Here is a 144,179-nt window from a genome sequence, read left to right on the forward strand (position 1 = left end):
ATGAGGCCAGAACTCCTCAACTGCAAACTCTGAACAACAAAAATGTTTTTGTTCTAACAAACATTAAGAAACTCATAATCAGAATTAAGCTTACAGGTCAAACTAATGTAGCTTAAGCACTGACAATGAACCCTCGTACGAACCAGGAAATATTGGGTGTGTATACATGCACTCAATAATCCGATCATAATCGGATTTCTGCAGTTATCCGATTATTCAAATGGTCATGTAAACACCATACTCCAATAAAGAGGCTGGATTTTAGCTCAGTAATCAGATTTCTCAGTGCATGTAAACTCTTACTCTGATTTCTATCTGATTTTTCAGTCTGCGCATGGTGAGATCAGACGGTGGATGTTGCAAAACACCATTGGAGCGGCGCTGAAACCAAACACAAAATAAAGGATTTAAATATTCTATATTATATTATATATATATATATATATATATATATATATATATATATATATATATATATATATTATATATATATATATAAAATATTCTATATTTTATATATGTAAAAAAAAACAGCATAAAGTTTGAGTTTTATATTATGTTTACGTCACGTCTTCTTCTGTGAGTCTATTGGCTGGTTGCAAAGCAGAAATCTGATTACTGCCTGACTCATATAGACCCAGAGTTTTTCCATTATCTGATTACTCAATTGCATGTAAATTTTTTGATCGGATTACTGACAAAATCTGATTTTCTGCAGTTATCGGATTATTGAGTGCATGTTTTCTAGGTTCACTGACTTACACAGAAGAGTGATGTGAATACAGACATGCTACTGCTGTCACAAGACAACGCGCTAGCATAGAGCTAACTAGGCCCGAGCTAACACGCTAGGATAGAGCTAACTAGGCCCGAGCTAACACGCTAGGATAGAGCTAACTAGGCCCGAGCTAACACGCTAGCATCGAGCTAACTAGGCCTGAGCTAACACGCTAGCTCCGAGCTAACGTGCTAACCGCGAACTGTACCATTATGGCTAAACACTTGAAAAGCATAGCCTATTCCACTGAAATGCTCAGAGTAGTCAGCTAACGTTAGCTCGCGGTTAGCGCTTTAGCTCGGAGCTTTTTAGCGCATTAGCTCAGGTTGGCAAGGTTAACGTTAGCTCCGAGCTAACGCGCTAACCACAAGCTAACGTTAGCTAACTAGCTACTCTATATATTTAAAAGGAATAAGTTAACATTAACCACAATGAATCAGCCATGAAGGGTAACTAAACTAAACCGTGAACTGATTTCCAGCCTGTGCTTTTCAAGTGCCACAATGCTATAATAGCTATAACGCTTTATTTTCCATACTGGAACTTTATAATTTGAAATAGTTAATCTCACTAAACTTACACATCACAAATCATGTTAATGTAAGTGTGCTTTTTAAAGCACTTTACTTTCCTTCTAAATGCCCTCTTCCATTCGTCATCTTTTCAGTCCTGGCTGTTGGCTTGTCCATTTGAAAATGATGACCTTGGGTGGGAAAATTTGTTAAATTAGGGGTTTTAACCCTTAAATAGCGAGTGTCGGCTCTTTTCCGTAACTTCAGTAATTCACTTATGTCAGGCCAGACTTGGGCCAAAAGTACTGAGGTGTAAATCAACCAAGCATTGATCTGCCGCAGCATTAGCCCTCTCCCTTCATCTACACTGTCAGGCCACAACATTCACGCCAGAATTGGCCCTTAAACGTAAATATGAGTCAAAACCTTACACAGCTGTCCAGCATCTGGCCCAATTCTGACTCACATGCCTAAAATCTATCCTGAAGTCAACCAACACTCGCAGATGTGAGCCTGAATTGGCCCAGAACTGTCTGCTATCTGTTTGGGACACTTTTTAACATGCCCAATGCCAGACTTCGGCCAAAAGTACTGAGGTGTAAATCAACCAAGCACAAATCTGCCACAACTTAATTGTGCTGTGGTCCTTTTCCTTCATCCACAATGTTGAGCCACAACATTCACGCCAGAATTGGCCCTTAAAATAAATATGAGTCAAAAACCTTACACAGCTGTCCAGCATCTGGCCTAATTCTGGCCAACATGCCTAATATCTGTAAGTCAAACAGTACTCGCAGATGTAAACCAGAATCGGCCCAAGCCTGTCTGCTATCTGAGTATGGCAAAAGACAGATGACACTTGAAATGTCAACTTTGTTAATTAATTAAATAATAGGTTTTATGATGGATACTGTGTAAACTAATTTGATTAACAACAAATACTAGTGGTAGTAGTTGTTGTTAATGTAGCGTTATTGTGACAGTAATAATAATAATCTAAACAAAGTGAAAGTATTCAACGTCTAAATGATAAATCCAGTTATTAGACATTACAGAACAGATCTGGTGTGGCTGGAGCTGCAGAATTCAAACTCACACAAACTCGTCTCCAGCAAGACGCTAAAAATGCCTATGATTGCTTGTAATGCTAATGCTAGCTGGTAAGTGAACAACATTATGATTTTATGGTGAAAATCTAATTGAATAATATTTTTGGGGCAGTATGCTAAAGGAGTGCCCTTTACACCCCCAATAGGCAGATCAACTGACCACAAAAAGTGTCTAGGAGAATAAATTGCAGGAATGCAGTGAGCAGATTTAATCAGAGCAGAGCCGTTCAGTAACTGTGCTGTGATTAGATTAGACCTCAGCATTAGATCAGGAGAGGAGTGGACGTCTTATACCAGGTTACCTTGCATTAGAAAATATCACAACACTGTTAACTACATTAGTGAAAGCTAATGGTCTAAACAATCACAATACTGTAAACTAAAGCTGGTTCTACATAGAACTTTTTGAAGAGGGTTCTATACAGCACCCCAAAAGGGTTTTTCTATTGTTACAATGTCAAGCTTGCATATAATAGAAGAACCCTTTAGGGTGTAGTATAGAACAAGTCCTACATAGAATACAGCCAGTGGTGGACAGTAACGAAGTAAATGTAATTCATTACTATACTTAAGTAGTTTTTTGTGTATCTGTACTTTACTGAAGTTTTTCCATTTTGGGCGACTTTTTCCTTTCACTCCACTACATTTCAAAGTCAAATATCTCACTTTTTACTCTGCTACATTATGAGAAATCTGTCCTTCCCTTTGGTTTATGTGTGCATAAAAACATAACATGTCAAAACTAAAGAAGCGCAAAGCAACACCAATCAGGGCACAGCGGTCACTTTGTTTTGAGCTTGTTTTGACCTGTTGGTCATACCGACCCAGTGCAGCACACGGTTCAACATCAGTGCAGCAGCGTAAAATTTTGGGAGAGTCTATTCAACATAAATGATGAACTAACCTAACTTTGTGTAAACAGACCACAATATAGAAATATGTACTCATATGCAGTTGTGACTGACGTGTCTTTTTTCTGAATTTATACAAACACTATTTCATTTTATAGTAAATTAGTTTTGGCTAGTTTATGTTTATGAACAGAGACCTACAGATGCAGTTTAGCAAAGGAAACTCATTTGTGAATCTGAGTTTAAAGTTTTTATTAAACTTAAACTTGTAACTAAGTTCAAATAAATCTTAAACTGAAACTTTACTTGTTCGTAAAAAGTGATTTCAGAGCCACTCAGTTCTACCTGATGGAAACTGTTTGCCTTCAGTGTTTTGTGCTTTTGATCATTTTAATAGACATCAGCGTCACTAATTAATGACCTTCTATTAAAAGACTGATCTACCAAGAGAGACACTGGAGTATTTTCACCTAAAATGAGTTAATGAAGCGAGTCTTGTTACAAAAATGATAATAGGACATCAGAGTCATAATTAATCTTTTAGTACTTTTATTTTTGATACTTAAGTACATTTGAAGGCAAATACTCTCAAGTGGAGGTCTAAAGGGAGGAACTTCTGTTTTTACTGGAATAATATTTTACCTTGGGTATCTCTATTTTAACTCAAGTACATGATGTGTGTACTTCGTCCACCACTGAATACAGCACATTCTCAATCAGTCTAAAGAACCATGTCACCATGCAAAGAACCCTTTAATCACGCAAAGGGTTCTTTGAGTGTTCATGGTTCTACATGGAACCATTTTCTTCCCTAAAGGACCCTTGAAGAACCATCTTTTTTAACACTGTAGGCTACGTTCACAGGAGTGTAGACTACATTACCCAGAAGCACCCTCGTGTTGTTTCCGTGTAGAGCTTGAATCGCGGGCGGGAAAGCGACTTGCGGTGAATCAGTAAATCAGTTCGGTCGGTCTGCGCGGCGCTCCGCGGATTCTTTACTATTTACAGACTTTAACAAGCACTTTAGTTCGTTTAGTGGATCCCTGAGGACGCATACAACCCGGACAGGTGAGTGACAGAAGCCGGTGTGTGTTTTTTACCGTTCTAGATAGCTGGAACGTCAGCTCTGTGTAAGAGGTTAGAGCGGTAAAGATGGTGCTAACGCTAACTTAGCTAACTAAACAACACCAAGATCAGACCCGACTTGTAAAGTCTAACTTTCTGCAGTGCTGCGACGCTGTAATAATATTTTTAAAGTGGTCCGGGGTTCATATATGCAGTTTAGTGTGGCAACAATGCCTCCAACAACTTTACAATGAAGTAGGTAAAAGTTTACTGATGTGTTTAAGGTAAGTTAAGCTTTAAGATACATTTATTACCTCAAAATACACAAACTGTTATAGCCAGCCAGCTAACTTAACGCCTTTTCACCGTGTTTAACCTCTTTAACGCCTTCCCTTTTCCCTCCTTTGCCCCCTCTAGTTCCCTCCAATAAAAGGGGGACTCCACCGATTTTTCAAAAATTCTAGCTAATTAATTGGTTAAGATGTAAACAGAGCGGTTCAGAGTGGTTTGGTGTGAAACGCTCCGTTCTAGATAAACTTACCGAGTCAGATTTGTTCACAGTGGTGGTGATAGGAACCAGACGTCCACCTCTAAAAGCTCCTCACAGAAAGTTCCTACATGAAATGGTTATGAATTCACTGCCTGATGACTGAGACACTGTTTTATGATAGTTTAGAGATAAACTCAGAAGACTCGTGTAGGTTCACTGGTGGTTCTGGATAGTAAATAAAATGTCTATATCTGTGTTGTAGTCATGGCGACCCCTGGTTCCCATCACCACCACTGTAAAGACATCTGAACCATTTCACACCAAACCACTCTGAATCACTCTGATTACATTACACTGATTGAACTATGCAGATTTATTTCAATTCCCCTTTAACTATGAGAGACAGTGTTCAGTGTAAATCATCTTTGTGCTAAGATGCTTTTGGGAAACTCATAAGCAGTCAGCACAAAAAATCCTGAACTAACATAAACACCAACACTGGCCTAAAGAGTCAAACTGTGTTAAAATGTATACTGGCATTAAAAGTTATGCTGGGCTAGAAAGTTATACTGGATTAAAGAATCATACTGGGAGAGTCGTATATCACAGTATAGATTTTTTTTAGCCTAATATGACTCTTTATGCTTGCAAGTGTCTTTATGATAGTGGTTTATGTGCTATATCCTGTTAGAAACAATACTAGCTTTAAGAAACGTGCTTACATTGTCATATTCCCTGCTAGAAAAACCATCATAGACCAGCCTATGTTGTGTTTTGAATGCTGGTATGCTGGTCAACCAGTAGTCATGGTGACCTCTGGTTCCTATCGCCACCACTGTAAGGAAATCTGAATCATTACACACCAAACCACTCTGAATCACTCTGTTTACATCTCGCACACTGAATTATGGAGGACTTTTTGTTTTTCACTGTGTTTTTTTTGGAACATGGACGAGGAAAGCATTGGAGGTTAAACTGACCACTATATACGCACCAAAAACTACTTCATCAATTTGCTTTCTAAGCAGCCAGCAAATTCAACTCTTTTTAACCTTTTGAGGCTCTTCAAGTCCTGCTATGCTTTTCGTTTCTTCCTACCATGCTGTGCCTTGTGATATTAACAGATGTATTGTTTCCTCACAGAGTGACGGACTGATGGGGGCGCGGGGGCTGAAGCGTAAGCTCCATGAGAATGACGAGAGTGGAAGCCCCGTCTGGGAGAGTCAGCTGCAGTCCGTTTTGGACATCTCCTGGGACAAGTTCCAGCGTGACCAGGCCCTGGTGGAGCCCAGCTTACTACGTTCCGTTCTCATCAATAACACGCTACGCCAGGTCCAGTCGGAGGTCAGAACCTCTTTGTCTGGAATCGGCGGCCCTCGGAAACTACATACTCCTCCAAGGGTGCTGCCTGAGCTCCGTTCCCAGCAAGAGTGCACTCCTGCTGGGCTCAGTGCCTCCGTTTGCTCCCAGGGGGTGGAAGACGTGGAGGACGACTTCATGGCCTGGTCCACCGATGAGGACTTCTCCTTGTCTTCAGCCATTTCTGCCATCCTGAAAAATCTTGATGCCGCTCTAGATGGCGGGCCATCTGTTCCTCAGTGCTCTCCGTTAGCGTCTATTGAGAACATCCCGGGAGATGGAAGATACAAGCAGAGTCTGACCTTCAACCACAAGATTGAGAGCTGCAGAACGTCTGAACTTGGAGCACCAGCCAGCATGTCTGGTTTCCTCCAGGATGCCACCATCGATGACCTTCTGTTGGACATTGACACATCGGTGTTCGACGGAGAAGTGAACGGTTTCGGTTCACGTACCTTCTCCTTTCCTGCTGACGAGCTCGTGAGATATCTACCATCTCTGTCCAGCTCTCCATCTGCACCGTCCTCTTCAGGTTCAAGAGAAATGCACGAGCTGGAGCACATTATGGACATACTCGTACGAACCTAATAGCTTCATAGTAAAAGCAAAATGGTTCTGCGGTTGGTGAAGTTGCGCAAACATTCGTTACGGAGTGATAAAAGCCATAAAGTTCTAGAGATGGCAGTTGGCAGACTGAAAACTGGTGAATCTGTTAGAATATTTTACTTATTTTGTTTTCTTGGAGAATATAAAATACGTAATTTAAAGTAGTCTGAAACAGGCAGCGTTTATAATGTTTGCTCCACTACCTCGCTCAGGCGCTTTACAGTCCTTAGTGGTTAAACTTGATCATTGTTTCCCATCGGTGCTTTCATTAATGCCTGATTAACAGATTAAACGGATACAAAAAGATCCTGACAAATGAAATCATCTTAGTTCTAGTCAATATAGCTAAAATCTTTTATTATGAGATTATACGAATATTAAAGTAGTTCAGTCTATTTGACAACACTTTCCTTGTTTTAAAGGGTCTATATAATCGAAAACTGGATTTTCATCCATTTTCCAGGTTCTAAAATGTACGTTTCCCTCCCCCGTCCAGACTGGCTATATATGCACTTTCGGGTTCTGAAAAGTTCTCTGAATTCATCACAAAAAACAAATTATTTGCATATATCTGTTGCGATTCAGCCTGAAGCAGCTTAGCCCTGCCCACTAACGGTGAAGTTATAAGGCATGTTTCAGCCTGTAGTGGTTTTAGTTTAATTCTAAGGGTACAGAAAGGTTGGAAAAATGAATTATGACTGTTTTTGGTGGACACAAATACCAATTTGTGGCACAAATGTCGTAAAAGAACCCCAGAGAACACAATAAAACACATAATAATGTAGGATACGGGTCTTAAAAATTTAAAACCTTAAATTTTATACATTATTTCACAAAGCAAGTAAAATTAACTATGGGTGAGTAAGTTAGCCGCTAGCCACAAATACTTAAAGCAATAAAAATGTGTAGAAATTAGTGCTGCGATATGGATATTGTTACAGATTTTTTTATGTATTTGCCAATACGGATCCATAAACGTTTAAAAATGTGAAAATTGGGAGTAAATCTGCAGGTATTAGCATTATAGAAATTAATTAGAGGATTATTTTTAGAGGATTTGCAGTAATATCAATAAAACCCAGTGTCACATTATCATCAGATATTGGTCCAATCTAAACCTCTGATAATTTCAAAGCAAATATCTGCCAATACCAATAAGTTCCCGAAATCATCGTGCATCCCTTGAGTAAACTGAAATATTCTTACAGCAGCCACATTCTCATAATGAGAAATATATTATGTTGATGATATATTAGAGATTATAATGAATCTCATATTACGTAGACTATATCTTAGAGGTGGGCGATATTGTAAAAACATTATATCACGATACTTAAAGACGTTTTCACGCTACACGATATGCATCACAGTATTTTGTTTTTCTGAGATTTAATAAGTTGGAACACAAAATAGGACCTGTAGTGCTTTATACTACACATATTACTAAAAATACAGTAATAAACCTACAATCTTTTGTTCAATTATGCTCACTTTGTAGTGAAACATTCAGTTGTTGTCCTTTAAGTACAGACTATATTCACGATATGCTCCGAAAAGCACACTGACACTGTTTATCATGATAACGAAAAAAATATCATTTTTCCCACCCCTGTGATTAAATATTGACCAGATTTGAGATGATTTCACTTGACGTACTTGAGTATATCGTTTTGCAGTGTTCCTGCTAATATTTCTGTGGCTGATTAGGTTCAATACAAACGTGTCCAGATCTAGAAGGTTCTGAGAGTTTAGAGAAGTATTTTATACACATTATTGTGTTTTTCCTTCTATTATTTGTATTTACAAGGTGTTTAATTTACTATAAATCATTTTGGGTTTTATGTTCTGTTCGAGTGCGTAAGGTGTTCTAGCAGGTTCTTCCCTAAACGTTACGGAAATGCACTTTCTTTTGAGTTCAGGCCTCTAAATCGGTGCTAAAATGCCTCGAACTAATTGATGGTTCCACTGAAAGGTGGTCTGGCAGACTGTTTACCTGTCTGTTGGGTCCCCTGTTGTAGTTGTTATGCAACCTGAGCACGATTAAGAGAACCGAGCTGTTAAAACCTCGTCTGTTGTCGTGAATCAGACGGATCGTAACAGGTCTAGTTTAAGTAAACACATTGAAGTGTGGGACTGTAAGTGTTAAGTACTGTCTGTGTGCTGTGAAGTGTTCGTTCTGGTCATCACCTCCACACTGTGCCGTCTGTCTGAGGCATTATGGGTCAGTTGTGCTGTTCTAGAAGGGAAATGTTGACGCCTATGCAAATGTTCAAATATTACTGTTACTTTACACTTTTTGTAATAAACAAAACACTAACTGATTAAAGTCTGTTTCGCAGTTATTTTAAACACAGGCCATAAATATTGATGTTTTCCAAGAATCTCATCCATTTAACTCCTTAATTTCCATATTCGTCACCATATTCATAACAATACATTGGAAGAAAAAACACTTATCTTGTAATGGAAGTTAATGTAACGAGAGCATTTCTGTTGAACAAAAAGTAAATGCATAAGTTTTAAAGCAGTTTTAATAAATCTAATTTTTTATTATGAGATCATAATATTAAGACCTATTTAACCTATTTGACAACAATTTGCTTGTTTTAAAGGGTCTATATAATCGAAAACTGAATTTTCATCAATTTTTCAGGTTCTAAAATGTAGTTCATTTCGCAGTCCATACAGTCTAAATATGCTAATTCAGGTTCTAAAAAGTTGTCTGATATCACTGTTTTTGTAACACGACAAATCCAACTTATTTACACCGATCAGGCATAACGTTATGAGCACCTCCTTGTTTCTACGCTCATTGTCCATTTTATCAGCTCCACTTACTATATAGGTGCACTTTGTAGTTCTACAGTTACAGACTGTAGTCCATCTGTTTCTCTGATACTTTGTTAGCCCCCTTTTACCCTGTTCTTCAGTGGTCAGGACCCCCATGGACCCTCACAGAGCAGGTACTATTTGGGTGGTGGATAATTCTCAGCACTGCAGTAACACTGACGTGGTGGTGGTGTGTGTGTGTGTGTTGTGCTGGTCCGAGTGGATCAGACACAGCAGTGCTGCTGGAGTTCTTAAACACGTCAGTGTCACTGCTGGACTGAGAATAGTCCACCAACCAAAAATATCCAGCCAACAGCATCCTGTGGGCAGCGTCCTGTGACCACTGATGAAGGACTAGAGGATGACCAACACAAACTGTGCAGCAGCAGATGAGCTATCGTCTCTGACTTTACATCTACAAGGTGGACTGACGAGGTAGGAGTGTCTAATAGAGTGGACAGTGAGTGGACACAGTGTTTAAAAACTCCAGCAGCACTGCTGTGTCTGATCCACTCGTACCAGCACAACACATACTAACACACCACCACCACATCAGTGTTACTGCAGTGCGGAGAATGACCCAACAACATTAACACGGAGTGTTAATGGTTCTATATAGAAGCAGTCTTTATGAAAGAACCCTTGAAGAACAATCTTTTTTAAGAGAGTGTACCACACTTAAGTTCAGTAGTACAGTTGAGTACATATATTTGTGATTTCTATTGATATCTAGACCATCTTAGGCTCTGTGAATAAAATGGATTCTGACACTGATATACTGAAGTAACACCATTTTGAAAGTGGTTCTCTATACCACTTTCAAAATCATATACCACTTTATATATATCTATATAGGGTTCTTCTATTGTCACAAGCTTGACACCGTAACAAAAGAACCATTTCAAAAAGGTTCTATATAGAACTGTCTATAGCACATTCATGCAGGTTTTCCATCAATCCAAAGAACCCTTTCATGATGCAAGCAACCCTTTAAACATGCAAAAGGTTATTTGACTGTTCATGGTTCTCTGTAGAACCATTTTCTTTACTGAAGAACCATCTTTTAAAGAGTGTAGTGCAGCTTTAAGATTATTAAGCCTATTTCTGTGCAGCTTGTCTGGGTTACACACAGCAAAGTCACACGTAAACAACACGCTAGTTATTAAGTGTCTCTTATCAGGAGTACAGTAATACTCATTTTCAGGGTTGTATAAATTTAAGATTTAAAGGTTCTACAACCTTCTAAACATTAACGTAACAGCAAACAGCTGTTTTCTACGACGGCGTTTTAGGGCCACTGTTAATAAAAATAAGAATAGTAGACTTTGAGAATAAAGTCGTAATATTTCGAAAAAAAGTCGTAATATTTCGAGAGTAAAGTCAAAAAGTCGTTATATTTGGAGGATAAAGTGGGCTAACTGTAGGGGGGCTGCCATAACGCGTTGGGGTCTCGGTTGCTGTACTGTAGGGGGGGCTGCCATAACGCGTTGGGGTCTCGGTTGCTGTACTGTAGGGGGGCTGCCATAACGCGTTGGGGTCTCGGTTGCTGTATTGTGGGGGGGCTGCCATAACGCGTTGGGGTCTCGGTCGCTGTACTGTAGGGGGGCTGCCATAACGCGTTGGGGTCTCGGTTGCTGTACTGTAGGGGGGCTGCCATAACGCGTTGGGGTCTCGGTTGCTGTACTGTAGGGGGGCTGCCATAACGCGTTGGGGTCTCGGTTGCTGTCCTGGCGCCGGAGCTCCACTCACTCCTGTCTCTCTGTGGATCGTTCATTGATCATCATTCTCACTGTCTGTGGAACTTCATGCCCTCTTTGAATGGTGTGGAGATGCAGCCCCGATGATAAATTGATAAAATGATTTTGCTCAAATGCTCCATCTTTACCCATTCATTTTGGATTCGCTCAGGAGCGCCCTCTAGTGTTTGAGAAACCTGGAAGATGTTATGGAGTGACAATTCTCATCTCCACAAGTTCTCTCTTGTAATCTTAGCTCCTCTGTTTTTCGTTTTCATAGCCGGTCCGGCTGCATGTATGTTAGTCCTGCCCTGTGAAAACGTTGCCCTCCCCATGTTTTGTTTTGCCCTCCCCAGACAGTGACCACCCACACAGCGCTGGGTATACAGGATGGCGCAGTGCAGCAGGAAACGTTCAGGTGAAAGAAACCTTCCGAATATTCCTCTACTGGATATCCTTGAAGGTGACGAGGCTGAAGTTGGCTTCCTATTCGCATTTTCCTGTTCCACCTTAAATCAATTCTGCACCTGAATGTAACTCCTGCACCATTTAAGCTGGAACGGGAAAATTCAAACGAAGCTGAGGCACCTAAATACATCCTTACTGCTGCGCCATTTAAGGTGGAACAGGAAAATTCAAACGAAGTTGAGGCCCCTAAATACATCCTTACTGCTGCACCATTTAAGGTGGAATGGGAAAGTTCAAATGAGAAGCTAAGGCACCTAATTATAGCCTAATTGCCGCACCATTTAAGGTGGAACGGGAAAATTCGAACAAAGCTGAGGCACTGGAATGTAGCTTAACTGCTGATCCATTTAAGGTGGAACTGGAAAACAAATTAAAATATTATGGTATTTGTCTGTACAGTGTTTGCAAAGTGTTTTATGGCAGTGAAGATCTAAAAAAAACACGTTTGCTAGCCCAGTGTCATTCGCCCTGGCAATGCACGTCCAAAAACTTGGGGGGGGTGGAGCTTCTGAAGGAGCACTGCAGGGAGGGGTACTTGTTCTGCTGTTGAGTTCAAACATCAATCTTTCTCCAGAATCGTACACTACACCCTGATATTTACTGTCTGGAAAGCAGCAGCCACACCCTTAGACAAGACATTTAAACACAGCTGTACAAGACGAGTAACGTTTTTATTCTTTTCTGTGCTCAAACATTTCCTTTGTTTTTCCATCTTTGTTCATTCAAAGGCCCTTTTTGTTCCCTACCAGTCTGATCTTAATACAGATATAAGAATGAAGCATCACACTGACAACAACCCCCCCCCTCCCCCTCCAGGTCCAATCAGTCATTACAGAGTCAGTCAGGTTACACAGGTACAACAGAGACCATCACTGTGTTACTGTATTCTACTCATTCCTTTACTCAGACATGAGACATGATCTGTCCATCATAACTGACTGATAGATATGAGAAAGTCCACTTTTACTCAGACTGCACTGTTACAGTCGGTCCACTTTGACGTGGGACACCATAAAAAGACAAAAATCAGTGGGAAATTGTTTTGTTCATTCTTGCTGAAGTTCAAAAACAAAACAAATGGTGCAAATTAAGGTCAGGGGGCCGATTTCAATCACTAAGAACCAGTAAGGCACAGTGGGTGGATTCAACCTTCAAGTAGTGATAAACTGATAAAATGCTAATTACTAAGTTTCCTTTGATTTCTTGATTTCTTACATTTCTGCATAGTTCATAAGGCACCAAAAACAGTTCTGTAGGTCTCAGAGATCAAAGTTTGTCCCCCCCCCCAATCCAACAGATGGCGCCAAAGAGTAAGAAAAAAAACCCCCCAAAAAAACCGAAAAACTAACAGATAAAAATAAAACCTACACATATTAGTCACAGTTTGCTTCTGTTTTGTTTGGGGGTACATGTGCTAGACCACCATTCAAACCCAAACCAATGATGTTTAAATGTCTTTTAAACACCTTAACGTGTTGCATAGTTCATAAAGCACCACTAAACTGCTCTAGAGCACAACCAGCAGATGGCGCCAAAGTACAAAAAACAAAAGCAAGATACAGCAAAAAACAAAAAACCCAAAGTAAACCTCAAGAATTTGTTAATCTGCTGCACAGATCAAAATCCAAAAGAAGCTTCTGAGCCTCAATAAACCACAAACAGCAGATGGAGAAAAGCTGAAGGATTTAAAAAAAAAATCGTACGTATATCGTACATATATATATATATATATATTAAATAATAAATGTATATATTGAATAAATCAGTAAAGAGATGCAGAGTAAACGTCTAAGAACTTCAATTTTTGCATAGTTGATGAGACTCTTAAAAAAAAGTCTCAAATATCAAATTTCATCAACACAAAAGAAAACAAAAAACAGACTCTCTTAAATGGTTGGGTGGGCAACTTCACTCAACAAGAACCTTGAATAAGGCACAAATACGTACCTGTGGTAGATCAGTGCTCACCAGCTCTGCTTCTGGAGATCCACCCTCCTGCAGACTTCAGCTCCAACTCTAAACCACCCCACCTGATCAGTCTAATTACTGCCTTCAGGACTCCTGTAAGCTGAATGAGGTGCATTAGATTTGGGTTGGAGGTGGAACCTGCAGGAGTGCTGATCACCAGGAGAAGTGCCGGTGATCTCTGTGGTAGAGTGACCATTCAAACCTCATTTAAGAAACGCTTCTGAATTTTATGTTCTGAAAGTTTTATAATCCACAAGGCACCAAAAAAGTCCGCTAGACCTCAGAGACCAAAACCCCCCCACAAAAAGACAAAATCTCCCAAAAATGTCCTTTTTTTGCACAACCCACAAGACACTCGGACAGAGAAGAGTGGTTAAAAAAAAGCAAAAAAACAAAAACACAACATGTAATAAATTGTTGGGGGGCCAACTTCGGTTGCCAGAAAGGCACAAATGGATGCACGTTATAGAATCACCCTTCAAACCCTGTGTAAAAATGCTAAAATGCTTTTTAATTTTAATTTAAGTGTTGTGTAGTTTACTAAGCACCAACAGTCCAGCTGCAAAAAACAACCAATAGATGGCACCAAAAGAGAAAAAAACACAAACAAGAAAACAAAAACAAAAAAACCTCCAAATAACTTTGGCATATGAAACAGTCCTTACAGTCCCCCACATTTATTCATCAGGACCAGTACTGCTCTGGGTGCTGCTCACCTGAGACAGGTAACCCCCCCTTCCCCACCTCACGCTGTTATAAAGTCCACATACTGAACAGACGCTCACTGTTCACAGTCAGTGACGAGCTCTCGCGCTCATACTGCGCGAGCCCTAAAGTGACGACTACAGGAGAGAGTGGTGAAGGTGGAGGTGGAGGTGAGATGTTTATTTGATGATAGAGTTGTAGGAGACGTGTGATCCGGGGTCCAGGGGCTTGATGGCGGCCGTTTCCTCTGCCCGCGGGTTTTCGTTCACGGCTTCCACTATCGGCTCCTTGTCCTCCTCGCCTTCGTCGTCACAGTTGGGCAGGTGGAAGAAGGCCGTCCAGCCCTGCACGTCCGCCAGCTTGTGGAACGTACGAAGAACCAGGTACATCACCATCAGCCCCACGAACAGGTACACTGAGAGAGAATACACAGAGGAGGAGGGGTTAGCAGGAGGAGGAGGGGTTAGCAGGAGGAAATACGTCAGGTAGAATTAATACATTAATTCACTACTCGGGGCTGAATGTGTGCCGGAACAAGCAGATCCGGATCTGGAAGCTGGCAGACTGAATCAAACACCTATTTTAACGGATCCGGCACCTTGTTCACATACTAAATACATTTATTCAGACGTTATTAGGAAAACCACAGTATTTTCTGCAAACAACTAACATCAAATATGAAAAACTAAGGTTAAAAGTCGTCTCACTATCAGCTCCTGTTTGGTAATAAACCAACACTGATGCTGTTTATCACTCGCGAATGCGCCACGACTGCTGTGACTGTTCATTCCTCAGAAAAGCTGAGTTACACTGAACTAAAACGCTGGATTCGGTTTATTAATAAAGCATTCGGAGCTGGATCACTACTCATGTGTCAAACACAAGGCCCGTGGGCCAGATCAGGGCTGTGACACGGTCTTATCTGGCCCGCAAAGGTATTTATTTTCTATTAATGTTAGCTCATTTTACAATACACTGCACTACAGTCCCCAGCATGCACTGCAACGTAATGTGCGCTCCCCAACAACAATCTATGGGACAGTGGTTACACCTCAATTTTACACAATTCCACACCAGTCACATCACCAAACTGCAGTCCAGCCAATATAAACACTGGACGTCAGCTCAGCAGCTCAGAAACGGAGCCCAAGCATTAATGAACCTGCAGCAGAGAAAGGACGCCGGGGGTCTAGAGCAATCAAATAGGCAGATTTAATAGACCCAGCACCTGGGGACATTTACATTTTTAATATATCAAGTATTTATATAATATTTCAAGATCCACTATAAGTGCTTATAGTTTACTGCTGAGGTTTTTGGGTATTTTGAATAGACAATGGTCATTCAGTCTATAGCAAAACGTTAATTAAAACTGAAATAAAACAGATTGGTTGAGATTCTTTAATACGGCCCTTTTAGGACCTCAACAATTACAAATGAAGCCCAGCGTAACACCAATCTATTTAATATTTCATAATAATATTTGTAATACTTCGTTATACTTCAAATCTATCATATCAGACTGAATCTAGTTAAACGCAACAAAAAGGTAGAGCGGGTGGGGCCAAACTGCTGTGGGCAGAGTAGGCGGGGCCAACCTGCTGTAGGCTGAATGGGCGGGGCCAAAGTGCTGTAGGCTGAATGCCAATTTATGTGTGTGACCTCACAAGCATGAACACCACAAAATGCACTGTTTTTGTAGGTTCTCTTGTATGGACTGTGTACACACAATACATTAACAGTGTTTACACACTCCATTAGACTCAAAAAGTAAGAAAACAGAATCATGATATGGGCCCTTTAAATCAGAGGTGGCACGGAGAGTAAAGTTTTAGTTTTAAATCCATTTGTGTCGGCCAATAACGCAGGAACACAGAGGAGTGGACAGCAACTATTAAAAAGGAAGGAGAGTCTAAATCTACTGGAGCTGCTTCAACAAACCTTCTTTAAACCGTTTTATAGAATCTGAATCGTTTATGGCTGCATGATTTTCCTTAGCAGGATCTTATCAGAGCACTGACATATAATTAAACCAACAGAGGAGCTGAATTTATCTGTATCTGGATCTATAGTCGCCTCCACAGACGTGTGTATAAATACACTGTAGAGAAACATTCTCTCACTTCAGTTAACAGAGAGGAAGTGGTTTATCTCTGTATCGTCACAGTGCAGAATCTGAAGATAACATCCTGCGTCCTCACTGTTCACGCTACACTCCTCTGTGCACTCTTTGTCTCTAAGTACTGTATTGTTTTGTATTTGTTTACTATTCATGCATCACTTTTACCAGGACAGTTTCCTTGTACATGCACAGCTTAGCTAATAGTGCTTTTTAAAAAGGGGAACTCCACCGGTTTTTCAAAATTTCTGCATACTTAACTGTATGTCAGAACTGTTCACAGTGGTGGTGGTAGGAACCAGACGTCCACCTCTAAAAGCTCCCTCACAGAAAGTTCCTACATGAAATGGTTATGAATTCACTGCCTGATGACTGAGACACTGTTTTATGATAGTTTAGAGAACTTAAACTCCATTCATGGTGGAGGGATACATGCAGGGCGCTGTGAGGCAAAACAGTCCCCAAAGAAAACTTATTATTTCAGATTTTCCACTATTTTCCATCAACATTCCATATAAACTCAGAAGACTCGTGTAGGTTCACTGGTGGTTCTGGATAGTAAATAAAATGTCTATTTGTGTTGTAGTCATGGCGACCCCTGGTTCCTATCACCACCACTGTAAAGACATCTAAACCGTTTCACACCAAACCGCTCTGAACCACTGATTATATCTTAAACGCTGAATTATGGGGGAATTTTGAAAAATTAGCAGAACTCCCCTTTAAGCTGTGTTTTTACCTCACCTGCACTGAGCTAAGTGAACTTAGGGCCCAATTCCTTCTATTTCTTCCCCACGGAGGTCCACTTGTGATTTCTGTGGGTTTATATACCAAAAACAGACGAAATTCATTTCTACAGCGAACTTAGTGTGATGTATGTAAATGAGCTCTGTTCTGATTGGCTGCCCTGTATTGTGCCTCACTCAAAAAACAGTCTAGACTAAACTTAATGAGTGGGTGGGACTAAACTGCTATAAGCTGAACTGGTGGATGTATGTAAATGTGCTGGTTTTTATGATATCACAAAAACAGCGAATGTAAAACAGTGTGCTGGCAGTTAGGTTCCCATATATGGAATGTATGGACTTAAAGTATCTTCATTAAACACTTATTTAAAATAAAGTGAGGTAAATTAATTTTTCCATGATATAGACTCTTTAAATTCACCTTCACTTCGAGAGAGACGGTGAGAATTAGTTTTAAACCTAAACTGCTGTAGATTCACATAAAGAAGCACGTTATTACTGTACTACTGTACTAATTTAAGCCATTTGTTCATTTGAATCATACAGTCATGATCTGCCAGCTACACAAACTCTCTATTCAGCCAGCACAGCAGCGTCACATGACAGACTCGACCAACACGTTTGACCAACACGTTTGTTTCTAATCCTCTTTACCTCTCCGCTCAGGCTGAGGTGATCACACCAATGACCAAGCAGTTCCTCAGGAGAAGAAAAGCAGCAGAGGAACTGTAGAGCAGCTGAAACACACTCTCTCTCTCTCTCTCAGAGGAACACTGACCACACGGAGGTCACATGACGCAGTTTCCTGCCCTCACATCCCAGAAATTCACCCCTAAACCAACAAGTGGACTGCAGTTCTGGAGCAGGAGGCGTACAGAGGGGAAAAAGCAAGACTATTTTAGATATAAACACAAATGTTCCCACTCACTTTCATCACCAACACAAAACACCACTCATTTACACCAACACCCTTATCGTTTTCTTCTGCTTTTAGGATAAAACGTTTTGGTTAAAGGGCCCATACTGTGAATTTTCCCTGCTTTTCTGAAATAAGACTTTGATATGATATATATGATCTACACCGATCAGGCATAACATTAATATAGGTGCACTTTGTAGTTCTACAGTTACAGACTGTAGTCCATCTGTTTCTCTGATACTTTGTTAGCCCCCTTTTACCCTGTTCTTCAGTGGTCAGGACCCCCATGGACCCTCACAGAGCAGGTACTGTTTGGGTGGTGGATCATTCTCAGCACTGCAGTAACACTGACGTGGTGGTGGTGTGTTAGTGTGTGTTGTGCTGGTACGAGTGGATCAGACACAGCAGTGCTGCTGGAGTTTTTAAACACATCAGTGTCACTGCTGGACTGAGAATAGTCCACCAACCAAAAATATCCAGCCAACAGCATCCTGTGGGCAGCGTCCTGTGACCACTGATGAAGGACACTGAAGAGGATGACCAACACAGACTGTGCAGCAGCAGATGAGCTATGACTTTACATCTACAAGGTGGACTGACAAGGTAGGAGTGTCTAATAGAGTGGACAGTGAGTGGACACAGTTTAAAAACTCCAGCAGCACTGCTGTGTCTGATCCACTCGTACCAGCACAACACACACTAACACACCACCACCACGTCAGTGTTACTGCAGTGCTGAGAATGATCCACCACCCAAATAGTACCTGCTCTGTGAGGGTCCATGGGGGTCCTGACCACTGAAGAACAGGGTAAAAGGGGGCTAACAAAGTATCAGAGAAACAGATGGACTACAGTCTGTAACTGTAGAACTACAAAGTGCACCTATATAGTAAGTGGAGCTGATAAAATGGACAATGAGCGTAGAAACAAGGAGGTGGTCAGAATGTTACGCCTGATCGGTCTGTGTTCAATTTAACTGTTCACTCTACACTGCATACAGTCCATATATGGAAACTAAGCCCACCTGTTTTGTGAAAAAACAACACATTTACATATCTGCCTATTTAGCCTACAGCAGTTTAGCCCCTCCCACTCATGCTGAAGTTATAAGGAGTGTTTCAACTTTCTGAACAAGGCACAACCAATAAGAACAGAGCTCATTTACATAGTTGTATGCAAAAGTTTGGGCACTCTTGGTCAAATTCCATATTGTTGTGGATTAAATAAGTTACACATCTACAGGACACCTCTGCACATTTTAATACACACTGACTATTTACTGAATTTAAACACACTTGAGGGGGCATAATAATCAAAAAAAATAAATAAATAAAAAAAATCAGTTATGAAACTTATCTATGTTTTTTTCCACTATTAAATTCAGCAAATAAATAGAAACTGTGTATTAAAATGTGCAGAAGTGTGTTCTCTGTAGAAGATGTGTTAATTTATTTTTAATTTTATTAACTTTTTAATTTATACAGATTCCTCTCATCCAGCAAACCATCTTTTCCAACCACCAGCCGTTTCAGGTACAGCTAATTTCCTATTGTGATAAGGTTACCGAACTCTTCTGAGTAGCATTCATCATTACCGTCTAAGGTTTCCATACCTTGATGAAATAAATTAGTTCCCCTATACTAAATGTTTTATACTGTAATTGTTCACTGTTTGTGTTACCATGTGTTTGTGTGTTTGCGCTGCTACAGAGCTATATTACATCATGACACACCAAAAATAATCACCACAGACGTGTGCGGCAACGAAAGAATCAATCAGTCTTAGCATGTTTTCACACTAGAGTTTCCTGGACCCAGAACCACCTGCTCTGCGAGTTCAGTACGCTCGGTTGAGCGTGAAGCTGTTTTCGAGCCCGAGAGCGGAACAGAGAACCGACCTCCAAAATCAGCTCAGACTGAGTTATGGAGATCAGAGCTGTGAGTGAAAGACGTAATGAAGTTTCAGCTCCTGAATGAGGTGCAGAAACTCTCCGTTCACCTTTCGCTTCTCCAAAGTGGACGGCGTCCTGCACACAGTCACGGTTTACCTGTTTCATAAGAAGCAACTTATACCCTGTTGGTGGATCTACTGCACATCTGTTCTGCTGCGGTGTGAACGACAAATATCATTCAGTGTGCAGTGTGAATAGTTTTACTGCCAAAAAATCTGAATATTTCATATTTTATATCATTTACTTAATTTTTGGGATACTACAAGAGTTATCTAGAACTCTGGTGGGGTCTAAAGAGTTCACAAAAGGAAAAAAAATAATAATAAATAAATTATTTTTTTTAATTTCTGAATACAAATAAGGAACAAATAACAACATAAACATATACTCAAGTTTTCAAATTATTATGGACTAATTTATTTACTAGTTTTTAAATCTTTTAATAGAACAGCAGCTTCTTAGATCTCTGAATCGCGTTTGTTTTATTCTTTTTCTGTTTTTAGTTCACAGAAAAGCACTTTAAGCTGTATTTTAAATGTCTGAATGAGCTACATAAATGTATTATTATTATTATTATTATTATTATTATTACTACTACTGAGCCAGCACGTGCAGGTATGAAGAGTGCTGCATGAGTAAATCTGTCTGTATGATGGACTCTGGGTGTCATTTCTCTCACTGAAGGTGTAAATGTAGCTTCACTCTGTAAAGAGCAGCTCCAATCACAGCTCACACAAACACACTGAGCTGATAATGAGCCGGGCTGAGGGGCAGTGCGCTGCAGACTGTCCACGTACACGTAACCTGAAACCACAAAGGGACACAAACAAGGATACAAAACTGTGCAAATCACATTGAATCCTAGTTTTAGGCCTTTGACGTTAACAAAATTGCATGTTTTCAAAACTGTGATTGACAAAATACTTTAAACTACAGCTCTAACAACAAGAAACAAAGCCTGATTTTTGTCACTGTTAATATATAAATCTCATTTCTCCAAAATTATAATCATTACGCAGGAGAAGCCCAAAACAAACTTCACTTTTAATGCAAGTCAATGTAACCAGACTTTTCTCCGAGTAATTTTAGACCATTTGTTTTGGTTCATTCATCATAAAATGTACAGATGATGTAAAGGGCAACTGGTGTGTTAGAAAAAAGTAATAAATAAATGAGAAAACTGGAAATGAGGTGTTGGTCTGATAGTGATCATGAAAAGGCTCTGAATGGCTACTGTTCAGTCAGGTTTTATTACCTGACGTTTTAAAAAGTGATTTCTCGATTGTCTGGACAATACGCGATTACTAAAACAGTCAATCGCTACAGCTCTTCAGCATGTTGTTTATTGTGTACTAACACAGGCCTGGCTTAAACAAACCCTGTTACACATACCAGAGAGTTTTCCATCCATCTCTCAGGTGAATTTTAAAAACATGCATAAAAATATGGATAGAAAAGCCTAAATCACAAAAAGGGTTTTTATATTTTGAGGTAGAAAGGTTAAATCTGGGTGCCCCCCTGCCTGAAAACTTTGGGTAGTCGAGGGCTGGAGGTTAGGGAACCAGCCCTGTGACTGGAAGGTCGCTGGTTCGATCCCCTGAGCTGACAGTATGTGACTGAGGTGCCCTTGAGCAAGACACCTAACCCCCAACTGCTCCCCGGGCGCTGTGGATAGGGCTGCCCACTGCTCCGGGCAAGTGCGCTCACTGCCCCCTAGTGTGTGTCCTCACTGCACTGATGGGTTAAATGCGGAGGTGAAATTTCCCAGTTGCGGGACTAATAAGGGTCACTTCATCAAAAAAAACTTAAGTTTCATGATAAGAAGAATTAATTTACTACAACAACAACAACAACAACAACAACAACAACAACAACAAATTCTGTCTCTAACTAGATACATCAGTGTGTTCAGTGTGAGACAACACATTTTGTACTACTCTTAACACAGAATGTGTTTAATCCAAAAACAATATGACACAAAAGGCGTTAAACAGGTAACACAAGTAGGTGTGTTTCTGTTTAACTCATCAATTTTAGGTGTAGAGATGTTACTTCAGGCATTAAATTAAAAGAAAATCTAATTTACCCTTACGCACTTACACGATCACCCAAGACGTCTGGTGTCTAAAGTTTGTTTCTCTAGTTTCTAGCTTATCGCTTATATGGAAGCTTTTGCTAACCACATGCCTAAATCATCAAACTGTGTGGAGGTGTTTAGTCTCTCTAATAGACTTGATTCTGTGGTTTCTGACTCTGTATGACTCACTGTTACCTATAAACATGGGCTAAAATACATTAGCAGTCGTTCCAAACAGTGTGTATAAAAGTATTTCCACAGGTTTATTCATTTAACATGGAGATCCACCAGTGCGGCCCACTAGCAGCAGCACTGTTAGCCTCATTAGCTTTGCCGGGCTGAGTGCCAGTTTTACCCAAAGCACCAACAAAAGCATTCCTCACGCAGAATAAGCTTCTCGCTTCAGAGAATAAATAATTAGATCTGCACCGCTAAGCCGTCTCATATGAGAATCAGTAACTCGATAACTAACCGGCAGCAACCGGTAACACATTACACAGCAAATCAGCAGAAAACAGTTACACTCAAACTGAATTAAGACCACAGAGGCCCTCACTGCTTTCCACAGGGGGACAGTGGAGAACTACACCGTCTTGGACTGCAGGACCTACAGCAGATTGTAAGAACAGCTCAGAAGGTCATCGGGAGGTCGCTAGGCCGCCAGCATTGTGGACGACCACGCTCATGGACTCCTCACCTTCTTGCCACCTGGCAGAAAGTACCGGAGCATCCATGGAGAATAAATGTCATTCTTCAGAGAAACAGATCTGCACCACTAAGCCGTCCCATATCAGAATTAGTAAAAATCCTAACTGATGTTGCAAACATGACATCACACACACACACACACACACACACACACACACACACACACACACACACACAGCCATTTTTCGTGGATTAATTTGACCTTGATCATTATTTGTCATCAAAGTCCCCAAACCACACAACCTGCCCTGAATAAAACGTCACACGGTTTCAGATTATGCAAGCGAACAAGAGTCGTCAGGGCCCGAATTTCAGTGTGGGATTGCGGGTATTGCACATATTGCGCATAGTTTCATCGATTCCCACAAATCTAACACTTACAATGTGGGAAATTCCTGCAGACGTTTACAGCAATGTTTATAACGTTCAGCCAACGTTTGCACAAGCGTGGAATGCAAGACAACTGGCTGAACGGACCAATTTCCACTCTGGACAACACACTTGGCGCTTTCTCTCCTTCCATCTTTGAGCCTACAAGCTCCCTCTGCTGCTGCAGCACCTCTCACTAACATTTACAGACAGGTTTCAATGATGTGGACTTGAAGGCCTGCAAACATGGACCGCTGGCTAAAACAGATCTACATCATCTGAAGTGGAACCCGAAAGGGCGCAAACAGCAGTGCTAGTGATGTCAGTGTTAACAATGTAAACCCTCAGTCAGGTAACAGCAACATTATTGAGGCGAAGCCACAGTCCGAAGACAAGTTTCAAACTAACTGGCTCAGAATATCTCTGTGGCTCAAATCTAACACCGGTGAAATGAGCTGCTCGATTTGTAAAATGTACGGTGCTGCGCCTTTTACCAGCCAGTGTTACAAAATGTCAACTTTAAGGCGCCACTCAGACGTTGTTTCTCATACCGCAGCCTTAAAAAGAAGGAGTGAGGCAGATTCAGCAAAGAATGTGATGGCTAACGCTATTGAAGTTGCACAGCTACGAAACGAAAGTGCTTCCCAAAACCACCTACTTTATAGCAGAAAATTAACTGGCTAATTCAGAATTTGGATCTGGTTAAATTTTAAACTGGTTAAATTCATGAAAGAGATGGAGCGTCCTCCTTTCAAAAAGCTTTCAAAAAGAACGGGACAAAGTAAGACCTGCAGTTAAGCTCACAGGTACATTTACGGTATTTAGCAGACGCTCTTCTCCAGAGAGACTTACAATTTCAACATTTTACACAGGTGGGTGATGGTGGTGTTAGGAGTCTTGACCAAGGACTCTTACTGGTATAGTGTAGGGTGCTTACCCAGGTGGGGATTGAACCCCAGTCTACAGCGGAAGAGGCAGAGGTGTTACCCACTACACTATACCAACCACAGTATAGTCAACCAAGTAGTACCCCCCGCCAAGTGTATAAATCCCCCCCATGTGAAACATTTAAGGGGGAGAACCCCACCCCCTTTATGCTTCTTGAGTATCAGGATTATATCTGGAGGCCAAACCACATAAGAACGTGACTGTAAACGCAGCCGAGATGCATTTAAAACAGATACAAATCTGATCACTGAAACCACTTCAGGAGGTTGACTGAGACACATTGAGTCTCCCTTGAGTTTCCTTCACATCCGTCTCTCCAAGACACATTCAACAACCAAAATCCTCCCAGTACAACCAAAACTTCTCAGAGTACAACACACCCCTCTCAGTACAAGCGAAACCCCTCCCAGTGCAAGCGAAACCCCTCCCCATGCAGTATGTCAATACTGTGCAAAACAAACTGCACATGAAGAGGCTGAATAGATAAACAGTTGTAATTGGTTGCTGCGTAACGAGCGGATTTGCATATTCCATCCCGCATAGCAATCAGATTAACTGACTAACCAGAGACGTATTTGACTACTAAGAGTAAATGCATGAGGCTAAAATCTTACCGCTAATTAATTAATTGAGCCCTAATTGGTTGGTGAGCTCATCAGTGAAGCGGTTCACACTCATTTTCATCACAAATGTACGATGCATAACAATTATTAAGCATTTACAAACTATGATTTTGCACAAAAGCTCCATAGGAGTCCATTCATTTTGGACTCGCTTTGGAGCGCCCTCTAGTGTCTGACACACCCAGAAGACATTAGTGAGTGGTACCTCTTGAGCAAAACCGCTGCGTCTTGCTGACCAGCTGACCAACACTAATGTTCCGCATGTTGGTATTGACTGGAAATCCCAACAATAATGACAATAAAACTGTTTTGTCTCTTTAAATATTATATAACAATAAATAAATAAATAAATAAATAAATCAATCAATCAATCAATCACGCTGATGCTTTGGGGCAAAGGCTGTCAGAGAAAGAGCTATACAAATAAAACTGAAGTGAATTAGTGTCTCAGTCTCACCCATAACAGAGAGTTTGTAGAGCGGCCTCAGTCTCTGGTTGGGCTGCTCCCCCGGAACAAAGTCCCCCAGCCCGATAGTGCAGAGAGAGATGAAGCAGAAGTAGAACGCCTCCAGGAACGACCACGAGTCCTCTATAGAACTGAAGATGACCGCCGGCAGCACGAAGAAGGCCACGACCACCACAGTGAGCAGGACGACAAAGTGTCCGGCGGCAACCGTTTGGGGCTGCCAGCCTGACCACTGCTGCCACAGTGCGATCGGCCTGTAGGTCAGCGGCCGCATCAACCGCTGCACGCACGCGGTCAGCACCAGCATGGTAAAGGGGACGCCGAACAGAGCGTAGACAATGGAGAAGGCTTTACCCGCGTCCGACAGAGGGGTCGTGTGGCCATAACCTGGGGAGAGAAGAGGATTAAAGGGATACACTCTTAAAAAAGATGTTTTTTCAAGGGTTCTTTAGTGAAGGGTTATGGTTCTATATAGAACCATGAGTTCTACATAGAACCATTTGCATGATTAAAGGGTTCTTTACATACTGAAAGCGTTTTTCAGATTGATGGAGAATGTGTTGTATATGGTTCTGTATAAAATCTTTTTTAAAAAAGGGTTCTTCTCTTGTTACGATGTCAAGCTTGTATACAATAGCAGAACACTTTTTGGTGCTACATAGAACCCTTTTCAAAAAGATTCTATACAGATCCATCTACAGCACATTCTCCGTCAATCTGAACAACACTTTCAGTATGTAAAGAACCCTTTAATCATGCAAATGGTTCTTTGAGTGTTCATGGTTCTATGTAGAATCATCTATTGCTATGATGTCACAATACAAGAACGCTGTTTGGTGCGATACAGAACCATATGCAACACATTCTGCATTAATCTGAAGAACCATTTCAGCATGCAAAGAACCTTTTAAGCATGCAAATGGTTCTACATAGAGTCGGTCACTGGTGTGACCAACTTTATTCTGAGGTAACTGTGAAAAAATACAATACAAATGGATTAAATTCCATATTTTAGTGGATATTCCATGATTGACAACATGTGGTTTGATGTTCTGTAGCAGCCATTCTGTAAAATGCATTATTCATTAAAAATGTCTCTGGTGTTTCCTTTATTATGTGGAACACCAGTGAGGATCAGTAACACCAGTGACTCCTATGGAGAGACAGAAAAGTGGACGTTTCTGTAGAATGACCCAACTGCTTAACTAAAATAGAAAAATAAATAAAAAGCCAGGAGTGCTCTTAAAAATTATAGCTGCAGTAATTATGCTCCCCAGCTGAAGGTACTGAAGAGGACACGAGTTGAGTTTTGAGTGACAGCAATTGTACGCTGAAATAAGGCTGGGCAATATGACAATATGTTATCGTTACCGTGATCATTTATGCCACAATACTCTTTCCTGAGCATCTCGTGGATATTGTTGGTTCTCTAACTGCAGGTTTCATTACAGAGTGAGCATAATTAGGCCTGTTTAATTGGATTTAGTGCAGCACAGTTTGTAAAACAATAAAAAAAAATTGCTATTTGTAAGTTTATGATTATTATTATACTTTTTATATGTGGCACAATTTTGTCTGTTACAACTTATTAAATCTCAGAAAACCAAATATTGTATGTGTATCATGATAAAAAAAACAAAAAAAATCAAGCATGTATGGGCTGATCGACTATATTTAGGGCATTATTTTAGCTGAACTACCACTTTAAGCTCTATTTTGACTCGGATGACTGGGTGCAGTGCTCCACACCCACAGGCGTTTCCTGAGCAGCACTGAGCTGACAGTCTAAAAGTTATGCTTGACCAAATATCCAACTACAAACTGCAGGATTTCAGTGATAAAGTGACCATTCAGGACTGTTTTCCCCTCCTAGCCCACATGTAATCAATCAGCCGGGTCATGTTCTTTAGCTTTAGCACTGGAGCTACAAGGCTAATGTAGCTAACAAGTAATGGAAGATTATACCCCACCAGCTAGCATGGGTGCCTAAATCATCACGAGCTGTCCAGTAATATTTACACTTGATTGTGGTTTACGATGCTGTATCTCACACTTATCTACAAACACGGGCTGAAGTCCAGGCATCAAGATTATGCTACTGTTTTTAGCCATGCTGACACACTTGTGTGCAGTTTGACCTGCTAACAGTGTCATAAAGTGCCAAACTGTGAGAACCTGGATTTTTCTGGTTAACTGTTCTTTTAAAATCAAACAGGTTCAGGTGAGTCAAACACAGAAACAGAGGAAGCCTGGATTGTTTCTGGAGTCCAGCAGGTCATGTCCAGCGTAAACTCCCACTGAGGCCTTTGTAGGAAAACAAAGCTGACACTGTGTCCTATTTTAGAGCACATGCTGAACTCTGACTGCCAAAAAACCAGAACTCTGTTTCCCAGAAAGCCCTTCAGACATGTGAATGCTCTGTGAACAGACGGACACTGAAAAATGTGCGTGTGAACTGCTGAAGCGTTTAGAGCACTGAAGATCAGAGAGCTCAGTAAGCACGAAAGCCCTGCACTACCATCTGAACACCAAGCATATAAACATGTTTAAAGAGCCCATAGCCTACATTTGTCTAATATTTTACTTGTCACTAATGATGTTTGTGTGGATTTATGTACCAAAAAGAGTCATAATTCATTTATTTATGACTATTTTACAACTTATCTTTACCTCTTAGAATCAAACAGGCTGTTTTTGTTACTGCGCCTTTAAGACTGATGTATGTAAATGAGCTCTGTTCTGATTGGCTGGCCTGTTTTGCACCTCATTCAAAAAGCACTCTTGTCTGAAGCACTCCTTATACCTTCAGTGTGAGCAGGTGGAGCTAAACAGCTGTAGGCTGAATATGAGGATGTGTGTAAATGTGTAGGTTTTTGTGACATCACAAAAACAGTGATTTCAAAACAGGTTGTTTTCGCAACATATGTGGGAAGAGAGTAGCATGTTGTGTTTACATAATCTAATTTTTAAAAAAAGAAAATTAGCCTTTTTTATGACAATGGCCCTTTAAAGCCTACGCAAGGTCATTTAGAGATGTAATTATTAGTGACAGTGCTACTTAGGGAATAAAGCCAGAGGCCACGCCCACTTTATCTCCTTCTTGTCATCAGCTCTCAAACCTTTCAGGTGTTTAAAGCACCTTTGGACCAGGAGAGTTCCAGTATGAGCTTTTAGCAGTAGTCTGTAGAAGAGAACTGTTCCTGCTCGTGTTAAAGGGACGGTGTGGAGGGCGAATCTGACAGAACTTTACTCTGTTTATCCATAACGTCTATAAAGAGTGATTATCTGTACTGTGTCCTGGTTCAAAAAGCAGTCTGGGCTGAAACACTCCTTATATCTTCAGTGTGAGTGGGTGGGGCTAAATTGAGCTAAGCTAGATAGACTGTGTAAATGCATTTTTTGTGACATCACAGAAACAATTCAAAACAGGCTAAAGTTGAACAGAAATTCACATTTTTTGCAGCTTAGTTTCCATATGTGGACTGTATGGACTAACAATGTACAATTTACACGACACTCATTTTCTAATAAACAAAATATTTTTTTTTTCCCCATGATACTGGCGCTTTAATTATCAATGATTTCAATACAGCATTGAACAGGTATGTTTAAAAAACCAATAGCAAGGACAAATATAAATATGTATGTGGAATAACTGTGATAAGGAATTAAAAATGTGTTTAAAAAAAGGCGGTAAAAACTGAAGAACGATCATTATGATGTATGAAATGTTCTGAAATGTTGATTTTCTCTCTGTTTGGATATTACTCTATTGTTTAAAAGCAGGATTGTATATGATTTATAAAGGGGAGTCAAAATAAACTACAGCTTCAGACGACACCTTTTCGGTCAGTACTTGTTTTTGTATTGATTATTATGTGCATGAATTTTATACCTATAGTTTTCCCTTTTATTTTAGTGCTACCTATTTTTTTTTCTCTTATTTTTATGGGTGTAAACAAACACCTTGATAACAAAATAAACTTCAGTTAAAAAAAAGTTTATAAGCCTGCCATTTAGCACAAGGAAATAAAACGTGTATTCCGAGTCAACCAGCCTGAGCTCTATAGAATAAATACATTTTAAAACAGAAAATATAAAATAACAAAAATAAATAACTCAATCAAAAACCGTTCAAGCTTTAAAATAAACACATCAAGCGATTGAGCTGGTCCTCAACTACACTCCTAAAAATAAAGGTGCCCCAGAATGACACCACAGAAGAACATCTACTTCTGGTTCCCTAAAGAAGTCTTTCAACAGACGGTTCTCCACAGAAACATTCTTGTGAATGAGACGTGGACGTGAAGAACCTTCTTTAAAGAACATCCACATAATATAAAGGTTCTGTCTGAGTTAAAGGTTTTCCGGTCTAAGCCAGGAACCGTTTAGGAGCCTTTATTTTCACACAGCACAGCTGAAGGCTGAGGAACCCGAATGCTGAGCTCCAGCAAACAGAAGGAAGCGCTGCGGCTCTGAACTTCACCTCCATCTGATAAGAACGAGTGCAGCGCAAACATGCAGGTCACGGTAGTGAAAACAAAAGAAAACCTTCGAACATGTAAACACAAGCCAAGTTCCACATCCAGCACCTCGACCTGAGAGAGAAAACGCAGAGGTGGACACTATCACAGTGGATACGATGGGCAAGACTTAAAGGGCACATTTCACTGAGAACACATCATTCTCCCTTTTTAAACAGGAGAGTTTGATAAAACCAAGACGTGCTCTGTACTGTACCTCAGAAAACTCACACTCCTTAATGCCTGGAGTGGGCGGGGCCAAACCGCTGTAGGCTGAATAGGCAAATATCTCACTGCTGTCAGAACAAAACCTCGTATCTCCAAAATGGTAACTTTACAGGAGACGGAAAAACATGCTTAACTTTTAATGCAAGTCAATGGAACCAGAATTTTTTTCCTAGAAATTTTGAATCGTTTCTTTTGGTCCATTCATTATGAAATTTACACACCATGTAAGAAATAACAGGCATTTTCAAAATATGCCAAAAACTGAAAAATGGAGATACAAGGTTTTGTTCTGCACTGGTTTTTGTGAATCCAAAAGGTTTTTATGGAACCAAAAGTGCTTCTCCTATGGTGTCGCTTTAGAGAACCCTTTATGGAACCTTTATTTTTAAGAGTGTAATTGAGAAGAAGCTTCATTGCTCAGCATAATTAATAGGGGTGTAAAGATCCACACATCAGAACTGAACTGCAAAAACAGCCAAAGGAAGTTTTTGCTTCAAAAAGTTTGCCTTTGTATTTTATGGAAACACAAATTCTCTGTAACATTTGACCAAATTTCTGTTCAACTTTAGTGGAATAATTGTTCATCGATACCTCACTCTTAAAATGACGGTGCTTCAAGGGTTCTTTGGTAAAGAAAATGGTTCTATATAGAACCATGAACACTCAAAGAACCCTTGCATAATTAAAGGGTTCTTTGCATCATGAAAGGGTTCTTCAGATTGATGGAGAATGTGTTGTAGACGGTTCTACAGCACATTCGGTATATAAGTCCCAAATGAGTTTCAGCTCTGGCTTTGAACCAGTACAGTAGAGTTTGTTTACTTGAGACGGGTTTAAGAGACTTTACTCTCCTCTGTTTAGGCTTTGGGGGATTATTTCCCAATCAAATTATGCTTCATGACCAAAGATGCCTGCAGAAAATCTTAATGAAGTCAAAGTTTAATCACTATATCCATTAACATTCAGTATTCATTCTGAATCTGGCTCTATGATTGGTCACAATACATGACTCAACTCACATTTACATTCACACATTTACAACTCCATACACACACACACACACACACACACACACACATACACATACACATACACATACATATATATATATATATATATATATATATATATATATATATATATATATATATATATATATATATATATATATCGCTGCTGTCGGAGGAAAACCTCATATCTCTATCTACAGTTTGCCTGACTTACATTAAAGGTGGAGAAGTTTTTTCCTTCTCCTGTAAAGTTACCAATTTGGAGTTTTTTTTCCCGAAAACAGCGATATATATATAATAACTTTAACCTTCTTCAGTTCTTGAAAATGGTTCTAATTAAAAAAAGGATAAATATAGAACCGCCTACAGCGCACTAATGCACATTTTCCATTAATCCGAAGAACACTTTCTTAATGCAAGGATCCGTTTAATCACTTTGAGTGTTCATGGTTCTATATAGAACCATTTTCTTTAATAAAGAACCCTTGAAGCACACCCTTTTTTTAAGACTGTACTTTTTTCGAGGGGAAATAACACATTAATGCATACAGTTTGTATCATGTGATACATTTCGCTCATATGTCTTTTGTGATGTCCATAACGTAAAGGGCTCAGATCTTTGGAGTGGGCGGGGCTGAACTGCTGTAGGCTGAATTTGTGCAGGTATTGTGACATCACAAAAACATTCAAAAGGGGCTGTTTTTGCAGCAGGGTTTCCATATATGGACTGTATGGACGGTACGGAGAACTTGTTTACATGTTACATAAAAGTCTTACTTAAAAACCCCTCAGTTTTCCATGATATGGGCCCTTTAACAGCATTACAACACTCAGTAAATAAGACAGGCTAATGAGTGTTGACTCAGCTCAGCAGAGGGAGGTTTGTTTAAGGGAGCCTGAGGCTTCTGTATGAAAAATAAATTAAAAATGATGTAGTTGGGCAGGTTTGGGGGAAAGTATATACTGATGTGCACGTCTGACTTGCAGGTTCACTCAGCAGACCATGAGAAAGTCCATAAAGTCTGACCACGCCAGCCAACTTTACTGCACGGCTGCATTTGTCATCAAACAATAAAAGAACTTCAAACAAGGAAACCAGCCCACACAATAAACACGCATGCAGAAGATTAAACTGCGTGTGCTGTATTTAACCTACTGTACGCTGCTTTTAGGTACAGTATACGAATGAAAACTGAGTTGAATCATGTACTGTGACTAATTATAGAGTCAGATGGATGTTGATGGATATAGTGATTAAATTCTGACTTCGTTAAGCTTCTGTGGGAATTTGTGGTCATATCTAGGGGCAATATTGACCACCTATCTGACTTTATTGCTTTATTTATGAAGCCATAGCTAGTTCGGTATAAATGTTTAATATCCTTTGGTAATTTAATTCCCACGTATTTAAATAAGTAGTATCCCATTAAATGTACATTTTTCCTTAATGTCTTCTGCAGGTTGACAATTATACGTGAGGATCTGTGTTTTCTTTATGTTCAACTTGTATCCTGAGAAGGATTCAAACTGTCCTAGAAGTAAAAAAAAGTTCTGTAATACTGGAGGAATTTTATAATCTTCCCTTCCAGTTACTTTCCTCTTAGTTTTAGTGTTTTCCCTCACAGCCTGAGGCAAAGGTTCTGTAAAAAGAGAAAAACAAAGCTGGAGACAGCTGGCACCCTTGGCACGTTCCCCTCTTCAACTTAACTGTTTTCATTAGATGGCCATTAACCCTCATTCTGGCAGTAGTTGACGTATATAAAGATCTAAATCACTGTATGCCTTTGTCATTAAATCTCATTCCAGCAAGGGTTAAATATAAGTCCTCCTATCTAACTGAATCAAATGCTTTTTCTGCATCCAAACAAATTCAAGCGGAGCTGATTTGTTCTTTTTGTATGTAACTTATTTACACCGATCAGGCGTAACATTATCCTCCTTGTTTCTACGCTCATTGTCCATTTTATCAGCTCCACTTACTCTATAGGTGCACTTTGTAGTTCTACAGTTACAGACTGTAGTCCATCTGTTTCTCTGATACTTTGTTAGCCCCCTTTTACCCTGTTCTTCAGTGGTCAGGACCCCCATGGACCCTCACAGAGCAGGTACTATTTGGGTGGTGGGTCATTCTCAGCACTGCAGTAACACTGACGTGGTGGTGGTGTGTTAGTGTGTGCTGCGCAGGTCTGAGTGGATCAGACACAGCAGTGCTGCTGGAGTTTTTAAACACCTCAGTGTCACTGCTGGACTGAGAATAGTCCACCAACCAAAAATATCCGGCCAACAGCGTCCTGTGGGCAGCGTCCTGTGACCACTGATGAAGGACTAGAGGATGACCAACACAAACTGTGCAGCAGCAGATGAGCTGTCGTCTCTGACTTTACATCTACAAGTGTGGACCAACAACGCAGGTGCATCCAGTAGCGTGGACAGTGAGTGGACACAGTGTTTAAAAACTCCAGCAGCACTGCTGTGTCTGATCCACTCGTACCAGCACAACACACACTAACACAACACCACCACGTCACTGAGAATGACCAGAATGTGTTACTGAGAATGACCCACCACCCAAATAGTACCTGCTCTGTGAGGGTCCATGGGGGTCCTGACCACTGAAGAACAGGGTAAAAGGGGGCTAACAAAGTATCAGAGAAACAGATGGACTACAGTCTGTAACTGTAGAACTACAAAGTGCACCTATATAGTAAGTGGAGCCGATAAAATGGACAATGAGGTGGTCATAATGTTATGCCTGATCGTTTTAAGTATCCTTCAGACTAAAATCCTTTTGCTCTGAGTGACCCTACACCTTAATGATGTTACAAGCCAAATAACACAAAGGTGAGAACAGTTCTGCGCTTTAAGAACACGTCATGGATCTGATGCAGACTTTTTCTTAGGACCTTTCTCGAGAAAACACCTAAGAACAAACTCAGGAAGATACTGGAGAATGAGGCCCAAAGTCTTTACTAAAGAACCCTTGAAGAACCACCTTTTAAGAGTGTAGCTTTTAACTCATTGGTGACTAAAGAGGAGACATCCTCGACATCGATTGGTCAGTTGTAGACAGGGATGCAGGAAGTGGGGGCGATCTTAGGACTCCAACTTTCGATAATAATAAAAGTCCTAAATGTTATAATAATTTAAGTTTAGTAAAAATTCTTGTGTGGAGTTTGTATTGTATGCTGGCTGCTTTGCGGCCGTGTCGCTTAAACACAGGCAGTTTCAGGTGCAAAGAGAGAAAGTCTATACAGCTCTGATTCCCAAAGCAGCTTAATATTGTTTTTCAAAGTAAAAAAAATCTTCTAAATGACAACATTTTATCGGCCGTTACATCTACCACTCTGTGAGCGCTCCAGTGCTAAACCTCACTGCGAGACTGTGGCCATCACACAATCAATTATCTGATTGCTCTGACTGGTCACCACACAGTTAATCTGCATACATTTTGTCCAGAGAGCAAAGGGATGATGTGCGTCAGAGGTTTGTTATGCCAGTTACTTCGCTGCGTTATAGCACCGGCACATTCTGATGAAATTAGCAAAACAATCTCATTTAAAATGGCAAAATCATTTTGCATGACGCCATCGTTCACATCACATATACGCTGCTTAAAATTCCAGCACCCCCAACTTAAAACCCGCCTCCCTGGCCTGGTTGTAGAAGACGTACGCTATTTTTTTGGGATTCTCAGCAAAAAGACTGACATTTTTTCAAATTAAAATGTGTAAAAATCACACATCTTTTTTAAAAAGTATTTTAACATAATAATCTATTTTAAAAAGTAATAATCTTTTAAAATAATAATAAGTTTTAAACTCTGCCAAAAGAATCAGTCATAAAAATGAATGGTTGGTATGTTTACGGTTGTCTCTGCAACGTAGCTAAAAAGTGCACACTTAAAGATGGTTCTTCAAGGGTTCTTTAGTAAAGAAAATAGTTCTATATAGAACCATGAACGCTCAAAGAACCCTTTGCGTGATGAAAGTGTTCTTCAGGCTGATGGAGAATGTGGTGTATATGGTTCTATATAGCCCAAAAAAGTGTTCTTCTATTGTATACAAGCTTGACATAGTAACAACAGAAGAACGCTTTTTGGACCCATACAGAAACCTTTTCAAAAACGTTCTATACAGAACCATCTACAGAACGTTCTCAATCATTCTAAAAACAATTTCACCATGCAAAGAACAGTTTAAGCATGCAAAGGCTGAGTGCGTATGGTTCTATGTAGAATCATTTTCTTCACTAAAGCACCCTTGAAGAACCATCATTTTTATGATGTGTACTCTCTAAAAACACAACTTAAGTGGAAGGATAATAAAGCAGCTCTACTTAAGTGAGCGCAATGTCTAGAACTGCAGTGGAACTTCTTAGAACATCCAGGATCTATCAGCACCAGAACTACGGGTCTGAAATGAGCTTCTTATTGCAGTTTTAGCTCAAGTGCAGTTTAGGGCAGAGTGCAACATTTAAGGTGGACTGGAAACTTCTGGCGAATAAGAATCTGTATTCAAATTTTAGGAAGTTTGGGAGTTTTTGCACTTGTTCTTCTCTTTCTGGATGCTTTTGGTCTAAAATAAAACGCTGAAGCTCCACAATGAGAGATGCAAAGCAGAACAGGAGCTGAACCAACAAGGTGGAATGAACTTAACCCCCCAAAAAAGAGAATTAGGAACCGAATGCTAATCACGAATCCTGATCCTCAGTTCTCCTTCACTTTGCTCACTCACATATGGGAGCAGGCTATTAGTGAATAGCATCAGAATTTAGAACAGAGGCCTAAACCCAAGCTCAAACAAGAGCACTGTTCCTGTAAGTCAATAACGGCTCAAATAAAAGTAAAATAACCTGATTTAAACAACTTTAATTATTTCTACACAATTCAGTGGTTGAGATGTAAACAGAGCGGTTTGGTGGAGGTGGACGTCTGGTTCCCATCACCACCACTGTGAACACCTCTGACTTTCTCTAGAACGGAGCGTTTCACACCAAACCACTCGGAATGACTCTGTTTACATCTTAACCAGTTCATTATGCAGTCATTTTGAAAAGTGGGTGGACTTCCCCTTTAAGCAGAGTGAAACTTCTTCTCAGTGGTCTAAAATGAAACGATGAAGCTCCAGAATCAGAGCAGATCAATGATTTTCCTCACAAATACATCTTTTTACACGACACCGAGTGAAAGGAACTCGTTTCTGCTGAGTTCTAAGAGGTTCCTCACCTACTGTGGTGACCAGCGTGTTGGCGAAGAACAGAGAAGAGGCCAGGTCCCAGTTGGAGCTGACCGAGGAGTTCCTGAGCGCTGAAACTCCGTACTTGTTGGCTCTCAGCACCTTCTCCAGAAAGTCCTCCAGCGTGGAGGCGTTGATGCAGCTGAGCTGCAGGATCTGCGCTTTGAGGGCGCTCAGCTCGGAGTGCAGGTCCTCCTCCACAGGCCGCTCGATGGCCGAGAACACCAGCGCTCCCAGCAGCAGGTAAACCACGTAGGCCAGGACTAAACCCCCCAGCAGCAGGCAGGACCTGAGGAAAGTGGACATGGTGGCCTGCAGAAGCTGTACGAAGCGGTTGAGACTCGGTTCATCCAGGCCACGTCTGCAGGAAACCCGCCTGACCTCAGCCGCCTCTGCTTTAAGGCTGCGAGGCTGAGCTGAGCTGAGGAACTCCTCCCTCTTCTGCTCGGGGCCCGTCCTGAAACCGGAGCTCCTCCGCAGCGCGTTCAGCCCTTTTCCTGCTCGTTTACTCTCATTTAACCTCAGAGAGAAGCGGCAGCGCTCCCCTGCACACACACTCTCAGAGAACACGGTTCCTCAGGGGTTCTTTAGTAAAGTTCTCAGAGGACAAGATTTAGTTATATTGTCTCAAAGTTTCTCCTGAACCTCCTCAGAGACCAACATCAGCACTTCACTGTGAGAAGTTCTGGTGATGAATGAGGAAAGCATGAGTTCTCCTTCTGCACTGCACTCTTAAAAAGACGGTTCTTTAAGGGTTCTTTAGTGATGAAAATGGCTCTATATAGAACCATGAACACTCAAAGAACCATTTGCATGCCTAAAGGTTTCTCTGCATGGTGAAATGGTTCTTCAGACTGATGGTGAATGTGGTGTCTATGGTTCTATGTAGCACCAAAAAGCGTTCTTCTATTGTTATGATGTCAAGCTTGCAAAGAAACTGGTTCTACATAGAACCATGGACACTTTGCATGACTAAAGTGTTCTTTACATCATGAAAGGGTTCTTTAGATTGATGGAGAATGTGCTGTAGATGATTCTAAATAGAACTTTTTTGAAAATGGTTCTATATAGCACCAAACTGGGTTCTGCTATTGTATACAAGCTTGACATAGTAACAATAGAAGAACACTTTTTGGTACTATATAGAACCCTTTTCAAAACAGCTTTTATACAGAACCACGTACAGCACATTCTCCATCAATCTGAAGAAACATTTTACAATGCAAAGAACCCTTTATTCATGCAAGTGGTTATTTAAGTGTTCGTGGTTCTATATAGAACCATTTTGTTTACTAAAGAACCCTTTGCATGCTTAAATGGTTCTCTGCATGGTGAAATGGTTCGCTGTATATGGTTCTATGTAGCACCAAAAAAGGTTCTTATATTGTTATGATGCTGAGCTTATATAAACACTTTAAAAAGATGGTTCTTCAAGGGTTCTTTAGAAAAGTGTTCTATATAGAACCATGAACACCCAAATAACCCTTTGCATGACTGAAGGGTTCTTTGCATCATGAAAGGGTTCTTTAGATTGATGGAGAATGTGCTGTAGATAGTTCTATGTAGCACTAATCTGAAGAACCATTTCACCATTCAAAGGGTTATTTGAGTGTTCGTTGTTCTATATAGAATCATTTTCTCTTTATTAAAGAACCCCTAAAGAACCACCTTTTTTAAGAGTGTGACAGACTGCTGAAAGGGTTGAACAGTCTCTGATTCCAAACAGGACTTGACCATGTCTGAGAGAAGAACCTGAGATCAAGAGAAGGTCTCATTTAGAACATTTCTTTCCTCTGGGTTTATACTCAAAGAACCATTTGCGTAGTAACCAAAAGGATTCTTCTATTGTTATGATGTCGAGCTTGTATGAACTCTTAAAAAAGAAACTGGTTCTATATAGAACCATGAACACTTAAAGAACCATTCGCATGAATAAAGGGTTATTTACATTGTAAAATTGTTCTTCAGATTGACAGAGAATGTGCTATAGATGGTTTTATATAGAATCTTTTTGAAAAGGGTTCTATATATCTTCTATAGTCTACAAGCTTGACATGGTAACAATAGAAGAACACTTTTCGGTGCTATATAGAACTTTTTTCAAAAAGCTTCTGCACAGAACCATGTACAGCACATTCTCCTTCAATCTGAAGAACCATTTTACAATGCAAATAACCCTTTATTCATGCAAAGGGTTCTGTAAGTGTTCATGGTTCTATATAGAACCATTGTCTTTACTAAAGAACCCTTGAAGAACCATCTTTTTTGAGAGTGTAGGGTCATTTAAACTATAACTTACAAAAATATACATAGGGCTACTGCATTGTTTTATATGTTTTTATATTTTAGATATATTTTTTTAATTATGATCCCTTTGAAATCCAGTTATAATACAGTATAATACATACTTATGGTGGGGGTGGGAGATAATTTGATGATATTGATTAGAAATATCTTACAGAACAAAGGTTTGATAATTATAATTATAATATTATAATATTATAATAGTATTAGACCAGCATGCTTCAGTTTTAGTGCTTTCCTCTTCTAGAATTTACATTTTAAGCTCATGAAAGCCTTAATAACTTTAATTATTCATACTTCAATTTTTTTGAAGTTAAAATGAGGATTTAAAGCAGGAAAACCCTTAAATGTGCAGTGCAGGGTCTGAATTAGAAAACACTGCTAGGCAGTAACTTTACCACAGGAATCTCTCACTGCACTGCAACTAATGAGTTCTAGGCGCCTCCTTCTCCTGCTGCACCTTAACGTGATTTAATTTACACAGCAGTGAACTTATTACTGGCACAGTAACTGTGAGCAGTGCGGACGGGTCACCTGCCGTAGCAATAGGGATTAATTGAAGCTTTTTCTATGGGCGGTGGGGACATTTCATTTGTTTTGCACTGGAGCCTTTTCTGCTTATTACACTGCACAGATGATGCACTATATAGACTATATAAAGCAGCACTTGCACACTTTCCTTATCAGCTCTTGCGGTTTAGCCTGCTCATATTTGGTCTGGATGTGTTTAAAATAGCATTAGAGAGCACTCAGCTTCTCCTCCGCAACAACATACAGACTTCAAGTGTTTCGCATCCCTTTTTTGAGAGATTTTCCACAAAGAATAGAAGCCCTAATGCAACAGCTCCGCGAGTCACATGCTGTTCTGACTGCAGGCTCTCTTCATTGACCTCCTTTTATCAGCTGCACAGAGAAACACTGACTTTGGCCTCAGTTAGAAGGCCGAGTGAGGACCGTCCGGCAGCAGCGGGGAATAATGTGCTGTTGTCTGCTTCAAAAAAGCAAAAGATTTGACTGGGCAGCTTTTATAATTAAATAATTCTGGCTGCTGTTTACATAAGTGTTCAGTTGAGGAGCTATTTTTGTTCCAGATGGAGCTTTGGAGCTTCTTGTTTTGCGAAAAAGACACACCAGATGACAGACATGAGACTGTTCAGCATGCAAACAGGCCTCGGAGTCTAGAGGTCAGCCACAGTGAATTCTGTCACAGCTGCTTGTGAAGAAGTAACCAGTGTCAGAAGCCAAAGTTCAAATCCATTGGTTCCTTTTTTTATTATATCAATCAACGTGAGTGTTTTACAGGAGTGTCTAAAACTGTGAACACCGATGTTAAAACTGAGAAAATACGGTCTTTATTTATTGTTCGGGATTTCACAATTTGGTAAAAATGTCACTACGTTTTTAAATGTTCAGGGTTTAAAGCACATTAACGGAATAAAATAAAAAAAAAGAAAATGATTCTTTTTCCTCTTGAATCGACTGCTATTGGCCAAAATATCAGAAACAGCTTCCATGTAAGAAAAGGGCAGGCTGTTTCCGATATTATGGCCAAGTCTTCAGCCGCCATATACTGGACAACACTAATTGCTTAAGGTGAAAGAAAAGCAACCATAATGGGATAAACATGAGCCGCAACAACAAGTCGTACACAATATTGCATTTTCGACACTCTTTCCTCTCGAGAGAATATAAATAAAAAAGCCTAAATCAGCTTCCTGGCATTTTGAAGAGCAACATTTCCTCCTGCACAGTATTTAAAAGTCCGATCATGTTGTTTTGGCACAGGGACTGAGAGTTTGACACACAGTCGTACAATTAAATCAGTAAAAAAAAAGTCCTTATTTCACCCAATCAGCTTCACTGATGTTAAAGGAATACTCCGGCACTTCTTCAGCCTAGTCTCCATCTGCTGTGTCTGTAGCGCACGGTCGAACAGCACAGACAGCAGCTTCAACACATTTTCCTGAACTTAGAAAAGAGCAAAACTCCAAATACAAAGCTCTAAAATAATAGAAGTCAATGGGCAGATGCTTCACATGTGTTAGAGCAGGAAAAAAAAACACTAAAACAAAAAACTGACTTGTAAGAGCGATTTACATAAACGGACAACACATAACATAAATACTAAACAAATAAATACACAGTAATTAAAAAATAACACAAAATACACATATCCACAGTATATAAACAAAATGTGCAGCGTATTCATAACAATGTAGATCAACAACATATGATTTATGATACAGTCGTATGCAAATGTTTGTACGCACATCAAATATGGGATCTTTTAGCAGATTTTAGTGCACAGTTTCTATTTATTTTAACATATTGCAAGAAAAAAAGCACATAAAACATAAAAAGGGCTATAAATTTTGCACTGGCCACATTTTATGTTTTATTTTTCCTCCCCAGTGTGTTAAATTCAGCAAATAAACAGTCATTGTGTATTAAAATGTGCATAAGTGTGTCTCTGTATAGGATGTGTAACTTATTTACACACGTTATTTGACAGGGCGCACAAACTTTTGCACACAATTGTATAGAACATCATTTACAAGATTCCAGTGTCTGTGTTTAAACTAGAACGGCCAAAAAATGTTCATGTGAATCGCTGTTAGCTTAGCGCTAATGTACTACTAGAATCCCACAGGGATGCTAACACAAGTTAGCATTAATTATCATAGAGATGATTTTTTACTTGTTTTTTAAAGTGAGTTTTGACACTTCTGGCCCGAACTGAAGGCCTAACTCTGATAAACATGCTTTGCCACTGATTTCTGCACAGTTTTGCTGTTTTTTTTGTCTTTTATTAACAGTAAATAAGGGGGCAGGTGGGGGGCTGAGGGCCTTTATTTCATTTATTAAGTCAGTACATATTCAATGGCTCTGATTTTTCTATCTACAGTGGACTGGCCCCAGGTTTTGAGCCCCCTCAAGACCCCACCAGGCCCCTGGCGATCAGAGGCTCCTGGCTACTGGGCCGGTCAGTCATCCATCCCTGAATACTGAGTGCAGTCAGCATCTGCCCACTGGCTTCCACTATAAAGCCAGTGTATTTTGAGCGAGCTGGTTTTCTGATATGTTTAAGTTGAGGGAAACACTTATGAGATGTTATTATCCTCAGTGATCAACTGTGATTCCGGCTGCATCAATGAATCCAGTTCATGTCTGTTATGTTCTGAGTTAAAAACCTTTTCTGTATTTTTATGTGGATAAACTGTAGTGTATCTTTTTGAAAGTGTCGGCCTCATAAACACGGATTTGTGGGCTTGTTATTGAACCATCTTGCTGAGTTGCAAAAGAGCTGTTAGATATCAATTATTATACAGCTGTCAATTACAGTTTAAAACTATAATTAAATCCAAAATTTGTTTTGTTTAGTTAATGTCAGCAACAATGCAAAGAAAAATCACTGATCTACACTGGAGTCGTTTACTTCTTCATTGAACTATGATCGTTTGTTGACTTATGCCATAACAGTTATTAATTGTCCTTCTTTTTTCTTCTTAATAATCACCATATTTATCATTATTGGCGTATTTTGCTAAAATATTTATAATGCAGATCAGAATTTCAGTGACATAATGGAAAAAATTGTGATAAATAATTGAGAAAAACAAAAAAGTAAATAACTTTTAAGTAAGAAACTTTTAACTTGAAATGTTGAGTTCATTAAACTTAAATTAATAAGTTAACAAATGTAAAACACATTATTCTTTTGTTAACTTAATATTACAAAATTTAAAGTTTTCAAATTTCAAAGTTAACCTGGTTACACAACCCCATTTGCAAAAAAGTTGGGATGCTGTGCAAACTGTAAATAAAAAACAAAGTTAAATAATGAGCAAATCATTTAAATCCTATATTTCATTGAAAATACTACAAAGAAAACATATCAAATGTTGAAACTGAGAAATTTGATTGTTTTTTGAAAAATATATGCATATTTTGAATTTGATGCCAACAACACATTCCAAAAAAGTTGGGACGGGGGCCTGTTTACCACTGTGCTTCATCACCTCTTCTTTAACAACACTCTGTAAGTGTTTGGGAACTGAGGAGACACTGCTGTAGTTCTGAAAGAGAAATGTTTTCCTGTTCTTGATACAGGATTTCAGCTGATCATCAGTTCAGGGTCTCCTTTGTCGTATTTTTCATTTCATAATGCGCCAAATGTTTTCAGTGGTGACAGATCTGGACTGCAGGCAGGTCAGTTTAGCACCTGGACTCTTAATACGGAGCAATGCTGCTGTAATACATGCAGAATGTGGTTTAACATCGTCTTGCTGAAATAATCAAGGCCTTACCTGAAAAAGACGTCGTCTGGATGGCAGCATATGTTGCCAAAACATGTATATATCATTCAGCATTAATGGTGCCTTCACAGATGTGCATGTCACCCATGCCATGTGCACTAATGCTCCCCTACACCATCATGAACACTGGCTTTTGAACTGTGCTCTGATAACAAGCTGAGTGGTCTTTAGTCTGGAGGACACAGTGTCCATGATTTCCAAAAAGAATCTCAAATGTTGATTTGTCAGACCACAGGACACTTTTCCACTTCCCCTCAGTCCATTTTAAATGAGCTCAGGCCCAGAGAAGGTGGCAGCATTTCTGTGTCCTGTTTATATATGGTTTCTTCTTTGCGTTTTACAGTTTTAATTAGCATTTGTGGATGCAGTGATAAACTGTTTTCACAGACAGTGGTTTTCAGAAGTGTGTCTGAGCCCATGCAGTGATTTCCACTACAGAATCTTTTAATGATATTATGTACCGTAGATGATGAAAAGCAGAAGTTCTTTGCTATTTTATGTTGAGAAACGTTCTTCTTGAATTGTTGCACTATTTGATTGTGCAGTCTTTCACAGAGTGGTGAACCCTCCTCATCTTTATTTCTGAAAGACTCCGCCTCTCTGAGACCCTCTCTTTATACCCAATCATGTTACTGACCTGCTGCCAATTAACCACCAGGTGCTTTTTAAGCATTACACAACTTTACCAGCCTTTTGTTGCCCCATCCCAACTTTTTTAGAACGTGTTGTTGGCATCAAATTAAAAATGGGCAAATATTTTTCAAAAAACAATAAAATTTCTCAGTTTCAACACCTGATTTGTTGTCTTTCTACTATTTTCAATGAAATATAGGGTTTAAATGATTTGCACTTCATTGCATTTTGTTTTTATTTACATTTTTCACAGCGTCCCAACTTTTTTGGAAATGGGGCTGTAATTTGAAATTTAAATGCTGCATGTTTGTACTGAATGTTGTACTACATTGTGTACTGAATATGGATGAAACATCCACTATTTGCTTTTGTGTTTTAATATTGACATATAAAGTTTGACATATTGACATGGTGAGGGAACTGTAGGTGTCAACTGTTTGTTTACATAGTTTTACGTTATCATTGTTGTATGAATACTTTAGTCTCCTGGTGCTGTTTCAGTTATGTTGCCAATCATAAAAAATAATCAGTTAAGCTTTTATATCATTAGAAGGAAAAACGGTGAGTTCTTTATGGTTTCTGTACCTCTCTCACCTTTCATGGTCCTGATAAAAGTCCTTTTACTTTTCTGTAAATGTGATTGGAAGATTTATGTTAAAAACACTGCAAAGGCAGCAATAATGCTTGTATTTTCACTTGCTGAATAAATCACTGTGTATAATGTTAATTATTTCATGCTGGTTACTGATTACTGCACTTTTTCTGTTCCTGATGAATCGATTATGGAGTGACCGTTAGCCGCAGCTCTGGACCGTGCGCTGCAGATGTGGCAGATGGAGATCAGCTGGAAAATCGCTCTAAGTACCTGCCCTGTATCTACTGCGAGAGTGTTTATGTAAGATAAGCTGTTGGGAAAAATACATAACAAATAAACCAAGTGAGAGAACAGAATGAGAGCGCACAGACTTCTGGGACAAAAAGAAAACAAACTACAGCTGTCGTCATCTTCTCGCTTCGTCTCCAGTTTTGAAGGGTAGCACAGATGCGAGCGGTTTCGCTAATTAGCGTAGACGCTAGGTCATGATGTTCCTGTTGATGTCATAAGACAGCCGTCGTTTAGCGTTAGCCGCTAGCTGCTGGTTGGACGAGGGCAGGTTGGGTGAGAACCTGGCGGTGGCCTGCTTACGGCCACTTGCACGCTCCTAAAGGCACAGAACGACAATGACAACAACAATAATGATAATAATAATAATAATAATAATAATAGTAATAATAATATTAATTTCACATACAGCACTGTGCACAAGTCAGAGAGCACCTTCATTCAATTTCCAGTGAAAATAGCCATAAGTAGAACCACAAGTTCTACAAAAAAGCATTTCATGCTTAAAGGGCTCTTTGCATGGTGAAATGGTTCTTCAGACTGATGGAGAATGTGCTGTATATGGGTTTATATAGATCAGGCATAACATTATGACCACCCCCTTGTTTCTACACTCCACTTACTATATAGGTGCACTTTGTAGTTCTACAGTTACAGACTGTAGTCCATCTGTTTCTCTGATACTTTGTTAGCCCCCTTTTACCCTGTTCTTCAGTGGTCAGGACCCCCATGGACCCTCACAGAGCAGGTACTATTTGGGTGGTGGGTCATTCTCAGCACTGCAGTAACACTGACGTGGTGGTGGTGTGTTAGTGTCTGTTGCGCTGGTACGAGTGGATCAGACACAGCAGTGCTGCTGGAGTTTTTAAACACCTCACTGTCGCTGCTGGACTGAGAATAGTCCACCAACCAAAAATATCCAGCCAACAGCGTCCTGTGGGCAGCGTCCTGTGGGCAGCGTCCTGTGGGCACTGATGAAGAACTATAGGATGATTAGCTCATACTGTGCAGCAGCAGATGAGCTATCGTCTCTGACTTTACATCTACAAGGTGGACTGACAAGGTAGGAGTGTCTAATACAGTGGACAGTGAGTGGACACAGTGTTTAAAAACTCCAACAGCACTGCTGTGACTGCTGCTAACAAAGTATCAGAGAAACAGATGGACTACAGTAACTGTAGAACTACAAAGTGCACCTATATAGTAAGTGGAGCTGATAAAATGGACAATGAGCGTAGAAACAAGGTCATAATGTTATGCCTGATCGGTGTATACAACACATTCTCCATCAATCTGAAGAACAATTGCACCATGCACCACCTACATAGAACCACTGACTTTACAAAATAACCTTTGAAGAACCCTTATTTTAAATGATTGTAGAATTACAGTATAATTTTTTTTGACAGTTTAAAGTGTTAAAATATTAAAAACAGTAGATAATCGTACTAAATTCTAGTTATTTTGTTTGAAAAATATGTCTCAGTATCTCAGAGCACATTAATAAACATCAGGCCCGTATCAAAGCCAGTATCTGTATGATGTAATGGATGTAATGTAACTCTGAGCTATTAATGCAGTTTAGTTTCATTAATCATATTTGCTCTTTCAAAAGTAAACAACTTACAGAGCTGACTGCGCCCAAGTGCAGTGACTGGAGGAGGAGCTTACGGCTCAGAGACTCCGCCCGCTTATATTTCACATCAATCATCCGGTCCAGATCCTGAAGGCCGTCCAATAAGTTCTGGCTCCTTTAAGCGAAACGCAATGATTGACACTGAGAGCGTGTAACTGCTGGACAAAGACTCACTTCACCACTGAATCAACACTGACCGATGGGTGAAACAGTGAATTTAATGGAGCTCCTCTGAGCTTCAAGACAGCCAAATCATTGTTCTCACGCACAGTCACCTGATACAAAGCTGCAATCTCATACATTACCACAAGAGGGCAGTATAAGATCAGCAGGGTGAAACCTGTCTAAAATGTGCTTTTAAAGGGAAATTTCACCCATTTTTTAAAATTATTCCTCCATAACTCACTGTGTGAGATGTAATCAGAGTGATTCAGAGTGGTTTGGTGTGAAATGGTTCAGATGTCTCTACAGTGGTGGTGATAGGAACCAGGGGTCGCCATGACTACAACACAAATATAGACATTTTATTTACTATCCAGAACCACCAGTGGAGTATGGAGCCCTGAAGGGACAAAAATTATGTTTTTTTTCGTAATGGGTAAAAAAATAACCTACTGCTTGTGAAACGACCTGAGATTTATTTTGAGATAACTTTCTTCGGATAATTGTCTGGACATTTCCTTTTTGGCACGTAGGTTATTCTCTAAACACTTTGCATTGCATGCATCCACCTGTAGCAATAAACTGCAGCTTTATTCTTGAATAAAAACCAATACCTTGGATATGTTTGTGTATCTCTGCATTTTAAAACACGTTTCAAACGGCCCTCTGATAGAATATAATGAGATATATAATGATGTCTGTTGGCGAGCACTGAAACCATGTCTTTGTATTTGAAACAAAGTTTAAAATAAAGTGATATATAGTGGTTCATTTACATTAGAATAGCTCCAATCATGGATACACAACTTCCAGCACCCCTGAAAAATGGACAGTGGACTTAGGGAGATAATGATATGTTGCCTGAATGGCATATTGGTGCCATCTACAGGGCAGAGTGAGTATTGCGCTTGAGTTTTCCTTACATATCTCAAGAAAATTATTCCAAAAAAAAATATTTTGAGGTAAATATCTTGTGGTAATTATACAGAGAAAACTATACTGAGAAAATCTTGAAATATTAACTAAGTTGAGAAAAAAAGAAAATCTCAGGTCTTTTAACAGGCAAAAAATCTTTTACCTATTATAGCAAAACGTCATTTTGTTTCCATGTCCTTTCAGGGGCTCTGTAGCGACGTCACATGTGTCTTCTGAGTTTTTATATGGAATATTGATTCTAAAATAGTGGCAAAAAAATATAAATAAATCAGTTTTCTTATTTTAAAATAAGACTATTTTGCCCCTGCATGTATCCCTCCACCATGAATGGAGTTTAAGTTCTCTAAACTATCATAAAACAGTGTCTCAGTCATCAGGCAGTGAATTCATAACCATTTCATGTAGTAACTTTCTGTGAGGGAGCTTTTAGAGGTGGACGTCTGGTTCCTATCACCACCACTGTGAACAGTTCTGACTCTGTAAGTTTATCTAGAACAGAGCGTTTCGCACCAAACCACTCTGAACCGCTCTGAACCGCTCTGATTACATCTTAACCACTTAATTATGCAGAAAGTTTGGTGGAAGCTTCCATTTACTGTTTAGCTCTGTTCGCCTCGTAGCTCCAGTGCTAAAACCAAAGAGGCAAACTTCAGACACCAAACACATCTTGGCATTTTGGCAGATCAACTACATTTGAGGGAGGTTGTGGGTGAATTCGATTTTTTTTGCCAAACCTTTGCTGTAAGCGCTAAACCAAGGTAATATACAGAATGTGGGGGGACGTACTGAGGTTTTGCGGCTCTGTTGTTTTCAGCAGGTCTCTGCAGAAGCTCCTTCAGTGTTGGAACACAGTCAGTTTCTCCACAGGTGGAGTCCACGGAGGGGAACGCCTCTAAAAACACTCGGGACTGCACACAAACACAGATATAACACGTCATCCATCTCCAAAGTGGTCAACAATAAACAAGAAATAATTAGCTAGCATGTAAACTCTTAAAAATAAAGGTGCCACAAAGGGTTCTTTGTGCCGGAGGGGAACCCTCAGGTTTATGTAGAACTCCAGAAATTCCCTAATGAATTCTGTGAAATAAAAAAAAACATCTGTAATTTTTAGACTTTAACTTTAACTCATATTTAAACTCTGTAAGCACTGTAGTAATACTCTTATTTCATTGTTATATTTTGGTTGGAAACAAAAGGGTTACAATGTTGAAATGCCCAATGGAAAATTATCCAATCAGGATTGTTTTTTCTGTATCTAGGTAGATACAGCTGAGCAAGCTCTCCTATTGGTTAGGACCTCTGGAGCTGGACTGAAGGCCTTACATGTTAGATTAACTACCGACATAATTAGTGACAAAGGAACCAACTAATTGTGTTTTGATTGACAATTTTGAGCGTAAAAATGTCATTCTAGGCTTTCTGAAAGTTCTAGATACGTCACTGAATATAGAATGTAGTCTAAGCAGGTTCCGGTTAGTTGTTAGGAATGGAAAACAGTGGCGGCAGCTCTGTGCCAGAACTCTTTACTGAAAGAGTGACTGTAAAACTGATACATACAAGCTCAGATATATGATAATGTCTTTTACAATCTACGAATATCTGTGCTTAATCAAACCAAATGTATATGTGCACCAGCATTAGCTTAGTGCTAACATACTAGGGTCATTCTACATTCTACGTCCATTTTTGTGTCCATAGCATTTGCAGATATATTACACTTGAAAAACATGTTAGGGTTACAATTTATTTATATTTTAAAATAAAACAATAAGTTATTTTAACAATTACACCTTCTTGAGCCTCAATTTTGCAATATTGGTTTTTAAATCAATCATCTAGAATTCCAGGCAGTACAGAGGAGCTCGTCCCCACAGTCATGTGTAAAGGCTGAGGCCATATTCTGAAGAAAAAAACATGTCTTTCTGAAATTTTAACTACAATAATCTATACATGACTATGGAATATATGATTTAAATTAAATAAAGAAAATAAATGACAAATAAATATTATAAAATATATAATGAAAGTTGTCCCCAGGAGTCGTGTCACTGGTGTTACTGCGTAACAAAAAATCTCTTATTTTGAAATAAAAGTCACACTGATGACATCACTCGACTTCCTTTTACCTGTTTTCTGAGGATCTATGAAGAAAAGCTCATGGTGAGTCCACTGTGTCTTTCAGTTATCAGAGATTTTCTCATTTAGCTCATGATTTCATATAAAGCTTTTAGCTGAAGTCACTGGTGTGACCGACTTTATTCTGAGGTAACTGTGAAAAAATAGAATACAAATGGATTAAATTCCATATTTTAGTGGATATTCCATGATTGACAACATGTGGTTTGATGCTCTGTAGCAGCCGTTTTGTAAAATGCATTGTTCATTAAAATGTCTCTGGTGTTCCTTTATTATGTGGAACACCAATGAGAATCAGTAACACCAGTGACTCCTATGGAGAGACAGGAAAGTGGACGTTTCTGTAGAATGAACCATTATTAAAATCCCTTAGGGGCGCTAGCGAGAATCAGCATTATTGTAGAGTTTTGTTTTTTTTTTGCTAGTTTCCCAAGACAATACTGTCACTAATACTATCATACTGCCGTATGATACTGTTTTACTTCTAAATAAACCTAATTAGCTTTAATATGACAAATAATAATAATTAATAATCATAATAATAATCTGACATAGAAAACATGTTGAAAAGCTGGGTGTTTTCATGTTTTCAGTCATACCACATTATTCAGAGACGACAGTGTGAGGTCTGAGTTCTCCACTGCGGTCGAGCTCCACCATTGGCCGGCTGGCGCTATCTCTGACTCCGCCCCTCTGCTGTCATCCTCCTGCTTAAAGGTGGCCCACGAGTCATCTGATTGGTGGAACGACTGGACTCCAGTCCAATCAGACGTCCAGGACATGGGCTCATTTGCATCAGTAGAGGTTCTATGTCCTGTTGGTATCAACACAGTTTTTTTTTTTCTAAAAATTTAATACACTAAAGGAACAGTTCCACATAAAACCCCTAAATATAGATCAGCCAAGGCATGTTTGATGCTTCTTTAGTTTTAGGCAAGGCAAGTTTATTTATAGAGCACCTTTCAAACACCGCTGTCATTCAAAGTGCTTTATAGATGAGAAAATACAGAGTCAGAGTTGTTTTAAAAAAGTAAACGCGAAAAGAAAAACATTATTAAAAACAACATTAAAAACAATTAAAACATGATTAAAGCAATGAATTTAAAAGAGAAAATCATTAAATTAAAAATCAAATTAGACATTCAATTAGGATAGTTAAATAATCAAATTAAAAACTAAAAGTTAGATTAGGATTACAAAAAAGTGCCGTTACAGAGGAAAAGGGTCTAGAAACACTAACAGTGTTTAAACTGAGCTGAAAGCTGCTCAAACAGGATCGTTTTCAGGCTGGTTTAAAGTGTCCAGTGTCGGCTCTTCTAATGCTCTCTGTCCACTGGGTCCACTTAAGAGCAGCATAGTATCTAAACGCTGCTTCTCCATGTTTAGTTTTCACCTTCAGCAGAACTGACTGACCAGTTCCTAATGATCTGAGAGTTCTGCTCGGCTCATATCGCTGCAGCAGGTCAGATAAATACACTGCTCCTGACCATTAAGACGTTTATAGAGCAGTAACAGCTCCATAAAGCCTATTCTGAACAGACTGGTAACCAGTGTAAGGGTTTAAGAATGGGGGGTGTTCCTTCTCTTAGGACTGTCTTTTTTGGGAGTCCAGTTTAGCACTGGAGCTATGAGGCTTATGCAGCTAACAAGCGATGGAGGTCTACAGCCCTCCAATTAGCATAGTGCTAACTGCATGTCTAAATCATCAGACCATGTGGAGGTGTTCATTAATATCTAATAAACTTGATTATGTGGTTTCTGATGACTCACTCTTATACAACTCCATCTCCAAAAAAGTTGGGACGCTGGGCAAAATGTAAATAAAAATAGAATACAATAATATGCAAATCATGTAAATCATATTTTTAAAGGAAAATAGTACAAAGACAACAAATCAAATGTTGAAACTGAGAAATTGTTTTTTGAAAAAATGTATGCCCATGTTGAATTTGATGCTAACAACATGATCCAAAAAAGTTGGGACGGGGGCCTGTTTACCACTGAGTTTCATCACCTCTTCTTTTAACAACACTCTGTAAGTGTTTGGGAACTGAGGAGACACTGCTGTAGATTAGAAAGTGAAATGTTTCCTGTTCTTGTTTGATACAGGATTTCAGCTGCTCAACAGTGCATTTGTTGTATTTTTCATTTGATAATGTGCAAAATGTAATCAGTGGTGACAGGTCTGGACTGCAGGCATGTCAGTTTAGCGTACAGGACACTTTTCCACTTCGCCTCAGTCCATTTTGAATAAGCTTGGGCCCAGAGAAGGCGGCAGCGTTTATGGTTTCCTCTTTGCATTTTACAGTTTTAACTTGCATTTGTGGACGCAGTGATGAACTGTTTTCACAGCCAGTGGTTTTCAGAAGTGCTTCTGAGCCCATGCAGTGATTTCCACTACAGAATCATGTCTGTTTTTAATGCAGTGCTGCCTGAGGGCCCAAAGATCACAGCCAGCAAATACTGGTTTTTGGCCTTGTCCCTTACATACAGAGATTTCTCCAGATTCTCTGAATCCTTTAATGATATTCTGTACCGTAGATGATGAAAAGCAGAAGTTCTTTGCTATTTTATGTTGAGAAACGTTATTCTTGAATTGTTGCACTATTTGATGGTGCAGTCTTTCAGAGTGGAGGTTTTGATCTGAAACGTATTTTTAAAATTCATCCATTCATGGTGGAGGGATATATGCAGGGTGTATTGGGGCAAAATAGTCCCAGAAGAAAACTTATTTCAGATTTTCCACTATTTTCCATCATCAACATTCCATATAGACTCAGAAGACTCGTGTAGGTTCACTGGTGATTTTGGATAGTAAATAAAATGTTTATATTTGTGTTGTAGTCATGGCGACCCCTGGTTCCTGTCACCACCACTGTAAAGAAATTTTTGTTTGAAAAATCATCAATCAATTCCCCTGTAAAGCTTTCATCTTTGAGATTGTCTGGGATTACCAGAATTGTAAAGAAGCAGAAAATGTTAAACCAGCTTCTGAGACTGAACTTTGGAGGTGTGTCTGCAGATTCTTTGAGGAACTGAAAGTGAGTCTCCTGAAAAGAATGGAGGCTGGAATAAAGGTAAAGAGTGACTCACTGACTCAGACAGCTGAGATTAGAGTTAGCTGTTGAGGCTTCTGTGTCATTTTCTGTTAAATATAAATTCTGATTATTTATGAAATTAAATAAAATGGCATCTAACTTGTGCACAGTACTGCAAGTGCAATTATTATTATTATTGGTATTATTATTGTTGCTGTTATTATTACTATCGTTGTTGTTGCTCTGTCCCTCAGGAGTGTGTGAGCGGCTGTAACTAGGCCACTGCCAGGTACTTCATGGCTTTTTTTGACTGAAAATTAAATAAATGAAGGGACTTTTGCTCAGGAATGTATGTACACATTCAACATTCGACCTCTTCAGATCAAACATACTGCACTGTCTTTAATGATCTGTATTTTCATAATTTTATAAACAGCTGTTTGCATGTTATAATGGTTCTGCTTTGATGTCCATCATCATAAATAAAGTATGAAATGGTTTCTGCCAGCGTCCCATTTTCATTAATGATCTACTTTGATGACCTGATTTCAAAAGTGAGCAAAAACAGGCTGTTTTTGTTTACTACCTGCTCGCGCTACCTGCATTACTGCTAATCCCGGATTAACACAAAGTGGAATTCAGCGGATTACGAAATCTGCGGCTAAACGAGCAATAAAAACAACCGCAGAAATAAAGAACGAGCTGAGAAGCAGCTCTGAGCCTGATGTGTTTAGGACTGTGGAGGAAACGGTTAGTCACTCTGCCCACCTGTTACCTTTCAGATGAGTCAGCTCTGCTTGTGGACCGTTTATAATGACCTGTTAATATTGTAGGACCAAGAAAAAAGAAAAAAAGTGCCTCCACCAACTACAGATGAAGTGCAACCAATAACGTAATAGTAGTAAAGACATTTTGTCACTAGGGTTGCCAGAGTTGTGGCAAAACAGACATTATTCTTATATTTAATGTTTTCCCTGGGGTCCAGTTATAACACTTGTGTGATTTCATGTACCAACACAGTCATAATTCATATTTCATGACCGTTTTCCAAGCTCTGTATATCCCTTACAATTACACAGGCTGTTTCTGTTACTGTGCCTTTAAGACTGATAAATGTAAATGAGCTCTGATAGGCTGTGCCTTGTTCTAAGAGCTGCCCAGGCTGAAACGCTCCTTATAACTTCAGCATAAATGGGTGGGGCTAACTGGTGTAGGCTGAATGGGTGGATATACTTAAATGTGTTGGTTTTTGTGACATCACAAAAATACTGGATTAAAACCTGCTTTCTTTTTGCAGCTTAGTTTATATACAGTATCACTGCTGTCACGAAAAAAAAAACTTGTATCTCCATTTTTGTCATTTTTCAGTTTTTCACATAATTTGAAAGCACCTGTGGTCCTTTACATTGTGGATAAATTTCATGATGAACGGACCAAAAGAAATGACCCAAAATTACTTGGAAAAAGATCTGGTTCCATTGACTTACATTAAAAGTAGAGTATGTTTTTTGTGCCTCCTGTAAAGTTACCGTTTTGGAGGTTTTGATCCGACATGTACTAGGTGTCACGCATCCCTCTGACCCAGTTTTCGCTAAGAACTCGATTTCCCAGAATCCTCTGGAAGAGCACATAACTGGCAGACCTCACTCCTCCATGGACTCAATCTCCCAGGACTCCCTGGACCTGACAGTCACACCACCAGCGCCAACCAATCACTGCTCTTCCTCGCCTGAGTATTGATGTGTAGCACCTGTGTCTGAGTATAGTTACCTGTTTAGTTAGTATATAATCCTGGGCTTTTATCTTAGTTCATTGTGGAGTGTTCTTTTAATAGAGCTACTGAGCGGTACTTCTTGTTTTGTTCTATCGTGTACCGAAACTGCTTCCAGTATTTTTGAACTGTGCCTTTTGTCTTTGCCCTTTCGGATTGTTTGCTTGGATTATCTCTGTTTTATTTATTCTGGTTTTGACCTTGGCCTGTTTTTCGACTATGCCTCTCTTGGACCCCAGTAAAGTTTATTTTAATTACACTGAATACTTGAATGATTCAAAAATAATTTTACATAAAAACAAACTGTTTCATAGAAAACAACAGACCACATTAGCTGCAGATCACTGTTAAACCTCTTTAAATGCCCCCGATGTCCCTGATAGCAAGAGGACAGTGGGCGACTGTCGGCCCGCTGATGACAAAGCTGGTGGTCCACCGGCATTTTGCTCAGTGTTTTCCGGGTGCTCCACCAGTGGTTAAGCAGAGTATTAGACAAAATTCCACTGATCATCTCTCATTTTCCACTCACAGTCCAGTTTACTGATTTTTCCTTCCTTCTTTTCTTCAGTTGTACTTTGTAAATTAGTTTAGTAAATAATTTTAATCCAGCTCAGTTTCAGCAACAACATTTTTCTATAAAATTAGTCTTTATCAGGCCTAGTCAATATTTATTTCTGTTAGTTGTTTATAATATTTGTCTTAGTTTAATTTCTAAAATAAAAGTCTCTGTGCATTTAAAATCTGTTTGAGGAGATTAAAAATGTGTTATGCAGGACAGTAATCTGGGTGGTCCGAGGGGGAACTAGCAGTGGCAAACAGTCAGTGGGCTGCCGACCTTATCAAGCCAGTGGACTGATATATGCTCGCTGTCTGGTGTACGGTAGGTCTTTTAAAATTGCCCATTCGCTTGAATTGGACACCTGGCTTTTTTATTGTGGCACTGTCCCACTAATTACTGTTGGGGAGGGGGTGGGAGCACACATTATGTTGCGGTGCATGCTGGGAACTGTAGTGCAGCTCATGGTGAAATGGGCTAATATTAATAGAACATTAAAATAATTTTGCGGGTCGAATAGGATTGTGCCACGAGTCTGACTCGGCCCGCTGGCCTTGTGTTTGACACATGGGGAGTGAACAGTCCTATTTGAATCTTCACAATGTTTACATCAAACTACATAAAAACTACATCAAACTCTTTTATTTAAAAAAGTTAGGAAAATTGGATTTTGCAGGACACAGACCCTTTAAACTGCAAAGTAATAGCAGAAACTACAACATTTGAAGCTGAAATCCACCCATATATAAACAACTGCTTCAGAATACACTCTTAAAAACATGGTTCTTCAAGTGTTCTTTAGTAAACACAACGGTTCTATTTAGAACCATTTGCATGCTTAAATGGTTCTTCATGTGTTGGTTCTATATAGCAACAAAGTCTCCTATTGTTATGATGTCATGGTTGTATACAATAAAAGATCCATTTTGGTGCTATATAGAACCATATACAGCACACTCCCCATCAATATGAAGAACGATTTCACCGTGTAGAGAACCATTTAAGCATGCAAATAGTTCTTTGAGTGTTCATGGTTGTATATAGAACCGTTGTCTTTACTAAAGAACCCTAAAAAAACACCTCTTTTAAGAGAGTAGATGGTTCCTTAAAGAATCTTTTTGAAAAGTGTTCTATATAGCACCAAAAATGGTTCTGCTATTGTTACGATGTCAAGCTTTTATACAATAAAAGAACCATTTTTGGTGCTATATAGAACCACATACAGCACATTCTCCATCAGTCTGAAGAACCATTTCACCATGCAAGAACCATTTTAGTATGCAAATAGTTCTTTGAGTGTGTGTATCGAACCACTGTCTTTACTACAGACATTTTAATGTCTGGTCAACAGTACCAACCGGACACCACAGCCTATAACCGGACTGTGTGGTCCAAAACCGAACACCTGGCAACCCTAACTGCCCCTCAGTAGGCTCTGAGGTCTCACCTGTTTCAGGTGAAAATGAAGAGAGAACCTGAGTGAGAGACTCGGACTGACGGAGCCGCTGGAAACTCTGTGAAATGTAAAATGAAGCGCTTTGCTCGTTTACTCTGAACATGATCGACTGTGTTCGCCCTGAATAAGAGTAAAGCCGTGGCTTCAGGCGGCACCGTGACGCTGGTCATCCCAGGACACGTTACTATGGAGATAACAAGGCAAGACCCCCCCCACATCATCCACACTATCCTCAGCCTCTTTAGCACTGCACCTAGCCTGAGGCTAACGGGCTGGTAGAGAGAGAGAGAGAGAGAGAGAGAGAGAGAGAGAGAGAGAGAGAGAGAGAGAGAGACAGAGAAGGAGAAAGAGAGACAGAGGGATGGAGAAAGATATCTAAAGACAGACAAGAAAAGAGAGGAGGGGGAGGAGAGAGTAAGAGACAGAGAAAGAGAGAAGAAAGGAGAAAGAGAGACATGTGGAGAGACAGCAAAAGAGAGAGGAATGGTGAAAGAGGGAAAGAGATGGAGATGGGCAAAGAAAGAGAGAGCTGAAGAGAGAAATGCTTGGAAAAAGATGGATATGGAAAGACATGAGAGTGAGAGAGATAGAGAAAGAGAGAGATGAGAGAGAGAGAGAGATATGGAAAAAGAACAAAGAAATATGGAAAGAGAGGGGAGCAAGTGAGAGCGATTGGGAGATAGAGAGAGGAGATAGAGAACGCAAGAGAAGAGAAAAAGAGAGAGACAGTGATAGAGATAGGGAGAGAGAGAAAGGGATATGGAAAGAAGGTGATAGATAAAGAGAGGAGGAAAGAGGAGAATGAAAAGATGAAGAGAGAGGGAGAGAGATGGGAAAGGGAAGTGGGGGAGATGGGGAAAAAAGAAAGAGAAAAACAGAAAGAGAAGTGAAGAGAGAGATGAGAAAAAAGTGAGTGAGAGTGACAGAGACAGAGACTGGGAAAGAGAGAGAGAGAGAGATATGGAAAAGAAAAAAGAGGGACAGAGACTGGGAAAGAGTGGAAGAATCAGAGGAAAGAGAGAGAGGGGGAGGGAAAGAGATGGAGGGAGAGATAGGGAAAAATAGAGCAAGAGAAAAGTGGAAGGAGAGAGATAGAAGAGAGAGAGGGAGATGAAAGAGAGAGAGACAGGGAGAAAGAGAGAGAAAGAGAGAGAGAGACAGAGAGAGAGAAAGAGAGAGAGGGAGAGAGACAGAGAGAGAGAGAGAGAGAAAGAGAGAGAGAGAGACAGAGAGAGAAAGAGAGAGTGAGAGTAAGAGAGAGAGAGAGAGAGAGAGAGACACAGAGAGAAAGAGAGAGAGAGAGAGAGCTGTATTTCCAGTGGCGTTTTAATAACGAGTACCTTCACGCGAGTTTGTTAGACTGTGTGAATCCAGGTCAGTTCAGACAGGCTGATTAATACAAGGCTCGGTGGGAGACGCGTCTGTCTGTCTGTCTGCTGCTGCTGAACTCCAAACAAAGGAAACACTCGTTCTCGGGCAGGAGTTACTGATACTGACCGACTTACTTCCTCTGAACATTCAGCCCAGATAACGGCTCTTTATAGACGTTAAGGAAAAACAGACTAAAGTTCTGTCAGATTCGCCCTCCACACCGTCCCTTTAACACGAGCAGGAACAGTTCTCTTCTACAAACTACTGCTAAAAGCTCATACTGGAACTGTTCTGGTCCAAAGGTGCTTTAAACACCTGAAAGGTTTGAGAGCTGATAACAACAAGGAGATAAAGTGGGCGTGGCCTCTGGCTATGTCTAAATGAACGTGTGTAGGCTTTCAATCACCATGCAAAGAACCTTTTAAGCATGCAAAAAGTTCTTTGTGTGTTCATGGTTCTGTATAGAACCACTGTCTTTACTAAAGAAACCTTGAAGAACCCTTCTCCTCTTTTTTTAAAATAAAAGAGTATGTAAACAAAACATACAATTCTCTTTCCAGTTCATATATTTAGCAAAAACAACCTGTTTTGAAATCACTGTTTTTGTGATGTCACAAAAACCTACACATTTACATATATCTGCATATTCAGCCTACAGCAGTTTAGCTCCACCCACTCACACTGACATGGCAAGGAGTGCTTCAGGCAAGACTGCTTATTGAAATTATGTGCAAAACAGACCAGCCAATCAAAACAGAGCTCATTTTCATATATCAGTCTTAAAGGCGCAGTAACAAAAACAGCCAGTTTGATTCTAAGGGATAAATAGAGGTTAGAAAATGGTCATGAAAAATGAATTATGACAGTGTTTGGAACATAAAACCATGTGTACATTATAAAAGTACAAAAAACAGGATGTACTTTACTCACCAATGCCATCGTGCATCCCAGAAGGCACTTGTTGGAGCTCGTTGAACTCTTCTGTCCATATCTGCTCCTCCCCGGCCTGCATGAAGACCCCAAACTCATCCTCCTCTTCGTCACCCACCTCCACAGGCCTTTCGTTCGTGGCCACTTTGCTCCAGCCCTGGCCTCTCTCCTGCTCTGACAGAAGCTGGGATTCCGGCTGAGGCCTTAAGCTCCTAAAGCCAGCCCCCACCTCCTCCTGCCTGCTGAGGGCTGGGGGGGCTGTTGCTATGGCTGTGGTGGAGTTGGAGGTGCTAGTGAAGGCTGGATTAAGTAGGCAGGCAGTGGCAACAACAGCAGAGGCTTTGGGAGAACCTTGTGATGGAGATTTAGTAAACCATTGTTCTTCACAAACACTGTTTACTTCCGTCTGCTGAGGAGGACAGCATTCCTCCAGTGGTCCTACATGACCCTGACAAGGATCCTCCCGAGGACTTCTGGCGTTGGCAATGTCCAAGGCTTCATCTTTCTCCATTTCTTCCGTGTAGATGACCACCTTAGACTGGCTTTTCTCGCTTTTAAGTGAGTCTTTGTCCATCCTGGCCTTGGATACATTCTCCACTCCTGCAGGATCATGACCTTGACAAGAATCCTCCTCTTGACTCTTGGTCCTAACTGCGTCCAAGGATTCATCACCATCTTTCTCCGTTTGAAGAGAATGGATGACCACCTCAGCCTGGCTATTCTCATTTTCCACTCCTGCAGGATTATGACCCTGACCAGGATCCTCTACTGGACTCCTGGTGCTGGTCATGTCCAAGGATTCATCACCATCTTTCTCCATTTCCTTAGACCGTATGACCACCTCAGGCTGGTTCTTCTCAATTTTAAGTGAGTCTTTGACTATTATGGCCTTGGATCCATTGTCCATTCCTGCAAGGTTTTGACCCTGACCAACATCCTCCACTGGACTATCGGTGCTGGCCATGCTCAAGGCTTCCTCTTTCTCTGTTTGATAAGAATGGATGACGACCTCAGACTGGATATTCTCACTTTTAATAGAGTCTTTGTCCATCCTTGCAAGGTCATGACCCTGATCAGGATCTTCCAGTGCACCCTTGGCACTGGCCATGTTAAAGGATTCACCTTTCTCCATTCTATTATTGTAGATGACCACATCAAACTGGTCAGTCTCACTTTTAAGTGAGTCTTTTTCCTTCCTGGCCTTGATTCCAGTCTCCATTTCTGCAAGGTCATGACCCTGACCAGGATCCTTCACTGAACTACTGGTGCTAGCCATGCTCAAGGCTTCCTCCTTCTCCATTTGAAGAAAATGGATGACCACCTCAGACTGGCCAATCTCACTTTTATGTAAGTCTTTGTCCATCTTGGCCTTGAATCCAGTCTCCATCACTGCTGGGTCATGACCCTGACAGGGATCTTCCACTGGACTACTGGCACTGGCCATCTCCAAGTCTTCAACGTTCTCCATTTCCTTACAATGGATGACCACTTCAGACTGGTTCTTCTCATTCTTAAGTGAGTCTTTATCCACTGTGGCCTTGGATCCACTCTCCACTCCTGCAAGGTCATAATCATGACTGGCATTCCCCAAAGGACTCTTGGCACCAGCCACGTCCAGGGCTCCTTCTTCATTTTTTTCTATTTCTTCAGACCGTATGACCATCTCAGGCTGGTTCTTCTCATTGTTAAGTGAGTCTTCATCCATCGTGGCCTTGGGTCCATTCTCCATTCCTAAGAGCTCAAGACCCTGACCAGGATCCTTCTGTGGACTCTTGGTGCTAGCCACATCCAAGCCTTCATCTTTTTCCATGTCCTCAGACCATTTGACCTCCTCAGTCTGGTTCTTCTTGTTCTCGTCTTTGTTCATCCCGGTCATGGATCCAGACTCTTCTCCTGCAAGGTCATGACCCTGACCAAGATCCTTCTTTGGACTGTTGGTGCTAGCTATGTTCAAGGCTTCATCTTTTTCCATTTGTTCAGACTGTATGACCACCTCAGGCTCGTTCTTCTCATTGTTAAGAGAGTCTTTGCCCATTGTGGCCATGGATACATTCTCCATTCCTGCAAGGTCATGACCCTGACCAGGATCCTCCAAAGGACTCTTGGTGCTGGTCATGTCCAAGCCTTCATCTTTCTCCATTTCTTCAGAATGGATGACCAGCTTTGGCAGGCCATTCTCACTTTTGAAGGAGTCTTTGTCCATCTTGGCCTTAGATCCATTCTCCACTCTTGCAAATTCATGATCATGACCAGGATCCTCCAAGACACTCCTAGTGCTGGCCATGTCAAGGCCTTCAACTTCCTCCATTTCTTCAGAATGGATGACCACCTCATTGTTACTTTTAGACGAGTCTTTGTCTATTCTGGACCCCTCAGTGTCATCTGAGGGAGTTCTGGATACAATAACTATGTTAGCTATGTCTATATCTTCACAGCTATGGCTAATGTTAGCATTTCTGTTAATGGTGACTTGCATAAGTTCCTCTGGACTGAACTCTTTGGGTTTTGGCACATCACTGACAAAATGCATGCCCTTGGTTTTTGCAGTGTGGTTCAGGTTTACATCTGCTACAAGGTCACCCTTTTGTTTAATGCTAGCTGTGGCCTCCTCTGTGCTGTCTTTGCAAGGTCTGGGCTCTTCCTGACCCACATAAACCTCAGAACTGCCAGATGCACTGGAACTAGCTTCGGCAGAGGTGTCTGGTTCGCACCTGTGCAGGTGAGTCTTGTCATCATTAACCTTCTCGATGCCAGCAGTGTTCTTGTTTACAGTTCCTGGCTGTGTGCTGCTAGCTGCATGCTTGTGTTTAGCCTTTAGGCATGCTGTTATGGCACAGTCTGAAGTTTTTAATGCATCGATCTGTGAGGTGAAATCCCTTTTAGCCCCTTGTCCTGGTTCATCTCTACTCTCAGCTGCTGAGCTTTTCTCTGAGGATTTCACCACTTTGCTCGACTTTCTCCACTTCCGGACGACCGGTGGTTTGACCTCACAAGCTCCGTCATCTTGACTCGCCCGTCTTCCTCGGCCAGAGCCATACGTGTCGCCTGCCGACCCTTCTGCCGAATTCGGATTTATCCGTGGACCTGCAGCTCTGGATCCAGCCGGCCTGCTGTTTCCCACAGTGCAGAGATAACTGCATCCCTCCGCTTTGAGGAACAGGCAGCGGGTCTGGGTCTGCCGGACCCCCTCAGAGCCCTTCAGAGTGGCCACAGTCACCAGGGCACCAGGAGTGCGGAACGTTAGGTTCTCCTTCGTTTTCCTGCAAATAATAACAAAAATAATGAACTTGTAAATTTATATGGACCATTGACCTTATGTATTTTACAATGAAGAGCAAATAAAAAAAACAGGTATTAAAAGCCCATATCATTGAATATTTCTCATTTTTTTAAAATAAAAACAGCTTATTGCTGTATGTACACCCTGATAATAATTGAAATAATAAATAATAATTGAAATAATAAATGAAAATTTAAAAGTATAGTTCACTTCTTAATCAATACAGTCCATACATGAAACTAAACAGCCGGTGTTTGATTAACCGTTTCTGTGATGTCATAAATCCGCCAATGAAAGCCTACAGCAGTTTGGCCCCACCCAGTCATGCTGAAGGTATAAGGAGAGTTTCAACACAGACTACTTTCTGAATGAGGCACAGCAAGTTTGTATATAGCATTTTATACTATAAAAAAAAAAGATGTAGTATGTAAACATTGTTAACATTTCAAATAGTACTATTCAGTACATACATATCTATATATATATCTATATCTATATCTATATATATATATATATATATATATATATATATATATATATAAGCTGCAAAAAAGCTGTTTTTAATCTATTGACTTTGTGATGTCAGAAAAAAACAAAACATTTAAATATATCCAGCCATTCAACCTACACCAGTTCAGCCCCACCCTTTTATGCTGAAGTTCTAAGGGGTGTTTCAGCCTGGACTGCTCTTAGTATTTAGGCACAGCCAATGAGAACAGAGCTCATTAACATATATCATTTTTTAAAGGCACAGTAACAAAAACAGCATGTTTAATTCTAAGGGATAAAGAGAGGTGATGTAGAAATGAATTATTGGTACATAAACCCACACAAGCATCATGCAAGAGAAATATACGATACAGGCCCTTTAAAGAATGAGAGAAAAGTGACAGAAATAAAAATATTGAACAAGGAATGAAATTTTAAAAAATTACACACATAAACAAAAAAGTTTTTTAAATAATAAAAATTTTGAAATAACAATAAAATACTGTTACGATAATAATGATATTTACTATAATAATAATGATAACAATAACAATGAGTTCTATTTCAGCAAAACAATAAATAATTAAATAAATAAATGGCTGAAAAAATAGAAAAGAGATGAAATAAAAAATGTAATAAAAAGGAACAGTTAAAATAACTATAATACTTATAATAATAATGAATAAAACATCATAAGTGAATGATACACTCCTAAAGCACTATTAAATGACATTGTAATAGAAAACCAGGCCTGACCATCCTCTCTGCCTGTCCGTCTGCTGATGGTTCTGATGTTCTGCAGTTTTCCTCCTGTTTCTGGCATTGAAGCCTCCGCTGACGGCCCACGCCCTCAGGCCTTTGATCAGAGGGATCGCTCCGAACCCGATGGCTCCGAAACTGAGGGGGGCGCTGCTTCTCCCGCAGCCCTGCAGCAGCTCCCTGTGGGCCATGTCCAGGCACAGGGAGTTGTTGTTGTTGTTCTGCTGTAGCATTACGGTGGGGGGAGGGGGGTGTACAGGATACCACTAAACACTGTGGAGGGAAACATCAGGTCAGCGAGGTTAGTCAGGCTAAATACACGCGGATCCACCTCAGTGCCTCATACAGTCAGAGCATCTTCTCACGAATAAGTCCAGTGGGATTTAAAGGGCCAAGATCTCCGAAAACTGGAGCTTTCCTCACTTTTTTAAATGACTTTGATGTTGCATGTTAAAACAGTTAAAATTTCCAAAACCCCCATTCAGTCCACATCTGGAAAAACAGCCCATTTCTGTGATGTCACAACGACCAACTCATTTACATATATCCACCTATTCAACCTACAGCAATTTAGTCCCGCCCACTCAGTGCTGAAGTTATAAGGAGTGTTTTGGCTCTGAGTGCTTTCTGAATGAGGCACAGCCAATCAGAACAGAGCTAATTTGCATATATATATATATATATATATATATATATATATATATATATATATATATCAGTCTTAAAGATACAGTAGAAGACACAGCCTGTTTACTCTTAAAAAACATGGTTCTACTTAGAACCCTTTGCTTGCTTAAATGGTTCTTTGCATGGTGAAATGGTTTAGATTGATGGAGAATGTGTTGTATATGGTTCTGTATAGCACAAAAAAGGGTTCTATTGTTACGATGTCAGGCCTGTAACAATAGCAAAACCTTTTCTGGTGCTATAGGGAACCATTTTGAAAAAGGTTTTATATAGGACCATACAAAACATTCTCCATCAATCTGATGAACCATTTCACCATGCAAAGAACCATTTAAGCATCATGGTTCTATATAGAATCAAGAACCCTTGAGGAACCATCTTTTTTAAGTGTAAGGGATGAAGAGAGGTTGTAAAATGGTCATGTAGAAATTAATGATGACTGTTTTTGGTGCGTAAAACCACACAACGTTATTAATGCAAGAAAAATCTAGAATATCGGCCCTTTAAGTGTCTTGTAAGCTAACGATGACGCAAATATAAACAAATGTAAACACAATAACACTCGAAAGTTTGAAACCGCATGCAAGATTAACCGTTTCTGTTATTTTATGTTTACTGTGGATTTCAAAAGTAAAAACTATGAACCAAATGGTCTTTTTTAGCGATTTTATTCAATATTTTAAGTTACTAAACGATAAATAAAATATACTGTAATGATTTATTTTACATTCATTGTTTGTCATCTGCCTTCAGATTTGATCTCCACTTTTGAAATATGGTGAATTCTGGATATTAATGTTACTAGAACTTCGTTCTTGATGTTCTCCAGGGTTCTCAGTCAGTTTAGAATCTTCTATAACTCTGTTCTTCACTCTGGACTCATCTAACATTTCAACATTTCTATTTACAGCTTCATCTTAAAGACCTGAAAGCTGTGCAGGACGAGCAGATTACAGTGATTTATACAGTAATCTGAAACCAGACTGGGTTTATATTATTAAAAACAGTGATTCCAAACTTTTGAACACAATTGTAAAACTATAAAGCTTGATTTAACACAATAAAAGAATCTTCTAACAGGTAAACTTCATGCAGGCAAAGTCTATTGTGAGCTAACAATACTTTGAATATAAGAAACATACATAAACCATACGCAATATTTTACTAAAGTTATAGGCAGCTGAGTAAAATCGAGATATAAAAAGCTGTTTATCTGGGTAGTAAGTGTTTATTTGCTCAGGAAAACACTACCATTAGAATAAATACAGATAGTATTACTACAATAAGTTGTATGTCAGTGTGTTCATTTAACCATTTCCTGCCCTCTCCTCAAGGAAATCCAGTATTATTTGTGGTTATCATTCAATACCTGCTTTATCTAATCAGTATTTACATAACTTAGATAACTTTTTACTGCATTTATGTTTATTTGCATTTATTCTGATGATACATGGTGATTTTGCAAGTAAAAGCACACTCACTGCTCAGATAAATGGATCTAAATGATGTGCTCAAGTGCCTAAAATCAGCTTTAAACATAATCAAAGCAGCTCCACTGGTGTTTATTTTTCTTATAACGCTGTAAACATTACTGTCCCTCTTACTACACTGTCACTGTTGGAACAAAACCTTGTTTCTCCACCGAGTTTGTCTTTTTTTGTGTGTACTCTAAGAAACATCAGCAATTCTTCACACTGTTTGAAGGTTTTCTGATAAACGGAGCTGTAGAAATGATCCAGAATCACCTGGAATCAAGCATCTTTACATTAATGTACATTGAACCTCATTGAGCCTTGTTCTCCAATATCTTCCTAAGTGTGTTCTTGAGAAAGATCCTAAGAATAAGTCTACGTCAGGTTCATGACGTGTTCTTAAAGCACAGAACTGTTCTGACCTTTGTGCTCTTGAGTGTGTAGATTCTGTTCTTACCTAAGAAATAAACCCCAAATAAGAGAACACTGGTGAACGACAGAATCTTCGTCAAAACTGCGTAAGTGGATTTTAAGAAGGAATTTCTTCTTAAGAACGGCTGGAGAACGAGGCCCAATAAACAGTGAGCGTGTTTTCCCTTCTGTAAAGTTACCATTCTGGAGATACGAGGTTTTTCTCTGACAGGGACGATGCGCATATGGTTTGTCCTGCTAATATTTGTTGCTCAGGGATCAATAATGTTTATATCTGTCTACAGTCATATGCTCAGGTTTGAACACCCCAGTATCGCTCACATCACATGCTGTATTTACAAAAAATCACAAGTTGTGTTGATTTTGTAAGTGAAAATAAGTTAACACTCAACAGAGAACACACTTACACACTTACACACTTACACATGACATTTGTCTGCACATTTAATTTTACTTGCTGAATTTAACACAGTGAAAAAATACATAAAATATTATAAAATAAAATAATATAAAATATCGCACAGGCCATGTTTTATGTTTTAGTTTTTCCATAATATGTTAAATAAACAGTAATTGTGTATTAAAATGTGCAGAAGTGAGTCTCTGTAGAGGATGTGTAACTTATTTACACTCAGAAAATCAACAAATACATGGAAACTGAACAGAGGTGCAGAAACTTTTGCCTACAACTGTATATACCTGTAAATCGCTGCTGTCAGAACAAAACCTCGTATCTCCATTTTTGTCATTTTTCAGGTTTTGACATATTCTGAAAACACCAGTTGGCCTTTACAGTATGTATAAATTCCATGATGAATGGGCCAAAATAAACGACCCAAAATGACTTGGAAACAATTCTGGTTCCATTGACTTACATTAAAAGTGCAGTATGTTTTTCCTTCTCCTGTAAAGTTACCATTTTGGAGATTTTGGTCCGACAGCAGCGAAATATCTATTCATTCTCTGTCTAATTTGACAAAAATATATAGAAAATACAAAAACAACACAACACAATATATATATTACATTATATATTATACATTATATATATGTGTGTGTGTGTGTGTGTGTATGATATAAGTCTGTTCAATAATGAACACGAAGTCTTGAAGGGTCTCTAATTATTTATATATATATATATATATATATTTGAATTAAAAGAGTTATAAACAAGACATATACATGTATACATACACATAAGCATACACATGTGCTGTGTATACATATATACACATATACACAATGCTGACACATATACACATATATGTAATACAGAACATCTCAATCAGGCATTAATGTGTGTATATCTGTTGTATATAATATATTATATACATGTTATGTATGTGTGGGTGTATATGTATATACATTCACACACACACGTAAGCTACAGTGGTGGTTGAGGATGTTTGGTGTTCAGCTGCTCCGTGTGAAGCCTCTCAGTGATGATGCTATGTGACCGTGTGATGCTCAGTGAAGATGCTGCACGCGGCGTGATGCGCGCACCTGCGTCAGAAACAGCTCTCACAAACATCCACAGACAGATCAGATCTGATCAGAGGTAATCGATCACCTCAGTGTGTCGGTGTGTGCTGTCTCACCTCACTGCCGTGTCCATCTTCTTTCTCCCTCCTCGCGCACTGAGCTCGTGTCACGAATCCTCTCTGAATCACGCCGAGGAGCGCGAAGCTGCTGCTCCGCCGCGCATGCGCCTTTCAGCACCTCCTCCGCTCGCCATTGCCTTATCGATCACATATCGATGACGTATCGATCGCATAATCTGCTCGAAGTCCCCGGTCGAAGCGTCCTCGAGCCAAACCACAGCAGCACGCGCTGCGGAGGATCAAAGCGCCGCCCCACCGGAAACGAGACGCAAAGCCACCGCAATCCGGCGCGTGCGTGCGCTCTGCTGACCAATGACGGCGGTGCAGTCGCGCCCGTGCGCGCACCGTCGTACTTACGCACGAGGAGGCGCCACGCACACACGCAGACCCACACATCTATCTATCTGTCTGTCTGTCTATCTATCTATCTATCTATCTATCTATCTGTCTGTCTGTCTGCCTGTTTATCTATCAGTCTGTCTGTCTGTCTGCCTGTTTATCTATCTGTCTGTGTCTATCTACCTGTTTGTCTGTCTATCTGCCTGGACTTCTGTCTATGTTTGTCTATCTATGTATCTGTCTGTCCTTCTATCTATCTGTCTATCTATTTATCTGTCTGTCCTTCTATATGTTTATCTATCTATCTATCTATCTATCTATCTATCTATCTATCTATGTCTGTCTCTATATCTCTCTATCTGTCTATCTATCTGTCTATCAACTATCTGTCTGTCTGTCTATCTATGTATCTGTCTATCTATCTGTCTATCTATCTCTCTGTCTGTGTGTCGGTCTGTCTGTCTATTTATGTATCTTTCTATCTGTCTGTCTATGTATCTCTTTATCTCTCTGTCTATCTATCTGTCTGTCTATCTATGTATCTCTCTATCTACCTGTCTGTCTATCTATGTATCTCTCTATCTGTCTGTCTATCTATCTCTGTCTGTGTGTCGGTCTGTCTGTCTATTTATGTATCTTTCTATCTGTCTGTCTATCTGTCTGTCCTTCTATCTATCTATCTGTCTATCCCTCTATCTGTCTATCTATATGTCTCTGTTTATGTATCTTTCTATCTATCTTTGTCTATCTATCTCTCTATCTGTCTATCTGTTTATCTATCTATCTATCTATCTATCTATCTATCTATCTATGTTTATGTCTGTCTATCTATTGTCTATCTGTCTGTCTGTCTATCTGTCTATCTATCTTTCACACAAACAGGAAATATCAATGCTTTATCAAGATTAATGCCTCTCTCTCTCTCTCTCTCTCTCTCTCTCTCTCTCTCTCTCTTTTCTCTCTCTCTCTCTCTCTCTCTCTCTCTCTCTCTCTCTCCTCCTATCTCCATGTTTTTTGCATAGTAATCGTTTGTCTTGTGTTAAAATTTGGATGAATGGACCAACAGAAATGATCCAAAATCACTTCAAAAAACTCGTTTTTACATGAACTTCCATTACAAGTTAAGAATGTTTTTTCCTTCTCCTGTAAAGAGCACCATGAAAATACAAATAGCACTCTGTAGTTCTACAGTTACAGACTGTAGTCCATCTGTTTCTCTGCATACTTTGTTACCCTGTTCTTCAGTGGTCAGGACCCCCACAGGACCCCCATAGAGCAGGTCCTATTTGGGTGGCGGGTCATTCTCAGCACTGCAGTGACTCTGACGTGGTGGTGGTGTGTTTAGCCCTATTGGAGCTGGATAAGTTGCAGCAGAGGAGGTTTGTTTTATTATAATCCTCAGACACAGATTAATCCAGGCTGCTCGAGCTGCTGTCTGTAGCTTTTATTACTTTAATAACTGATCGTGATAATTAGTCACCCAGACCAGCAGGAAAGTATTCAGTCTGCACCTGACGATAAAAACTGAGTTTAACGTGAGAAACACAATCAGACACATCAGCAAATCCATCAATGTGTGAATCACTTCTAATCTTAATACACATAGAAATAAAATAAACCCCCAAACCACAGTAAGAAGGACGGAGCTTAAGTTTTAAGTCACTTTCTGGTACCTGAAGCTGCACCACAGGAAACGGCATATAAGAAGCTGACTTCAGGTTCGTGTAAGAAGGTGCTGAGGTTAATCTATTATGAATATCTACACGGATTAAGGAACTCTATAACTTAATGCTGCAAAGCTTTAACCATCACTGTAAATAAATAACTACTACATAAAGTTAAGATCCTGAATAGACTATTAAATGAAATAAGCTTAATATAAAACTAGAGGAAGAACAATCACATCAACAGGTTCTCTGAGCCTCATTAACCACACGGCCATATCTACACAAACACCACACAAACAATACACATCACACAGACATGAGTGTGGATCACTGCGTTCCCTCCGTTATATAATCCTATCCCACTTTCTGAGAGTGATATTCCTGAAATAGTGTAATTTCGGACAGTATCTTTCTTAAACTGCCGCTCTGTAATGGTACTGAATGCAGTCCAGCAGCGATGCTGACCGCCCCAAAATGGCGGTGCCATTGACGAGCCTGGCTGGACCCAACGTGGCATCTAGGTCTGTATATCTGTGTACCAGAATGAATGGGGTTTTTCGAAAAACACCCTGTGTTAAATAAACATGTCCAGAACCCGATAAGTTCTGTTCTGTGAACATTTTACTCCCGAACACCACTGGATCCTCTGAATTACGAGGTCGTTAAAGAGCCTTAATGCTAATGTAGTTACATGCGAGCTAAAGCTACTGCGCATCAATCTGATGTCACAAAGCTACACGAAACTAAGGCGGGCTGTGCCGCTGCTCTGACGAGCTGTGCTACCTCATCAAAATGTTCTACCGTAGCACATAATTACAGGTAAACCCGTAAATAAAACCTCTAAGTGGGATATTTTAACAGGCTAAAACTCCTTATCAACAATACTACCTGTGTTAAACTACGAGGCTGAATTTAGCTTCTTTTTCGCAGCTTCTTGTTTGAATGTTCCCGTTCCACCTTAAATGGTGCAGCAGTTGCTGTGCTGCTAGAGTTCTACCTGATCTATATCACTTCTCCTCAGACCTGGCAGGTCAGGCCAGGCATTACTGCTACTGAGTGCTGAATGGTTAGCATTAGTGCTAATGAGCACTGATTGGTTGGCATTGCTGCTACTGAGCGCTGATTGGTTGGCATTACTGCTACTGAGCGCTAATTGGTTGGCATTACTGCTACTGAGTGCTGATTGGTTGGCATGAATGCTACTGAGTGCTGATTGGTTAGCATTACTGCTAGTGAGTGCTGACTGGTTAGCATTACTGCTACTGAGTGCTGATTGGTTGGCATTGCTGCTAGTGAGTGCTGACTGGTTAGCATTACTGCTACTGAGCGCTGATAGGTTGGCATTACTGCTACTGAGTTCTGAACATCTTGTAAAACCAGTTTATTTCTGATTACTTAAGCGTTTCAGATGTTCTTCTCTATGTCCTTATAATGTTTTTTTGTGCCGCTGAACTTTTTAGTCTATTAGCACAAGTGCTACATATGCTGCCAAGCAGCCTGAGCTAAAAGTTTGATGGACATAGTAACAGTAACTAAAGGAGGTGGGGTCAGAATTTTCTAAATAGTGAAATTGTGCTGGACTGACCGCAGTTGAGTGTATTTATTAGTAGCTATTTTGAAATGATCATTGAGATTGCACTGTAATTTGAGACTTGACTATGGTGGCAGTTTTACTTATTCTCCAGCTTCAGGATTTATCTATAACAGGATTAAATGATTATACAATATTTAGACAGGAAGGATAATCATAGTAAAAACAAGCTAGCAGCAGTTACCAACTGTTAATATTTTTATTTCTTTTTGTTTTGTCCAACTGACACATTGTGTTTCGAAAGAAAAAAAAATCTGACATGCTCATCAGTACTACAAACTCTTAAAAAAAACCAAAACAAACAAAAACTATACAGTAATATTGCTAGCTGCTCATTTTAAACTAATTTCATCCTCAATGCAGGAGTTAATGAAAAATATGCCAGAGAATTTCACAACAACTCAAAAGATTCCCTTCAACACAGAAATGTTGTCATTGTACAGTATCACATTTTAATGCATTCCTCTTTAATTCTTGAATTAATTTCCACATTCAAACACATCCTCGGCACTACAAATTAATTTTATCAATATATATGTACATTTTGTGTGAATAAGTATGAAAAAAGTCTTGAACAGTCTTTCTACTTTAATAAGGTACAGCCATTATAGAAAAAAGGCATAGAAATTTGCATTCCATTCTGAAACTTGAAAAAAGAGTCGTAAAAACCGCAAATGTACTCAAACTACCTTAAGCGAGATCAAGCTAAATATAACACCTCTGAAAATCATGAGAAATTTTCAAATCCCACCCTTTTGTCTATGTATGTATATTATCTACAGCAACTGTTCTACGTGAAAGTGTAAAGAACTAATATCTTTACAAGTTTACCAACTCTGTAAATGGTAAATATATGAAAATAAAACTCTCCTACAATAAATAGTTTTATTTATGTGCCAAAAAAGCTCTTGATGTGTTCAGAATAAAAATAAATAGATTAAAACTGAATAAAACAACAACACAGTCACATATAAAAACATATATTACTCATCTCCCCTAAATTCACTGACTCCAGTGTGTAGTTGAGCTGCTACTTTTTGATTCAGTCACCATATATTTTGACATTTTAGTTACTACAGTAAGTGTCCCTTCCTTCGTTGTGGTGACCGTATGCTCTGATGAAGATTCCTGGGTGGAGAACTCTATCTTTGGCATTCTCATGTAGAAACCTCCAGAAGCTTCTTCACCGTGGGATCTGCCTTCCTTTGGAGAGCCCTCTGGTGTGATTTGCACAGTGCTGGTGGACTGAGGGCTAAGAGTGACTGCGGGTACTTTAAACCAGGTTGCCTCCTCTGTTTCTTCCCCTTCTTGCCTGCTGCTTCTACCATATCCCTCAGAATCCCTTTCTCTTTGGCCAGAGGTCTTCCCTGAGAGAATACCAGTTGAAACCTTGGGAATCGGGGACTCTGATTCCTCTCGTTCTGCTAACATTTCTGTTCTGGCTTTTGAGGACACTACGATGTTGCTCTCAGTCTCCTCTTCGTACTTTGTTGTTTTCTTCCTGAAGCCTGGAAATGATATCTTTCCTGATTTAGCCTTGGTTCCTTTAGCATCTTTGCCGTCTCCTGAGGTGTCCTTCTTGCCTAGTTTCATGCCCATCTCCAAGTCTCCCTCTTCACTCGCATCTTTGGAGTATGGTGAGGTAAACTCAACTTTGGGAAACTTCAGCTTTCCAAACACTGCTTTGTCATCTTTGTCACCATTAACGGTAGGATCATCTGCATCGTATGCCCCTGTTTTTATTGGGGAAAATTCAACTTTGGGCAACTTGAATTTGCTTGTCTTTGACTTTCCTTCAGTTTCCACGTCCTCTTCGTCACCATTCAAAGCTGTTCCTTTACCTTTGGAATGTGACTTTCCAAAACTTGGCTTCAGTTTGAGCTTTGACCCTTTTCCAGCCTCTGCACTTGCTTCACCAGTTACAGCAGAGCCTTCTGCTTGGGGATTAACCAAAACAAATACTGCTTTCTTTACTTTTGGCATAGGAGGGCCCTCATACTCCACTTCAGCACCCGTGATGACTGAATAGCCCTTGGACTTTGGTGATTTGATGTTGAGTTTGGCTTCAGGTGAACTTATAGAAGGCAGAGCCACGCCAAACTTTGGTATTTTGACTGTGGTACTCGTCTTGGTGTCCTCTTTATCATCATCTGTGTCATCTTGGGCAGTCCCAATATCAAAATCTATTTCTGGAAGCTTTGGTGCTTTTACTTCAATATTAGGCAACGAGAAGCCATGGCCTGAACCAGCATCTTCAACAGTGGGTTGTGTAGATGCTGATTTTCCTTGGCCTTTACTCTTTATGGTAGGACCAGAGATCTCTACTTCAGGCAGTTTGATTTTAGAGAGTTTTGAGGATGAATCCTGACCTCCCTCCATGTCCACAGCAGCCTCTTCTTTAGACTTCTTAATCTTGACTCCTCCGCCAATCCCTGCATCAATTTTTCCTGACTTACTTATATCTGTCTCTAGTCCAGAAAACTTAACTTTTGGCATACCAATGTTGAACTTTGTACCCTTCACTTTTGGCCCCTTTACTTTTCCCTTAGTTGGTGCTGAGCTGAGGTCAATGTCTGGCGGCTCAAGCTTCTTTCTTTCAGTTTCTCCATCCTTTGATAAGCCAATATCTAATTCTAGATGCCCTCTTGGGCCCTCTATATCTATTGTTGGCATTTTCATTTTAAATTTACCTTCCTCTCCCACTTTGGCTTGGACAGGGCTGATATCACTAACAGGACATGATGCATTTGCATTTCCAGACATTCCTTTAGACAACGAGATGTCTACTTTTGGTAATTTAATGTCTGGCATCTTGAATTTACCATCTCCTGTGACTTCTACATCATCTGCTGCTCCTTGAGGTACTGATATATCCACCTTAGGCATTTTAACATCAGGCAATTTAAATTTCCCACCTTTTACATCAATTTCTACTTCTGAAGCATCAAGTGTTCCAGATTTACCTTTTAGTGGTGATATTTCTACTGCTGGCATTGTAATGTTTGGCATCCTGAATTTCCCATCTTGCCCCACAAGCTCCAGTTCGGGGGCATCAATGTCAGCTGTTTTTCCTTTTGGTAGTGAAATATCTACTTGTGGCACTTTAATGTCTGGCCTCCTTAATTTTCCACCTCCCTCAACTTCGAATTCTGGACCACTAATTTCTCCTTTTTTCCCTTTGGGCAGTGATATGTCAACTGTTGGCATTGTAATATTTGGCATCTTAAATTTCCCACCTTCCATTTCCAGATCTGGATTATCAATATCTGCTTTACCATGATGCAATGAAATATCTATTTTAGGCATTTTAACATCAGGCAGCTTGAATTTGCTTGGTCTTCCCTCGGCTTCTGCTTCAGGTGACTGTATTTCTCCTTTTATTCCTTTGGGTAATGAAATATCCACCTCTGGCATCTTGAATTTTCCACCACCTCCAACTTCCAGCTCTCCTGTTTTGCCTGTGGGTACAGATATATCAACGGTTGGCATTGTAATTTTTGGCATGTTGAATTTTCCTCCTTGTCCCTTGACCTCTGGCACATCAATGTTTCCTGTTTTTCCTTCAGGTAGGGATATATCTATTTTTGGCATTTGAATGTTGGGCATTTTGAATGTACCTCCCTGAACTTCGAGTTGTGGTGTATCAGTGTCTTCTGTTTTACCTTTAGGAATATGTAGGTCAACTTTTGGCAACTTGAATGCTCCTGCCTTTCCATCAGCATCCAGTTCTGGAGGACTGAAGTGTCCCGTACGTCCATGGGGCAAAGAAATGTCCACAGTTGGCATTGTGATTTTAGGCATTGTGAACTTTCCACCTTTGGCTTCAGCTTCTACTTTTAGTTCTGGAGCACTAATTCCTTCTTTGTTGCCTTTGGGCAGTGATATATCCACTGTAGGCATTGAAATGTTTGGCATGTTGAATTTGCCACCTTGTCCTTCGGTTTCCAGATCTGGAGTGTCTATGTCTACTTTGCCATGGGGTAGCAAAATATCTATTTTAGGCATTTTAACATCAGGTATCTTGAATTTCCCACCTTTTCCTTCCATTTCCAAGCCTGAAGTATCCACATCTGTTTTTCCATGGGGCAGTGATATGTCCACTGTTGGCATTGTAATTTTTGGCATCTTGAATTTCCCTGTCTTGTTCTTCAGTTTCCATATCTGGAGTACTGATGTCTACTTTACCATGGGGTAATGAAACATCTACTGTAGGTATTTTAACCTTTGGCATCTTGAATTTCCCACCTTTTCCTTTTAATTCCAGTTCTAATGCATCCATATCTCCTGTTTTACCATGTGGTAGTGATATATCCACTGTGGGCATTGTAATTTTTGGCATCTTGAACTTGCCACCTTTGCCCTCTGCCTCCAGTTCTGGTGTGTCAGTGCCACCTGTCCTCCTTTCGGGTAGTGATATGTCTACTTTTGGCATTTTTATATGTGGCATCTTTAGTTTATCAATTTCAATGTTGATAGCTGAAGAACTGGAGTCAACTGACACATCATGTTTCACCTTTGGTAAGGCAACATCCAAATCAACCTTTGGTACAGATATATCAATAGTTGGCATTTTCGGAATTTTTAAGCTACCCTCATAACCCGTGATATCCGCCTCAGACACATCAACCTCGGTTTTTGGTAGCAATGCCTCACGTTCTGGTATATTTGCTGATGGCAAGGATATCTCAACTGATGGCATTTTGACCTTTCCTTTTGTGTCCAAGGATGGAGCCTTGAAGTCACCTTTGATCTCTCTATCCACATTAAGTGAAGCATCCACATTGCCTTCTGGAAGTTTTATTTTAGGTATCTTAAATTTAGGTAGTTTTAGTTTGTATTTAGGTTTGTCTTCAGGGCTTTCCACTTTGATTTCTGATTTTGTAATATCCCCTTCTCCCATTTTCATCTTCATTTCAAACTCTGGTCCACTTACATCTCCATCCTTTTTGGAGATACCAAATGACGGCATTTTGATTTTCGGCTTCTTTACTTTGCCTTTAATTTTTCCATCAGTATCAATCTCTATAGATGGGGAGCATCTCTCCACATCCAAATCAGCAGACAAGCCAGGACTTTCTACTCCTCTACTTTTAAATTTTCCACCAAATTTAGGAAGTGATGTTTTTGGTATTTTTAGAGTCACATCTGGAACTTCAAAACTTGCCCCAGATGATGGTCTACGGCCTTCAGCTTTCAGAAGATGAATATCCTCTCTATCACTGCTTTTTGTTTTTGGAAGGCCAAAGTCAAGGTCAACTCGGGGTGCTGATATGTCAACAGTTGGTAGCTTCACAGTTGGCAGCTTTATATTTCCACCTATGCCTCCACTAACACTGATGTCAGGCATATTTTTACCTTTTATGTCTGGCCCTTCAATTTTCATTTCACCTTCAGGTAATTTCATTTTTGGTAAGGAAATGTCAAGTTTTGGGATTCCAATTATGCCTGCTTTCCCTGAATGACCTTCAATGTCAATGGATGGCAGGCTGAATTTTCCAGTTTTGACATCAGGACCTTCAACTTTAACCTCATCCCTCTGGTAACTTGATTTTTGGGCATGGAAATATCAACTTCAGGAGCTTTGACCTTAGGCAGAGATATATCAAACTTAGGGCATTTCAAACTTTCCTCCTTTCCCAGAATGTCCCTCAATGCCAATTTCTCCTTCGGCCTTTCCTTTTGGTAATGATATGTCAACGGATGGTAAGCTGAATTTTCCAGTTTTGACATCAGGACCTTCAACATTAATCTCACCCTCTGGTAACTTGATTTTTGGCATGGAAATATCCACTTCAGGAGCCTTGACCTTAGGCAGAGATACATCAAATTTTGGTATTTCAAACTTTCCTCCTTTCCCAGAATGTCCAGCATCGAGATCTCCCTCCACTTTACCTTGGGGTAAAGCAAGCTCCACAGATGGCATACCAACTTTTCCCCCTTTAGGCCCCTCGACATTTATATCAATCTTTGGAGATTTCATTTTTGGTAGGGAAAGATCAACTTGGGGCATATGAAACTTGCCCCCTTTACTAGCATCACCTTTAAGCTCAGCACCCCCCTTTACTTTTCCTTTTGGCAATGAGATGTCAATGTCTGGCATATGAAACTTTCCACCTTTGACATCAGGCCCTTCTACATCAACTTTCCCTCCTTCAAGACTGATGTCTCCCTCTATCTTAGGTTTTGGTAAAGAAATATCAACAGATGGCATGTGAAACTTTCCACCCTTGATGTCAGGACCTTCCACATTGATTTCACCTTTAGGTAATTTTATTTTTGGTAAAGAGATATCAAGTTTTGGCATTTCAATTTTTCCACCTTTCCCAGAATGTCCCTCAATGCCAATTTCTCCTTCAGCCTTTCCTGATGGTAATGATATGTCAATGGATGGCAAGCTGAATTTTCCTGTTTTGACATCAGGGCCTTCAATATGAACTTCACCCTCTGGTAACTTCACTTTTGGGATGGAAATATCAACCTCAGGAGCCTTGACCTTAGGCAGAGATATATCAAATTTGGGCATTTCAAACTTTCCTCCTTTCCCAGAATGTCCTTTAATGTCAATTTCTGCTTCAGCCTTTCCTTTTGGTAATGATATGTCAATGGATGGTAAGTTGAATTTTCCAGTTTTGACATCAGGACCTTCAACATTAATCTCACCCTCTGGTAACTTTACTTTTGGCATGGAAATGTCAATTTCAGGAGCTTTGACCTTAGGCAGAGATACATCAAATTTGGGCATTTCAAACTTTCCTCCTTTCCCAGAATGTCCAGCATCGAGATCTCCCTCCACTTTTCCTTGAGGCAAAGCAAGCTCCACAGATGGCATACCAACTTTTCCCCCTTTAGGCCCCTCGACATTTATATCAATCTTTGGAGATTTCATTTTTGGTAGGGAAAGATCAACTTGGGGCATATGAAACTTGCCCCCTTTACCAGCATCACCTTCAAGATCAGCACCTCCCTTTACTTTTCCTTTTGGCAATGAGATGTCAATGTCTGGCATATGAATCTTCCCACCTTTGACATCAGGTCCTTCCACATTGATTTTCCCTCCTTCAACACTGACATCTCCCTCTACTTTAGGCTTTGGTACAGAGATATCAACAGAGGGCATGTGAAACTTTCCACCCTTGATGTCAGGACCTTCCACATTGATTTCACCTTTAGGTAATTTTATTTTTGGTAAGGAGATATCAAGTTTTGGCATTTCAATTTTTCCACCTTTCCCAGAATGTCCCTCAATGCCAATTTCTCCTTCAGCCTTTCCTGATGGTAATGATATGTCAATGGATGGCAAGCTGAATTTTCCACTTTTGACATCAGGGCCTTCAATATGAACCTCACCCTCTGGTAACTTCACTTTTGGCATGGAAATATCAACTTCAGGAGCCTTGACCTTAGGCAGAGATATATCAAATTTGGGCATTTCAAACTTTCCTCCTTTCCCAGAATGTCCTTTAATGTCAATTTCTGCTTCAGCCTTTCCTTTTGGTAATGATATGTCAATGGATGGTAAGTTGAATTTTCCAGTTTTGACATCAGGACCTTCAACATTAATCTCACCCTCTGGTAACTTCATCTTTGGCATGGAAATATCCACTTCAGGAGCCTTGACCTTAGGCAGAGATACACCAAATTTTGGCATTTCAAACTTTCCCCCTTTCCCAGAATGTCCAGCATCAAGATCTCCCTCCACTTTTCCTTGAGGCAAAGCAAGCTCCACAGATGGCATACCAACTTTTCCCCCTTTAGGCCCCTCGACATTTATATCAATCTTTGGAGATTTCATTTTTGGTAGGGAAAGATCAACTTGGGGCATATGAAACTTGCCCCCTTTACCAGCATCACCTTCAAGATCAGCACCTCCCTTTACTTTTCCTTTTGGCAATGAGATGTCAATGTCTGGCATATGAATCTTTCCACCTTTGACATCAGGCCCTTCTACATCAACTTTCCCTCCTTCAAGACTGATGTCTCCCTCTATCGTAGGTTTTGGTAAGAGATATCAACAGAGGGCATGTGAAACTTTCCACCCTTGATGTCAGGACCTTCCACATTGATTTCACCTTTAGGTAATTTTATTTTTGGTAAGGAGATGTCAAGTTTTGGCATTTCAATTTTTCCACCTTTCCCAGAATGTCCCTCAATGCCAATTTCTCCTTCAGCCTTTCCTGATGGTAATGATATGTCAATGGATGGCAAGCTGAATTTTCCTGTTTTGACATCAGGGCCTTCAATATGAACTTCACCCTCTGGTAACTTCACTTTTGGGATGGAAATATCAACCTCAGGAGCCTTGACCTTAGGCAGAGATATATCAAATTTGGGCATTTCAAACTTTCCTCCTTTCCCAGAATGTCCTTCAATGCCAATTTCTGCTTCAGCCTTTCCTTTTGGTAATGATATGTCAATGGATGGCAGGCTGAATTTTCCAGTTTTGACATCAGGACCTTCAATATTAACCTCACCCTCTGGTAACTTCATCTTTGGCATGGAAATATCGATCTCAGGAGCCTTGACCTTAGGCAGAGATATATCCATTTTTGGCATTTCAAACTTTCCCCCTTTCCCAGAATGCCCAGCATCAAGATCTCCCTCCACTTTTCCTTGAGGCAGAGCAAGCTCTACAGTTGGCAAACCAACTTTTCCACCTTTAGGCCCCTCAATATTTAGATCTACATCTGGGGATTTTATTTTTGGTAGAGAAAAATCAACATGGGGTATATAAAACCTCCCCCCTTTACCAGCATCACCTTCCAGATCAGCACCTCCCTTTACTTTTCCCTTTGGCAATGAGATGTCAATTCTCCCACCTTTGACATCAGGCCCTTCAATACTGATGTCACCTCCTGCTGATTTCATTTGCGGCAAAGAAATGTCAATTTTGGGCATTTTAAACTTTCCTTCCTTTTTGGTTCCTCCTTCAAGACTGACATCTCCCTCTGTCTTAGTCTTTGGAGCAGAAATATCAAGAGAGGGCATGTGAAACTTGCCACCCTTAATATCAGGACCTTCCACACTGATTTCGCCTTTGGGTAATTTCATTTTTGGTAGGGAGATATCGAGTTTTGGCATTTCAAACTGTCCTCCTTTCCCAGAATGTCCTTCAATGCCAATTTCTGCTTCAGCCTTACCTTTTGATAATGATATGTCAATGGATGGCAAGCTGAATTTTCCAGTTTTGACATCAGGACCTTCAACATTAACCTCACCCTCTGGTAACTTGATTTTTGGCATGGAAATATCAACTTCAGGAGCCTTGACCTTAGGCAGAGATACATCAAATTTGGGCATTTCAAACTTTCCTCCTTTCCCAGAATGTCCAGCATCGAGATCTCCCTCCACTTCTCCTTGAGGCAAAGAAAGGTCTATAGTTGGGATACTAACTTTTCCACCTTTAGGCCCCTCAACATTTATATCAATCTTTGGAGATTTCATTTTTGGTAGGGAAAGATCAACTTGGGGCATACGAAACTTGCCCCCTTTACCAGCATCACCTTTAAGCTCAGCGCCCCCCTTTACTTTTCCTTTTGGCAATGAGATGTCAATATCTGGCATATGAATCTTCCCACCTTTGACATCAGGTGCTTCCACGTTGATTTTTGCACCTTCAAGACTGACGTCTCCCTCTACCTTAGATTTTGGTACAGAGATATCAACAGAGGGCATGTGAAACTTGCCACCCTTGATCTCAGGACCTTCAACATTCATTTCACCTTCAGGAAATTTCATTTTTGGTAAGGAAATGTCAAGTTTTGGCATTTGAATTTTTCCACCTTTCCCAGAATGTCCCTCAATGCCAATTTCTCCTTCAGCCTTTCCTGATGGTAATGACATGTCAATGGATGGCAAGGTGAATTTTCCTGTTTTGACATCAGGACCTTCAATATTAACCTCACCCTCTGGTAACTTCATTTTTGGCAAGGAAATATCAATTTCAGGAGCCTTGACCTTAGGCAGAGATATATCAAATTTTGGCATTTCAAACTTTCCTTCTTTCCCAGAATGTCCAACATCGAGATCTCCCTCCACTTTTCCTTGAGGCAGAGAAAGCTCAACAGTTGGCAAACCAACTTTTCTCCCTTTTGGCCCCTCAATATTTAGATCTACCTCTGGGAATTCCATATTTGGTAGGGAAATATCAACATTGGGCATATAAAACTTTCCCCTTTTACCAGCATCACTTTCAAAATCAGCACCTCCCTTTACTTTTCCCTTTGGCAATGAGATATCAACATCTGGCATATGAAACTTCCCACCTTTGATATCGGGTCCTTCAATACTGATGTCTTTTCCTGCTGATTTGAATTGGGGTAAAGACATGTCAATTTTGGGCATTTTAAGCTTAGTGTCTCCTTCAAGACTGATGTCTCCCTCTACCTTAGGTTTTGGTACAGAGATATCAACAGAGGGCATGTGAAACTTGCCACCCTTGATCTCAGGACCTTCCACATTGATTTGACCTTCAGGTAGTTTGATTTTTGGTAAGGAGATATCGAGGTTTGGCATTTCAGACTTTCCTCCTTTTCCAGAATGTCCTTCAATGCCAATTTCTGCTTCAGCCTTACCTTTTGGTAATGATATGTCAATGGATGGCATTTCAAGTTTCCCAGGCTTGACATCAGGTCCTTCAATGCTGATTTCACCACCTGTTGATTTCATTTGGGGCAAACCAATGTTGAATTTGGGCATTTTAAACTTCCCTCCCTTTTTCATGTCACCTTCAAGACTTACATCTTCTTGTAGCTTTCCTTTAGGCAATGATATGTCAACAGATGGCATACTGAATTTTCCACCTTTGATTTCAGGGCCTTCTACATTCACATCAACAGATGGAGCTTGTACTTTCGGTAATGAGAGATCAATCTGAGGCATTTGAAATTTTCCTTTGCCAGCGTTTGCTTCAAAATCAGTGTCTCCCTCAATTTTTCCCTTTGGCAGTGAAATATCAATTGATGGCATACTAAACTTTCCACCTGTAATTTCAGGACTTTTAACATTGATTTCACCCTGGGGTAATTTAAGTTTGGAAACTGACAGATCTATGTCAGGCATTTTAAACTTTCCTCCTTTTCCAGAATGGCCTTCAGTTTTAATGTCGCATTCCACTTTTCCTTTAGGGAGGGACAAATCTACAGAAGGCAAATGAAACTTGCCACCTTTAATGTCAGGTTTCTCAACACTAATTTCACCCTCTGGCAATTTCATTTTTGGCAGAGAGAGATCAATTTGAGGCATGTGGAACTTTCCTCCTTTCCCAGATTGACCTTCCTCAAACTCAGTAGACCCTTCTATTTTTCCTGTTGGTAATGCTATATCAACAGATGGCATACTGAATTTTCCACCTTTTATGTCAGGTCCTTCAACACTAATTTCACCCTGTGGTAATTTGACCGTTGGTAGAGAGACATCTACTCCAGGCATCTTAAATTTTCCTTTCTTCCCAGATGAGCCCTTGGCCTCAACATGTCCTTCCCCTTTTCCCTTTGGCAGTGAAAGGTCAATAGATGGCATATTAAATTTTCCACCTTTAACCTCAGGCCCTTCAATGTTGATTTCACCTTGTGGTAAGTTCATTTTAGGAAGGGAAAGATCCACTTGAGGCATTTGAAACTTGCCACTCTTTTCAGCATCTGCCTCAAGAGAAACATCTCCCTTCAGTTTTCCTTTTGGCAACGATAAGTCAATTGATTGCATGTGAAATTCTTTCCCCCTGACATCAAGCCCTTCAACATTAAATTTGCTCTCAGGAGATGTTATTTTTGGCAAGGAGATGTCTAATTTTGGCATGTCAAATTTTGCCCCTGTACTTGTACATCCTTCAGCATCAGTGTCTTTTCCAGTTATCTTTGGAATGGAGATGTCTATTGATGGGAGACTAATGTCTGATTTCTCAATACTGGGCATTGCAATGCCAAGTTTTGGGATGCCAATGTTGGGGCCTTTAGCCATAGATCCATCGATCTCATCTCCAGATGTTTGTTTTGTGTCTAGGCTTAGTTTTGGTAATGATATGTCAACATCTGGCATGCTGATTTTCATTCCTTTCACATTTGGCTCATGAATATCAATGTCTTTGAAATCAACAGTTTCTGTGGTCTTTGGAATATGTAAATCCACATCCACATTCGGCACACTAATGTCAATTGCTGGCATCTTTAATTTTGCTTCCATTTTTGTGGCAGCCTCCCCATCAACTTCATCTGAGTGATGGGAGAGTCTTAGCTTTGGCAGTTTGATCTTTGGCATCCTCATCTTGGTGTCAGCACCATCTAAATCCCCCTTGGGTACTTTCGCTTCAGGGTCAACCTTCCCCTTAACATCCACTTCGGTTTTAGGCAAACTGAAATCAAATTCCACAGAAGGTGTTTGAAATTTAGCCTCAGGACCTTTCAGTGCAACACTGTCATCCAATGATGAGTCTGTTTTTGATTTTTTTGTCTGAGGAAAATGCATTCCAAACTTTGGCCCTTTTCCTTTGGCTTTAATCTTTGCTCCAGTTATCTCTGTCTCCCCTCCTGGTGTTGAAATTTCTACATCACCTCCTGCAGCGGACTTCGTTTTTGTCCTCGGAAATCTGATCTTTCTTTTCTTCCTTACGCTGGTGACCACTCCTTCTAGTTGCCCTGGTGCCTCTGCAGATGCTTTCCCACGTTTCTTCAGCCTAAACTTTGGGAATGCAAACTCCACATCAACAGGAGTAAAGTCCATTCTAGTTGGTGAACCCTCAATGTCCATTTCTGCTTCAGCTTGTGCTTTCTTGTTCTCTTTCAGTCTTTTCAATCCAAATCTTCCTCCTCTTTTCTTTTTGGCTTTAAACGGTTTAACACTTTTGACACTCTGCAATAAAACATGAAAGTATTCCAAAGTGAAAATCATTACAGGAACATGGTAGCATAAAATGTATGAGAAACATAGCAGATTTTTTTATCATATAATCAATCCAAAGTGTATCTATTTGCAGAATAAGGCTTTACCATTCTTTGCACCTTGGCCTTAGGTCCTCTTAGCTCAACATTTGGTGCACCTGGACGACTGCTGACTTCAATTTGAGGTACAGTCCTCTTCAAGAAGAATGACACTTTGTAAGGTTCTGCACACTGAAGGATCTTCAGAGCATCCTCATATTTCACGTTATCAAAATACACCCTGGCACTAAGCAGCTGATCTCCTATAAAGGCACACAGTGATTCAAAGAGTAACTCATAGTTCCACCAAACTCGCAGACAAACAAAGCTTTCTATGATACGACTTTAGGAATGAACATAAACATGCACTTGAACATTTAATTTCATTACATAAATGAAAATGTGCAGGTTATTTTATTGTCCTTCAAAGAAAGCATGCATTTTAAACAGAAGAACTTCTACAGTAGATAAAATGGCTGAAATCTGCTAAATATTATCCTCTTTTCACCTTTTTGGAGGCTCAGTTGCTTTGCTGCTGGGGAATCTTTCAGAACTTCTTTGACAAAGATGCCCTTCACCCCTCCACCGACAACGCTGTATCCACTGGCTCCTGCTTCAGCCTCTGTCTCCACCACCACTTCCACCAGTTCTGATGCACGGCCTTCTTCCTGCACCCATTAATCATTAATATTGTTAAAAGCATTTTAATTGTTAATGTGATGGTTTGCAGATAAATCCAATATCGATACATTTACACAACTGTGTTGTTTAGTATCTCTAATAGACCTGGCTATGGAGTTTCTACCACTGTATGACACACTGTTATCTATAAACATGGACAAAACTGTCACATAGCTAAAAATCATTGCTGCCATTTTGAAACCAAATTTTTCTGTTTATTGTTTTTGTCCACAACTTGATGCATGTTGAGGCCTGCCCCCTGTAAAAAAGTTAACAATTGTGAAACACAAATTGTGGTTCTATTAATATTAGAAGCTCAGTGAATTCAATACATCAAGTTGCATCATTTTTTTACTTTGCAGTTAGCATAATGTTAATTGGCGGGACTTCTTAGCTACATTAGCACTGTAGCTCCAGTACAAATTTAAGCAAACTTTAGACTCCAGATGTGACTTAGCTGATCGACTACATTGTGGTAGGAGAGGAAATTTTGAATTTTTGATTTTTCACTGAACTATCACTTTACCGCCCAGTCAGTGAAATTACATTCATGTCATTGGAATTCACATCGCTGAAGTCTGGAATGAATAAATTTCATGTCAACTTTGGTGAACTTTGATATGGAAATCCGTGACCAGTAGTGCTACTGCTTAGGCTGTGTTGAACTCTGAACGACTTTGAAGAGCAGCGTTAAAGCAAAACATTTCATCCCCACTGGCTATAAATAAACATATTAAAGAGAGACTGCTTGGTACACACTCAGTCAGAATTATATATTATTATGTTTACTTTTGTGTTGTTATTGTTTATGGTAGGTGAGTTATCAAGCATGCTAACTGCTAGGTTACACCTTAAAATAATAGGATACTGAAGGCACCTTTTTGGGGTTCCTCAGGTTGCCGCATTGGCGGAACCCTTTAGAGAGCTTCCATGAACCTTTTTAAAAAGGGCAGTTCTCTGAGAAACTTAGGAAAATTTACAAGGTTCCTTGAGGGACTGTTTTATCCAGCATGGTGGTCTTAGCTTCTTGGCTAAGTGACTATATGATTGTCTGGCAGGGGTGGCAACAAGTCTCAACTATTCACACTCAAGTCAAGAGTCAAGATAGTCGAGTCTCGATTCAAGTCCCGAGTCAGTGAAGGCGAGTCTCAAGTCAAGTCCCCAGTCAATAGTCCTAATCTTATAGTCCTAAACAAGTCAGTCTGCATTCTTCAGTTAATTTAAAGCCGTAACAGTACTGTAGCCTTTCAATGACAGCACATCAGTAGTGTATGGTTGTATTTTATATTATTATTATTTTTCTACCTTTTCAACTAAAATACAAAATGCTTGGTACACAGATAACCATGACAGGCATACTGATACACACAAACAGTAGTGTACTACATATGAAAAGAATTTTAAAAGTACTGCTGAACTTAATTAAAAAAACCTTTATATTTGAAGATAATTTTTGATGATCTTTGGGAATATTTGGGGCGCACAGGATTACAATAAAATATCTCAGCCAACTAAAAACAACCGCTAGTTTGAATTGAATTTAGACGACAACAGAAACCAAAATGACCGAGCTGAACAATGTTTACAGAAAAGACAGCAAAGATGGTGGGTGAGTTTATCATTTAGCAGAACACGAGCATTACTAGAAGGGAACCTGATGTTAAGCCAAACCCGGTGATCTCTGCACCTCACTGGCTCTTGATGTTCTGTATGATCTGTTGTTGCACTGATGTAATGGTCATGGGTATAAAGAGGATTACCACAGATTCACTCTTCTTCTCCGGAGGATCCATCCCTTCAAGCGCTGAGTGACTCACTCTCAGGTGGCTCCTCTTTTGACTTAGAACCTGCTTTAGTTCTGCATGGAGTTTCTCCTTCTGAACCTGAAACAAAGTTGTGAGATATCTAAATGTCTCTTGTCAACGTGCAGATTTTTTTTTGTACAAACCACAAGAACATTCTTCAAAACACGCAGAATTTTACTGAAATTACTGGTGTCTCACATGCAGCCATTATCTTTGACTTCAAATCTGTCAATAATAATCTTCAGATTGTTTGCCTGTAGCAGCTTTCAACTCTAGTCATGCATAGTTTGGTGTTTCCTGGCCTAAAACACCTCCTCCAACTAATCAACTCGTTAATAAGTGCTGCTAGAGGTGAGTCAGGTATGAGGCGGGGCAATCTAAAATATGCAGAACATGAGTTCTCCAGGTCCAGGGTTGGAAACCACTGGGCTATCTATTGTGATGATGCCATGAGTGCTTCTGTTGAATTGTTCTCTTGTACTATATTGCTGTACTCTATTGCTGGTACAGCCCAGATGAAGGTGGGTTCTCCTTTTGTGTTTTGGTTCCTCTCAGACGTTCCTCATCATGCTCTTATGGAGTTTTTCCTTTTGAGTCTGGGCTCCCTTCGGTGTTTTTTCTCATGATTTTAGTGTTTTTTTTTGGTTTCTCTCACTGTTTCCTCCTCATGCTCAGTATCAGGGAGTTGTTGGTGGTGCTCATATGTGAAGCTGCATCCACACTTCTGGATTAAAGCTGGTTGAAATTGAAATTACAGTTAAAATTGTAATTGGTACTCACAACTCTTTCGGGACTGTCCTGCTCGTCTGGAGAGATGCAGTGGTGCTGGCTGAGCTGAGGGGCAGAGGGAGGCCTGTTTGAGGGAGGGGACCTCTTTTTATCTTTTAACTGCTCAAAGACACACAAATGAAGAAACACAATACAAGATTAGACCAGTTCTGTCTCTGAAGATTACAAGCCAGTCTGTTTTGTTCCAGTTCATGAGCCGTCACATTTGCAGTCTTGCAGCCTTTATTTGTGCATCACTGTGGTGGTCACAGGGCTGTACGATGTCCTGTTTCTCCTTCTGGCAGGAACCACATGGATTCAGCGTTGTACTGTTACCCAATTTTTTAATGATACAAGTAACGGCCAATCAGAGTAGACTGGTTTGTTTACAACTGTTTGCAGAAGAAGATATTTCAGTGTAAACAAAGTGGTTTGATGTGAAATTCTACATTCTAGAGAAACTTAACAAGTCAGATGTCTGAACAGTTTAATGCTTCTAAAAGCTCCCTTGCAGGACGTTATTACATGTTATGAATATGCTGACATTGTTTTATGAAGGTTTACAAAGGTTTTGAAATTAAACAATTTTAAAACAGATTTTATTGTAGAGGGATACATGCAGGGTGTTAAATAGTCCCCAAAGAAAATGTATTATTTCAGATTTTCCACTACTTTCCATCATCAACATTCCATATAAACTCAGAAGACTCGTGTAGGTTCACTGGTGGTTCTGGATAGTAAATAAAATGTCTATATTTGTGTTGTAGTCATGGCGACCCCTGGTTCCTATCACCACCACTGTGAAGACATCTGAACCATTTCACACCAAACCACTCTGAATCACTCTGTGTACATCGTTTACACCTTAATCACTGAATTATGAGGAACATGTTGAAAAATCGGTGGAATTTCCATTTAGAATGTATTTCATTGTTATTGCATGTTGTTGCTGAGCAGCATAATGGTTTTCATATTTGGACCCTTGATACATAAAGTAAATTAGCTAAAAGAAACAGAATGACTGATAACACCTTCACCATTAACCACTACCACCTAACAGTACTGGGAACACAGTGCAAATCGACTGTTGAATGTTAAACACTACCATATTTGAATGTGAATGGGCACTTACAGCTGGACCTTTGGCCTGTGGATGACCATGACTGTCCTCCAATTCTCTCTCTGAGTCTGAAAACACAGCAGGTCATATAATCAATTATGGGCGTCAAATATGATCTAAAATAACAATATAAGTGGAAATAAAGAAAACAGTTATGTAAATAGTATTATCCATGGGTTCAAAGCCATAAGTAATTGGACATTTACATATATTTTATTGTTTTGTGCTCCATCACATTGGTTCAGCTTTTTATTTCAAAATACAACAACAGAAAATTCAGTTTCTTGGCCAGTTGTTAGTTCATGCAAGTCTAGAGTAGATTCTGGGTGTGTCATCTGATCTGAGTCAAAACATCACAAAGCAATTATGGAACTTTTCAGGGCAATCACCAGCTAAGCAATAATAAATAATAATAATAATAATAATAATAATACGTTTTATTTATGTAGCACACTTTCAGGACAGGATCAACTCAAGGCACTTTACAGGAAATTAACAAAATAAAATTAATTAATAAAAACACGTTTAAAAGAAAAGTCTTGAGATTCTTCTTAAAAGAGATAAAGATCCAGAGTTTCCTAGAAAATCAGGAAGCTCAATCCATAATCATGAACCCAATACTCTAATAACCTTGAGCGTGGAACTACCAGCAGATTTGAGGCTCCAGACCTCTGTGAAAGTGTAGCATGAATCTGAGGAAGTCAAAGATTCTGCAAATATATGGGAGCTTGTGCATGTCAACATTTTTATGCTAGAGGTAACATTTTTAAATTCATTCTCTCTCTAAAAGGAAACCACTGCAAAGACTCAGGAGTGCTGTGAGAAAATTTCAGGTCTTGGTTAAAATACATGTAGCACAAACAATATTTCACCTAATAAAGACAAGACTGAAAACCCCCAAAACAAACATTTTGTTCCTTGGTGCCCTAAAACAGGCGTGTCAAACTGGGACCTTCAGGGCCGAAGCATTTACACTCTGAAGTCAGTTCATGAAGGCGTTGCTAATTAGCTAATGAGCTAAATCAGCTGTGTTTAATGAGGCAGTGTGCTGAAGTCTGCAGTGTTTTTGCCAGCAAGGACCGGAGCCTGACACTGTGCCCTAAAATGAGGGACTATATTAAAAACAAACCATATACAGTTCATCCAGTTTGGATGTAAATACGCTCACATTAAGGCATTGTTTCATTCTATTAAGCTGCAGTGCCAGTGTGTGATCCATACTTTAATACAGTTGACTTTAAGGATGGTTTTGACTGCCAAAACATCCATCCATCCATCATCTAAACCGCTTATCCTTCTGGGTCGCGGTGGGGTGCTGGAGCCTATCCCAGCTGTCATTGGGCGGAAGGCAGGATACACCCTGGACAGGTCGCCAGTCCATCGCAGGGCAGACAGACAGACATACACATTCACACACACACTCACACCTAGGGGCAATTTAGTGTGTCCAATCAGCCTGACTGCATGTTTTTGGACTGTGGGAGGAAACCGGAGTACCCGGAGGAAACCCACGCAGACACGGGGAGAACAGGCAAACTCCACACAGAAAGGACCCTGGTCGCCTGGCCAGGAATCGAACCCAGGCCCTTCTTGCTGTGAGGCGACAGCGCTACCCACTGCGCCACCGTGCCGCCCCTGCCAAAACATTTCCAGATCAAATGGATACTGACCATGATGCTAATCAATACAGTTAATACAAAAGCTGGTTATAATCCATCTGCTACTGACTAATCTAACCCAATTTACCCTAATCTAACAAAGAACTCTGTCAATATAACCAATAATAGCTGCACAGAAATGAAAATGTCAGGCTTGTTGACTGATGCTGGACCACATGATTTAGCATGACTAGGATTGCAAACTACATTGCTTTACACTTTTCAAATTCTTTCCATGGCTTTTCTGACCCTTAGCACATCTCTGGCCTGTAAAATTTCTCAGCCACTCTGTGTATGTGTGTATATGCTGTGCTTTGGTCTGTGGCCTGACAAAGAATGCAGTGCCCCACCCTGCTGACCACCGTGGATCAGGTTGCTATCGAGCGTTCAGGGATTCTGATGGTGTTCCCTATCTGAGTGCTTCACATTCCTCATTAGTAGACACTATCAGGTGTCTCTCCCAGCCATATGAACTCATTACTAGCATTAACAGCCCTGTGGATCAGAGAGCTGTAATATTTAATGAGTTTCACACTGTGCAACCGGTTGCATTAGCCAAACTAGCCAAACACCAGGGAGGCTAATCAAACTCTCCAAACAGCAGGAGGAACAAACCAGAAAACCAGGGAAGCTGAAAAAAAGCTAATCACCAACACCAAAGCCGAACACCATGGATGCTAACTAAACACCAGGAAAGCTAACCAAACTAATCAAACACCAGGAAAGCTAACCAAACTAATCAAACCCCATTAAAGCTAACCAAACTAACCAAATCCCAGGGAAGCTAACCAAACTAATCAAACTCCATTAAAGCTAACCAAACTAACCAAATCCCAGGGAAGCTAACCAAACTAATCGAACTCCATTAAAGCTAACCAAACTAACCAAATCCCAGGGAAGCTAACCAAACTAATCGAACTCCATTAAAGCTAACCAAACTAACCAAATCCCAGGGAAGCTAACCAAACTAATCAAACACCAGGGAAGCTAACCAAACTAACCAAATCCCAGGGAAGCTAACCAAACTAATCAAACCCCAGGGAAGCTAACCAAACTAACCAAATCCCAGGGAAGCTAACCAAACTAATCAAACACCAGGGAAGCTAACCAAACTAATCAAACACCAGGGAAGCTAACCAAACTAACCAATTTCCAGGGAAGCTAACCAAACTGATCAAATCCCAGGGAAGCTAACCAAACTAATCAAACACTAGGGAAGCTAACCAAACTAATCAAACCCCATTAAAGCTAACCAAACTAACCAAATCCCAGGGAAGCTAACCAAACTAATCAAACCCCATTAAAGCTAACCAAACTAACCAAATCCCAGGGAAGCTAACCAAACTAATCAAACCCCAGGAAAGCAAACCAGACGAACCAAACACCAGGGAAACTAACCAAACTAGCCAAACACCAGGGAAACTAATCAAACTGGCCAAACAGCAGGAAGAACAAATCAGACACCAGAGAAACTAAATAAACTAGCTAAACACCAACACCAAAGCCAAACACCAGGGATGCTAACCAAACACCAGGAAAGCTAACTAAACTAGCCAAACACCAGGGAAGCTAATCAACCTATCCTAACAGCACAGCAAACAAACCAGACATCAAAGAAGCTAAACACCATCACCAAAGCCAAACAACAGAGAAGCTAACCAAACTAACCAAACACCAATGATGCTAATCAAACCAGCCTAACCCAAGGAAAGCTAACTAAACTAACTAAACACCAGGAAAGCTAACCAGACAAGGGATCTAGCCAGAGTAGGCAAACACCACCAAGCTGAAAAAAATACTAGAAACCATTAAAAGTTTCTGTTGGTTCCTGGTGGCGTTCAATAGTCAGTAATGGTATTTTGCATTTCCCTGATGGGTTTTATATCACAGTGTAAAGGATTCTAATGGTTTGACAGGTGTTCTGATTCCAGATGTGTTTGATGGTCTCCTAATGGGATCTAAAGATGTCCAACAGGAAACTAGCAGCCTCTAATGGTAACTATTAAGCCAATTCCCATTAGAAAGCAAAACCATCAGGTTTTAATCCCAAACGTTCTAATGTTTTTTTTAGCAGGGCCGGGAGACTAGCTAAATTATCTATAGAGCAGAGAAGCAAACTAAACTAGCCAAATAACAGGGAAGCTAATAAGTTCCCTACTGAAAAAAAACAGCTTGCACACTGGTCTGAGCTGGTTTGTGCAAGTTTATGAGGTCTAGCTGGTCACCCAACATGCTCATGCTGGTTGACCAGCATACCAGCGTATGCTGGTTTTGGTGGCGATAAGTATTTGCATTGCTGCTGTCCAGCATAACATCACACAACATTGTTGGACCAAAACCTCTCATCTCCAAAAAAAGTACAAGAAAAGGAAAAAACCTTACCTTTCAATGGAATTTAATGTAACAAGATTTTATTCTGCTTCATGTTGGACTATTTCTGTTTGTCCATGTGTCGTAATATGTTGGCAGAATCTAAAGAACAGCTGGTATTTTGAAACAGTAAAAGAAGAAAAACAGCCAAAATGGAGATGGTGCTATGCTGGTCTATACTGGTCTTTCTGGCAGGGTAACCACACAAGCCAAACATTAGGAAAACTAGCCAAAGCCAAACACCAGGGAAGCTAGCTAAATTATCCAGAGAGCGAAGAAGCTAATTAAACTAGCCGAACCAGGGAAGCTAGCCAAACTAATCAAAACAGAGAAACTAACCAAACTAGACAAACAACAGAAACACAGCACTAGCAGGTGTATTTCATCTTTGTGTGCTAGCAGATCTACTTCAGTCCCTCACTCTCATAAACTCAGAACTTACACATTAGTTTTACAGTAGACACTCAATAATGTACTGAATAATCAGTCTTAAGATTAATAACTGAATAATAGGCCTGAAGTTGATGGGGTTAAACCTCACAGTGGGGGACGGGAAACCTGCTACAAACACCATTCTGTGATAAAGACCTACTTCCCTGCTGAAAAAAGACCATCAGAGCCTTTGGGATTAAATCCTGATTTTAACCTGACCTGGTTGTCCATTCCCTGATAGTAAGAGGATATCAGCGTTGGCCCGCTGATGGCAAAGCTAGCGGTCCACTGGTGTTTGGCTCAGTGTTTTCTGGGCGGCCCACCGGTGTTTAAGCAGAGCATTAGACAAAATTCCTCTGATCATCTCTCATTTTCCACTCACAGTTCAGTTTTTTCCTTCCTTCCTTTCTTTATTTATACTTTGTAAATTAGTAAATAATTTTAATCCAGCTCAGCGTCAGTAACACTTTCTATAGAATCATTTTATATCAGGTCTAGTCATTATTTATTTCTCTCTCAGTTTTTTGTAATGTCTGTCTTAGTTTATTTTCCAGAATAAAAGTCTCTGTGCAGTCTCTGGAGATTAAAAACTAGCTAGATCTTGTATACAGGACAGTAATCTGGGTGGTCCGAGGGTGGATCAGCAGAGGCGAACAAGCAGTGGGGTGCCAGTTATTGAGCCAGTGGACCGATATATGCTGGCTGCCTGGGTTCTAATGGGAACTGGCTTAATGGTTACCATTTGAGACCACTAGATGCATGTGGAACTCCTTTCCATCCATTAGAGTCCTTGATACTGTCATATCAACTCATCAGGAAAACACTAAATACCATTAGTGACACCAGGAACCAGTGGATACCTTTACTGGTTTCTGATTTTATTCAGCAGGGTTTGCACTTTTTAATGAAACAGGCTGTGAATGTGACCAGTTCATTACTGTTTAAGGTACGTTCCCCTTCCTGTGCAGATGGACAGACTGTCCAAACAGTAACCGGGGAGAATTATCCGCTCTGAGATGATTTGGATCAGGCAGCATTTATAGCGTGTTTACAGAGGGTCGGTCAGTGGTGGCTGCGTGCATGACTGCACTCTAGAGTATCTGTGTGAGTGTTTAACTGTCTGACTGAAAGTGGCAGCTGCACTCATGTGATGCTGTAAGCAGTGGACAGTAGGAATGCTGGAGGTCAGAGCTGAGCCTAATATAGATACACACTGCCCTGACCCACATCTGCCTGCAAAGTACTCAGCCTTCCACCGTCCAGCCTTCCACCGTCCAGCCGGCGGGTGTGTCAGTGGGCCCACCTGACTGAATGCATGTTTTTCGTAATCTTAAATACATTCTGATCTAAAGGGTTCCTCTTAAATGCCACCATCCATTTATTTAGTTTCCAGTCAAAACTGCACTGCTATTAAGTAGGTTATTCATTTTTCAGGAGACTCACTTTCAGTTCCTCAAAGAATCTGCAGACACACCTCCAAAGTTCAGTCTTAGAAGCTGGTTGATCATTTTCTGAAGTAATCAAACACATTCAGTGGTGTTGAGGTCTGGACTCTGGGGTGGTCAGTCCATCGTTCAGCTTCTTTGTTTGATGTGTCCGTCTCCTTTTCTCAGTGAGGTTCTTCTACACATCCTTTCAGACCCACAGCGCTGAGTCGTCTTCTCACAGTGGAAGGATGGACAGAAACACCTGTGGATGTTTTCAGATCTGAAGCAGCTTGATTTTCTCCTCTCTCTCAGAGATGAAAGCTTTAAGTGCTGTTTATCTGATGGGGCAGTTTTGGGGTCGACCAGGTCTTCCAGGTGGTTGTTAGGAGACTCTTTTCCTCTGGAGCTTTGAACTCCTGTTTTTATGCAAGTGGATTGTCTTAAATATAATCTCCTCAGAAAGATCTCCTGAACAAATGAAGGACCTGTACTTAATGGCTGTTTGAGAGGAAAAGTGAAGAGTTTACATCTTTTGGGTAAAAACTGCACTACAGTTTCTCATTAAGTTTAAAGAACACATTAGTGGGCGGAGCACGGCTAGGCTAATTCCTCCAGCAGCACACTTGACTTAACTTAATGAATGATTAATTAAGCTGGTTTAACTTAACGAAAGATTAATTACCCTCATTTAACTTGTTGAAGGATTAATTAACCTGATTTCACTTAATAAAGGATTAATGAACCTAATTTAACTCAATGAATGATTAATGAACCAGATTTAACTTAATGATGAATTAATTAACCTGGTTTGACTAAATGAAGGTTAATTCACCTGATTTAACTTAATAAATGATTAATTAACTTGATTTAACTTAACAAAAGATTAATTAATGTGATGTAACTTAGTAAAGGATTAATTAACCTGACTTAACTTATTGAAGGATTAATGAACCTGATATGACAAAATGATCAATTAACCTGATTTATTGAAGGACTAATTAACTTGACTTAACTTTATGATGAATTAATGAACCTGGTTTGAGTAAATGAAGGTTAATTACCCTGATTTAACTTATTGAAGGATTAATTAACTTATTGAAGAATTAATTAACCTGATTTAACTTATTGAAGGATTAATTAACCTGATTTGACAAAATGATCAATTGACATGACTTACTGAAGGATTCATTACCCTAATTTAACTTACGTGTTAATTAACCTGATTAGCGTAATGATGGATTAATTAGCCTGATTTAACATTAATTAGCCTAACTAAGTATAAGATGGAACTACTAATAATACTGTTTGTTTGCTTTTATTTATAGTGTTCGGTAACTTACTCCATTACACTGATGTAAACATGATCACAACTAACTACACAGCAAAAATTAGCATGTAACACAAGCTTATAAGTGCCAACATCAAACATTACGAAATCAGTCAAAAGACAGTTAGCAGTGATGGTAACACAGCGCTGTTACACTCCTGAACAAAATCTGTCATCACGACTCATGACAGTATATGAAATCTGCTGTTACGTGTTTACAGCACAGTTTTATCAACATTATTTACAGTTCAGATAAATCAAAGTGTTACCTACACTGCAAAAATGGTATCTAAATATAGTGAATTTTATTACATAAGCTAATGAATTTGTTTATATTTCTCATTTCGGGTTTGTTGTAATCTTTTTATAAGATTATTTAATTTATTTTTATGTTAAAATTATTTAATTAGTGCAATAACAGATAATTGAGATTTATTGACTAGATTTAAGATAATTTCACTCGACAAGAACTTTTTTGCAGTGTGATAAACAAATGTTTATTTCCTAGACAGCTTTAAATACAGTCTTTACATTTAATTTTTAGGGTTGCACTTTCATATTATGAATAAAATCCATCCTGACGTGGCTGTTAACAAATCAATGTCATAATCAGCCATAACATTTACATACTTTTCTCAGGTGGCCTAATACTTTTGCACACTGCTGGACATTCAGCAGAACGAGCCCACGTCTGGCTCAGAGTAAAGGTCAGTGCTGTTGTTGTCAATTATCCATTTATGAGTGGACAATGAGGGAAAGGCTCTGCAGCATTACTGGAATTCCCTGAGAAGGTTTGAGTGCAGAGCCAGTCAGCTAACACAGTATTACTGCACACAACACATAACACAGCATTATCACTGCACACTCCACACATCACTGCACACATCACTGCACCACCACTGCTGTTATTACACACTCATATTTCTGTCTCTGCACTGACGACATGCAGCACATTCCTACGTGAATGTACATATGACTCACTGTGTGCTTGAGGAGTATAAACTAGAAAAAACGTGGTAACACTCTACTGTAGGGTTCTGTTCATAAGGCTACATGACACCTACATAAGCTTGTCATGACAACTGACATAACCCTACATAACTGATTAGAAATTCTTATACCAACAAGTGTCATTTGCTCTAAAGGCTACATTTGCCAAATGTAGCTAAAGCAGCTTTTATGACAGATGTTGCCCATTGGAAAGCATTTATAATCAGTTATGTAGGGTTGTGTCAGTTGTCATGATAAGCTTATGTAGGTGTCATGTAGCCTTATGAACAGAACCCTACGGTAAAGTGTTACCAATAACGCTATATTAAAAAAGGAAACTTCCAGCTGTTAATTAAATATTATTAAAATTTTTAGAATAATAGAATAGAGTACATATTATTAAACACACACACACATATATATATATATATATATATATATATATATATATATATATATATATATATTAGTATTTACTAATAATGCACAAATTTTGTCAACAAGAGACGTTACTAAAGAGTAGACAATTTACTGTAATTATCTATTTACATTAATTTTTTTGTCAGTTTGTTTGCCTCAAGATTTGATCTCCACTTTTGATACATTATGAACCCTGAATATGAAAGTAATTCTAACTTTATTCTTGATGTTTTTCAGCTTTCTCAGAATCTTCTACAGTTCTGTCCATCTTTCTAGACTCATCTACATTTCTAATCACATTTTTATATATAATATATATTTTTTATGCAGAGCATCAGACTCAGAAAGTTTGTACAGTTTGAACTTGGACAATAAGAGAATTCATTCATTCATTTATTCATAATTTTCACATAATTAAATACTGTACAGCTGTTTGTCGGCTGTGGTTGTGATGTTTTTAGATAGTTAGCGTTACTTTTTCCATCAGTTCTGCCCGGGGGGAAGTGACATCATGCCCCTGCCTCTCCCAGGGGTGCCCACAGGAAATGCCTGATTGTAAACAGGACACTGGGAGGGTTCTGCAGATTCAAGGAAACACTTAAACACTTTACACTGAAACTGAGGCAGAAACCATCCTTCAAACACCACGACACCTACAGATACACACACAGTGATGCAAGAGGCATATACAAACACACACACACACACACACACACACACACACACACACATATACACACACACACACACACACACACACACACATACACACACACACACACATATACACACACACACACACACACACACACACACACACACTCACACACACACACACACACACACACACACACACACACACACTCACACACACACACACACAGTCCAGAGACAATATGACATAATATGCCCTTATCTCCAAAAAAAGATGGTTCTTAAAGGGTTCTCAAGAAAGTGATTCTATGAACACATTTAAAGCAATGCATGCTTAAATGGTTCTTTGCTGGGTGAAATGGTTCTCCAGATTGATGGAGAGTGTGCTGTATATGGCTCTGCTGTTATTACAAGCTTGACATCATAACAATAGAAGAACACTTTTTGGTGCTATATAGAACCACTTGAAAAAGGTTCTACAGAGAACCACATAAAACATAAACAATACACTAGCAGTAGCACATTTAGCTTTGGGTTGATTTATGTGCATCGTGTCTGATAAAATAAAATAACAACAATGATAATAATAATAATAATAATCATAATAATAATAATAAAGATAATAATAATAATTTCTATCATTTTATTTTATTTATAAACACTGTGTTGTGGAACGGTATGAAGGTGTTACTATGAAGCATTCCTACACAGACTCACAATCTAACTGCAGAACATCAACAAATTACAAGCCTGACTCAAACTAGACCCACACACACACACACACACGTTTGTCTTACTCTACTTGTAAGGACTTCCACTGATTTTCATTGATTTCTGTAGTGCTGTAGCCAAGTAACACTACACCTACTGCTAAACATAACCCTGACCTTAGCCTCAATTTAAAGGCAATTAAATTTCTGCTGTTTTAGTTTTTCCACAAAAAGTTGAATTTGTGGTGACAACATCACATGTTCAAGTGAGGACCAGCAAAATGTCCTCACGTGTGCAAAACTGTTATTTTGTCATCAATGTGAGGACATGTGGTCCTCGCAGGGATAGCAAGACAAGCACACATACACAGCCACACATACACACACACCTTACGCCTCTATCAGCCAAAAGTTTTGACCCACCTGACTGAATGGATTCACTGAAGAATCTAAAAGACAGTTTGGATTTGGTCACTAATGCAGTTCCACAGCAGGTGTGTCCAGACTTTTGACTGTTACTGTATAAACAGCAGCTCTAACAGCCACATTCTGCAGCTCTAAAATCAGCACATGCACTCTGTTTATTCATATCGAGGCGTGTCGGCCTCCTCAGGAAACCTGATATTTATGTCCATGTTCACCTCCTGCATCAGTGCCTGACCACAGCATACGGTCATTCTGAGTAAAAAGCGCTGTGGTCATGCAGTCTGAAGCTGGAGTGATCCTGCTGTGTGCATTCAGAAGGAATCCTGCCGTATTTCACCACACTGCGCTATCTCAGCTATGGCATCCAAACTCAGCCTGACACTCAGGTCTTATGACCAGACGCAGCAGCTGCGCCGCTCCGTAAACCCAATATAGACAACACACACACACACACACACACACACACACACACACACACACACACAAATACACGCCCATGTACTCCAGAATCCAGGTCAGACACCTACAACTGTAATAACCAGCACTGAAATCTCAAGATGTTTGTGGCCCCCAGCAGTGCTTTATAGAGAATTTAGTAAATTCTGTACTATAATGTCATATAAATTCTTACTTTGTCAAGATATGAATATTCTAAATTATAATATTTTAACAATATTATTGTAAATATTTTATACTACAGTAATAAATTACATTTTCTATTACAATATTATAGCAAATATTTTCTAATAGAAAATAATTTTTCTACTACAACACAAAAAAAAATGTAAAAATATTCTACTGCAAGATTCGAGTGAATTTTATACTACAATATTATAAATATTTGCTTTTCTTCCTCTTTCTAAAGATGTATATAAAGTACATTTTAGCTACTTTATGTGGTTCATCATCAGAACTTATGGATTAGTTTCATAATAAATACCAAATAATTCATAGCAGATACTGAATAATCTATAGTGGATACTGAATAATTCATAGTAGTTACTAAACATTACAGTAAATATTTTCTACTGCAGTAATAAAGTACATTTTCCACTACAATATTGTAGCAAATATTTTCTACTAGAATAATTATGTAAATTTTTCTACTACAAAACTAAAAAAATAGCAAATATTTTCTACTACAAGATTAAAGTGAAATTTATTCTACAATATCATTGATGTTTACCTTTTTTCACTTTTTTCAAAATGTAAATATAGTAACTTTTAGTCACTTTATGTGGGTCCACACTTCAGTTCCTCACTGTCATAACTACAGAACTTACATATCAGCTGCATTGTAGATACCAAATAATTCATAGTGGATACTAAATAATTTATAGTAACAACAACAACAACATTTACTTGTATAGCACTTTTTATAACTAGTGTTGTCTCAAAGCAGCTTTACAGAAAAGCAGTTTATGGAAGGAAATCTTGAGTAGATCTGAAGATTTCATAGCAGCTAATGAATAATTTATAGTAGTTAATGAATATTTCATAGTAGACAATGAATAATAAAAGTTACTGTCCTAAGTCTAATAACTGTCCAATAATCCTGGAGGTTAAAGGGTTAAATGTTGGTCCATCTCAGCCCCGTTTGGAGCAGCTGTCAAACACAGAAACGCACATTTTCGTCCAGTCAAAGCTGAGAGAGAACGGAGCTCCACGTGGAATCAGTGGAAAAGAGAAAACCACCTCATACCTACCTGAATCAGCACTTTCTCCTGCAGCTGAAACGAAGCCGTCTCAGTCAAATCCTCATTGACACTCAGTCTCGCTCTCTGCCCTCTGCTGTCAGCCAGCCACTCTCTGACTGAGCCAGCACTGTTAGGCTAACCTAGTCCAGCCTAACGGCCTTCTCTGAGGGGAGGTGGTCAGAAAACCAATTGGACAGACGTCTGTGGGATGCCCCATGTAGGGAGGGAGGAAGATGGGGTGGGGTTGGGGCAGAAATTTGACTTGGACTTGGTCTTGTCAAATAGTGGCCTCTATTACTGAGACACAAACATTGCTAGCGTGACACAAACAAGGCTCACTCTCAGCTAACCCGGCATTGCTGGAATTCCCAACGGAGTGCACCAAACAATCGGAAAACAGCCCAAACGCAGCCCAAGTGAAGCTGTCAGGAGCTATTTTTAGCCCCTGGAGACCAAAAATAAAAATAAAGCCAGCTCCAATGATTAGTGTAGCCAGCGTGTTCTGGGCCAGGCAGCTGCTGCTGTTTTTGAGGCTCAACGCCTGAATGTTTTTGCTGAACACTGGCAAAGAGCATACACCCTGATCCGTCTGGGGCTAGGGTGTGTTCTATCAGGTTCTGTAGGCACAGAGCCCGTGCTGAAACAGGACACTGGGGTGGTGCCTGGGCAGCCCTAATGGGAAAGGGCCAAAGGCACCGCATGACATGCATGCTCTGACTCCTGCGGCTGCCAGCGGCTTGGCCGCGTGCTTTGTTGAAACTCTGTCATTGTTAGAGATATAAAAGTTGGATTTAGTTTGGCGCGTAGGGTGAAGTAAGCAGGTCTGCTTGGCATAAAGCAATAATGCGTCCTGTCTGTCCAGTGACGACTACGTCAGGAGGATAAAATGCCAAACCTCTGAGCACAGGAGGACCAGGGGTCACATGACAGCTACACTGGCAACAAGTCACATGACCCCTGTTTAACAGAAACCTCACTTCAAGTGATAGTTTGAGTCAAATGAACAGTTTTCTCCTCCTTATGGCAAATGCAGTCGATCAGCCAAGACAAGTTTGCCTCTTTTGTTTTAGGTCTAGAGCTATGAGGCTAATGTCCCTGCTGAAAAAAGACCATTATAACCATTAGGATTAAAACCTGATGGTTTTCCTTTCTGGGAATTGGGAATGAAAATTGTCTTAATGGTTAGCATTAGAGACCACTATTTTCCTGTAGGACACCTTCAGATCCCATGATAAACCAACAAAACCTGGTATCTCCAGTTTTGACATTTTTTGGTTTTTGACATAATTTGAAAATACCTGTTGTCCTTTACATTGTGTGTAAATTTCATGATGAATGGACCAAAAGAAACGGCACAAAATGACCTGGAAAAAAGTCTGGTTCCATTGACTTACATTAAAAGTAAAGTATGTTTTTTGCTTCTCCTGTAATATTACCATTTTGGAGATATGAAGTTTTGTTCCAACAGCAGTAAAATGCATCTGGAATCAGTTTCAGAACACCTGTTAAACCATTAGAGCCCTTTACACTAAATCCATCAGAAAAACAGAAAATACCACTAGTGGCTACTGGACACCACCATGAACCAATAGAAATGTTTAATGGTTTCTATGTGGTATACTTGGGGGCAGTTGAGGTCGAAGTCGAAGTCGCTGGTTCGATCCCCTGAGCCGACAGTACGTGACTGAAGTGCCCTTGATCAAGGCACCTAACCCCCAACTGCTCCCCGGGCGCCGTGGATAGGGCTGCCCACCGCTCCGGGCAAGTGTGCTCACTGCCCCAATAGTGTGTGTGTTCACTAGTCTATGTGATGTTTCACTGCACAGATGGGTTAAATGGGCAGGTGAAATTTGCCCGTTGTGGGATTAATAAGGGTCACTTAATTATTTTTTTCAGCAGGAGTAGTTAATGAGTAACAAAACATATATCACACCAATTAGCATTAGCTGTTGATATGTTAAGCTCTCAAACAGACTTGTAAGTGGACAAAACCCAGGCTTCAAGATGGCCAAGCTAATGTACATCTTTCCATGTTTATAACTAAAAGTGTGTCAGAAACCACATAATATTATTAGGTAATATTAGTAATAATATTAATAATTAATAATATTAGTCTATTAGAGATACTGAACAACTCCACACGCTTTGAGGCATTGATTTAGGCATGTAGTTAGCACCATGCTAACTGGTGGGGTATAAGCTTCCATTAATAGTTAGCTAGCCTAGCTCCAGTGCCGAAACTAAGAACCTAAACTTCAGACAGCAAACATGTCTTGGCTGATCAAATGTATTGAGGTAAAGTGGAGGGCTGTGCTAAGATGAGCTGTTGCTAAACTACCACTTTAAAGGCACCCCAAGACAAAATAGTGCCCTGCTGAAAAAAAAGACCATTAGGCTTAATGGTTCCTTTAGACACCACTAGTTTCCTGTAGAATTCAGATCTCAATTGGAGACCATCAAATGCTCCTATCAAACCAGAGTCCTTCACGCTGTGATATCAACCAGAACACCATTAATGACTGTGGGCCACCACCAGGAACAGAAAATGGATTCTATGTTTTTTTCAGGGTGGATTTATATTTATAAGCTTAATCCTAAAACCTGACATATTCAACATTTACAGTCCACATCATTCTGAGAGCTGATGATTAGCGGAGTTGCGGCCAGGCTAATACACTGAGTGCGGTTACATGCACTCAGTAATCCAATCATAATCAGATTTCTGCAGTTATCTGATTATTCAAATGGTCATGAAAACACCGTACTGTGATCTAGAAAACTGATTAAGAAATCTGATAAAGAGGCTGGATTTGAGCTCAGTAATCTGATTTCTCAGTGCATGTAAACTCTTACTCTGATTTCTTTCGGATTTCTCAGTCTGAGCATGTGTGAAAACAGATGGCAGGACTGGAAATAAGCGAGCAGCGTTGCAGCGAGACGGAGCAAAACACTGTTGGAGCGGCGCTGAAACCAAATACTTAAATTTAAATATTCTTCATCTTCTAGATGATGTATGTTGATATTTTCAGATAAAGTGACGCAATGTTTTAAAAAAAAGCTGTGACTTGAAGTTTAAATTTTCTTCTGTGAGTTTATTGGCTGGTTGCAAAGCAGAAATCTGATTACTGTCTGACTTGTGTAGACCTGGAGTTTCCCCTTTATCTGATTACTCAAGGGCATGAAAATGTGTTGATTGAATCGGGTTACTGACAAAATCTGATTTTCTGCAGTTATTGGATTATTAAGTGCCTGTAAACACACACACTATAAAAACCTGAAGTCAGGTCAACTTGAAATTTTAAGTTACGGCTTATTTTAAACTGAGTTTAGTTTAACCCCTTAAATGACCAGGACCCAAAGTTTTACTACACACTTCTATAACCTGATAACTCGGTTTGCATTGAAGTCCCTGTAGGTACTGAATTATAAGCCTTAGTATGTATAAGCCTGGGATTTTAGAGAGTTAAAAGTTTTCCTAACTTACATTTTAGCACTGCATTAAGTTGGGTCTACAAATCACAGCTGAGCTTACTCAAAAGAAAAATAAATAAAAGAAGTAAATAAAGAAATGATTGAATGATTGAATGAATAACAGTGAATGTGCAGCTTTCTTATCAGTTAAAACAGCTTTATATTGGGGCGAATTTTACTCAATTAATTCCCCCAACTTAATCACTGCCAATTCCCTGCCACAGGCTAAAACTCCATCACACATTGCCCCCCACCCACATGGATAAAGATTCCCTCCAGGATTTGAACTCATGATTGCGATACTATTTTTGTTTTGTTTTCTAAAGAACGTTTTGACTGAACTAAGTTGAAATAGTGTAAAAGCTTAATTAAAAATAAGGCTGACCTGACTTTTACATTTTCGGTGTACAATATAAAAAAAACCTTCTGTGCTGTAAATCAGGTGTTATCTGCCTCCCGCTATCAGAGAGATAAACAAATATCACTGTATCTCTCTTTAGCAACGTTTCCTGGAAATACGTCCCAGAACAAACCACATAAACACTCTCTGATAGTAAACCACACGCATGTCCGACTGCACCAACAGAACAATGCTGACATCCTCCCTCTTCACCTTCACCCCTCCATCTCATGTTATTTACAGAAGCAGCAGACGGGTCAGGAAGCTGCCCGCGGACGGAGGGAGGGTCAGTGCGGTCAAAAAGACAGAATGAAGCCCCTCAGCTTCAGGTGAGAGACACAAACCAATTCATACTGACAAAGATTTACAGTTTCCCTCAAATGCAGTCGGTCAGCCAAGACACGCTTGATGCTTCTTTAAATCTACACACTAGTTCAACACACAAAGATGGTTCTTCAAAGGTTGCTTAGTAAAGAAAATGGTTCTAGATACAACCACGAACACTCAAAGATCACCTTGCATGATTAAAAGTTTATTTGCATTATGAAATGGTTCTTCATGTTGATGGATAATGAACTATAGATGCTTCTATATAGAACCTTTCTTGAAAAGGGTTCTGTATAGCACCAAAAGGGCTCTTCTATTGTTACAGGCTTGACATCGTAACAACAGAATGCTTTTTGGTGCTATATAGAACCCTTTTCAAGAATGTTCTATATAGAACCATGTACAGCACATTCTCCATCAATCTGAAGAACCATTTAATGATGCAAAGAACCCTTTAGTTTTCTCTTCTTGTTCGTGGTTCTATACAGAACCATTTTCTTTACTAAAGAACCCTTAAAGAATCATTGTTTTTAAGAGTGTAGCACTCCGAGCTACAAGGCTAATGGAGCCAGGGGTGTGACTAGAACTTTTAGAATGGGGTGGTCAGATTCTATAAGACTCAATTAAATTAAAAAATTAAATTAAAAAATGTATTAAAATGAGAAAAAGTGACGATCTTTCTTCTCTGTGCGTAACTAAAACTGTCTGTCATTTTCACATGAATATAATATTACATCAATACAGCTGTTGCTGAAAGTAAACTGAAAGGCAAAACTGTGTTGATGTAACATTTCGCTGCTGTCGGAACCTCATATCTCAATTTTTGTCGTTTTTCAGTTTTTGACATAATCTGAAAATGCCTGTTGTTCTTTACATTGTGTGTAAATTCATGATGAATGGACCAAAAGAAACGGCACGAAATGACTTGGAAAAAATTCTGGTTCCATTGACTTACATTAAAAGTGAAGTGTGTTTTTTCCTTCTCCTGTAAAGTTCTCATTTTGGAGATACATGGGTTTGTTCCGACAACAGCGATATATTAGGTCAATGCATTTTTTTCATGGCACAACATTAAAAACATTTCATAAAGACAGGCCATAGCAGTTATTCATTTAGGCTGCATTCACTGCAGGTTATGCAGTCTAATGATTAAAAAGCTCAGTGCTGTATAAAGAAACCAACAGTGTGCATGTATTCAGCTGTAGAAAGTGAGTTAGCGTGATAAATAATCATAGGTGACTGATTTCTGATAGTTAACTCATCTCCCCATCAAATAGCCCAATTCATAACATGGCTCACAGAGCAGCACTGCTGAAGGACCCAGCGCACAATCACTCCACTGTTTGCTCTGCAAATTAGCCAGTCACAGCAAGATGCTGTTAAATGATTGGTAGCTACTCCAATGGCAGATTTTCACCATTAAGCATAATTATTGCTTTTTTTTTGATGATGGCCGGCTGATAATAGTTGACTGTCACTATTTGGAGTGGCCAGAAGGGGTAGCCGTGCTTCATGTTAGGACGGCACTGGCCACCCTTGGCCACCCCTTGGCTACGCCTCTGAATGTAGCTAGCAAGTAGTGGAAGCATACACCGATCAGGCATAACATTCTGACCACCTCCTTGTTTCTACGCTCATTGTCCATTTTATCAGCTCCACTTACTATATAGGTGCACTTTGTAGTTCTACAGTTACAGACTGTAGTCCATCTGTTTCTCTGATACTTTGTTAGCCCCCTTTTACCCTGTTCTTCAGTGGTCAGGACCCCCATGGACCCTCACAGAGCAGGTACTATTTGGGTGGTGGATCATTCTCAGCACTGTAGTAACACTGATGTGGTGGTGGTGTGTTAGTGTGTGTGTTGTGCTGGTGCGAGTGGATCAGACACAGCAGTGCTGCCATGTCATGGCAGATGTCATAAGCTCATGTCTAGTCATATAACAGTGCCATGCTACCATTATCGCTAACTGTAATGACCGTAGTCGTAATGTTTGATATCATGACAGCTAACTAGATCAAACATTAGCTAACTTAGCAACTGCTAGCATGTGTCTGTTATGACAGCATATGACATCTGCTACGACATGTTTGTTCTGCAGCAGAGTTCAAGTAAAGTGTTACTGATATCTGTATGTCAGTGTTAGAAACTACATTTCAATACTACTTTCAATTCTCTTTCAGTCATCAGATTCATCCCCTTGGGGAAGGAGCCAAAGCACAACCCAAGCTACAGAATGTTCATCTGCACGTTGCGTGCAGTTACACATTTACACCAGAGAGGTCTCCAAATCCCCAAATCCTACATAGTGCAGCTTTAGCAACTCCACACAGTTTGATGATTTAGGTACATTCTTGGGGGAATTTGAGCCAAACTATCGCTTTAATTTAGTCAACCCAGACAGCAAAGGAAGTGGATTTCTTTTATCAGATTGTATTGTAGTAGTGGCCTCCATGCTCCAACAGTAGCACGACAACATACCTCAAACTGACTCAGCGGAGTCCCTAAATGTAGTACACTGGAACCCAAACACTATAAACCTCAACACAAGGTTTTGTTTTGACAGCAGCAAGATAACATACTTTTCTTTTAGTGTAAGTCAAAGGAACCAGAATTTTTTCCAAGTAATCTTGGAAAATTTCTTTTGGTTCATTCATCATGAAATTTACACACATTGTAAAGAACAACAGGCAACTGAAAAATGACAAAAATGGAGATACAAGGTTTTCTTCTGACAGCAGCGATACACAATTTTTCAGTTTTTGCATAATCTGAAAATGCCTGTTACCCTTTACATTGTGTGTACATGGGAAATGGTAAAAATATTACTTGGAAAAATTCTGGTTCCATTGACTTAAATTAAAAATAAAGTATGTTATTCCTTCTACTGTAAAGTTACCATTTTGGAGATACAAGGTTTTGTTCTGACAACAGCAACCATGAAAAAAAAAAGATATTTGAAAAGCAGATTTAATCTGCTTTTTAAAAAATAACAGCACTTTGCTTTGAATGTTCCACTTTCATATGAATGAACACGTCACGTCATTTCAATTTTACACAAAAAACACATTATAATTTCCATGACTTCTCTGAACTGAAGGCTTTTCAACCTGAGCTATATTTAACACTCTTTTAAGCTCTGAGAGACGCTTCTGCTTCAGAGACCTGCACTGTTCACCAGAGATATACGGCTGTAATGCTGTGGAGGTATAAAACCTGCACCTATAGAGAATATATGATCTGTACATTATGTAGGAGACAACAACAACCCGCGTTTATTACAGTGCTGATGCTGTACTCACACAAAACTAATAAAACTCAACATCATTGGTATTTTACAAATACAGTGGTGTGAAAAAGTGTTTGCTTCCTTCCTGATTTCTTATTCTTTTGCATGTTTGTCACACTTAAATGTTTCAGATCACCAAACTAATTTAAATATTAGACAAAGATAACACAAGTAAACACAAAATACAGTTTATAAATGAAGGTCTTTATTATTAAGGGAAAAAGAAACCCAAACCTACAGGGCCCTGTGTGAAAAAGTGATTGTGGTGGTAGTGTGATGGTCTGGGGCTGTTTTGCTGCTTCCGGACCTGGAAGACTTGCTGTGGTAAATGGAACCATGAATTCTGCTGTCTACCAAAAAATCCTGAAGGAGAATGTCCGGCCATCTGTTCGTGACCTCAAGCTGAAGCACACTTGGGTTCTGCAGCAGGACAATGATCCAAAACACACCAGCAAGTCCACCTCTGAATGGCTTAAGACAAACAAAATTAAGACTTTGGAGTGGCCTAGTCAAAGTCCTGACCTGAATCCGATTGAGATGCTGTGGCATGACCTTAAAAAGGCGGTTCATGCTCGGAAACCCTCCAATGTGGCTGAATTACAATTCTGCAAAAATGAGTGGCCAAAATTCCTCCACAGCGCTGTAAAGACTCATTGCCAGGTATCACAAACACTTGATTGCAGTTGTTGCTACTAAGGCTGGCCCAACCAGTTATTAGGTTTAGGGGGCAATCACTTTTTCACACAGGGCCCTGTAGGTTTGGATTTCTTTTTCCCTTAATAATAAAGACCTTCATTTATAAACTGCATTTTGTGTTTACTTGTGTTATCTTTGTCTAATATTTAAATTTGTTTGGTGATCTGAAACATTTAAGTGTGACAAACATGGAAAAGAATAAGAAATCAGGAAGGGGGCAAACACTTTTTCACACCACTGTATATCATTGTATTACAGGTGACGTTTAATAAACGGTAAACAGGTATAAAACACATTTACAGAAGAGTGTACTGTATACAGCACTGTGCACAAGTCAGAGAGCTCCTTTCACTTATTTAACTTCCAGTCAAACTTTAAGTACAATGTGTTTATTTTTAACAAAACAAATTATATTTAACAGAAAGTTACCCAGAATCCTCAACAACTAACTCGAATCTCAGCTGTGTGAGTGTTCAGTGAGTCACTCTTTGGCCCAGTCCCATTTCACCCCTCGCCCCTACCACTGAGCCCTTAGCCCTCTGTTTTGCGCATTCACGTCTAGGGATAGGGTGTCCTGATTCTTGTTGAGATAGAGGGGGAGGGTGAAGTGTTGGGGCAACATGACCCTCCAAACGGAGGTTTTTCAGAGACTCCAAACAGAGAGATATGAGAAAAAAAGAAAAACCGGCAAGATGGAGAACAAGAGACCAAAGAAACCCACAGATGTGAGAATTTTCTCTGTTAAAAAATGATGATAATCACTGTATTATCATAGTTTAATGTCGTTTCCATGTATTTTGGTCGTTTTCTTCATAACAAGCATAAAATCGCCAATAGCATGCTAATGTCTCGGTAGCTAGCTAGCTAACTTTCCCGTTCCACCTTAAATAGTCCAGCAGTTCTGACGCCTGAAGCACCAGAATGTAACTGCTGCACCCTTTAAGATGGAACGGGAAAATTCAAACAAGAAGCTGGAGAATATCTGACTTCAGCTTCATATCACCAAATAATTAGCAGTGATAATAAATAATTGCCCCCCTCTTTGAAGATCATATGATGCCCTAAATGTAACTAAAGCCCAGCAGTGAGGAGCTGAACTTTACCCTCCTCTGCTATCACTGAAGATGGGCCGGGTCGCCTACAGAGCAGCGCTGGTAGCTGTTAATGAAGGAATGTTTTCTTTTTTATTTGAGGGTCCCATTTCGTAGGGCAAGATTTCAACCACTACCCTGTAACTCAGTTCAGAAATGGGATTGGGCCTTTATTCCAGCTTCCATTCTTTTCAGGAGACTCGCTTTCAGCTCCTCAAAGAATCTGCAGACACACCTCCAAAGTTCAGTCTTAGAAGCTGGTTGATCATTTTCTGAAGTAATCAAACACATTCAGTGGTGTTGAGGTCTGGACTCTGGGGTGGTCAGTCCATTGTTTAGCTTCTTTGTTTGATGTGTCCGTCTCCTTTTCTCAGTGAGGTTCTTCTTGATCAGCTACACATCCTTTCAGACCCACAGCGCTGAGTCGTCTTCTCACAGTGGAAGGATGGACAGAAACACCTGTGGATGTTTTCAGATCTGAAGCAGCTTGATTTTCTCCTCTCTCTCAGAGATGAAAGCTTTAAGTGCTGTTTATCTGATGGGGGCAGTTTTGGGGTTGACCAGCTCTTCCAGGTGGTTGTTAGGAGACACATTTTCTCTGGAGCTTTTAATCAGTTTTTGAACTCCAGCTTTGGAAACTCTTTATGCAAGTGGAGTGTCTTATCTCATCTCATCAGAAGTGAATAATGAATAATGGTTGTTTTGAATGGAAAATAAATAAATGGGAGCTCTGACTTTTGTACAGAACTGTAGTTGTTTTCTAAACTGCACTCTTAAAAAGATGGTTCTTCAAGGGTTCTTTAGTGAAGAGAATGGTTCTATATAGAAACATGAGCCCACAAAAACCCTTTGCATGATTAAATGGTTCTCTGCATGGTGAGATGGTTCTTCAGATTGATGGCGAATGTGCTGTATATGGTTCTATATAGCACCAAAAAGCGTTCTTCTATTGTAGTCAAACTTGACATCATAACAATAGTAGAATCCTTTTGGTGCTATATAGAACCATCTACAGCACATTATCCATCAATCTGAAAAACCATTTAAATATGCATATAGTTCTTCGAGTGTTCACGGTTCTATATAGAACCATTTTCTTAACTAAAGAAAAATCTTTTAAATTATATTTTTTTTAAAAATAAAGTTTGAAAGCTTTGGTTAATTTTTTAAAATCTTTTGAAAGTTTTGAAATGCAATGCTTTCACAGTTACAGTCGGTAAATAAACTCAGTTCTAGCACTGTGCACTCTTTTCTGCTGTAGGCCACGCCCACTTTCAGTTTGTAATTTAAAAGAAAGTATCAAAAAATATCGTTCAAGAATCATTATCGGTATCAAAATCATACCCAGCTGTACTCAGGACCTGCATATCATATTTAATTCATATTTAATTTAATTATTGCAAACTAAAAATAGGTCGACCTTAAATAAACAGCATTTTATCTTCAGGTAACAAACAAACAAACATCTTGACTCTACGTAATTAAATCATGTGGCATAATTAACCCCTCAGTGTCCATTTCTGAAAAGTTAAATTTCCTATGAAAAGCTCCTCTGAGCACAAATCTGAAGACATTTTTCAAAACATACAGCTAAAAAGTTAATTTGTACCTCTTAATACCACGTAATTTATCATTACGGTCAGTCTTTAGTTAGCACAGGGCTACTGATTTTAACAAAACAATAGAAAATCCGAATTTTATGGTACATAAAAGTTAGAAAATTTGGTTTAATCACAAAAATTCAAATGAGGACGGTTAGATGATGATCCAAGATATAACTCTACAAAATGGAATCACTTTAGACCAATCAGAACAGGTTCTGTGGCCTTTTTCATCATCATTAAATCCAGCTGTTGGTCATGAATGAGTTAAATTTGGTTAAAAGTTTATACAGTGTTTTTTTGAGCATATCGGTACATCAGTATTAACGATTTATCATTCAGCACTAATTAATCATATCTTATTGCCCTTTGACCTCTGGTAACATTTGGTTTTTAGGCTCCCTTAGGCAGCCATCTTTAAAGGGGAATTCCACTGATTTTTAAAAATTCCTCCATAACAAAACGGTTAAGATGTAAACAGAGCAGTTCAGAGAGGTTCAGAGTGGTTTGGTGTGAAACGCTCTGTTCTAGAGAAACTCACCAAGTCAGAACTGTTCACAGTGGTGGTGATAGGAACCAGACGTCCACTTCTAAAAGCTCCCATCACAGAAAGTTACTCCAAGAAATGGTTATGAATTCACTGCCTGATGACTGAGACACTGTTTTATGAATGTAAATGACTGTTTGCATCTCAAACACTGAATTATAGAGGAATTTTGGTAAATTGGTGGTGTTCCCCTTTAATGAGTATTTACACCGTAAGCTGACTCACCTGAGCGAGAAGCGGGCGTCCAGGTGACCCGAAAAATCCCCCGCAGACACTCGCACATGGCTGAGAGAGACGCAGAAACACACACACACCCAACACACACATACACACACACCACCGTTCACACCACGCAGCGGTCAGCCCTGTCCTCCTCTGTCAGGGGTGTGTGAGCGGTCAGTGTACCAGCGCAGCGGCCGAGAGAGCCTGTGACTGACCAGAGTGAGACAGAGTGAACAAGAACGAGAGAAAGAGAGAGGAGGGGGTCATGGATGGAAAGAGAGAGAGAGAGTGAATGAGTCAGGGGAAAGAGAGAGAGTGATGGAGGGAGAGGGGGTCATAGAGAGAGAGAGAGAGAGAGAGAGAGAGAGAGAGAGAGAGCAACTGAGCCAGTGAAAAGACAGAGAGAGAGAAAGTTTACTAACATTAAATGTTTTAAAATTTTACTTTTTAAAAACTTTACTGTGATTTGGAAACATTAAATCTCAATACTGTCAACTAATTAGGCTGAACTGATATGAATTTAATTGAGAGAGAGAGAGAGAGAGAGAGACAGAGAGAGAGAGATAAGGAGGAGAATAATACAGAAAGAGATAGAAAAAGAGAGAGTGAAAAAGAAGGTGGAGAGAGAGAGAAAGAGATTGAGAAAGAGAAAGGGAAGAGAGAGAGAAAGACAAGTTGGAGAGAGAGAAAGAGAGAGATAAGGAAGAGAAAAATAGAGGAAGATAGAGCAGCCGAAGAGATAGAATAGAGAGAGACAGATTGAGATAGAGAAAGGGATGAGAAAGAAAAAGAGATAAGGAGGAGAAAAGCAATAGAGAGAAAAGAGAGAGGGGGAGAGAGAGAGGGGATGGAGAGAAAGAGATAGAGAAGGAGAAAAGAAAGAGAAAGAAAGAAGTTGGAGAGAGAGAGAAAGAGAGAGATAAGGAAGAGAATAATAGAGGAAGAAAGAGAAGCAGAAGAAAGAAAAAAGAGACAGAGAGATTGAGATAGAAAAACGGAAGAGAGAAAGAGAGATAAGTGAGAATAATGGAGAAAGAGAAAAGCAAGAGAGATAGAAAAGAGGAGGGGAGCGTGAGAGAGGATGGAGAAAGATAGAAAGAGAGTGAAAGAGTAAGTGAAAGTAAGGAGAGCAAGATGGAGACAGGAAAGAGAGAGAGTGAGAGAATAAAAAACAAGAGAGGAAAAGATAGTAAAGACAGAGAAAGAAGAGGGAGAGAGAGAGAAAAGAGAGAAGGAGGATGAAAGTAAGAAACGGAAATAGGAAAGATAAAGAGAGAGAGAAAAAGAGGGAGAACAGAGGGAGAGAGAGAGAGGCTCACAGTGTGGAGAGAAAGTGATGGGGGATGGAGAGGGGGGCTGAGAGATGGATGGAGTGATAGCAGAGAAAAACAGGCGAGGTTGGGGGTAACAATAGTGCGGCGGTCAGAGGGCTGCATTAGCTGCAGCAGGGCGAGTCAGCAGATTGTGCCGCTGTAAAGCCCCGGGCTTTTGTTGGGCCGTCCAGAGGCTTTGTCCACGCCGCTGTGAGGCCTTGTTACCGGGCTTAGTGAGAAACAGCCGAAACGGACCTGTTGTCAGACGCGGCTCAGCCCGACCACGGCCTTAGAACAGGCCAAAGAAAAACACATTCCCTCGCAAACAGCCCACGCGGCTCCACCAGCTGCCACCACCGCACTCGCAGTCTGAGCTGGAACTACTTTTTTTGGCGGAAGAAACTGCTGATATTGAAAACGCACACAGTGCCTGCAGCACTAATCAACCCCCTTAAAGTAGAGCTGCACCGATCCTAGATTTTCTCTTCCGATACCTGAACTCTGGGTATCAGCCGATACTGGGTACGGACCCGATATCAACACTTTTTTAAAATAAAAGATGGTTCTCTGCAGAACCATGAACACTCAAAGAACCACCTGCATGCTTAAATGGTTCTTTGCATGGTGAAATGGTTCTTCAGATTGATGGATATGTGTTGTATATGGTTCTATATGGCACTAAAACAGGCTTTTCTACAGTTACGATGTCAAGCTGGTAACAATAGAAGAACCCTTTTGGTTGCTATATAGAACACTTTTCAAAAAGGTTCTATATAGAACCATTTACAGCACATTCTCCATCAATCTGAAGAACGATTGCACCATGCTAAGAACCCTTTAAGCATGCAAAAGGTTCTTTGAGTGTTCTTGGTACTGAATAGAACTACTGTCTTTATTAAAGAACCTTTGAAGAACCATCTTTTTTAAGAATGTGTTTCTATATAGAACCATGAACACTGTGCATGCCTAAATGGTTCTTTGGAGAATGTGTTTTAAATGGTTCTATATGGCACTAAAAAGGGCTCTTCTGACATCAGAGCAGAACCCTTTTTGTTGCTATTTTCAAAAAAGTTATATATATATATATAAAGGTTCTCTCTCTCTCTCTCTCGCAATATATATGTACACACTGATCAGGCATAACATTCTGACCACCTCCTTGTTTCTACACTCACTGTCCATTTAATCAGCTCCACTTACTCTATAGGTGCACTTTGTAGTTCTACAGTTACAGACTGTAGTCCATCTGTTTCTCTGATACTTTGTTAGCCCCCTTTTACCCTGTTCTTCAGTGGTCAGGACCCCCATGGACCCTCACAGAGCAGGTACTATTTGGGTGGTGGGTCATTCTCAGCACTGCAGTAACACTGACATGGTGGTGGTGTGTTAGTGTGTGTTGCGCTGGTCTGAGTGGATCAGACACAGCAGTGCTGCTGGAGTTTTTAAACACCTCAGTGTCACTGCTGGACTGAGAATAGTGTATGGAAGCCAGCTGTGTCCTCGATAGGGTAACATGTTTCATCTGTGTAAACTTTTAGGTTACTGATTTTTTGTCACACAATATTTACTCGCATAAAACCAGAGGGGGGTAGTAGCTGGTTACATTTACTCAAGTACATGTACTTAAGTGGAATACTCATGGATTTGTGCTCTCCTGAGTATTTTTTATTTTTAATATTTTTAATATTTTTCTTCTACTCAAGTATATTAGTGAGTAAAGGAGTCTACTTTTTACTCAGTGATGTTTTAGTCATTCATATTTATTTACTAATTCCTTTTTGTGTTTAATTTCATTCTGTTTTGTTGTTCACAGCATCTGCACTGCTTTGAGTTTGCTCACATCTCTGACTTTGGAGCTTTAGTGTTTAATTTTAGAACAAAAGAACCCCAAAAAGAGAAGAATGCAAACTTCAGCTTGTGTGTTGATGGATGCTGGATTCAGTATGTAGCTCCACTGCAGTTCTCTACTTTACTCAGCACTTAAGCAGTTTCTGACCTGATACTTTTGTACTTTTAGTCAAGTTGATTTATTTGAAGGTACTTTTACTTTTACTTGAGCCATTATTTTACTGAAGTATCAATATTTTCTGTGAAAGAATGGGTCGTTCTAAAGAGCTTTGAGGGCGGTACTGTACTAAGATGCCACTGTTGCAACAAGTCAGTTAGTGAAATTTCTTCCCTCCTAGATTTTCCACCATCAGCTGTGAGTGTATTATTGAAAAGTGGAACCGTTTAGGAATCACAGCAGCTCAGCCACGAAGTGTCAGACCATGTAACGTTACAGAGCAGGTCTCCGAGCTCTGAGGAGCACAGAGCATAAAAGACCCCAACGCTCTGCTGATCAATAACTGCGGAGTTCAAACCTCCTCTGGCAGCAACATCAGCACAGAAACTGCACCCAGAGCTTCATGGCAGGGTTTCCATGTCTGAGCAGCTGCATGCAGCCTTACATCACCAAGCACAATGACAAGCGTCGGACGGAGTGGAGTAAAGCGCCGCCACTGGACTCTGGAGCAGTGGAAACGTATTCTGTGGAGTGACCAATCAGTTTCTCTGTCTGTCAGTCTGATGGACGAGTCTGGGTTTGGCGAGTGCCAGGAGAACGTTACCTGCCTGACTGCACTGTGCCAGCTGTAGAGTTTGGTGGAGGAGGGATGATGATATGGGGCTGTTTTTCAGGGGATGGTCTAGAACCCTTAGTTCCAGTGAAGGGAAATCTTAATGCCTCAGCAGAACAAGACATTTTGGACAATTATACACTTCCAACTTTGTGGAACAGTTTGGGAAAGAATGTTTCCTGTTCCAGCATGACTGAGCCCCAGTGCACAAAGCAGCTCCATAAAGGCCTGACTGGGTGAGTTTGATGTGGAAGAACTTGACTGGCCCTCACAGAACCCTGACCTCAACCCCATCAAACACCTTTGGGATGAACTAGAACGGAGATTGTGAGCCAGACCCTCTCGTCTAACATCAGTGTCTGACCTCACAAATGGTCTTCTGGATGAAGGGGCAGAAATTCCCACAGACTCTCCAACATCTTGTAGAAGCTTCCCAGAAGAGTGGAAGCTGTTAGAGCTGCAAAGGGGGACCAACTCCATATTAATGCCTATGGATTTAAAATGGGGTTCATAAAAGCTCCTGTAGGTGTGATGTGTAGGTGTCCCAATACTTTTGTCCATATAGTATACTTTTGCCGGGCACTGTATTTGAAACTGTCTTTGTTTTACTGGTTACTTTGTAAACCTGTTGTATATAAGCAGTAGAACACTGGAGGATGTTGATTATGCTTCTTTGTCTCCTTCTATCCTGTTGTTCAAAATAAACCATGTTCAAAATAGGAGCTTCAGTTTGGTTATCTGGACCAAAGTTCTCTCAAAAGTTCTTAAGTGTCAGATTTTTTCTGTCCTGCTTTTTTATTGTCCCACGTTAATGCAAAGAACGACAGCCTGCCAAAAAATGTTGATAATGATATGAAAATCTGGAATAATAAGTTTTCTTTGGGGACTATTTTGCCTCACAGCGCCCTGCATGTATCCCTCCACCATGAATGGAGTTTAAGTTCTCTAAACTATCATAAAACAGTGTCTCAGTCATCAGGCAGTGAATTCATAACCATTTCATGTAGTAACTTTCTGTGAGGGAGCTTTTAGAGGTGGACGTCTGGTTCCTATCACCACCACTGTGAACAGTTCTGACTCAGTAAGTTTATCTAGAACAGAACGTTTCACACCAAACCACTCTGAACCGCTCTAAACCACTCTGTTAACATCTTAACCACTTAATTAATTTTTATATTTAATTTGGACGGTATTCCCTGCGATGGACTGGCGACCCGTCAAGGGTGTATACCCAGAAGGATAAGTGGTTTAGATGATGTGTGTGTGTGTGTGTGTGTGTGTGTGTGTGTGGACAGTATTCAGAAAGGTCCAGTTCTAAAATCTGATTGGCTGATGCTTATTCAGATAGTTCCATTTATCAAATCTGATTGGCTGAGCCACGCTCAGGAAGTTCTGGTTCTAAAATCTGATTGGCTAAAAGACATTTAGACAATTCTGGTTCTAAAATCTGATTGGTTGAGCCATACTCAGTTCAGGTTCTAACATCTGATTGGCTGAGCCATACTCAGTCACACTTGGATAGTTCTGGTCCTAAAATCTGATTGGCTGAGCCACATTTACACCATTTCAGTTCTAAAATCTGTGTGGCTAAACTTTATTCTCCATTATGCAGAAATCCAGGTTGGTAAGTTTCTCTGCGATGAACCAAGGGAATTTGACTTTTTGGTCAAACTATTGCTTTAAGGCTGTTTGTTTCCCTGTTTTCATTTCTATTGTCCAGACATGTGTTCAGGCAGACTGGTGCTTTTGTAGGTCCCCAAAAATGCAAACAAGGCAACTCGCAGTCCAAAAGCCACCCACCAGATGAGTTCCAAATAACAGAAACTTACAGAGGGCTAGATTTATTCCCAGGCTCTTCAGAACAACAGAACTGTAAACAAAACCACTCTAATCACCCCTGCCCTATCAGAGGAGCGGAGAGTGTCCCAGACCCATCCTCCAGTACAAGCACAGTTACTGCAGTGAAACAGTGACTGCACAAAAAGGAAAAGCACCTTCCTAAAAAACAGCCTGAGTAGAAGAACAGAAGAAAAACTGCAGTTTCTCAAACTGCAGTGGAGCATCCAGCATCTGTTAGCACAGGGACTACATTCTCAGAAATGAAGGTACTAAACTGTCATTGGGTCAGTTCCCCTCCTGTCACTGGGGTGGAACCCTCAAGGGTCCATCTCAGTACCTTTAGTCAGGGAACATAACTGAACCATAATCCACTGAAATGATATGTTCTAAGCTGTACTGACTCCACACACCCCGTTTAATGTTTAAAACATTCGGTTATGAAAAGGTACAAATACGAACTTTTCACGTGGAAAAACTTATTTAAGGTTCACAATCAGACCTTAAAACCACTGTTGGAGCTTTGAGGGAACATTTACACTGTTTGTACCTTGATGAACGAAAAATGTACCTGAACAGAACCTTTATTTCTAACAGTGTAGGAAACAGAAACTGGCTTCTTATTTAAACTTTACAGCCTTTACATTTACATTTAAGGTGGAACGGATAATTAGAATAAGGAACCAGCAAATAAGAAGATACATGGGAACTTAAAAGGGGACTCCACCAATTTTTCAGAAATTCTACGTATTAAATGGCTGAGATGTAAACAAAGTTTCAGAGCAGTTTGGTGTGAAACGCTCCACTCTAGAGAAACCCATCAAGTGAGAATTGTTCACAGTGGTGGTGATAGGAACCAGACGAGTTTAATGTCTCCGAAAGCTATAACATGAAACAGTTAGACATGCCTGAAGTCTGACACATTGTTTTATGATGGTTTTGTGATTGATTAGGTTTTGGCTTAAAATGTATTTGAATCCATTTATTTTAATCCATTAATGGCGGAAGGATACAGGCAGGGCACTGTAAGGCAAAATAGTCCCTGAGAAAAGCTTATTTTAGCATTATCAACATTACTTATAAAAACTCACTAGACTTGTGTAGGTTCACTGATGATTTGGATAATAAATAAACTGGCAAGATTTGTATTATAGACATGGTGACCCCTGGTTCCTATCACCACCACTGTAAAGACATCTGAGTCTGTAAGTTTCTCTACAATGAACCATTTCTCATCAAACCTCTCTGAATGACTCTGTTCACATCTCTAAGACTGAATTATTCAGGAATTAAAAAAAAATGGTGGAATTCCCCTTTAAGACTATATGGCTCTGTTCTTCTGTTTTTGGTCTGAAATAAAATGCTAAAGCTCCAGAGAGAGAGGAGAGATTAACAGGGAAGCAGAACAGCAGCAGAACCAACACAAGAAATCAAATCAAACCCAAACAAGCAACCAGATGTTAAACATGAACAGCAAAAATGAAAATGAGGGCAAAGTAAATAGAATAAATGCAGTATTTGAGAACCCTCAGCAAACTACACACCCATTAGTTACTTCAGAACATCAGTATTAGAACCCATTTAATTCACAGAGCCTAAGATGGTCTAGATGTCAAAATAAATCACAAACAAATATGATATGTACTCAACCGTATCACTGAAATCATCATTCAACTTAAAAAAGATGGTTCCTCAAGGGTTTATTAATGAACACAGTAGTTCTATACAGAACCAAGATCACCTAAAAAACATTTGCATGATTAAAAGGTTCTTTGCTTGTTGAAATGGTTCTATATAGCAACCAAAAGGGTTCTTCTGTTGTTAAAAGTTTGACATTTTAACTGTAGAAGAGCCTTTTTGGGTACTATATAGAACCATATACAACCTGAAGAACTGTTTCACCATGCACAGAACCATTTAGGTATGCAGATGATGAATGTTCATGGTTCTATGTAGAAGCACACACTAAAAAAAGATGGTTCTTTAAGGGTTCTTTAATAAAAACAGTAGTTCTATACAGAACCAAGAATACAAGAAACGTTTGCATGCTTAAAGCGTTCTTAGCATGGTGCAATGGTTCTTCGGATTGATGGAGAATGTGCTCTAAATGGTTCTATATAGAACCTTTTTGAAAAGGGTTGCTCTATTGTTACAAGCTTGGCATCGTAACTGTAGAAGAGCCTTTTTGCTGCTATATAGAACCATATGCAGCACGTTCTCCATCAATCTGAAGAACCATTTCACCATGCAAAGAACCTTGTAGTCATGTAAGGGGTTTCTTTGAGTGTTCATGGTTCTATATAGAGCCATTTTCTTTACTAAAGAACCCTTGAAGAACCATCTTTTTTAAGTGTGTGCTTCTATATAGAACCATGAACACTCAGAAAAGCATTTGTGTGCCTAAAGTTCTCTGCATGGTGAAAGGGTTCTTCAGATTGATGGAGAATGTACTGTATATGGTTCTATATAGAAGCTTTTTGAAAATGGGTTCTTCTGTTGTATACAAGCTTGACACTGTGACTATAGAAGAACCCTTGTCAGGGTTTTGTATAGAACCACATGCAATACATTCTCTATCAACCTGAAGAACCACTTCACCATGCAGAGAACCATTTAGGCATGCACATGAGAAGACCCCAAAAAGGTTCTTCTACAGTCACGATGTTAAGCTTGTATACAATACAATCCATTTTCAAAAAGGTTCTATATAAAACCATATAGAACACATTCGCATGCACATGGTTCTTTGAGTGTTCTTGGTTCCATATAGAACCAGTCTTAACTAAAGAACCCTTGAAGAATCATCTTTTTAAAGAGTGTGCTTCCATTTTGATGGTTTATTTTGTTTTCTCTGACTTGTTTTTTCAAAATTGAACATTTTGATATCACATATTGCAAAAATGTCTCCAGGTTTTATGAGAAACTGAGAAAACGATCTTTAAGCCGTTTAGCTGAGTGATATGCGTTTATTTGCTCTGCCTTAAGTTTGATCATACAGTCCGGCGTCTCCAGAGAGCACAGTGACTCAGACCGAGCTGAACCAGAATCGATGGTTTATTTAAAGCTTTCTGCTTAATCCACTGGGCTGTTGCTGGAAGCAGGACTTCAGTAATTTAATGAATTACTGGAGCTCTACATGCTCATCAGAGCTGAACTGACTCAGAGCAGCTGAGGGAAAAGAATGGGCTGATTTATTTACAGCCTCCCAAACAACAAAACACGAGGCAGAGAGTCACAACAACAGATAGAACTTCATGATTAACCCAGTAACCTCGCTTTGAGTCTCTATTTAGCTCTTTTCCTTTGATCACGTTATTAAGCACCTTCCCAAAAACATCTTCAGCAGAAGCACAAACTGTGTTCTCAAACCGCAGTGGAACGTCTTAGAACATCCAGCATTTATCAGCCCCGGAGCTATGAGACTGAAATTGGCTTCTTATTCAAACTTCACAGCTGCGTCATTTAAGGTGGAACCGATAATTAGAATAAGGAGCTGGCGAATAAGAGGACACATGGGAACTCTGTTCTATACAGAACCATCTACAGCACATTCTCCATCTATCTGAAGAACCACTGGACCATGCAAAGAACACTGTAATCATGCAAAGGGTTCTTTAAGTGTTCTTGCTTCTGTATAGAACTACTGTCTTTATGAAAGAACCCTTAAAGAACCATCTTTTTTAAGAGTGTGTTTCTATATAGAACCACGAACACTGAGAAAAGCATGTGCATGCCTAAATGGTTCTCTGCATGGTGAAGTGGTTCTTCAGGTTGATGGAGAATGTATTGCATGTGGTTCTATACAAAACCCTGAAAAGGATTCTTCTGTAGTCTCAGTGTCAAGCTTGTATACAACAGAAGAACCCATTTTCAAAAAGCTTCTATATAGAACCATATACAGCACATTTTCCATCAATCCGAAGAACGATTCAGAAATGCACATGGTTCTTTGAACAACGTGAAGGACAAAAACATCACGAAACTGGTGGAAAACAGAGCCGTTGGAGTGGAGCTCGTTTTAAAGTGTGAGTTGAATTCGTCTTCGTTACCTTATAAAGTGTAAAATGATTAATTTAAGGATTCGTCCAAATATCGTATTTTACTCAGAGGTATTTGTATATATAGTTATATATACAGTTTATTGTACTACATAAGCTTGTTGGTGTCTTGGCTACCACAGCAACAAACACAACGTCTCCATTTTCTCCCACTTCCCTCACAAGTTTCACGCCGCAATTGCAAGAGGCGGGACCTTTCTGGTGACGTCACCACGCAGCATTGGTGTGACCAATAGGCTACTAAGGAGGAGTCTACATAGGACAGTCTTACCGGCTGTAGCCTCGGCTATGAGATTGAAGCTAGTGGAAACAACAGCAAACAGGAAACACTCAGTAAACTAATCTAAAGCCTGGGCTTTTAAACTACACTAAGGCCCAGTCCCATTTCACCCCTCGCCCCTACCACTGAGCCCTTAGCCCTCTGTTTTATGCGTTCTTGTCTAGGGGTAGGGTGTCCCGATTCTTGTTGAGATAGAGGGGGAGGGTGAAGTGTTGGGGCTACATGACCCTCCAAAGGGAGGTTTTTCAGAGACTCCAAACAGAGAGTTATGAGAAAAAAAGAAAAACCAGCAAGATGGAGAACAAGAGACCAAAGAAACACACAAATGTGAGAATTTTCTCTGTTAAAAAATTATGATAACCATCGTATTATCTTAGTTTAATATCGTTTCAGTGTATTATGGTTCTTTTCTTCATAACAAGCATAAAAATCACTAATAGCATGCTAATGTCTCGGTAGCTAGCTAACTTTCCCGTTCCACCTTAAATATTCCAGCGGTTCTGACGCCTGAAGCGCCAAAATGTAACTGCTGCTCCATTTAAGGTGGAATGGGAAAATTCGAACAAGAATCTGGTGAATATCTGACTTCAGCCTCATATCACTGAAGATTTAGTGGTGGGCGATAATAAATAATTGCCCCCCTCTTTGAAGGCATATGATGCCCTAAATGTAACTAAAGCCCAGCAGTGAGGAGCTGAACTTTACCCTCTGCTGTCACTGCAGACTGGCAGGGTCGCCTACAGAGCAGCGCTGGTAGCTGTTAATGAAGTGATGCTCTTTTTTATTTGAGGGTCCCATTTCAGAGGGAAGATTTCAACCACTACCCTGTAACTCAGTTCCAAGGGGTTAGGGTGACACTCGAAAACAAGCGGCAGGGTTAAAAGAAGAAATGGGACTGGGCCCAAGACTCCTCATATGACAACACAGAACAAGTGAAAAACATCAGCATTCTGCTGATTGTGAAGTGACTGGATGACTGCGGAAGTCATGTGATCTCCCATGGGATTCTGGGACATGGAGTCCATGTGTGAGCTGGAGCCGGAGGGATGCGTGACTTGTTCATTGTCTGCAACTATTAAAATACAGACTAAAGTGGCCATATTTGCTGATTAGATATCTTACTTGTATACCTGTCACTAACACTGAATTATAGCTGATGAAAAAATTCAAAAATTTAAGTTGTCTTTTTTTGTTCAGTGTGTTAGTGACAAACCTAAAGTGGTCACACTGGCTGACTAATCTTGCTTCCTAGCTGTCAATACTCAGTAGCTTCCGACTGATGACAGGCTGAGCTCAAATAAACAATTACTGCTCACTGCTGCCCTCTAAAGGTGTTACAGCACCAGTCAGAAGGTCATAAATAAGTGTCATAAGTGTGTTTGTAGTTTCTTTTATTTTACCAGTATTTGCCTCAGGTCAAATGATGAAAACACACCCAGGTTCTAATAATAATAATAATAATATAATAATAATGATGTTTACTTATGTAGCACCTTTCATACATTAAAAATGCAGTTCAAAGTGCTTCACAATACAAAGTAAAAACAACAGAGGAAGAAAAGATAATCAAGAATAAAAACAAAATACAATAAACAAACAATAAATAGCAGAAAATGGATACATTAATAAATACAATTAAAAAGCACAGGATAAAAGTGTAAATAAAAAGAAAAAAGACAATAAAAAATGCGACTACCAGGAACATAAAAGTAATAGTAATATTCCAGTAAAAACATAGGTAACAATAAAAACAAAACGCTGCCTCTCTGCTCTGTTTAAGTTTTATACGTGGAACATGGAGCAGCAGCACTGGATGATCTTAAAGCTGGATTAGGAACATCATCTAAAAGCACGCAGAAATGTATGAAGGTGTTAAACCATTAAGATATTTAAAAACTAGTAGTAAAATTTTATAGTCGATTCTAAAAGAGACAGGCAGCCGGTGCAGTGATGCTAAAACTGGTCTAATATGATCCTGTTTTCTAGCCCGGGTTAATATTCTTGCTGCTGCATTTTGCACTAGTTGGAATTTGTTGGTTGTACTCAGGACGTCCTATGAACAAAGCATTACAGTAGTCAAGTCGTCTGTTTTTAACAGAAGCAGATGATTATGAAAAGCTAAAAACTAAACAATAATTGTGGTAAACTTGAATTACAATCATCTGAAATAATTCCAATCAGGCGACTGTGTGGTAACTGTGACAGGCCAGAATTAACTACAACTTCATGAAGTTCTCTGCAGTCTGATCTTCCAGCAGCAGGACTCCTGCTGTGAGGTCCAGCTGCTCCAAAGTAGATGAATGCAGCTTCCTTTACACGTTCAACTCCGGTCCTTATTAGACAGCAGACGCCTTCAAATCAACACAAAAAACAGAGAGAAAAGAAACAGGCATATTATTCTGGTTGTGATTCTTTAGCTTTGTTGGACAAATAAAGAAGACACAAAACATCCCGTCCTAAACATAAAAGATACTTAAACATTCCCAGAGTTGGTATCTCTCAGAGGAAGCTGAGGGTGGGTTGGACGCATGACTCCATACAACAACAGAAATCTGCTTAGATTGAAATCTTATTTAGCTTCATCTGTGGGGAACCCGACTAAATCGCACCTCCACCCTCGTCTCCCAGGGGTGGTCTGCGTGCTCACACACCCACCTCAGACCTCACACTCTTATGCATGCACGTACACCATGGGTGGGCAGCAGAGGCGCAACTATCTCATGAACCCTCACCACACCCTCCACACGAGAATTACCTTCAGTGAGTGGATGAGGTCATGGGCTAAAAAAAGAGAGACCCTCTGGGGTCTTGATTTTCGCATATATTCTTTAATGCGCCTTTAAAGGCTCTTGCATAGGACATAATACCCACATGTTACGCTATAACATTATGACCACCTCCTTGTTTCTACACTCATTGTCCATTTTATCAGCTCCACTTACTATATAGGTGCACTTTGTAGTTCTACAGTTACAGACTGTAGTCCATCTGTTTCTCTGATACTTTGTTAGACCCCGTTTACCCTGTTCTTCAGTGGTCAGGACCCCCATGGACCCTCACAGAGTGGATCATTCTCAGCACTGTAGTAACACTGACGTCGTGGTGGTGGTGTGTTAGTGTGTTGTGCTGGTATGAGTGGATCAGACACAGCAGTGCTGCTGGAGTTTTTAAACACCTCAGTGTCACTGCTGGACTGAGAATAGTCCACCAACCAAAAATATCCAGCCGACAGTGTCCTGTGGGCAGCGTCCTTTGACCACTGATGAAGGACTAGAGGATGACCAACACAAACTGTGCAGCAGCTGATGAGCTATCGTCTCTGACTTTACGTCTACAAGGTGGACTGACAAGGTAGAAGTGTCTAATAGAGTGGACAGTGAGTGGACACAGTGTTTAAAAACTCCAGCAGCACTGCTGTGTCTGATCCACTCATACCAGCACAACACACTAACACACCACCACCACGACGTCAGTGTTACTACAGTGCTGAGAATGATCCACTCTGTGAGGGTCCATGGGGGTCCTGACCACTGAAGAACAGGGTAAACGGGGTCTAACAAAGTATCAGAGAAACAGATGGACTACAGTCTGTAACTGTAGAACTACAAAGTGCACCTATATAGTAAGTGGAGCTGATAAAATGGACAATGAGCGTAGAAACAAGGAGGTGGTCATAATGTTATGCCTGATCGGTGTGTCTCAGCTCTCTATAATGAGGCCCTTTTGACCTGGAGCTCTTTGTACAGAGATAATTCAGCCCTGAAGCTGAAAAAATGAAATCCAGTTTTAAAAATTCTTGATAAAATGTTATCTTCATCACTACTTTCCAAAACCGCTGCAGCAGCTTCAGCAGCTGTAAACTCTCTGCACGCCGTTTCACATGAGTCTCCGATGTGGACTGAATGAAGAATGAAGGGTTTCCGGCGTGATGGTCAGTCCTTAGTGATTTCCTGAGTGTCCATCGGTCAGTTTCACACAGAATGTAGATGGACACACGAATCCACCAGTTCCACACGGTGAGAGGCAGATGACGTGTATCTCAGCCCCTCTTCATAGGCTCATAACTCCGGATGCGAGTCTCGTATGATCTCGTGATAAGATGGAATGGGAAGGGCGACGCTGCAGATTCAGGAAGTGTTTGAACTGGATTTCTGTGCTGGATCATCATGAAGATATTAATAGAATCACCAAGAAACATCTAATTTGGTGCACCGGTGCATTCGTCGACCCCAGAGCATTAATGACCTGGAGTTATTTTTATGGTTCATTCTGTAGCACAGGATTAATATAACCTGAGGTTGTTTCTACACACTGTAAGACTCACTGCGCATCTTAATGAAAGAATTAAGTTAACACAACTTAAATACCACAGAAAGTTGGAGTAATTTAATCTGAAGAATTCTCAGCTCAAAAATGAATTGTTGAGACAGTAACTCAGTCATTTTGAGTAAAGTAGTAAAAAGTTTCAGCATATTTTAAGTTGAGGTCACTCTATTTAAATGTATTATGTTCACTATTTTTATTTAACTTGACTTAACATGCAAATACAAACAGGCCAATAATGTGTTATTGAAAGTTTAGTGTGGCTGAATGTCACAGACATCATAAATGTTTACATTTAAATGATTTGTGCTTTTTTCATAACTTTATTTTAATGATTTTAGACTCAAAGATCCTATCAAACGGGATCTTTGAGTTGAATAAACTTATTGCAATTTAGTTTAGACTCTCAGCTTTACTTGACCAATGTTTGGTCACTGCAACCTTCTTGAGTAAAACTCACATCATTCCTATTGGCTCTTGGTATCATATATTTACATATTAGGCGTCTCTTCACTGTCTGTGTGTTGTCATTCTCCCCAGCCTACCTTCCCTCGTCTCAACTAGACTTCTAAACTTTTCTGACTCATGTTAATCAGTACTGTTCAAAAATCAGTGTTGAGAGAGCAGAATTACTAAGTTTTTCTATACTGAGTGAGGTTCTGTTGTAGCTAAATGCTGTGGAAACTACATCCGAACTTATCTGTCAGCATCTGAGGAGGTGGTCTGTAGTGACTTTAAGATGGACAAGACATTGTTGTTATAAGTGTCCATGATCATATCTCTGCAGTGCAATATGAATTTGTCAAAGCGATATCCAAGTTCATCTTAACGGTGAATTAAATTACTTCATTGTATTGAGTTAGTACAGCTTAAACATAAGCCCCAAATACTGACTCATTTTAAAATAGACAAAACAAATGGAGTTAGTACTATTTGCTCAATTTACTTTAGTGTAAATGAGTTATTGAACTTAAAATATCTGAGGTAATCAGTTTCCTCAAATCACTTGAGTTGATGTATGAGGTTTTACAGTGCAGTTTGTTTTACAGCCCAGGATTAAAAGAACCTGCAGTTGTTTCTACAGGCTTTTTATCATACTGTTACATTTTACTGTACCACTTACATATTAGATTTTCCCATATCACCCATTCTTAAGGCACAAACACACATGCTGAGTGTGTAGAGGGGTCCCTGGAGCCGTAGCATGCAGGTTAGCGATGCCCGCTGCTCGGGGAGCCCCACAAGCCTGCTGTCTGCACCCTCGTCACCAAACCTGCCCACTGACACAGCAGGATGGTAATTAAGTGCAGGAAAACAACCTGAAACACGTTACTGCATTAGGATTTTATTACGAGTTTTTTTTAACATGTTATTACAATACGTGTGTTTATAACATCATGGATGGTTATTATATAGGGTGTCCCAAAAAAATTGACATCATTTCATAGTCTAATAACAGCTCCCTCAAATGATCTCAAATTTTAACAAAATGAGTAAAAACTAACCAAGTTTAGTTTTTAATGGGGTGTTTTTCAGGTTGAAGAATGGCGTTCACTAGAAATGAAAAGGCATTTTGTGTGTTAGAATATGCTCGAACACAGTCTAACGAGAGTGCAGCGTGCATTTTCCAGAAAATTCAATAAAAGTGCACCAACTGGAAAGCAGATTTGGACATGGCACAAAAAACTCAAAGAGGAAGGCTGTCTGTGCAGGGCAAAGGGGTCTGGACGACCACCAGTATCAGAAGATATTACCCTCGTGAAGCTGTGAAATCGGTTATAAAATCTACATCCCTGTGTAATCTTGTACTGTTCAACATGAAGCCTATTTAATTTCATTTGCCTCGGACATGTAGTTACTCAGATATTCACATCTCAAATGATGCCAATTTTTTGGGACACCCTGTATTATTATATTAAGAGCTGCTGAAGCCTCTAAAATGCTGCCAGCCTCAACACTCAACACTATCCCCCTCCACACTAACCATGTCTTTGTAGGTTAGCTGTGCCCACGTAGGTACAGAAGGTAAAGAGTTAAAGGCTTTCACACAGACACTGCCTGTCAAAAGTTTGAGGACAAAAGAAAGAGGAATAAAAAGAAGAAACACTTTACCTTTGCACTTTTTACATGCAGGCCTGCACTCAACTAATAACTGAGAAAGAGGTTAGAACTTTTTTAAAGGCCTTTTTTCCGCTTACGCCGTCCTCAACGCCACATAAAATCTCTCACTCAGGTGTTACATAACATGATCAAGTGTCACATGACTCTCACACGAACAGCTGACAAAAGCTTGCACTGGCATAGACTAAGGCGAAGAGTTAATTGTCCATTTTATCAGCTCCACTTACTATATAGGTGCACTTTGTAGTTCTACAGTTACAGACTGTAGTCCATCTGTTTCTCTGATACTTTGTTAGCCCCCTTTTACCCTGTTCTTCAGTGGTCAGGACCCCCATGGACCCTCACAGAGCAGGTACTGTTTGGGTGGTGGATCATTCTCAGCACTGCAGTAACACTGACATGGTGGTGGTGTGTTAGTGTGTGTTGTGCTGGTCTGAGTGGATCAGACACAGCAGCGCTGCTGGAGTTTTTAAACACCTCAGTGTCACTGCTGGACTGAGAATAGTCCACCAACCAAAAATATCCAGCCAACAGCGTCCTGTGGGCAGCGTCCTGTGACCACTGATGAAGGACTAGAGGATGACCAACACAAACTGTGCAGCAGCAGATGAGCCATCGTCTCTGACTTTACGTCTACAGGGTGGACTGACAAGGTAGGAGTGTCTAATAGAGTGGACAGTGAGTGGACACTGTGTTTAAAAACTCCAGCAGCACTGCTGTGTCTGATCCACTCATACCAGCACAACAGACACTAACACACCACCACCAGGTCAGTGTTACTGCAGTGCTGAAAATGATTCACCACCCAAATAGTACCTGCTCTGTGAGGGTTCATGGGGGTCCTGACCACTGAAGAACAGGGTAAAAGGGGGCTAACAAAGTATCAGAGAAACAGATGGACTACAGTCTGTAACTGTAGAACTACAAAGTGCACCTATATAGTAAGTGGAGCTGATAAAATGGACAATGAGTGTAGAAACAAGGAGGTGGTCTGAATGTATTGCCTGATCGTTGTATATACATATACATACACAGTACTTTGCCAAAGCTTTAAGCACCTATGAAAGTTAGTCAGTAAGCATTAAAAACAATATCTATATCAATAAATTATAATATTATTATCAATAAATGTAAATAACAATAATGCAATAAGTAGTGATTTTATGTGTCAAGTAAATGTAAATGTAAACAGCAGCCTGGGATTAAAGCGTTCTCTGCATGGTAAAATGGTTCTTCAGACTGATGGAGAATGTGCTGTAGATGGTTCTATATAGCAGCAATGACGGTACACTTTAATCATGTAAAGGGCTCTGAGTTTTCAGGTTTCTACATAGAACCACTATAACTGACAGCACAAAGGCCATGCCCACTTCCTCCCCTTTGTTGTGATGTCAGCACTCTACAGTACTCAAACATTTCAGGTGTTTAAAACACGTTTGGACCAACAGAGCTTCAGTATGAGCTTTAGAAAAGAAACGAGACTAGAAAACTGTCAAATCTTTATTTAAATCCTGCTCTTCATCCCAAGAAGAAAAAGTTAATAAACATGAAGCTGAGAGTTCTTGTAGCTGCATTATGATAATCCAAACATTTTCAGGGTTTTTTTCTTACTTAGAAGACTCAAATTCGTCCCCAAACTTTTGACGGGCAGTGAGCATAAACATGTATTCACGTAAACATACTAACCCATGGCTGATCAGGTTTGGTCAGTGTTTTGGCTCTTTTCGGTGGTGAAACGTCACATTAGAGCAGCTCTGACTCGTCTCTGCAGCTTCATCACAGCGGAAGAAGGTGAAGTAGGTGAAAATGGAGGAACGTCCACGGCCTGCTGACCTTCACCCGACCTCTGTCCATTCACATAGCACTGGAGACAGCTGTTAACTGTGAGAACACAACATTAATTTGTTAAGTCATTTAAAAAAGAATTATACTGAGGTTCTACAAGGTTCTACAAGTGATCACTGTAAATAATATAATTATTACTATTGTTACTGTTATTCAGGGCTGCCGCTATCAGTAAAATAAGACAATTAATTGAGTAATCAGAGATTTTACAAAAGCCAATTAATAAAAATAAACTTAACAATGACAAACCATTGCAGAGCCTATTACAACACTTAATTAGACAAAAATAAAATATATAAAAATATATATAAAAATATATATTCACATATATATGCACACACTCACACACACACACACACACAGTAGACAACAAACAGGTGATACACATTAGTATTCTGGTGAGAGTGACGTGCTAGTGACAACGTTAATAATGGAATCATGGGAGTTGAGAGAGAACCAGGAAGCATGACAAGAACACACATTTTATTGCACAATTACTGTTTATTTACTGAATTTAACTTAGAGGAAATTTAGAATTTAGAAATTTAATTTAGAGGAAATAAAACATAAAATGTGGCCTGTACAAAAATTATGGCCCATTTTATATTTTATAACTTATTTTTTATATGTTAAACTCAGTAAATAAATACAAATGTTATAATAATAATAATAATAATAATAATAATCATTATTATTATTATTATTCAATAATTCCAAAACACTTAATGGGAAAAAATAAACTTAAAAAAACTTAATTCGAAAACAGATGAAAACATTAAAGTTGTATGCAAAAGTCTGTGCACCCCTGGACATCACATGCTCTGTTGATTTGAAAATATGTGAACACACTTCCGCACATTTTAATGCTCAGTTATTGTTTATGGACTGAGTTTGACACAATGTGGGGCGGAATAAAACATAAAATGTGGCCTGTACAAAAATGACGGCATTTTATATTTTATGTTTTATTTTTTCAATATGTTAAACTCAACAAGTAAATAAAAAAATGTTATTATTATTATTGCAAATTATATAGTTAGGTAGGACTCTCTGGACCAAGAAGCATTAGTGTACATCAGCTTGGGGACCAGTGTGGACCAGTTACACTTTTTTTTAACTCTATAAACATTCTATAAACTTCTTATACTCTATAAACACAGGACATCCTCCTCCTGACCCCCCCGGCTTCCTGCCATGGATCCGCCCAGCCTCAGACACACCCTGGCACCCGGCACGTACCACGTCCACCAGCGGGAGCCGTCAGGGCTGTCCGAGAGATTAACTGGGAGGGATCGGTTCTCCATACACTATAAATTGGTGACTGAATCTAATTAAAACTCAGAAGCCAAAAAACTGAAATCAGCGTTTACTGTGTAACCTTTGGCATGAATGAGATTCAAAGGCATAAATAAAAAATTATGGGAATGATTCGCAAATTGTGGAAATTCAAGTCTTATATAAGAAATATGGACTGTGCTGGACCATAAAAAGGCCACTTAAGCTATTATTTAGAGTTTTATCATTTATATTTCCATTCCTGCTTTAGCATTTCTGAATTGATTCACAATGATAGGAGATTAGAGACTAACTTAGTTTATTCCACGTGTGACTGAATTGCAACAAAAGATTGAAATAATAAATCTGTGATTTAAATTACACATTTTTTAACGTTATTAGGCAGTTAAAAACATAATTGTTAATTTAAATCCGAGATAACTTGGATTGAACATGAAAAAATAAGAAAATGATCAAGTCTAATGTAAGATGGATCACGGTGGCACAACTTGAAAGGCACCTTGAAACACATTTCCATGTATAAATGGTTCTGTAAATAATAATAATAATAATAATAATAATAATAAAATACTGATGCTTCTAATTTGTGTGAAAAATCTCAATTTGTTTTCAGCTCGATTGGAGAGTTCTGATTTACACGAGCTAATAAAAAAAGATACCTTTTTAATATTTAATTTAAAAAACACCTGCAACAAGTGTTTAGCCTTTTATTAGCTTCAGCAGTATAGCTTAACACTGTTCCAGCTGGGTTAATAACTATTATGATTATTATTTTTAATTACTACTATTATTTGAACCCCATCGGTTGACTTACCTCAGTAAGTATTGTGTGCAGTGGCCAAACCTTCACAACTAAACATCACCAAATCAAAACCACCTTCATTTAACTCTGAAAAAAGCACTAATAGCGACTGATACTGCTGTTTTTCCCACCACTGTGTGGAAATGTCCCTCAGCCCGGGTGAATTAAGGCACCAATCTGGGCTGAGGGGAGAAAAATAAAGTTTTACAGCTAATAAAATGAACAGCGGGGCGAATATAAACAGCTTTTGAGCGACCATTTTCCTGTCTATTATATTCTCCATTAAATGAGGTACAAAATGCAGATTTTCTCCACCAGTTTCTGGGAAAAGTTCACGCTCAGTACTCCTCTGTCAGGCTAGCGCTGATGCTAAGAGTCTCCCTTCATCGCTCTCTGCATCTTCATTGACACACAAAACACAAAGCGCCATGTTCGGCTCCTTCTTGGTGCCTTTTTCCCGCCCAAATCCCTCACCCTGCGCTGGGATTGGCTGGAATCATCCCGTCGATTCAGCAGAGCGCTTGTCAGTGTGAACCACGAGCCAATCGTGGCACAAAAGGGGCGGGGTTTCCCAGAATACGGGTGGGGAAACAAGAGAAACAACAACAGCAGTATTTTTTCAACCGAGTCGAAAGAATCGATTCGCCATTCCGAAGTTGTTTGTGTTTTATTTAAAGCATAATCACGAAAGTTAATCTAGTTTATCAGTTTTTCATTAAGCCTTTTATATCTACATAAGGCTGAGATACCCATCATCTGATGAACATACTTCAGATGATAAACGACTCACTTAAAAGAGTCGTTCGTTAAAGAACGATTCGTTTGAGAATCACACCACTATGTTTGAGGTTTAAAACTTAAGATGCAGTTTCTAAACAATTTTATAGGATTTATGAAAAGAGAATGTTGCATTTAGGTCACAACGGTTTGGTGCAGGTATGTGAAATTATTTCCAAGATGTACAGCCTGAGTTTAGACCAAAACAACTGCTAAATTTGTTTGTAATTTGAAATAACCATTTTACCAGTAATCTGCCACTTTACACACTTGGCAAAGCACCACAGTTTAAAAGGTTTTAAAATCACTTGATAAATGAACAGCTTAAATGTTTTACAACTTTAAAAGTTACAGTACATCTATAAGCATATAATAATGCTGCTGCCTGCATGTACAGACTTTGATTCTGCTGAATTTGAAAATAAGAAAGATATTTCTGTTCAGACAAACCAGCCAAAGCAATTTACATTAATAAAATATTACTCAGAACTAATAAGAACTGACTGCAGTTTATTATTATTAGTGATTGCTCATTGCAAAGCAATACACAACACTATTGCTATCCAACATATTCTTCTTTTTCTTCATATTTTTCTGCCAGATTTTTATCTGCAGTTTTCACGATATTGACACCGTTCCAACCCCAGAATGTCCGGTCTGATCAGGAATGACGTGCTTATATACAGCTTTTTGATCGGATATATGGTTTCGTACTATTGTACCATAATAACAGCACCCTAGCAACCACCTGGGATACCATAACAACCATCTATAATACCATAGTAACTGCCTTAGCAACCATAGCAACCACCCGGGAAATGACTAAGCTGCACAATCACTCTGCAATTTCTTCAGGAAATGCATTTTTCTACCTATTATATATATATTATGTGTGTGTGTGTGTGGGTGTGTGTGTGTATGTGTGTATATATGTATGTATTGTTCATTGGTTTACAGTCTACATTTCTCTAATCAAGTTTCTTTCACCATATTAGAGAAAGAATAGCCGCACTATGCAAAACAAATAAGGAATGTAACGTTACTGTGGAATGTTTTGCCATTGTTGCATCACATTCCATCAGTGTGTACTTGTTTACCAGAGTGTTTATTATTGAAATGAGCTTGACCAGAGGAGAAGATGGAGGACATTTACTCGGACACTGAGGTGTACCACCCTTTGGCCGTGGTGGGGAAGGGCACTTTTGGGAAAGTTCTGCAGTGCTGGAGGGCCAGTGATGGAGAGCTGGTGGCCCTGAAGGCCCTGCCCACTGGGGCCCACATGAGAAGACTAATCACTAATGAACTGCGGCTTACGGCGGCCCTGGCCCAGTCAGACGTGGACAACAGTCACATTATTCGTTTCATCGATTCCTTTCGACACCACACTGAGCACTTCCTGGTGTTGGAGATGCTGGAGAAGAACCTGCATGAGCTCCAGAAGGAGAACGACTTCAGCCCTCTGCCCGTCCGCCACATCCGCACCATCAGCTGCCAGCTGCTGAGAGCGCTGGACAAACTCAAAGAGATGGCCATCATCCACGCAGATATCAAACCCGAAAATGTCATGATCGTGGACCAGCTTCGCTTCCCCTTCAGGGTCAAACTGATAGATTTCGGCTCGGCCAGCTTTTTCAAAGACGTGCACTTTGTCAAAGAGCCCTACATCCAATCCAGGTTTGGAAAAACTGAATCTCTGAGAATTATTGTATAAAATACAAGGTACACTACATAACACATTAAACATCTATCAATTTTACAAAATTTCTGTATAATTCAGTGACTGAGATGTGAACAAAGTCGCCTACATGAGTCTTCTGAGTTTATATGGAATGTTGATGATGGTAAAAAAGTGGAAAATCTGAAATACTAAGTTTTCTTTGGGGACTATTTTACCTCACAAAACCCTGCATTTTATGTATCCCTCCACCATGAATGGATTTTAAGGTCGAAATCTTCCAAAACTATCATAAAACAGTCTTAGACATCAGGCAGTGAATTCATAACCATTTCATGTAGTAAGTTAACTTGCTGTGAGGGAGCTTTTAGAGGTGGACGTCTGGTTCCTATCACCACCACTGTCAACAATTCTGACTCGGTACGTTTCTCTAGATCAGAGCGTTTCACACCAAACCACTCTCAATGACTCTGTTTACATCTTAACCATTTAATTATACACCAATTTTTAAATACCAGCGGATTTTCCCCTTTAAAAGGTAAATTCAAGATAAAATATATATCATTTATTTAAACGAGCTTGGCCAAACATTATAATATGGCATGTATCCTTACACTGTACGTTATATATAATGTTTACAGTGCAAAATACATTTACATTGTGAACAATAAACAACATAAACTACATATTATGATGTAACATACAATAAATGATATGTAATATGATATAATAATAAAATAAATAGATACATGATATATAGCATAGTAAAACTAATGTGTATCAACAATGTATATGTTGCATATGTTATGTTATAATGTATTTGTAATATTGTAATATTTATATACATTTACACTAAGATTATAATATTGTTAATGTATATAAACATTTATAATTTTTAGCAGCTACTATATACCGTTACTATATACTGTTATAAAGATTTAGTAACATATTATATATTATGGTATAGATACAAGACACACTACATACCCACCTTTATAATATATATTGATGATAAATATTATATGACACATACATATCTAAAACAAGGTGAGTTGCACAGACATTTTTTGGTTAAAATTGAAAGAAGTATTGTTCTTCTGCATGTTGCTTGCAATTACACATTTCCACCAGAGAGGTCAAATCCCCAAAAACTTACACAGTGCAGCTTTAACATTACAGTAGACGACACATATAAGACAGGGTGTCCCAAACAAATTGACATCATTTCAGATGTGAATAACTGAGTAACTACATGTCCGAGGCAAATGAAATTAAATAGGCTTCATGTTGAACAATACAAGATTTATTTATCAAAATTCGAACAAGAAATTCAGAGGGATGTAGATTTTATAACCGATTCCACAAACTTCACAAATGTTCAATATGTGCACCGCCTGTGACGCGACACACGTCAAGTCGGTAGTCCAGCTCCTAGCCAAACATGCTGTAGCATCAATTTTTTGTGCCATGTCCAAATCTGCTTTCTAGTTGGTGCATTTTTATTGAATTTCCTCAAGTTGTTCGAGCATATTCTAACACACAAAATGCCTTTTTATTTCTAGTGAACGCCATTCTTCAACCTGAAAAAAAAAAACATTAAAAATTAAACTTGGTTAGTTTTTACACATTTTGTTAAAATTTGAGATAATTTGAGGGAGAATTGGCTGTTATTAGACTATGAAATAATGTCAATTTTTTTGGGACACCCTGTATTACAGACTAAATCAATTAATTTTATGCTCATTTCAACGTTTATATTAATCTCAAGCACGTTCATCATTCCTCTTCTCAGGTTTTACAGATCTCCAGAGATTCTCCTCGGCCTGCCCTTCAGTGAAAAGGTGGATATGTGGTCATTAGGTTGCGTGATGGCAGAGCTTTACCTGGGCTGGCCTCTGTATCCAGGTGAGTCCGAGTTTGAGCAGGTGCGCTACATCTGCGAAACCCAAGGCCTGCCGAGCCCACACCTTCTCAACATGGCCACCAAAACCAACCTGTTCTTCAAACTCGTCAAGATGGTGCATGGTAACCTGATGTGGCAGCTGAGGCCTACTGGGCAGGGAACTGGACCTTATGGAGGTCATACAGAAGGAGAGGACTCTGGTACACCTGAACGGAGGAAGTATATCCTCAGATCTTTGGACCAGCTGTACAGTGTGCATGGTCCAGAACATGACCAGGCGTTTGGAAGAGAAGACACAGCTGCCGAGCTTGCCGACCGCTACTGTATGACAGAAATCATCAAACAAATGCTGACCATCGACTCCCGTCATAGGATAAACCCCAATGCCGCTCTCCAACATCCGTTTATAACTCTAACTCACCTTCACAGCACAAAAACACATTATTATGACCTTTCATTCCAGGAGCTTCAGAAAGCTCTAATTCCTAACAGGTCATCTGAAGATCACAGTGACCACAACTGCAACCCAACAGCAGAACCTCAAAATCCACCTCCGTTCTACGAAGATCAACACATGAGGGGTTTTCCACCAGAAACTGAGCAATCAAGAAGAAGCTAGCCATCAATGTTCAGAAGGAGATCACCATGGCAACCAACCATTCTGTGATGGGTCCAACTCGAGAGCACATGGCCTTGATCCAAAGCACCATGATCCATGCTGTGGTTTGCAGCTGGTAGGAACCTATAAGCTAAACCAAGTGCATAACATGACTGAGAAGGTGGAGGAGCTGAGCACTGCTGATACTGGAGGCCTGGAAGAAGCTCAAGCTGGCTGGTTTGGAGATGTTGCTGTTGGACCTGGTCAAAATGCTAATGTGGTCAATGAGCTCCAGGCTGGCCCACAGTCCATTGATGCTGAACACGGCTTGGTCAACGTTTCACTGAGGTGGCCTCAGACTGAGCTAGACTTCATGCTAACCCCAGTAAACAAAACTATGCAATCCTTCAAACAGCTAAACGCACATGCGTCTCGCTCCGACCCCACCAGTTACCCCTCCTCACTCCAGGTGCATGCTGGGAATTCTTCCTTCTCAGCTGCCTCCGGTATCTCCCAGGAGACGTTCTTCTCTCCTCAGCCACTGGACCCTCCTGAAGAACCGTGTGACCCTCCACAGTTCTTCACAGCTGAAACGCTGCCGAATCATCAGGACTGTTTAGCTCAGGGTCAGCAGCTCTGCAGCTACTCTGAGCTGGAGGTGAGCAGATCATCAGTTTCCATAACAATCATTATTTTATTTCAAGCACAGAGCTGTAAATCCACAGCGCTGATCTGTAAATTCTGAAATTCTCAATGTCTCCTGTGATTTATAAAGTTCTGTAGTTGCTGTTGAAACACAAAATTCTATCAGGAATCTTTCTGTCTGTCTGTCTGTCTATCTATCTACACCGAACAGGCACAACATGATGACCACCTCCTCGTTTCTACGCTCATTGTCCATTTTATCAGCTCCACTTACTATATAGGTGCACTTTGTAGTTCTACAGTTACAGACTGTAGTCCATCTGTTTCTCTGATACTTTGTTAGCCCCCTTTTACCCTGTTCTTCAGTGGTCAGGACCCCCATGGACCCTCACAGAGCAGGTACTATTTGGGTGGTGGATCATTCTCAGCACTGCAGTATCACTGATGTGGTGGTGGTGTGTTAGTGTGTGTAGCGCTGGTGTGAGTGGATCAGACACAGCAGTGCTGCTGGAGTTTTTAAACACTGTATCCACTCACTGTCCACTCTATTAGACACTCCTACCTTGTCGGTCCACCTTGTAGATGTAAAGTCAGAGACGATAGCTCATCTGCTGCTGCACAGTTCGTGTTGGTCGTCCTCTAGTCCTTCATCAGTGGTCACAGGACGCTGCCCATAGGACGCTGTTGTCTGGATATTTTTGGTTGGTGGACTATTCTCAGTCCAGCAGTGACACTGAGGTGTTTAAAAACTCCAGCAGCTCTGCTGTGTCTGATCCACTCAGACCAGCACAACACACACTAACACACCACCACCACCAGGTCAGTGTTACTGCAGTGCTGAGAATGATCCACCACCCAAATAGTACCTGCTCTGTGAGGGTCCATGGGGGTCCTGACCACTGAAGAACAGGGTAAAAGGGGGCTAACAAAGTATCAGAGAAACAGATGGACTACAGTCTGTAACTGTAGAACTACAAAGTGCACCTATATAGTAAGTGGAGCTGATAAAATGGACAATGAGCGTAGAAACAAGGAGGTGGTCAGAATGTAATGCCTGATAGCTCTATCTATCCATCCATCCATATCCTCAGCCCAACACCTAAACTGTGGGGTAATTAGTTTTTCTGCCATACTGTCACTTTAAATCCACTGCCTGTTCTTTCCTCCACTGTCGTTCTCTTTCCAGCAGGACGTCTGTTTAGTCCCGTATGAAGCCGATTACTCCTGTAACGTCAGTGTCCAGTGGCCTGCTGTAGTGGACAGTCCTCACTGTAACACCCCCACCTGCACTGAGAGTGGAGTCGTCTGTGTAACACTGAGGGTGGAGGACCTGCAGCTTTAACTGCATCTACTGGACCCCAGCAGACTGCACACGCGCGCGCACACACACACACACACACACACACACCAGACACATAAACAACACATCACACCTCAGAGTTTAATCACAATTTATATTTGGCAGATCATCCTGTGCTGAATTTAGAGCATGTTGACTTATAAAGTGTACAGCAAAAATAAACATCATATGAGTGATGAAAATGAGATAAAGCAGTCCATTTAATAAAGACAGTAAGAATGCAGTTTGTTAAAAAGATACAATAGATACAATAGTCACAGTACATCAACCAGATATGCAGAGTAACCGAGTAATAAAGTTTCACCAGACACACTCAGCTGTCTTAAAAAATAATTGTTAAGTCAAGTATTTCCTGAGCTTCTTTAACTTTTGCTTTGTTTTACCATTAAAGGGCCCATATCCTACACTTTCTTGTATTTTATTTTCTTGACTGAGGTCCAGTTGTGATGTTTGTGGTTTTATGTAACAAAAATAGTTGCAATTCATTTCTACATGACTTCATCTCTTAGAATTAAACAGGCTGTTTTTGTTAACTGTGCCTTTAAGACTGATATATGTAAATGAGCTCTATTACAACTGGCTGCTCTATATTGTGTCTCATTCAAAAAGCAGTCCAGGCTGAAACACTCCTTATAACTGAACAGCCTGAATGGGCGGAGCTAAACTGCTGTAGGCTGAATAAGTGGATGTATGTTAATGCATTGTTTTTTTATGACATCACAAAAAACGACTGGCTGTTGTTGCAGTTTAAGTTCCATATATAGACTGTATGGCACGGGGAGTAAAAGGTATGTTTTGATATTTTAACAATGTTTACATACTACATCAAACTCTTTATTCAGCAAAGCAAGACAAATTCAGTTTTCCATGATATGGGCCCTTTAATATATTTTTTCTAACTGGTCTAATTTATTCCAGTGTCATTTTCTAAAGCACTCTGCACTGCAATAACAGCTTATGTGCAAATATTGCAACACAGAATGGTTTAGAAAATGACACTGGAGACACCTGAGGGAATTTCACAAAGCAGGATTTAGCAGTTTAGCCAGGTAACTTAAACCTAAAGTCAAGCCCGTCCAATAGGAAAACAGCCCAGAGACATCCCTGTTGGACCACCCTCGAGTTATCCGGTTAACTCAGAAATCCTGCTTTGTGAAAAGCTCCCCAGGATTCTTTGTGTCCTGTACATTTTTGTGTTTTCCTGCTTTAATACAGACATTTAATCTCACTGAAGGGTTTGTTAGTGAGCAGATGAGTTAAATCAGTTTGATTAGAGCAGAAAAAAACAGTAAAATGTGCAGGACAGAGTGAGGAAAACCTGGATGTGCTAAAATTGCTAAAATGTCCTGTATTGCACTGTCATTAAAGTGATAGTTTAGTGAAAAATCAACTATAAACTGTAGAATCAGCTGTAATCAGAGTGGTTCAGAGTGGTTTGGTGTGAAACGCTCTGTTCTAGATAAACTTACAGAGTCAGAACTGTTCAGTGGTGGTGATAGGAACCAGACGTCCACCTCTAAAAGCTCCCTCACAGAAAGTTCCTACATGAAATGGTTATGAATTCACTGCCTGATGACAGATATTGAATGTGTTTACATGCACTTAATAATCTGATCATAATCGTATTTCTGCAGTTATCTGACTATTAAGTGATCGTGTAAACAGCACGCTCTGATTTCTTAGACCGTAGAAAAGGTCTAGAAATCTGATTAAGAGGCTGGATTTTAGCTCAGTAATCAGATTTCCCAGTGCATGTGAACTCCTACTCTGATTTCTTTCAGATTTCTCAGTCTGTGCATGTGCGGAACAGATGGCGGTACCAGAACTAAGCGAGCAGTGTCGCCACGAGACGCAGCAGAACACTTGGAAATTGACTAATTACTCGACAAAATGAAAGATTTAAATATTCTTCATCTTCTAAATGATGTATGTTCATATTTTCAGCTAAAGTGGCTCGATGTTTAAAAAAAAGCACCCACGAAGTTTGAGTTTTACGTTACGTTTACGTCGCGTCTTCTTCTGTGAGTTTATTGGCTGGTTGTAAAGCAGAAATCTGATTACTGTCTAACTCATATAGACCCAGAGTTTCCCCATTATCTGATTGCCCAAGAGCATGAAAACGTGTTGATCGGATTACTGACAAAACCTGATTTTCTACAGTTATCAGATTAGGATTATTAAGTGCATGTAAACACACTGTTTTGTGATGATGAACCACACAAACTACAGAGCAAATTAAAAACAGATGATAAAAAAACCAAAAACAACGGTGATGCTCGTTGTCATGGTAACGTCTACACTAATCGGTAATAATATAATAATTTTGGATCAGATTACTTGTAGTGCACCTGTAAACAGAGACTTTCATTAGACTGTTGAGTAGAGTGAGAATAAACACCTCAGTCTTAATCTGAAATCAGAATGAATTAAACCGGACTGGTGAACATCTTTGCATGTAAACAGAGACACTAAAGAAATCTGAGTCTCTACAATCAACCATTTCACACCAAACCACTCTAAATCGCTCTGTTTACATCTCACACACTGAATTACGCAGAAATCAGTGGGCTTCCCCTTTAAGGTGACCATCGTAACTGGAGGGTCTCTGTTTTTCGGTCGTCATCGACCTGAAATGGATATAACTTGATAATCCTGTAATACTCGTATGTCTGCCACACAGCAACACTCAAAGAAAAAGAAAATAAGATCTAGTCTAAACCAAAAACCCTGTTAAAGTACTAAGAACCCCACACACACCTCCCTGAGTCCGCACGGAAACATGCTACTGGCTCTGTGTCTGAACAGAGGAACATTTACAGGAGTGTTACTGATAATGTGCAAATGGATCGTAATGCTGTCTGTGGTAACGGAGGAAAAGAGAAAAATGGTTATTAGTAAAGGAAAAGTGTCCGTTTTAAAACGAAAGGCATTTTTAAAGCTTCCCAGTTGATCGTTCCCTTAGAATTTCGGCTGGTGATTCTTTAGTGCAGGACAGAAAAGCCAACGCTGTCCTCTGTGCACCAAGTACCAAAGTATAAAAAATACCATAAATACACTTAAGTGGCCAGCATCATGCAGGACTTTGTAGAGGACGTTACTGAAGCAGCAGTTTTGGAGTCCACAGAGAAGATCCCCACCTGCCCAGACGCTCTCAAAACAGACCTGCTCTTAACCCGTCCGTATGTCCCGTTAATATACTACACTTAAGGCTGGTTTTGTGGACCCTGATTAAACCTAGACTGGACTAAAATGCAATGATAATGGTGTTTTACCATTAGAAATTCCATTTAGTCTAGGTTTAGGCTTAATCTGGGTCCGGCAGACTGGCCTTGTTTATTTTAAGCACTTAGATTTTGTGTTCTAACTCTACAATTTGCGTCAGAGAGTGACACAAAATGAGGTCAAATAACAAAAAAAAAAACAAAAAGATGTTGAAGGAAAACTCCACACTCTACCTCATCTCTGTCTGCTGCACCTGAAGTGCACGGTCAGTTCCAGTGGACATTTCACTGTGTTTCCCTGTACTTAGAAAAGAACAGGAAAGCCAATGAGTCCAAACACACTAGAGCTGTTAAAATAAAATTCAATATTTGCATATTTGTCAAATTCAAAGGAAAAACTACCAAATAGAGACAAAACCCATTACTATTTCTTATAGCTTTAAATTGGAACTGTATGGGGATATCTACCAACATCCGGCCGCTTTTCAGCAGCTCAGTCGTTCAGAAAGAGGCGACAGGTTTACTTTATAGACCGATTAGTGCTAACATGCTAAAATACATTCCTGTGTGAGATAACAGAATTTTCTGCTTCAGATTTTTCTGACCAGCCAACGCTCTGAATGTGGACACTTTGTGGCTAATAATCACGGTTATATTTACCAGGTGGCTAATCTGCCACACAGCTGCTGCAGCCACCTGTGCTGGTTACGGGAAGAGCGCCCCGTGGTGGATTTAGGAGACATAACATAATATTGGCTTGCAAATCTCGAGTTCACTGTGGTTATTCATATTCTTAATTTCAAACATGACAGCCCTAACAGTTACAACAGCAGCCAATGGGCAGCTGCTTCAGCCCATCTTGTGTGCTGTAAATGTGACCGTGGTAACTGACCACACGCTGCAGATGTGGCAGACAGTTTGGCTCTAAACAGCACTAACACAGTAAAAGGCCTGTTGCTACCTGACCTGCGTCCTCGCCCGATTTGTGGTGCTCATGCACAACAATGTGACGCATGCATACGACACATTTTACAGCACTGCCCGATATGTACCACCCATGCCTGTCATTTTATATAATTTTATGAATTTTATTCACAGCAGCGAGTCACTCTGCATATCACACTACACTTTAGCGATTATTTTCCCGTCATGATTACAGCTCGTGGCTATTTTCATGATTGCTAGACTGTTGTGACTATACTGAGCCGAAACACTCAATTTCCGACGAGCTAATTATGAGAAAAACCAGTTTCGCTTTGGGTTTGTTTATTTTGGCCCAGTCTGCTGCTGTTGTCCTGGGAGATATTGCACATACTCTCTTAGGTAGCATCATATTAGCATAAACAGATTCATTTCATTAGACTTACTCTACTATTTGCAAATTGTGGACATCTTTTTAGTATTAGATGATGCCTGTCCTACTTTTTTCTTTCTCCCCTGAAGTCCACTAATGACTTTGTGCCTGCTTAAGCACCAAAAACAGCCATATTCATTTCTACATGATCATTTTCCAGCCTCTCTTTACCCCTCACAATTAAACAGGCTTTTTTTGTTACTGTGCCTTTAAGACTGTTATATGTAAATGAGCTCTGATAGAATCTTTGATTGGCTGCACTGTTCACAAA

The 144,179-nt window shown here is 39.8% G+C and overlaps 5 protein-coding genes and 1 long non-coding RNA gene across 6 annotated transcripts; 2 read left to right on the forward strand and 4 right to left on the reverse strand.

Moving 5' to 3' along the window:
* The first annotated feature begins 4,203 nt into the window (after positions 1-4,203).
* sertad3 (SERTA domain containing 3) lies at positions 4,204-7,366 on the forward strand. The gene is made up of 2 exons (XM_036585176.1): positions 4,204-4,318; positions 5,949-7,366. Exon 2 carries the CDS (start codon positions 5,961-5,963, stop codon positions 6,750-6,752), a length of 792 nt encoding a protein of 263 aa, XP_036441069.1. The 5' UTR covers positions 4,204-4,318; positions 5,949-5,960; the 3' UTR covers positions 6,753-7,366.
* Positions 7,367-14,261: 6,895 nt separating this feature from the next.
* kcnk6 (potassium channel, subfamily K, member 6) lies at positions 14,262-36,827 on the reverse strand. The gene is made up of 3 exons (XM_036585185.1): positions 36,388-36,827; positions 25,394-25,789; positions 14,262-14,891 (listed from the first exon to the last, which is right to left on the reverse strand). Exons 1-3 carry the CDS (start codon positions 36,701-36,703, stop codon positions 14,656-14,658), a joined length of 948 nt encoding a protein of 315 aa, XP_036441078.1. The 5' UTR covers positions 36,704-36,827; the 3' UTR covers positions 14,262-14,655.
* A 7,471-nt stretch (positions 36,828-44,298) lies between these two features.
* On the reverse strand, positions 44,299-67,468 carry si:ch211-14c7.2. The gene is made up of 7 exons (XM_036585803.1): positions 67,246-67,468; positions 63,054-63,329; positions 58,529-61,788; positions 50,006-50,220; positions 48,054-48,175; positions 46,161-46,284; positions 44,299-44,852 (listed from the first exon to the last, which is right to left on the reverse strand). The coding sequence occupies exons 2-7, from the start codon at positions 63,287-63,289 to the stop codon at positions 44,724-44,726; spliced, it is 4,086 nt and encodes a 1,361-aa protein (XP_036441696.1). The 5' UTR covers positions 63,290-63,329; positions 67,246-67,468; the 3' UTR covers positions 44,299-44,723.
* Positions 67,469-71,274: 3,806 nt separating this feature from the next.
* On the reverse strand, positions 71,275-111,944 carry prx (periaxin). Its single transcript, XM_036584809.1, is given in 12 exon segments — positions 71,275-75,000; positions 75,002-76,381; positions 76,417-76,458; positions 76,460-78,849; positions 78,852-80,061; positions 80,098-83,688; positions 83,826-84,019; positions 84,265-84,424; positions 86,198-86,320; positions 87,023-87,130; positions 88,143-88,198; positions 111,887-111,944. Coding segments are annotated over 12 exon segments (12,465 nt in total). The 3' UTR covers positions 71,275-71,847.
* Positions 111,945-123,691: 11,747 nt separating this feature from the next.
* Positions 123,692-132,826, reverse strand: LOC118818078. Its single transcript, XR_005008061.1, has 3 exons — positions 132,388-132,826; positions 130,119-130,313; positions 123,692-124,339 (listed from the first exon to the last, which is right to left on the reverse strand). It is a non-coding gene; the product is annotated as an uncharacterized LOC118818078 (long non-coding RNA).
* Positions 132,827-134,290: 1,464 nt separating this feature from the next.
* Positions 134,291-137,349, forward strand: LOC118817853 (homeodomain-interacting protein kinase 4-like). The gene is made up of 2 exons (XM_036584810.1): positions 134,291-134,826; positions 136,620-137,349. The coding sequence occupies exons 1-2, from the start codon at positions 134,291-134,293 to the stop codon at positions 137,347-137,349; spliced, it is 1,266 nt and encodes a 421-aa protein (XP_036440703.1).
* The last annotated feature ends 6,830 nt before the right edge of the window (positions 137,350-144,179 follow it).

Source organism: Colossoma macropomum, unplaced genomic scaffold (assembly GCF_904425465.1).
Source record: "Colossoma macropomum unplaced genomic scaffold, Colossoma_macropomum, whole genome shotgun sequence".
Classification (NCBI taxonomy): Eukaryota; Metazoa; Chordata; class Actinopteri; order Characiformes; family Serrasalmidae; genus Colossoma; species Colossoma macropomum.

Coding starts and splice junctions, on each gene's coding strand:
- LOC118817853 (XM_036584810.1), top strand. CDS start 134,291: ATGGAGGACATTTACTCGGACACTGAGGTGTACCACCCTTTGGCCGTG. Junction 134,827..136,619: donor GAGCCCTACATCCAATCCAG/GTTTGGAAAAAC, acceptor TCCTCTTCTCAG/GTTTTACAGATCTCCAGAGA.
- sertad3 (XM_036585176.1), top strand. CDS start 5,961: ATGGGGGCGCGGGGGCTGAAGCGTAAGCTCCATGAGAATGACGAGAGT.
- si:ch211-14c7.2 (XM_036585803.1), bottom strand. CDS start 63,289: ATGCTACAGCAGAACAACAACAACAACTCCCTGTGCCTGGACATGGCC. Junction 61,789..63,053: donor ACGGACAGGCAGAGAGGATG/GTCAGGCCTGGT, acceptor TATTATTTGCAG/GAAAACGAAGGAGAACCTAA. Junction 44,853..46,160: donor ACTTGGGCGCAGTCAGCTCT/GTAAGTTGTTTA, acceptor CTGTGCCTTTAG/GAGCGTGCAAGTGGCCGTAA.
- kcnk6 (XM_036585185.1), bottom strand. CDS start 36,703: ATGTCCACTTTCCTCAGGTCCTGCCTGCTGCTGGGGGGTTTAGTCCTG. Junction 25,790..36,387: donor CACGCTGGTCACCACAGTAG/GTGAGGAACCTC, acceptor TTCTCTCCCCAG/GTTATGGCCACACGACCCCT. Junction 14,892..25,393: donor CTACAAACTCTCTGTTATGG/GTGAGACTGAGA, acceptor ATTCTCTCTCAG/TGTACCTGTTCGTGGGGCTG.